The following is a 136,696-nucleotide window of genomic DNA, read 5'->3' as shown; positions in this document are numbered from 1 at the left end:
GGGTGCTCTCTGCACCCGCCCCTTACCCCTACCTCCTCCAGATCTCCTTCCTCCCTTCCTCCCCCAGACCCTGCCCAAGTGCTTTCTTCCAGAAACTTCCCTTGTGTTCCCCGAGGCTTCCTTTGGCTCCATGTGCCAGGCCAGCACTTCCCACAATGTTTTTAGGGTGACACAGTGCCAAGGCTGTAAAATCCACCCTTTGAAGATGCGTCTGTCGTAGGCAGCCATCACCACCGCCAATTCCAGCAGCACAGAGGGCAACCCCAGCCGTGGGTAGCCAGTCCTCCCTTCTCCCCTTTCTCCAGGCGCTGGCAGCTGCCCATCTGCTGTCTGCCCACGGCATCACCAACACTAGACACTTTGCACAAATGAAATCACAAAACACAAAGTTTCAGGCCCAGCATGATAGCCTAGTGGCTAAAGTCCTCACCTTGCACACATCAGGATCCCATGTGGGCGCCGGTTCTAATCCCAGTGGACCTGCTTCCCATCCACCTCCCTGCTTGTGCCCTGGGGAAGTAGTCGAGGACGGCCCAAAGCCTTAGGACCCTGCACCCATGTGGGAGACCCAGAAGAGGCTCCTGGCTCCTGACTTGGGATCAGCACAATTGCAGCCACTTGGAGAGTGAATCAACGGCTGGAAGATCCTCCTCTCTGTCTCTCTTCTCTCTGTATGTCTGACTTTCAATAAAGATAAAATAAATCTTAAAAAAAAAACACAAGATTCGTCTCTCTTGGCAGGTGTATGCAGCGTCCACTCATGTCCTAGCCTGAGTCAGGACCTCACTCCTTTACGTGGTTAAATAAAGTCCCGTCGTCCAGTGCTTGGCCACTCAGCAGCTAAAAGACACTCGGGTTTTGTCTTTTCTGTTACTGCAAATAAGGCTGTGATGAACAGTCCAGCATGAGCTGATGAGCAAGTGGACTTGCTTTGTATTGATTTGTTCTTTTTTATGGATTTGAAAGGCAGAGTGACCAGAGAGAGGTGGGGCAGGGAGAGAGAGAGCAAGGCGGAGTGTCCATTCACTAATTCACCCCCTGAATGCCCACGACACCTAGTGCCAGGCCAGGCTCAGGCCAGGAGCCAGGAGCTTCATCCAGCTCTCCCACAGGGTGGCAGGGACCCCAAGTTCTTCAACTTGCATCTGTGTGCCCAGGCCCCCAGTAGAGAGCCAAGCCAGACGCAGAGGCCCTGTGAGGGGGAATGCATGTTCCCAGGCAGCAGCTTAGCTTACTGTACCACAGCACCAGCCCCTGTGTTCCACCCCCATATTACCTCAATGCTTATCTCTTTTAGAAACCAGAAGCTGCATTCCAGAGAGACTAAGACTTCAAAAGCTTTGTCAAAACTAGATAAAATTATTTTCAAGATGGAGCTTCAAGGGAGTGTTGGGTCTAGCCGTTCAGCTGCCCGCAAGGATGCCATGGGCTACTTCAGGCTCAACACCAACTGCAGCGTCTCGATCACGCAGATCTGGGAAGAGAGTGAGACCCAGGCTGCAGCCCCAGCTCCGGCCCTCTGGCCATTTGCAGAGTGAACCAGCAGATGGAAGCTGTCTCTCTTGCTCTCTGTCTCTTAAAATGACACTTAGGGCAAAGCCGTGAGAACACAGTAAGGGTTATGGCACCACTTGGCATGCCAGCATCCCGCATCACAGTGCCTGGCTCCAACTCCTAGCTCCGCTTCTGGTCCAGCTTCCTGCTCATGACGCACACCCTGGCAGGCAGCAAATGGTGGGAGACACAGAAGGAGCTCCAGGCTCCTGGCTTCTGGGGAGCGAACCAGTGGATGCCGTTGTCTCTCTCTCTCTCTCTTTTTCAACTAGTATATTTGTAAACGATACATTGTCAACTTGCTATGAAGATTGCTAAAGGTGTCTTCTGAATTTCTGGACTTAGCTGGGGGTGGCTTTGGCTTCAATTATGGGTCAATCAACAAACCCTGAGCAAGGGTCTGAGAGCAAAGCCAGGGCAGGCCTTCACGTGCCAGATAGTGTGATCAATATACACAAGATACGATCAGATGGACTTCTTCCGACTTAGTAGGAAGCTATTTTTGAGGATCCAGACACAAACAGGATTCAGTCCCTGCCTGGATGAGGTCACAGCTGAGGGCAAGAGGCACCAGGGAGCAGGACCAGATGGAACCCGCCTCAGCGGTAGAGTACACTTGGTTATGGCATCAGAATAACGTGGACGTGGGACATCCAGATGAGCAGCCTAGCAACAACACAGCTCCCAGAGACAGGACAATGCCACCACGCAGATGCCCAGAGACCCCTCACGCCCCTCCCATCACTGCTTCCCCCAAAGAAAACCAATATCCCAATTCCTGTCATCTTAGCGGGTCTCGCCTAAAACGCAGATCGCTTAGCATGGGCGTTGTGGTACAGCATGTTAAGCCAACACTTGGGATGCCACCACCCAGCTGGGATCTGCTCTGTGCTTCTGTCCGAGCCTCCTGCCCGTGTGCCTGGAAGGTAACAAGTGCTGGCTCAAATGCTTGGCCCTCTGCCACCAACGTGGGAGTTCCAGAGGGAGTTCCTGGCTCCTGGGTTTAGTCTGGCCCAGCTATGGCTATCGCATTTAAAGAGTGAGCTAGCAACTGATGGAAATCTATCTCTTTCTCTGTTTCTGGACTTCGCTGTTCTTAAGGGGCTGGCCTGGGCTTTGCAGCCGTGGGGCAGCGGGTCTGACCTCTACCAAGCACACCCCCAAGCGCTGCCAACCAAAAGTTCCTCCCTTGCCCCAGGGACACTGGGTCAGCCGTTAAGGGAGCTGCCATGGACCAGATGGAAGTAGCTAGAAGTGACTTTGTGAGCATGGAAGGAGTCCGGCAGAGAGTGTTCTCAGGTGTGCCTGGAGGCAGGAGTGTAGTTGAGCCCACGAGGGCCAGCCTGACCCAGCACCAGTCAGCTCCAGCCACCTGCTGGCAACCCAGGAGTGGGGGAGGGGTGTGCAGGGAGCTGGTCTGGAGCCCAAGGCAGGATTTGATAAGAAGAACACCCCAGGAGCCTCCTGTGTGCCAAGATCGGATTTCAATTAAGATGATTAGCACTGTTTGTTTAGACTCCAAGCCACACACAATCTGTGGTTGTTCCTGAGAGCTGAATGAAGGGAGGGAGTGGAGCAATTCTGCCTGAATTGGAGAAGTCCCCAAGAATATGCGCTGAGGGGACCAGGGGTGCGAAATCTAGGGAAATCCACATACCGCTGCTACATGTCTGAAGGCTCCGGCTGGGGTTTTAATTTTTTCTCTTGTCGCATCTCTCCAATGGAATGGGCCGCAGTCCCGGCACTAACTCCTGGCTTGGGAATACAGACAATGAGGTTGGACCAAAGCAAGCAAGTTTAGGCGTTTCTGACGTTCTGTGTGAACTTTAAAAATTTAACTTAGAAGGCTGAGAAAAAGAGATCTTGCAACCACTAGTTTATTCACCAGACGCCTGCAACAGCCACGGCCGAGCCAGCCTGAAGCCAGGAACCCCAGAACCCCATCTAGGCCTCACAGATGAATGGCCAGGACCCAGGCAATGGGGGCGTGGAGAGAGTCAGGGAATGAAGAAGCGATGAGCAGTTGACAACTCCCAAGTCACAGGCAGCACCATATCCCATCACGTGGCTGAAGACTGGGCACACACACTTCTCAGCCTGCAGCTCAGCCTCACTTCCCATCATGCTCCAGGTGCCAGGACACCTGCAGGATGGGCACCAGGTGCACCGTAGCCCCAGCCTGTTCCCTGCCTCCTGTGTGTCTTCAATCGGGCCCTGCGCTACAACAGGACGACCCCAGCCAGGTTGGAGGGTGCCTCCCTCCACTTACAGTTCACAATCAGCATTTTCTTAACCATAGAGCTGGACTAAGTCTAGATAGGAGAGTTCTCTCCAAGCCCAGCCAGGGCTTCCACTGCCCACCGCACACGCGGGGGTCCCTAGCACAACACAACCACCCGAGCCATCACCTGTTGCTTCCCAGGTGTGCACTAGAGGCGAGCTGGAATGGCCAGCGGAGCCGCGCCTCAAGCCGGGTACTCAGCCAGCTGTGCAGGCATCCCAGGAGGCGCCAAGCATCCATGCGGGAGCTTCGCATTGCTCTGTGCCAGGACTCTGGCGATGGACCAGCCCTGGTTCTCACACGGCTGTTCTCTGTGTGTTGGTGGAGTTCAGCGAGGCCCAGGCTCTCACCTACCGGGGCACCGACAGCTGTAGACCCTGCGGCAGCTGACCCGGCTCTCTCAAGGCCACTGAGGGAAAGATTCTTATTGCCAGGCTTCCTAAAGAACTCATGATTAGGCCACACTCTCCTCCCCCCACCCCCCAGGCCAAGCTTCCTTTTAGCTGGCTTAAAGTTAACTGCATGGGGACCTAAATGGCACCTGCCAAGTGCCTTTTCCACTGGCACATCCCATCAACCACAAGCCAGCCACACGTGCGTTTGCATCTGAGACCTCCGGGCAGAAACAGGCAGCAGGAGTTTACTTGGCCCGCAGTTCCAAAGGCCAGAAGAGCAAGAGAGTGGACCAGCACATGATGAAGGTCTTCGCATTGCGTCAGGCAGATCCTGGCAGCCAGCAGGTGACGGTTCAAGACCCTGGGACCCTGCCACTCACAAATGATACTCAGATGGAGATCTGGGCTCCTGGCTTCAGATTGGCCCAGTCTTGGCTATTGCAGGAGTGAACCTAAAGATAGAAGAGCTCTCTCCCTCCATTCCTCTCTTTCAAACAGAGAAAAATTAACTTGCAATATGTCCCACACTACTCTCCATCATGTTGCTGCTCAGCTTCCAAATCTGATATGGCTGCTACAGCTCCAGCCATCAACTCCACAGTCCAGGCAATGAGAATGACGAAGCAAAAAAGAACAGCATCTCATCTCTGTATACCACTTTTCTTTACATGCCATTGGTTAAAACTAGGTCACTTAGATTCAATTGACTCCAAAGAATGCTGGGATAATTAGCTTCATCCTGGATAGCCCTGTGTAATGCAAGAATGAGGGACTGGATGCAGGGATTTCTGGGAGAGTTTATTCTCATCTTCCTGCCTGTCCTGTGCGTGCAGCCCAGGCATGGGGTATTTCTCTTGTGCACAAGTCTTGGCTGTTCCTTTCAGCAGCCTGCTCACGTTTCCACAGCCATTGACCGTTTCACCGAATGCATTATTCACGCACCCCTTCCCGCACTCCTCCACCTGCTCATTGACTCACAGCTCTTCTCCTCATTCACTCCTTGCTCAGAAATTCCCTCCCAGGGTCTCGCACAGTCCTGGGCACATGGTAGGCTTCTGGGAGGGAGAGTGAGCCAGTCCCAGCTCTCAAGTTGCTCACACACACAGGGAAAGCAGCCAAGAAGACCCAGCATGCGAGGTCCGAGGCACAGGGGCACGGGAACTTGCAAAGGAGGCCACGCAACCCACAGAAGGCTTAGTTTCCAAGGGGAGCTGCGTCCCCTGAGGCTCTTGGAAAGAGCCTTCAGGTCCCACAGACCAGAAGGCAAATTCCAGCCCCCTGGACTCAGGGCCAGCTGGCCCTGTCCATGGCACTGACCCATGCCTGGAGGTGAAGCCTGGCAGTGCCTGGCCCCTCCCCGTGGCTGGCACACAGGACAGACAGGTAGGACAGCAGCAGGGATGGGGTCACAGGGCCAGGGGTGGGGTCGCAGGGTCAGGAGGCATGGTCACAGGGTCACTGAGCGAAGCTATGCTATGTCCCCAGCAGGAACTGCAGAGCTGGCTCTGAGCACAGGGTCGGTGCTGGGGGACGAGCCCATTTCCCAGCTAACACATGGGCTCCCTGAGGGCAGGGGATGAGTTTGTTTTCCTCTGGGTCCCCAGTCCCAGCATGCAGGCATGGAGGCAGGCTTGAGGAGTATTTGTGGCCCTGGCCTTGAGCTCTCAACATCAGAGGGCCCAGCTGTAGAACACACACACAACACTCTGGGAAGAGCATCCTGGGTCTTCCCCCGCCAATGCTGTGTGACCTCGTGCAGGTCACTGAACCCTTCTGTGCAACCGGGGGGGTGGCGGCCTTGCCTAGCTGTGGCCATTGGAGAACGGCGGGAGGCCATCTCCATGGCACAGCTGGTGCACGTGGGGTCCTCAGTTTGCTAGTGGCTTCTGTCCCTGTTCTGCCCTGAAACCACAGGATGGGGGCCCTCATTGCTCTCCCAGCAGGCTTCCCTTCCTGGATCTAAGGAGCTGGCCCCACTCATGACCTTCTTCTGACTCCGCCCAGATCCTATTCTTACAGGGTTAAACCCACCGGTGCCAAGGCCGTGGTCAGTTGCAGCCACTACATCTGCTGTAATTAACAAGCCAAGTGCCCCAGCCTGTCAGGCAGCAGGAAGGGAGGACAGTTCTCCCTGGGCAGGGGCAAAAGCCTGCCCCTCCTCCCACACTGCCTAGATCCCCCATCCCCTCATCCTCGCCCTCAGTCCCGGTAGGCCACCTCTTTCAACTCCTTCCCAGGGGAAGTGGAACAGAGCAATCCAGATGGTTCCTGCTGCCCTACCCTCACCCCATCCCCTGCCCCACTCAGGACAGTAGGGGTGGTGAGGGAAAGTCAGAGTGGGGGGCAGCCACACCCCGTAATCCAGCCCCAAGACTCAGCCAGCAGGGACGTTGCAGCCTTCCCTGGTTGTCCCCTCCCCGCCACCCCATCTGTGTGCTCACTTGCCCCAAGGCAGGTAGGTGCCTGCACACAGGCCCAAAGCCTCAGTGCATGCACGTCCGTACAGCCCCTCCCCCTTCCCTGCTTGCAAGCATCTCTTTAATCTCCCCACCTTGGAAGGCATGACTGCTCTCTGGTAATTGCTTCTGGAAACCAGGTCACCGGTTTAATCTGGAGATGGTATCCTAGGTGAGGCAACCACATTAAGAAGCAAGTTGGTCCCATGAATTTCTCTAGATGCTGGGGTGGATATGTGGGGCTGTGCAGGTGGCTGGCCCACCTGCTCGTGGGACATACCAGCCACTGGATCATGAGTGGGCATTGGGGAGTGGGCTGGCAGGGCTCCCCAGGACTGCTGGGAGGCTTGGGCGAGGGCTGGAGGACTGGGGGAGACCCTGCAGGAGAGGCGGGGACACACTGCCACTCCCCGACCTGCATGCTCCCTGTGGCGAACACCACGGCCCAGATGAGTGACAGACAGCACTTGAATCCCCACAGATGCTCGGCGCGGCATCCTGCTCAGCCTGTGGCCTGGCAGAGTGCGTGTCTCCCTCCCTGTCCAGCTTTTAATTTGCAGCATCTGTCAGGGGCGTCCTGCAAGCCTGCATGCATTACCTGCTGACAGCCGCGTCATCGATTTTCCCTTCCCGAGCTGCATAATGCAACAGCAGACAGCAGGCGAGTGGCCAGCCCGTGCCTTCTCCCCCCCCAAGCCGCTCTTCTCCTCTGGCCCTCTGGCATCCCCTCCCCCTGGCTCCTGGAGACACACGGCGGGAGTGGCACTTGTCTGTTCTGTTCAAGATGGATTCCCCTCCACCCCAAGATGACTCTGACCGTGGCTGGAGGACGTGGGCACTCCAATCCTTGTGGCCGCAGCAGGTGGACATGGACGGGGAGCAGCTCGGGGAGTGAAAGGGGCCAGTGGGGCAAGCCCTGGGGACTGTGTTACCTGTTCCCTGGACTTGCCAGTGCAGTCCTGGGGCCGCCCAGCTCATCCCCCATCTCCCCTCCTCCCTCCCCCACGCCCCCCCCCTCGCTTCTCTCCAAATCCTCTAGGAGCTCTTGAGTGGGACTCACATTCAATTAACGGCCCCAGAGTCAGCTGCTGTGCTAAGCACTTTCTCACTCGTCATGTCTTCTCATTTCTCATCCACAAGCGTAGATCACACATTCAGGCAGGCTGAGCACGCAGGGTCACACTGGCCTGGCTCATGGCAAGGCTGGCCGCCCCTCCACTCCATGGACCACAGGAGGCACAGGATCCCCGAACCCAGGGTCTCTGGTCTCTGGGAACGCTGTCCACCGACGCCTCCTCCCAGAACACCACCTGGATTGCTCCTAGGCAACCTGCCTGTTCTGCCCTCCTCCAGAAGGTCTCTGCCGTGAGGGTCCAAGTGCACAGAGGGGGAGTAGGGGGAGACCTCAGGACCCCAGGCCTGGGGTAACTGTGGCAATGCCAATTACTTCCTGAAGTCCCACCTCCCCACATTTGGCAGTGGGCGCAAGAATCCCAGCATGGTGAACTTTGGGGAAGCCAACAGTTGGTTGGCTCATCACGGCCTCCCCTTAGTGGGGGAGACAGGGACGGGCCTGGCTGCTGGCTATCTCGGGACCACCTGTCCAGAGCCAGACACGAAGCTGCAGGCTCTGGAAGGTGTGGGGACCATGGCTGTGCTCTTGGAGGGGGCTCAGTCTGCCCTAGCGGCACATGAGTTGTAGGGGTGCGGGGGGGATGCTCAGTCACCTGCCCTTCAGGGTGGCTCAAGGCCCCTCCTCCCTTCCCCCACCCCACCCCAACTCTGGAGAAGACGTCCGACCACACCTGTCTCCCAGGACCTCAAGATGAGCATGAGGCTCCCAGCCGAGGCAGTGCCTGGTGCTCGCTGTGACCATCACTGACCACCGCCCAGTCAAGCAGGCAGCAGGGGGTGGTCATCCTCCAAGTATCCAGAGGAAGGCTTTGGAACCCACAAACACGGAGGCCAGACCAAGGTCCAGAGCCTGAAGTACGCCCATCCTGAGCACCTAACTGAGAACCGCGTCACAAAGCACACCCTGCCAATGCGGATTAAGCCTCTCCCTGCAGTGCCGGTATCTCACATGTGCACCAGTTTGAGTTCCAGCTGCTCCACTTACGATCCAGCTCCCTGCTAACGTGTCCGGGAAAACAGAAGATGGTCCAAGTGCCTGGACCCTTTTACCCACGTGGAGACCTGGAAAAAGCTCCAAGTTCCCGACTTCTGACCTGCCCAGCTCCAGCTGTTGGGGCCATTTGGTGAGTAAACCAGTGGATGGCAGATTTCTCTCTCTGCCTGCAAAAAACATTTAAAGACCACCCCTTCAGCAAATTGGCTCTCAGAGAGTCTCCTGCCCCCCTCAACACCCCGGAGGGTGTGACACAGGCTGGGCAGGTGCCAGGGTCAGAGCAGAGCAGGCCAAGGATGCAGGTCAGATGCCAGGACCCCTGGGGCCTGCAGTGTTTGGCACAACTGCCCGGGGGGGGGGCGGGCGCCAGGAGCCTCTTGCACCCACGGAGGAGACTGACCCCAGACCCACCCAGAAGTCCCACACCAGCTCCCCACCAACCAAAACTGCAGAGGCCGCAGCTGAAGCACGGCCATCTTGGCCATGCGCACATGCACACTGGCCAGTGACGGACCACAGTGATTCCAGCCTGGACCCACAGCCCTCAGAGAACCTTCCAGAAACATCCTGCGTCCTCAGGATCTTCTCTGACCAACTCCTGTTCCTCCTTTACAGAGGCAGCACCTCCTCCTGGAAGCCTTCCGGGGTTCCCTCTGGAGAAGGGAAACCCCCCACACACCACCATTCCCAACTCTGCAACCCAGTCGCCTGTGGGTGTCCACAGCCACAACCATGCCATGGTCACTTCCCAACCTGTCCCAGCCTGGAGGTGCCTGGTACAGAGCCAGAATGGCAGGTGGGAGAAGCGCCCCACCCCACCCTACCCCGGGACTCCCTCTGCCTTCCTGTGAGGTGGGGTGGCAGGGCTTAACGATCTGTTTCATCTTGTTCCCCCCTCTCCACACGTGCTGCACAGACACTGGGCCTGCCAGCCCTATGCCCCCCGCGAACCTCAGAGCCCAGCCTACTTCCTGCAGAGCCAGGACCTGGGTGAGGGGACAGGGCAGGCCCATGAGTCCCCCACCTGCACCCATCTGTCCCCCCAACCCCCATCCTTCCACCCCTTCTTGCAGCGAGTGACCTCAGTGCTGAGTTTCCTCCAGCAGAGGGTCACCCTACACCCAGAGTGGCTGGAGCAAGGAGTGAGAGGGGAGGGGTCCTGCTTGGCTGCTGGGCTCCCCGCTCTCACAGGGGCACAAACGCGGGTCGAATCCGTAGGAAGACTCTGCAGGGCAGTTAGAGCCCTTGGCCCTTGCATGGCCAGCACCCTGGGAAGGGGAAGACCTAGGTGGAATAGGTTCACGGAAGGACGGCAAGGAGGTGGGCAGAGGGAAGTCAAGTTTGCAGCCAAGAGGTCTTTGCCTCCAGGAGAGCAGCTGAGTGGCCGCGGCCGACAGCAACTGTCTCCCGTTGGGTCGCTAAGAAGTGTGGGGGAACCAAATATGACCCCAGAAACGCGAAGCAGAGGATGAACATCACATGCATGGCTGCAGGCTTGCTGGGCAGGACAAACGCGCACTTCGGGAGGCAGCTCGAGACCCCCACCCCCACCACTCACACAGGACACCCTGGCTTCCTTCTGGCTGGGCCTTAGCTGCTGCTGCGGGACACTCGGGGGCTGGAAGATCACCCTGTAACAAATTAAACAAACCAACGGAGCCAAGGGGGGGTTGGGAGAGCTGCGGGGTAGCAAGGAAAGGGGTGGAAGGGAGAGATGAGGAGCAGAAAGGATGGATGGCGAGAGGAGAGGAAGCGCAAAGAGGAGGAACGTGACGTTCGGAGCTGCACTTCTCATCGCGGCCAGCAGAGGACAGACTGCGGAAGTTGTCGGGATTCTTGGCCCTTTGAGGACACCGTCGGGAGGGTTTAACTGCCCGGAAGCGGAAGTGCGCCGCCTTTCCGTCCCTCTGGTGTCTGTGTGCGCGGTGAGTGTTGCGGGACGCGACTGGGACGTCGCGGGGAATCCGCGGTCATCGGCGGCCGCGTGCGTCCTGGGGCCGCCGGGACTGGTTCGGGGTGCGGGGGAAAGCGGGAGTGTGCCCGGCGGGCACTGGGGAGGTCGCGCAGCGCTCCGTTAACGCCGCCGCCCGTCCCCGCAGGTGCCGCCCGTCGCCCGTCGCCATGGTGAGTGCGTCGCTACCCGGGCCGTCCCGTCCCTTCCGCGGGGTCCCGGGGCCGGAGGGCTGGGGGGCCGGGGAGGGGGGTCCGCCTGTCACCAGCGCGGCTCTTCTTGCCTTTCAGCCTCGCAAAATCGAAGAGATCAAGGACTTCTTGCTGACAGCGCGGCGCAAGGACGCCAAGTGTGAGTGGGGGACGCGGGGAGATGCGGGGTGCGGGGGTATCTGGGGAAGTGGGGTGCACGGAGGATGTGGGGTTCTGGGGAAGTGGGGTGGGGAGAGGGGCAGGAGGGGAGGATGTGGGGTGCATAGGATGATGTGTGCAGAGGGGGACGTGGGGTGCAGGGGGATGGGTACGGGGCGGGCTGTCAGAGGGTTCGCTCGTGGCACGAGGGTGGGGGGAAGCAGAGGCGAGGAGAGGGCATCCCGTCCAGGCACTGCTGGCCGTCTTTCCCCTGGTGTGGATAAGCAGATTACAGAGACGGGTCCACCATGGCTGGTTCACTCCCCAAACGGCCAGGACCCTCTTCCGGGTCTCCCACGCGGGTGCAGGGTCCCAAGGCTTTGGAGCAGCTGGGACTTGAACCGGTGCCACAGGCAGCAGCTTCGCTCTGGTGCCACCGCTGCAGTTGGGGCCCTGGTCGGGTCAGGCTTATCTGACCGCACGGGCTGCTGTCTGCCTAGTCCTGGCATGGCATGTCAGAAGGTGGCAGACTCGGAGTGTGCCACCGGGGTTGATGCAGAGGGCGAAGCAGCTGGTGGGCTCGGTCCCCTAAATGAGGCTACAGCAGCGGAGTGGTGGGGTACAGCCCTCCTGTGTGTGACAGGGCACCCACATGTGGCCAAATCTGTGGGCAGTAAGGGGTGCAGGATGCCAAGTTGTTTCAGCGTTCACGTGTGGAGCTGTGCTCCCAGACCAACTGCTGTGCCCTTGGCCCTGGGAGCCATGGCTGCTGCCTGGCTCCAGGAGCCGAGCAAGATTGTGGGGGGGTTGCTGCTGGCACCTGCATGTCTGATCAGGGACTTGGACCAGAACTCAGAGCCATGTCCAGCCTTCGACCACCATGACTGTGTATACGCGTGTCTGGCTGGCTTTAAGGAAGGTGGGAGGAGAGGTTTGATGTGCGCAGGAAGTGGCAGCCTGGCGGGGATGCTGGCCGCAGGGACACACCTGTGCTGTTTGTAACATCTGAACCCCTGCGCTGTTAGCTGTGTGTGGGAGTGCGGGCACCCCGTCTCAGGGTGCCTGGGCTGGCGGCCTGCCTGGCTCAGCTGCTGGTCCCGTGGAGTCCCGAGCCCTGAGTGGTCCCAGGCAGGGCACTTCGGGGGGAGGCGTGCAGGGACCCCAGTCTCCTCTCCCTTCCGCCCGAGTGTGGAGTTTCCTCTGAAGTTCCTCCAATTCCTCCTGATCTCTTTGGTAGCTGTCAAGATCAAGAAAAACAAGGACAACGTGAAGTTCAAAGTGCGCTGCAGCAGATACCTGTACACGTTGGTCATCACGGACAAGGAGAAGGCCGAGAAGCTCAAGCAGTCGCTTCCCCCAGGTGAGGGGAGTGCGCGCTGGGAGGGGGCAGCCCTGGGTGGCCTCGGTCACCCTGCAGCAGGGCACGCCGATGTGCAGACAGCTTAGACGGCTGGCTGACCCAGCCCCGGATGAGGTGGCTCTGCCCGAGGGAGGGTTGTGTGGCCGGCCAGCTCCCCACCTGTGAGCGGGGTGCTGGCACCAGCAGCATTTGTTCCCAACAGCTAGCAGTGGTGACCCAGTGGAGCAGGGCAGGGTGACCCGGGTGTGTCCGCAGCGGCTGACAGTCGTGTGGTCTTCCCTCCAGGCCTGGCAGTGAAGGAACTGAAGTGAAGAGGTGCCGCTGGAATTGCATTAAAGTTTTTAAATGACTTCAGTGTCCTTTGTCCTTGAGTCCTCCCCGGGGAAATGGGGCTGTTTGGCCATGGCTTCCGGTGACAGTGGCATCTGTGTCCTGACTGTCATCCCTGCCGGCTGTGGGAAGAACAGCCCAGTGGAAGAAAGTCGTCAGGGCCCTGAGGACTGTGGCACCCAGCAGGAGGGTCTGCCTGCCCTGTGGGTGCCCCTTACTGTGGACCTGGGAGTGAAGGGGGCCACTGCAGATCCAGCCAGGATGTCCAGCAAGGGGGCGTGCTGGTGGGCTGTGCGATACGTATGTCCTCAAAGCCCTGGACCTGCTTCTCCCACTGCTTGCTCTGAGAAGCGGCTGCCTTTGGGAAACAGTCGGGTTACAGAGGACTACACGGTGGGGCCGGCACCTGGGGAGAGCAGGTAAAGTTGCTGCTGCCGTCGGGCGACACTTGGCGCTCATATGCCTTGGAAAGCAGAGGATGGCTTAAGGAAGGCTTTGGGCCGTTCACCCACAGAAGAGGCTTCAGACGAGCCAACTCCGTGTTGACTGCTGTTTCCTATAGCTGTGCCTTTCAGATTCTGAGGATTTTTTTAAGATGTATTTTTACTGGAAAGTCAGATTTGCAAAGGAGAGGCAGAGAAGATGGTCTTCCGTCTGCTGATTCACTCCCCAAGTGAGCTGCAACAGCCAGACCTGCGCCGATCAGGAGCCTCTTCCGGGTCTCCCACGCGGTTGCAGGGTCCCAAAGCTTTGGGCCGTGCTCGACTGTGTTCCCAGGCCACAGGCAGGGAGCTGGATGGGAAGTGGAGCAGCTGGGACATGAACCGACCCCCAGAAGGGATTAGAACCAGTACCCATATGGGATCCTGGCACATGTAAGCCGAGGACCCTCGCCGCTAGGCTACTGTGCCAGGCCAGGGATGGAGGGGCTTTAATCTGTGGATCTGCTTTCCAGTAGAAATAGGTACGTGATTTTAAAAATCTTGAAAGGTAAATTTTACATAAGAGAAAATCATTTACTGGTTTATGTTATGGCCAGAACAGCCAAAGCTGAGCTTGCTGAAGCCAGGAGCTTCTGGGTCTCCCAGCACGCATGCAGGGGCCCAAGGCTTGAAGCATACATCACTGCTTCCCCAGGCCATAAGCAGGGAGCTAGATCAGAAGGGGCGCAGCCAGGACACGAACCAGTGCGCATGTGGAGTGCCGGTGCCTACCGTGCTATTCCACCATGCTACTCTCAAGTGTTTAGAGATTCATTTTTATTGGAATGATCTAGAGAGAGGGAAGAAAGAGCTTGCTGCTTCACTCCCCAAATGCAGAGCAACAGCCAGAGCCTAGCTGATTCAGAGCCAGGATCCCAGACAGGTGTAGCGTCCCAAGGTTTTAGGCCATCATCAACTGCTTTCCCTTGTCACAGGCAGGGAGCTGGATGGGCAGTGGAGTGGCCGGGATATGAACTCGTGCCCACAGAGGATCTTTGTGAGGATTTACGCCCAGGGCAGGGAAGTGTAAGTACGTTGATGAGTAATCCAGTTGTGCCTGTGGCCGGCCACAAGGTGTCGCCCCATACCGGCAGTCACTGGAGTTGCAAAGGCACCCAGGGATCCCTTCTGTGAATGTAGCTGATGTTCAGGTTTGCTGTACAGCATGGCTGGTGGGGTATAAGGTGACACTAACAAGCAGGCTGAGCATGTGAGGTGGGTGTACTTGGTCCTGTTTCACACCTGTGAGGGGCTGCTCAGTGGGGTTTGAGATGGTCCCCCAGTGACATTCTCAAGAAAGCTCGCCGTGTCTTTGTAACTAGCACGTAGTCTAAGGCCACACATGGCTGTTAGATCAGCCCTGCAGGGCCTCCAGCCAGCCTGTGCCACAGGGACATTGGGGGCCGTCTGGGGCAGTGTGCGTGTGGTCATGGCAGCTCCCATGTGGCAAGGGCAGTGAGGCTGAGCCCTCAGGTGACAGCCTCGCAGTGGGGAGGGCGCTCTGGGACCCTGTGTGTGTGTGACTAGGGGTGGGGGTCCTGTGCGATCAGCTCCTTCAGCATGTTCCTCTGTCACCTGCACCCACGCCGGCCAGGCCACCCTGCTTCAGGTTCTTAGGCAGTTCCGGGAGCCTCACCCTGCCCTGCAGGAAGGCGAGCCTGCCTCTGCTGTCCTGTGTCTCCTGAAGCCCTGTTCAGGCCACCACTGTGACCAGCTCACCCTGCACCTCCAGCAGGTCACACATCCGGTGGTGTGGAGGCCGCAGGCAAGGAGAGGGCTGGAGGGTGCGTGTGCCGTGCTGCCCCCCTGGCAGCAGAAGCTGATGGACCGGCCCCTGAGGCATCAGCCCTGGCCAGGACCTCGCCTCTGTGACTGGCCCTGGCCTGTCACTCCTCATTCTCCCCCACCACCCCCTCTGTAAATAAAGGCATTTTTTTTTAAGATTTATTTGTTTTATTGGAAAGTCAGATACACAGAGAGGAGGAGAGACAGAGAGGAAAATCTTCCATCCAATGATTCACTCCCCAAGTGAGCCGCAACAGCCGATGCTATGCCGATCCGAAGCCAGGGTGCAGAGTCCCAAGGCCTTGGGCCATCCTCAACTGCGTTCCCAAGCCACAAGCAGGGAGCTGGATGAGAAGTGGAGCTGCTGGGATTAGAACCAGCGCCCATATGGGATCCCGGCGCGTTCAAGGTGAGGACTTTAGCCGCTAGGCCATGCCGCCGGGTCCAACGCATTTATTTCAACGGAAGGTAATGTTTTGTATTTTTAAGACTGAGACATCTCCCACCCACCAGTTCACTCTTCAAGAGCCCACGTCCTCCGGGCCTGGCCAGGCTGGAGCGGTCACAGGCTGTGCCCAGGGAAGGCGTTAGCCGGACTTGGGGTGTGTGGCATGACATCACAGCATTCCTGTAACCCCGGGCCTGAGTGGGCAGTGGGGTGCCCCTGCAGCTCTGGCTTCCACACTTGGGATGCGCCTCTCTGCCAGCTCCCTCAGCTCACAGCTTCCCCTGGGGGCCCTCCTTCCCTGCGGGTGCTGTCTTCCCACACCCACGGCCCCCTTCATCACCTATCCCGCCTCCATCACCATGTCCCCAATAAAACTAGGCTAGTGAATGACCAGTCATGCCCCCCGCCCTCCTGCGCCCCCAGTGGGCCTGGACCCTGGGTGTGTGCACTCGGGGCTCACCGACCTGTGCCCAGGGCACTGCCCCGCATCTCCGTGGGAGCAGGGACACCCTGGGTCTGCGCTCCTGGCATCCTCCCCTCCCTCTGTCTCCATAGTGGGCTCTCCATCAGCGCGTGTGGACACCTCCAGGCTGCTCCTGCCTGGCTGCGGGCCGTTCCAGAAGCCGGCTCTGAGGGTCTTCCAGGACACCTGGTCCAGCTGTGAGCTCCCTGGGCGCCTGCTCCCCTGCCCTGGTTACCACATCAAGATTACACAGTAGGCGCTCCATAACCAGTTGAGCGAGTGTGCATTTAGAAGCAAGGCTCTGTGGCGGGTCACTTTCCCGCGCTGACTGCCGGCTGTGCAGGCCGCCACGCCCCCCCCAGGACCCCAGGTGACCGGAAGTCACCTGACCGCACAGCGGGCTTCTGGCCATCCGTCCACCGCTTGCTCCCTGAGGGCTGGGGACTTGACCGCCGGGGGCAGGGCGAGAGCGCGGGGACTGGCCCAGCGAGGCGTGGCCTGCCCTGCAGACTGGGGCGGAGCCTGGGCATGGCTGAGCTGGGTGGGCGGGGTCAATGGCTGGATTTGGACAGGGCCTGGGCGTGGCCGGTCCCTTATGGGGCGTGGCCATGGGTGGGCTGGTCACCCGGCAGCTCTGGAGTGGCGCCAGGCCGTGACCAGGGTCTGGGGGCGTGGCCAGACGGTGGGGCGTGGCCGGATCTGGGTGTGGCCAGGGCAGAGGCGGGATCAGCCGGCAGCTCTGGGGCGGAGCCGGAACGTGGCCTGTCCCGGGATGGGGCGTGGCCAGAGCTGAGACGGGGCGTGGTCAGCCCTGTGGGCTGGGGCGGAGCCGGGGCGTGTCCCGTCCGGGATAGGCATGGCCGGGGGCGTGGCCGGGCCGGCAGGCGCGCGTTCCGGGCCCCGCGGCGGCGTCGGCAGCGGCGGCCGCATCGTGCGGGCTGTTCTCGCGCCGAGCCATGCCGGCCGCGCGCGTGGAGTACATCGCGCCCTGGTGGGTCGTGTGGCTGCATAGCGTCCCGCACGTGGGGCTGCGCCTGCGGCCGGTGGACAGCACCTTCAACCCGCGCGACGAGACGTACCAAGAGGTGGGTGCGCGCACCCCCCACTCGCACTTCCCTTCGCCGTGGGATCCCTTTTCTGTTTTCCTTCTTCCCCCGACTCCGCCGTCCCTTCCGTCTAGAGGGGGATCTAGGGGGAAGGGTCGGGCGAGCTGGGAAGAGGAGTGTTGGACTGGCGTCGGGAAGGGGAGGCGGGGGCGCCCCGAAGTTCTGCGCCTGACGCGGACTGGACCTGGGGGAGGCGCGCTTTCCGGACGCCTGGCGCGGCCGAAGTTGGGGCTGGCGCCTCTAGCCGGGCTCGCCGACTCCGCGCCCGCCTGCCTGCGGGGTGGGAGCGGCCCCACGACCTCTGCCCCGGCGGCTTCTCCCAGGCTGGCGGCGGAGGACTTCCCAGGGCGCCGGGTGCGTGCGCCATGGTGTCCGGGAAGAAAGGCGGCCCCGAAGCAACCTAGTCGGTACGACCCCAGCCCCGCAACTGCTTGTCTTTGTCCTCTGCTCTGTCCGGGATTGCCCGGTGCCAGTGCCTGGCCACCCGCATCCAGCGTGAGCTCGGGTCATCCTGTACTCTGCCTGCGCCCCGTCTCTGCGTGTCCAGCGACAAGGCGTGGGGGGGGGGCTCCACACCCCCACCTCAGACTTCCCTGGCCAAACAGTAACACCATGGCAGCCTGGCTCAGATCTAGCCAAGCCCGGCTGCCCTGCGCCCTTGGGCTGTATCTATCAGTTCCCTGTGTTGGGGGAGCGATTCGGACGGGCTCCCCCTGTGATCTGTCTCAGCTGTGGGCATTTGAAAGCAGAGCCTCTCGGGTCGCGGGAGGGTCAGCCCCGGCTGGCCTTTGTCCCGCAGTCCCGGGAATCCTGCCCCTGTGGGGTGTGCCCTGCCCATGTGCAGGGACAGTGAGCCGGAGGCTAATAATAACCTGTGGTGTCCCTGACTGCACTAGCCCCAGGGGACAGGAGCGGGGAGCCCTCCTGTTGGTCCTGGCCCCTTGGTCTCTCTCCTCTGGCCCAGAGCTGGCCCCTACAAGTGCACATTCTCTGAGAAACGTGGCTGCCAGGGGTTAATTCCCAGGGCTCTTCCGCTCCCAGCAAATGCTTGGAAAGAGGCGGATTTCAGGGACAGCTGTGTAGATTTGTGTGTGTCTGTCTGTCCCAGTCTGTGGCCACCCAGAGCCTGCACAGAACTACACTCCCAGCTGGGAGGGGGCAGGGACGGTCTCTCTACCCCAGGGGCTGGGGGAGCTGGCAGCCGCCCGAGGCTGTCCCTTGGACCCAGCCCGGCTGACCAGCGGTGGCTGAGCCAGAGGGATGGACTCACAGCCCCTGCCCCTGTCCCCCCAGGCCTGGCTTCCAAGGGCATCCTCTTCCCATCTGCCATTGTCCCACCCACACCCCCCCCAGCACCATCTGGCCCTGCTGGGGGATGGGAGCCCGTGCCCTGAATGCAGTGAGCGGGGTTGGGAAGTCTGGCTCTGTGTGGCCCTTGCAGCTGGTACTTCCTAAGTCCCCCTGGTGTCTGACCACAGGCCTCTCCTGGACATCCCCTTTGCCTTGTGAGCACCAGTCACGGTCACAGCCATGGTCAGGAGGCTGGTCCGCTGACACTGCAGCCTGGCTGGGGCTGCCAACTGTCTTGTCCCAGTCCCCAGCAAGCTGAGCACTGCGCCCAGCCTGGGGTGGCCCGGGGGGCACCAAAGGCCTTTGGGGAGTGGTCTTTGCCAGGGATCTCTGGGAGCAGGTGAGACCCTTCTGTTCCCCTGGGGTCAGTTCTTCCCCATCCCTCGGGGCACTGGAACCCGAGTCCTCCCACTTGGCCTGCCTCTGCCAGCCCTGAGGGGAGGTGACCCAAGCCAGCAGAGGCCAGGTGAGTCCCGAGGCTGGAGTACAGGGGGAGGACGTGCTGGCACAGGTGGGCTGCCCGCTGCAGGCTATGCCTCTGCTGGGGAGGAGTCCTGGCGGCCTGAGCCCGCTCACCTGCGGCCTGTGAGAAGCCAGAGCTTGGAGACAGAGCCTGCCGCCAGCACCTGTCAGCTGCCAGAATCACAGTGTCCCTGGGCCTTGTCTGGGTACCTCCAGAGCCCTCTGGCACTACCTCCAGCCACCTCCTTTCCCTCTTCATCCCCACATTGGTGTCACCATCATCATCCACTCAACCCTGGCATGTCGCCTGTGACCCCACGTGCAGGAAACTCCAGTCCTAGGCAGGAGCCCTGGCAGGCCTGGGAGGAAAGGCCAGGCAGCGAGTCCGGCCCAGCAGAGGTGGGCACGAGGAAGCTGCGTTGAACCTGCGTGAACTTGGAGGTCATCAGCCAGTCACGCTGAGCCCCACGAGGGGGCCTGGGAAACCTCACCCCCTGCCTGCTCCCTGCTCCCCTCCCTCCAGCCCCACCCCTCGGCTGTTCCCTCCACCACCCAGCCGCAGTGGTTTCTGGGGCCCCCAGCTTGGGGCTCCCTGGTCTGGGTTTCTCAGGACAAATTGGCAAACCAGAGATAATTGGAGTCGCTTTGATGAGGACGGCAGAGCAGGGGTGGGGGGCTGGCAGGGCCCACAGGCACATGATGTGGGGAGCTGTCCTCCCCGCCCCGCCCCAAGGAGCTCTTGGCTCCCACTCCTGCGCCTCCCCACTATCTGCATGTGGGGCTGCAGTGTTAATGAGTGGCAGGCACATAATTACTCCTTAGAGAGCAGGGTGACACTTAGGTATGCTCCCCTCCTCCCTGCCTCTTCCTCCAGGCTCTCCCCTCCCCCCACTTCCTTCTTTCTCTGCTCCCTCCCAGGATCCCACCACTCCCTCCCAAGTTTTCCCAGCACTCCCCAACAGAAGCATCCCTGTGCCCAGGCGAGCTGCTCCCAAGGCCTCCTGGGTTTTCCAGGGCATGACTGCCTGGGTTGGGGCTGCATTGATGATCCCCTAATTGAGGCCAGCTGGCCAGCTGAGAGAGGCTCAGCCACAGGCCACAGAGACTGGCCTTGCGGGAGGCCACGGGGGCTGGGTGAGGAGATCACACGGGGCTGACTCACAGCCCCACCACTCCTTGCCAGCCCCCGGTTGCTAGGTAGGATCACAGGGTGGATTTAGGGGGCTTTCCTGCTAGGGGGTGGACTGAAAGTGGGACCCCCCCCTCAGGGCAGTCTAGAAGAGAAGGGCAGGATGGGGGTGGTTTGGACATTAGCTGTTGCGATGAGAACATCTGTCCCCGGCTCTGTTAGGTGTATTTATTTATCTGGAAGACAGAATGACTAAGAGAGGGAGAGACCGGGAAGTCTTCCCTTCACTGGTTCAGTCCCGCAGGTGGCCACAGCAGCCAGGCCTGAGCCAGGCCCAAACCAGGAGCCTGCAATTCCATCTGGGCTTCCCTCGTGGGCGGCAAGGGCCCAGGCACTTGGACAGTCTCCCACTGCTTTCTCAGGTGCATCAGAAGGGAGCTGAATAGGAAGCAGAGCAGTGGGGAATCGAACCAGTGTTCAAATGGCATACTGGTACAGCAGGAGGTGGCTCAGCCTGCTATACCACAGTGCTGGACCCTATTATCAGGGATAAATTGAAGGCCACATACATAGCCTTGACTGCAGCACAGTGAAATTAACATATGTTCCTGGGTGGGGGACACCACCCCCATCCCATCCCAGTATGCTCCTGGGTCCTCAGGGCCTCCCTCCCTGCGGGCGAGTTCCCCGAGTGCCTGTTCTTTGGCAGCTGGCTGGTCAGTCTCAGCGTCACAGCTCTGAGGTTCTTCCCCAATCCCATCCCCATTGCAGTCTCTTGTTGTGGCTGGCATTGTCCGTAAACTGTCCTCTCACTGGTGGACACCTGCTCCTGTGTGGTCACAAAGCCACTGCTGCCAGGAACATCTGCGTGTGTGTGTGTGTGTGTGTGTGTCTTTGGGGGGCACAAGCCCTCCTGCTTTTTAGAAAATGGTGTCGTCAGGTCGTGAGGACACACTGTTGAAGGGAATCAGGAGCGAGGCAAGCATGCCTGTCCACTCCTCCGTTCCCAGGAGCCTGGGCTGTGTCCAGCTGTGAGGGTGAAGGAAAGGTTAAGTGGCCGTGAGTGGCATAGATGGGGGAAGTCAGAGCCCCAGCCCCGTGGCTGAGGGGACAAGGGCAGAAGAGCTCCTCCTGGTGCCAGCTGTTCATCCTGCATGGAGGTGACAGCCACCTGTCCACCTCCCAGATGAGCCATGTCTCCCACCCTCTGGCTGTCCCCACTGCTTCAGCCATTTATCCCCATGATGGAGAAGGTGGCTGTGGCTCCACACTGACCAGCAGAGCAGCCTGGGACAGGAGTCTAAGGACCTGCCCGTGACAGTCTGGGGCTGGTCTGCAGAGTGGAGCCGGAAAGGGGCACTCCCTGGACGTCTGCTGCACTGTCCCCCTGGAGCCAGGTGCCCCTGGAGCCACTGTCCCCCTGGAGCCAGTGCCTGGGTGTCAGGCTGCCCTCACCTGCTGGTCCCTGCACAAGGTCTACCTCCCCAACCCAAGCCACACAGGGTCCCAGAGACACACTCCTGCCTGACAGCCTTTCCTAGGGTGTTGACAATTCTGCCCCAGGAACCGCTTAGGGACATGCAGGATGCAGAAGGGGCCACCAGCTTAGGGGCCAGACTTAGAGCCAGCTCCAGACCTGGTTGGCAGCCACCCAGCCCAGAGCCATCTGGTGCCCATTTGGCTAAATCAAGAGATTGGAGGGTAAAGAGGGTTGGGGGACACCAGAGCCTCCTGAAAGACAGCGGCTGCTTTGCAAGACCCCAAGGGACTGGGGTGGTGAGGGGTGTGTGAACAGGTAGGTGACTCAAGTCCCCTTCAGAGCTCTGGCTTTGGGGGTGGGCAGGGCTGCTGTTGGCCCCCAGGGCCAGCTGTCTCTTGCAGGATACAGGCAAAGGGACACTGTGGGTTATAGATCCTGGCCCCACCCCCACTCATCCCCCCAACACTGAGCTGGCTCTGCTTTTCACGTTCCTGGAACAGGCACTTGGCTGCCTAGACGTGGAAGCAGCTGCTCAGGTGATGGGCCCTTGGTAGGAGGAGGCAGCACACGTGCCCAGTAACCCCACCTGACGCCATGTGAGGTTCCACTTTATGTACAAGGTGCTTAGCAGGTGACTGCCTCACTCTCCACACGTCCGTAACAGTCAGGACTGGAGCCAGGAACTCCATCTGGGTCTCCCACGTGCGTGGCAGGAACCCAAGCACTAGGGCCATCTTCCATTGCCTTCCAGGTACAGCAGCAGGAAGCAGGATTGGAAGTGGTGCAGACAGGACTTGAACCGGCACTCCTATCAGGTCCCGATGTTGTAAGAGGCAGCTAAACCAGCTGTGCCACGGTCCCTTGCTGCGCTGCCTGGCCCCGGTGCTCACTGGCCACAGCCTTTGCTGTTAGGTCCTGATTCCTGTCCAAGGCTTCAGGTGCTCAGCTCTGTCAGTCAAGGTGCAATAGCTGGAACCCCAGGCCAGCCCTGCATCTCCCACTCCCCTGCACCCACCATCGAGCCCAGCACTGGGGCTCCATCACTCCCCACCAGCACTCGAGTGTCAAGTGCTATGTACAGAGTAGTAGGAGGAAAGGACGAGCAGAAGGAAGATGGTGACAGCCATAGAGCCCAGCCCTTGTCCCTGACCCATGGGCCCCCTGGGCAGATGGCTTCTGCAGGGGTCCTCTCCCACGCGGCTAACACCAGCCTCTCCCTCTTGCAGTCGCTGTTGTTTCTGGGGCTCGTGGCTGCTGTGTGCCTGGGCCTGAATCTGGCCTTCCTCGCGACCTACCTGGTGTGTGTGTGCTGCCGCCGGCAGGATGGGGCGGTGCAGACCAAGCAGCGCAACTCCTGCTGCACCACCTGGACGGCAGTGGTGGCCGGGCTCATGTGCTGGTACGTGTCCCCTCTGCATGTGCAGTCAGCAATCTGTCCCTCCCCATCCCTGTCCCTTGTTCCCTCCCACCCTTGGGTGGGGGCTCACCTGGCTGAGCTCTGAGCCCTTAATGGATGAGTGTGGCCCCACACAGATGCTGTCCTTTGCCTGGCCACACGTCAGCAGTCAGCTGCTAGGTTGTCTCCTGAAGGGGCACACAGGGTTTGCCCAGCCCCTTGCAGGTTGTCCCCACAGTCCACTAGGATTCTGAACCCTGAGCCTCTTTGCTCCCTGGCTCCATGCCTTCCCAGCCAGCCTGGGCCTGCAAGGTCAGAAGGCAATCTGAAAGTGGCCTGATCGATTCCACCTCCGCCCGGGGTTGGTAGCTGTGAGCCGTTAGTGCCGTGGCTGAGGCCAGTAGCGCTTCTGGCTCCCGCTGCTGCTCCTGCCCGCACTGGCTACTCGAAGGAATTGCATGTTTCTTGTCTGAACGGAGGCTTTTCCCCAAGCCCAGTGATGGCTCCAAACCTCTGCTGGGGTGTGGTCACCCCTGGCTGGAGTCTGTCATTACCCAGCTGGCCACATGGTGAATGGCAGACGGGACGCCCAGCCACCGTGCTCCTCTGCTCTGTTAGGACGTGTCCATCCCTCATCCCGCCTGTCACCAGAAGACAGGCCAGCCCTGCAGCAGTACCAAAAGGTAGGCGGGACAAAGTGAGTACCGGGAGCAGGGACCCACGGCTGGTGCTGCTTAAATAAGAAGCTGGAAGAGTTCTTGCCCGGGTTAGAAGTTCAGAGACAAACATCATCTCCAGCCTGAGAGGTGACTGTGACGTTAAAGTCCTCCTGGGAGGGGCCGGTCTTGCAGTGCCCTGGTTAAGCTACCGCTCCTGAAGCCACACCGAGTGCAAGTCACAGCTGCTCTTGGCTCATCCAGGAGGAAGCAGAGCAGACCCTAAGTGCTTGGGTTCCTGATACCCACGTGGAGACCTGGCTGGAGTTCCTGGCTCCTGGCTTGGAGCTGGTCCATCTCCTGCTGTCATAGGCATTGTCACTCAGCTTTTCAACTACATTAATAGATATTACCTGATGTCCTCCTTTGAGAAGGTTGCACAGTGGTTTGGAGATGACAGAGCAGGTGAGGCCCCAGGACCCTGCAGTGCTGGCTGTGCTGGGACCCCAACTCCGTGAACCCAGATGAAAATAGTAATACCACCAGAGGTCAAGTGTACCTCCACTTGGCGATCCCAGCCTGACTTTATAAATCAAAGATGCATTTGATATGTTAACTTAGCGAGTGTCACACCTTAGCTTGACCCACCTGAAGTGGGCTCCGACACTAACGTTAGCCTCCAGGGGAAGAAGGCATCAAATACCAGTCTTTGGTTTGTGTGTTTGTGTTGCCTGATAGATGGAGAGGGAGAGACAGAGAAAGTGTGATCTTCCTGTGAGGAGTGACTCAAACATTAGCCCCAAAGATTGCTGAGACCCCCACCATCTTAGGCCCTTAGGTTTCAGCTCCCTTAAGTTTTGGTTTCATTTCAGTAAGTGTGGGGCTATTTAGTTAACTCGCCCAATTTTGTACCCAACAGCCCTATTTATTAATCCCTTGCGGCCCTGTATCCCTGGCCCTGCTTACTGCTGCGTCCACCTGTCCTGCAGCCCTGTACGCCCGATGCCTGCCCCTATGTTCTCTTTCATTTTTCCTTGCATTTTGTCTCTCACACTGTCTTCCCCTCCTCTGCTCTTGGGGCTCTCTGTCTCTCCCTTGCTGGGGTCCCTTGGAGCCCCCTCCTGCCACTATGGCAGGAGTTCCCGCTCTCTTCCTGTCTCTCTTCTCGCTCTGCCTCCGCTCCCTCCCCACGACCATCTCCCTCTGCCCTGCTGTCTCCCCTTTCCAAGTGCCATCCCTCTGCACTGAATAAAGAGATCTCTGGTTTGGCTCACTGGTGTCTTGGGTAAATGGCAAATTCCTAGCACTTCCATCTGCTGCTTCACTCCCCAAATGCTCCCCACAGTCAGAGCTGATTCAGGCCAGAGCCTGACTCCACTGCTTGCACCAGCACCTGTTATCTCCCAGGCACATTAGCAGGAAGCTGGATCCGCAGCAAGGACAGGACTGCATCCGGGCATTCCAGTGTGGGATGAGGCCATCCTCTTGGGCAGTTCCCCCAGCCATACTCCTGTGTCCTCCCCGTGAGCCTATCTGGGAGGCAAATGCTGAATATCCGATGTGATTTGTCGATGACTGTATGGAAAGTGAAAACCGGAGAGGCTGAATGGGCAGGCTCGCTGTCACACCATCGCAGAGGTGAGGAGCAGCTCGAGTGGCCTGGGCGGGCAGGGCCGGCAGGTGGCAGTTAGCTGCGGTCTGAGGGAAACTGAGAACAAGAACATGTGGCAGATCTCACTGCAAAGCGTTCTGCTCACCAGGCATGCCAGGTTGGAAGAAGCCAGCGTAAGGGGCTGGCGGTGGGTCACAGCACATTAAGCTGCCACTTGGCAATACTGGCATCCCATGTCAGAGCGCCAGTGCTGGTGCCAGCTGCTCCGTTTCCAAGCCAGCTTCCTGCCAATACGCCTGGGAGGACAGTGGAAGACAGCCCAACTGCTCCCAGGATGGAGCTCTGCCCAGACCTGGCTGCTGTGGCCACCTCTCTCTCTTCTCTCTCCCTCTTTCAAATAACCTTGCTTTCCAAATAAATAAATAAATCTTAAAATGAACATTTCCTGCAGCTGGCATTGTGGCTCAGTGGGTTAAACCACCGCCTGTGCTGCTGGCATTCTGTAACTACATTGAGTCGCACTTCTCTGCTTACAACCCAGCTCCCTGCTAACGTACCTGGGAAGGCAGCAGAAGATGGCCAGGGCTCTGCCACCCATGGGGGAGGCCCCAGATAGAGTTCCAAACTCCTGACTTTGGCCTGGCCCAACTGCCTGCTGCTGTTGCCATCCGGGAAATGAATCAGTGGCTGAAAAATCTTTCCTTCTCTGTCTCTCCCTTTCTCTCTGTTGTTCTGCCTTTCAAGTAAATAAAATCTTTTTTTAAAAAAGACTTTTTCCATGTTTATTGGAAAGGTAAATTTACAAAGAGATAGAGAGGCAGAGAGAGAAAAATCTTTCATCCACTGGTTCACTCCTCAAGTGGCCGCAATGGCCTGAGCTGAGCCAATTCGGAGCCAGGAGCCAGGAGCGTTTTCTGGGTCTCCCATGTGGATGCAGGGTCCCAAGACTTTGGGCCATCTTCAACTGCTTTCCCGGGCCACAAGCAGGGAGCTGGATGGGAAGTGAATCAATAGGGGCATGAAGAGTGCTGGCACTTGCAGGCTGAGGGTTAGTGTTGATTAGCCAGTTGAGGCATTGCACCAGGCCTTAAATAATTTTTTTGGTAATAAAATGCACATTCTTAGACCTTCCCCGACAGAGCCAGTGGTCAGGTGCAGTGACAGGCACTGGGTGATGGCATCCCTGGGGGGTGCTTCTGTTGCTTTGTGTTGTGGACTCCAGGGCCAGCCAGAGGGAAGCTTGGGAACAGCTTGCTGAGGGGCAGGGAGGGGCGTCCCCTCCCCAGGTCCTGTCTGGTTTGAAAGGGAGGGTGTGAGTTGGGCATGGGCATCCAGAAAGTTAGTGACAACTGGAGGCTGTGACCTGAAGCTCTGTAGATCACAGGGCCATAGGAGCCCAGCTCTCAACTGATCCAGTGATCTCTCCAGCCTGGAATGTTGGAGGCAGACCAACTAGAGCAGTTTCACAGGGGGAGGTCTCAAGTTCTGTCTCTGGTTAAAACAAAATACAAATCAAGGCCACGTGGGGGAAGGAGAGGCAAGGCCTGGCTGGTGTCCCGCGCATGCCTGCTCCTCCTTGCGAGTGATGGGGGGGCGGGGGAGGGAGGGAAGCTGCTTGTAGAGCCCAAGGACAGGGAGGACGGGAAGGCTCCCCCCACGTCAGCATTCCTATGCTGGGAGCCGGGTGGTCAGCCTGGATGCAGTACTGCACTTGGAGGCCACCTGAAGGAGTGACCTTGACCATTGGTCAGAGTTGAACCCAGAGGGCATAGTGAGGTGATAGGCTGTAGTGCGGAGGATCCAGAGGATGTACGTCTTACCCAGAGAGGGGGCAAGAGGGTCCTGGGGGCCACAACAGGGGTGTGACCAGTGCCACACGTACTCAGGCTTTTTTCTGTAGCCCCAGTGGACTGCTAAGACGCAGAGAGCGCATGGTGGCAAGAGGCAGGTAGCCCAGGCGGAGAACGGACTTGGTGCTGGCACAGGCTCTGGGGTGTGTGTCAGGTTCATGGAGGAAAGGATGGCCAGGGAGTCCCCAGTTCTAGAGGTGGCAGAAACTGCCCCGGAGCGGTGGTCTCTCTCTGGTCCTCTAAGAGCTGACTCAGGGTCACTCAGACTGGTTCGATCTCCCCGCCCACGCCCACCCCCCCACTTCCAAGTCATCAGACCAAAAGACAAGTCTTTGCCCAAAGCAAATGACCGTGGGGTCCCTCTGCTCTGTGACCCCATGTGGCCTTTTACCCTTCATCCTAGACATCATTGCTAACCCCCTTCCTGGACAGAGCTCCTCTGTGACCGTCAAATCCCTTCCCTCCATCCACGTTTCCGGAGCCCTTAGTCCTAACAGCCCAACCTCAGAGATGGGCAGCTGAGACGTCCAACGGCAGGGGAGCTGGGAAACAGCCCTGCGTTGCACCCGGACAACGGGGTATTATTCACAGACACAAGGAAGTGAGCTCCCCAGCCGTGAACAGACACGGCGGACGCTTCTGTGTCTCGTTTGAGTGAGAAACCGGGCTGGCAAGGCACCAAACACTTATTCATTTCTTTGAAAGGCAGAATCGCAGAGAGGGAAAGAGTGTCTCTAACAACCGGATCTGGACCACGCTTAAGTCAGGAGCCAGGCGTTCTATCCCGCTGTTCTGTATCGGTGGTAGGGGCCCAGGAACTTGGGCCATCATCCTCTGCGTAAATGCTGGATGGAAGCTGAGGGGCTGGGACTCGAACCGATACTCTGAGGTGGAATGCCAGGGTGTAGCAGTGGCTCCACCCACTGTGCTCAGCACAGGAGATCTTCACAGCTGTGGAACTGCTTGTGCTGGTGCTGTGGCGGTGGATCCGAGTCCTGAGGCGTGTGTCCAGTCCCACAGGCTGTGCAGTGCCAAGAGTGAACCCTAATGCCAGCTGTGGACTTGGGTAATGTGGTCCACTCTGGTGGGCTTTCTAAGAACTTTCTGTTCAGTTCTGCTGTGAACCTAACATTGCCCTCAAAACTCGAGTTGATTTGTAAGATAAACAGAAGGTGCTTACTGGGCACAGTGGTTACCCTGCCCCGGCCACTTTCATCCCGGTAAAAAGTACCTAGTCTGTGTCTTTCTTCTCATCCAGCTTCCTGTTGATGCATACCGTGGCAGGCAGCAGGTGGTGGTACAAGGACTTGAGTTCCTGCTTCCCACATGGGAGACCCGGGTGAGCCCCCTGGCTTGCGCCTGGCCCAGCCCTGGCTGCTTGCAGGCGTTTGGCGAGTGAACCAGCCAATGGAAGGTCTCTCTGTCACTCCGCCTTTCAAATGACACATACATAAAATAAGTACAGATGCTGTCTCCTAACCTTTGTTTGGGGTTTCGGTTGTAGTGCTGCCTTAGGCATTGGATTCTATGGGAACAGCCAGACCAACGACGGGGTCTACCAGCTCACCTACTCCCTGGACAATGCAAACCACACTTTCTCTGGGATTGACACCCTGGTAAGGCTCTTGGGGAGCTGGCTGGGCATGGGGACAGCCTGCGAGCTCAGATCGGCCACAACAGGGGTCCCAGTAGGTCCCCCGCCAGTTCAGACCCACAGGCTTGCAGCACCCTGGCTTCACCTTGTCAGCCCACAGTGCTCTGTGTATCCACTCTAAATAGACTCCAGGAGAGCCCCATGGGGGTGGTGGGGTTCCCCCAGGACAAGTCCTGGGTCTGTAGGCTCTGGGATAGGGATAGGGCCCGTGACCTTAGCTGGGGCTCACAGTAAAGGCCAGAGGCGTTGCACTGAGGGCAGGAAATGGCAGACCACTTGGGCCTCTGGCCTGAGCGGCAGGGTCAGGGACTTCTCATTTTGCCTACATGCCCGTCGTCACCTTTGTGATGGCACCAGGGCCTTTGCTGCTGCCTTTCCAGGCAGCGCTAGTTATGCTGGTAGCCAGGCCGTGGAGACCAATCCTTGGGCACCCACCCCAGGCCAGTCCCTCTCTGGACCAGGTCCCCAGCGGAGGGGGTGACGACAGCCTGTCCAGTAGCCTCCCCTGCAAAATCCAGCCCTGTCTGTCTCCAACTGACCTGCCCCAGCAAGGCCCTGGCAGCCCGCAAGGAGGATACCACCTCCTGTGCCCCCTCTGACTCGCTTAAGCTTCTGTAGGCTCTAATCCTGCCGCAGGCCGCCCTTAAAGAGACAGCTGTGCTGCTTATGGGGTGCCAGCCCTCTGTGCTGGGTCCCATCGTGGGACCCATACCTGGTGTCTGCCTGGATGGTGGACTGAGCAACTCGGGTTGGGGGAACTGGGGGGGCAGGCTGTTGGGGTGCACCCCACCCATTGGGTGCACAGGGCCCCCTGCCTTCCCCCTCTCCTTTCCGCTCCTCTTTCCCTCCCCTACGCACCAGCACCAGAGTCACTGGAAAAGGAACACAGCCCCGGAGGTAACTTCTTCTCCGGGAACCCCCAGACCACCGTGACAAAAAACCTGATGGGAAGATTTGAGTCCTTCTCTCTGGGAGTGGAAGCTGGGCTGGAAACAAGCTCCAGGGTGGACTTGGAGCTGGCTTGGGACAGTTCCCAGTGAATCCCACCCGCTAGGACCCCCATGTTGGAGATGTCAGCCTGGGGCTTCATCACCACTGTCAAGTGGGGGGGAGGTGCCCCCAGGGCTCTGGGCCCTCCCCCCAGTAGGGAGCCACTGCATCCTGCCCCAGCCCTGGGGCTAGCACAGGTGCTTTCCCAGGAATGTGGGGTCAGCCTGTGCTGGGCCCTGGCTGGGGCCAAGGAGGCTGGTTTGGGTCCCAGTACAAACAGCAGCCCTTGGAGGGGCCCACTGTATTGGAGAGGTGAAGTTCAAATACCAAATAAATGACATTAGATGACTTCATGTAGGTCAAAGTGCGGATAAACTGCTAAGTGGGCTCCAACTGGGGTGACTCATAGAATGGGCCCCATTATAATCATCACAATTACTGTAATTACCAGAAGGGAGGAGGAGGCTGCGGGCAGGGGCTGTGGGGGGCAGAGCTGGGTGGGTGGGAGGAAGGGAGGACCAGGTTACCTGGGCTGCGCCTTGGTGGAGTTGGAGCTGGTCAGAGACCCTCGGGGGACTGCCCTGCCACACCTTGGGGACCCAAGCAGGGTCTGGGTTTATTGGAGGAATCAGAAAGGGGTTGTTCGGGGCTGTTCGGTGGGCAGGGGCCAAGGCATTCTTCCTGTCACCTAGTGGCTCCCCCACCCAGTTGGGGGCAAGCAGGAGGGACTCCAACCAGACCCCCATGGCATCAGCCACTCCTAGCACCTGCTGACTCTGCACCTTGCGTCTGTTCCTGGCATTCTGGTGGCCAGCATGGCTCTCTCGGAGCCCATGGCAGGCTGAGGGGCGTGAGGCATTGCCTGCACCCAGCTGTGGCCTAATCCTGTTTGAGCAGGAGCCTCAGCGGCACCAGCTAGGCCTTCTGATTCCAGTTTTCGGCCACCCACCAGCTGCTGGGCCTACCCTGGGGGCCTTGCTTTCCTGCCTGGCCTGCCCAGCCCTCCAACTGCTCTGGAATAAACTCATTAAAGGCAGGCCCCACCTCCCTCCTGAGGTTTTCACACCTGAGCTTGCATCAGTCCCTTGAAGGGCCTGTTGGGCAAAGGCAGGAGGCATAGGACCCCACCTTGGCCAGGAGCCTGCGTCTGCAGGAGTGGGCAGGACTGGGAATCCGCAGCTCTGACCAGTTGCTGGGAGATGCCAGCACTGGTATGCCATCCTGGGGGACGAGTTTCCAGGAACCTAGCCTGGGCAGCGGAACTGTCCCACTGTCCCTCTCGCCAAGATCTTCCTTCCCGTGAGAGAGGAGAAGTGAGGAAGTGAGGAGCTGTACAGAGGCCAGCATTGTGATTTTTTTCTCTTTTGTTTCCCGTGGGAAGACAACATCAGGCCGGAAGACAGATGTTAATTGTCTTGGTGTCTTTTTTTTTTTTTTTTCTGCTCTCCCAAGGAGGAGTTTAAGAAACAGGGAAGTTCAAAGTTGTGGAAGTTGTAGAGGGGAGAGTTGGCAGTGGATTTTAAGCTTTTTAACAGTCCTTGCTTCTGATCTTTGCTGTTTATGGGCGGGAAGGACATAAGCATGACCTCGGGCCACGCACGGCAGGGCCAGGTGTATGTAGCCAGGGCCGGTTCCCTTATTCAACCCGACAGGAAGTTTCTGGGCCCCCGAACAAAGGCACTTGCACCAAGTGGCTTGGGGTTCCTCTCCTCTGCCTGCTGGTTGCTGAGCCCCTAAGGCGTAGCTGCTGCTAGCTGGTGCCCCTGAGTCCTATGGCTCCCAGAAGCCAGGCACCGGGCAGCAAATGGAGCGAGCTGCTGGCATGGAGATAACAAAAGGACACAAAGAAAGCCATTCTCTCCTCCCATGGCTGGGCCGCAGATGTGCAAACCCGCACAGCCAGAGCTGCCATGGTGTTATCTAATTGGCCTCGGGCTCAGGCTCAGCCCTGCGTAGGAAGCTTCTGCCGCTTCTGCATCCCTCCAGTCCTCCCAGCTGCGGGAGCCAGAGCTGCCAGCTCCGGATCAAGATCAGCACACACTGTCCCTCTGCAGCCAGCTGGACTGCCCGGGTCCCTGGGTGGCAATCTCAGGGTGGCACGGCCCTTCAGCCCTGGGTGGCGACACACGAGTTCCAGGCGGACTTGGGGGTTGCCAGGCTGCACCCCTGGGCCCTGCAAGCTGCTTGGCTCTGTCCAGATGTTCTCGGGCAGATGCGCTTGGAAGGACGTCCTCGTGGCTACCTTCATTCCTACACACACTGCCCCCCTCCAGGCCATGGGACTGGACAGAAGCACACAGAGATGGCACCAGCATGCCTCCTGCTGCCTGGCCAGGCTCTTCAGAGCCAAGGTCAGAGCTGTCTGCGGTTTCTGTCAAACACCCATTGTTCCACCTTCCCAGGGTTCCGGATGCAGCAGCAGGCAGTTTCCCTCTTAGGGAACGTTGAAAAATCCCGTTGCCGCGGGACAGACAGGTCAGGAAGCAACATGCAAGCCCCTGAGCTCAACCGTTTATTTCTGTGAAAAAGAGAAGTCCCCTACCCCAGTGTTTCAGGTTCAGAGACTTCAAGCAGGAGAAATGGGTTGTTCTGTGTGCATCCCCATCCGGGGTTCCTCCTCACCCGAAATGCTTGCGACCCACTGCCTTCCTGGCTCTCTGCCATGATGAGTCAGACTCATAGCTCCCCCCCTCCAAGTCCTGTTTCATACCCCTTCCACCCCAGGTTTCTGGAACCACCCAGAAGATGAAGGTAGACCTGGAGCGGCACCTGGCCCAGCTCAGCGAGATCCTCGCCAGCCGAGGCGACTACCTGCAGACCCTCAAATTCATGCAGCAGATGGCAGACAACATCGTTGCCCAGCTCTCCGGCCTGCCCGTGTGGGAGGAGGTCACCACCCAGCTGACCGAGCTGTCAGAGCAGAGCAGCTACATAGAATACTATAGGTGAGGACTCCCCCACCTTGTACCCTCAGAGGCATGCAGCCTCAGACTCCGTCACCTAGCCAGAGGGCTCTGTCCTCTCCTGCACTCCATCTCAGAGACCCCAGGGCCGAGGAAGGTCCCTCAGGAGACAGCCAGGCAAGGAGGCAGCGGTGTGACCTCCAGGGTGCGTCTTGCCAGGCAGCCCTGCAGCGCTGACATGGCACCGTGGCCTTCCTCCAGGGTACCTGGCGCAGGGGTGAGGTTGGCAAGTCATGGAGAATGAGAGTCAGCTCTTGGGGCTCCTGACCCCCACTCTTGGCTCATCTTCAAGCCAGTGACAGAGCTCAGAGCCACAGCCCTGCATGACTTACCCTGGTTTTCGGGTTTCTCACCCTGTATCCCAAAGCCCCGTCTGTCCCTGGTGGTCACTGATGCCCTGAAAGCCAGAAGCCTCTCCCAGCTGGGGAAGGTGCTTGGTCCCTAACGCAGCACAGATGGACGTGGCTGCTGGGCAAGGACTGCCCTGGGCTTCCGTGTGCGAGGGAAGCGATCTGTTCTGGGTCTTCTCGGGGCCCTTCGGCTCTTCAGCCCCGACCCCAGAGAAGCAGGAGGGCAGGGGCTTGTGGCCCCAGTGACTGCCTCGCCTTTCACCCTGTGTGTGCATGCTATATGCACCTGCTCCTTGCCCCCACCCTGTGAATCAAGGGGCTGCAATGTCCCCCACTGACAGGAGTGCTAAGGTTCTGGGGACCAAGGTGTCCAAGGGCCAACTCTCCCATCAGCCCAGGCCAGAGCTGGGCGGGGCTGGCTGTGGCTGCCTTGCCCACCCTGAGCTCCATGATGGTCTGGAGTGAGTTCTATGCAGGCCTCCTTGGCGCCACGTGCAGAACCTGGCACCAGTGCTGACTGTGAGGGCCCTAAACTTGCCTGTGATTCAAGGGCGGGATTGGGACCCAGGAAGGCCGGACTGGGCACTCGTCAGAGCTGGGTCTCCTAGGGGCTTCCAGTCATGCCTGTGTATTGCTATCTGGCCATGCTGGCTCTGTGCTCGCAGCACCTGCATGAGTCTTAAAGTTTGTTAAAGTGCCAGGTACCCCCTGCTGGGCTGCATAAGCCGTGTTCCACATGCTCAGTGGCCACCCCTGGGCAGGAAGGGGCCAGCTCTGGCTCAGACTCTGAGTAAAGGCAACCTGGAGAGGGGGCGGCCCCGCAGCCCCTGAAGTGGCGGTCTGTCCATGTTCACTGGGCTCTTGCTGGCTCAAGGCCACTTGTAATACTGGAGCCAGTGGGAGAGGGGCACTGCTGTGTAGGCTGCTCCATTCCCCGCACCAGGCGGGGCTGCCGGTCGGGAGGGTTCTCCCATGGTCCCACTGACCTCCCCACCCCCTCTGCCCAGGTGGCTCTCCTACCTCCTGCTCTTCGTCCTGGACCTGGTCATCTGCCTCGTCACCTGCCTGGCACTGGCCAGGCATTCCAAGTGTCTCCTGGCTTCGTGAGTAGCGCTGCCTATGGGCCTGAGACAGAGAGCAGGGCAAGGTGCCATCACCGTCCGCAAGTGGCACGGGCCTGGTCAGGTTGCCGAGTGGAGCGGGCAGGCTGGTCCCTCCTTGGCAGCCGCCGACTGGCCATCTGGATGCCAGCAGGCCCAGGTTTTCCTCCACCTGTGCCCTCCCTGCTGGGTCTACTTGTGCGGAGCAGCCCAAGATGCCAAGCACAGCACCTTCAGCCACCTCTACCCACTCCCATAGTGCTGTGGGACCTTTGTAGTGGCAGTTAGGGGCTGTGGCAGGGTTGGACAGGGGCTAGGTGGAAAGGTGCTGGAAGTGGTGGGAAGGCGGCCGTTACAAAGCCCCCCCCCCCACTTGCTGTACACCTTGCCCGGGTCCCACATTGGCTGCCTCTCTCCTAGGATGCTGGGCTGCACGGTGCTGGTGCTGCTCCTCAGCTGGGCATCTCTGGCCACGGACATGGCCGTGGGAGTGGTGAGTCGGGAATGGGAGGCAGGAGGTGGTCGCGCTGGGCGGTCTCTCTGGGGAGGTGTCCTGTCCATAGTCCCGGAAGCCCATGATCTCAGAACCAAAGTGACTTGGGTCCTCTGGGCCAGGCTCCTCCTGGCTTTACAAGGAGACTGCCCAGAAAAAGGAAGGGGCTTGCACGAGGGCCAGCTGCGGAAACAGGTGGCTTTTCCCTGGGTGTGAAGAGCTGAGAAAGACCGGGCAGGGGTGGCGTCTGCCACCCAGGCTGGTGGCAGCACAGCCCTGGGCTGCTGTCGCGGGCCCTGGGCACGTGGTCTTGCTTTGCTCGCTGCCCTCCGACACACGTACTGTGCTTCTCTGCCTTGGGATGCTAATTGACCAAGAAGGCAGCTGTCTGACCGAGCAGTTGGGACGCCCTCATCCCATAGTGGAGTGCTTGGGTGTGAGTCCCAGCTCCTGTCCCCAGACCCCTAGGCAGCAGCAGGCGTTGGCTCAAGTAGCTGAGCCCTTCACACACACACACACACACACACACACACACCCACACACAACGGGAGGGGGTGACTGCCGTCTTGCTCTCCCAATCTCTGCCTCTCAAATTATACTTCTTGACCAGCTGAGGGCTTCCTACATGGTTATACTCGGCCCTCAGTAGACCTGATGCTGGAGTTCAGCCACGCACGTGTGTCTATCTGTTCAGTGGGCATGCTTTGCTGAGTGACACTTGGTGCCAGAGGGCTTGGGGGACGTGTGGTGTTTGCTGTTTGTTGCCTGAGTTGTAGGTGGAGGAAGACAGACTTGGCAGATGACTGGATCGTGTGTGTGCGCGCGCGTGTGCAAACAAGGACAGCAGGACGAATTGGGATTGCAAGGCACAGATGGAGGCACACAGGCCGCCATCTAGCCTATGTTTCTCTCTTCTGCTGTGGCTCTCACTGGGAGGTGAGAGGCTGGGGGCTTGCACCAGAAGCCCCGTGCCCAGACTCAAGGTTGCCCAAGGGCTCTGGCCTGGGACTGCTGGGCTTGGCAGCTTGAGACAGGAGATATCCCTGCCCGGGGCCTCTGTGCAATGGCCAGTAGCAAGGCCAGGACAGGAGGCCCCGGCTCATGGCCAGAGCGTCTGTCCTTGGTGGCGCGGGAGCCCAGCTGGCCAGAGCAAGGTGCACAGCTGCCTCTCGGGACAAGGGCTGGCACACAGAGGCTCTCCAGGGGGCCCAGGCTTGTGCCTTCTGGAAGCCCCGTCGCCTCCTGCTTACCACCCTGAGGCGCCTTGTGAGCCAGGCCCCCTCCCTGTCCGTGCAGGCCTGGCTCTCTCACCACGCTGCAGTGTTTGAGGAAACAGAGGCGATTTAATCCGCCAGCTGGGTGCCCTGGAATGCCTGGGAGCTGGGAGCAATGCCATTTCCCCAATTCCTTTAGTCAGGCCCTTGTGTGAGAGCCACTCTGGGTGAGGTGCAGCTGAATGGGCCTTTGACAGGGGCCAGGGGCCTGCTGCATTTTAATGCGATGGGAGGAGGGGCCACAGCAGCCCTGGGTGATGATGCCCAGCTTGTGTGTGGCCTGCAGGCCACCCTGAGTGCCTCTCCCCCTGCCTCCGCCCAGCCATATCCCACCCCATCCCTGTCCCCACGAGGGGCGGTGGCAGTGTCCCTGGAATCTGCTTGAGAACGAGCAGCCAGGAGCTGAGCCCTGAGCCTCTGGGCGTGGCCTCCCGTGCCCCCCAGGTAGCCCTGCTGGGTTGTGCCCTGTGTGAGCCGCCAGGAGCCCTAGGAATGAGCCTGGCCCAGCCGTTTGACTCCCAGCTCCAGCTACCTGAGGGTGCTCACATCAGGAGGTGGGCAGTTCGGTTCCTGGGCTGAACTCCTGGTTCCAACATCTGGGGAGTGAACCCTAGTCGGGAGCTCTCAATCTCTCACTCTCTGCCTCTTTCAAGTAGATAAATGTGGCAGGTTTTTGTTTTGTTTTGTTTTGTTTTGTTTTGTTGCTTGCAGAGTTAGAGAAAAGACTGAGGTTTCCATCTGTGGCTGACTCCCCAGATGATCGCAGCAGCTGGAGCTGGGACAGTCCACACCCAGCAGCCAGGAGCTTCTTCCAGATCTCCCCCAGTGGGTGCAGGGGCCCAAGCACTTGTACCTTCTCCGGCTACTTTCCCAGGGAGCAGGATTGGAAGTGAAATAGCCGGGACACAAACCGTTGCCCATAAAGAATGCCAGCCTTATAGGTGGTGGCTTTACCCACTTTAACACAATGCCTGCCTACCAATAAACAGAAAGTTTTTAATTAAAAAATTTAAAAAAGATGCCCCAACACAGTAGCCTAGTGGCTTAAGTCCTCGCCTTGAGCACACTGGAATCCCATATGGGCACTGGTTCGTGTCCCGGCTGCCCTGTTTCCCATCCAGCTCCCTGCTTATAGCCTGGGAAAGCAGTGACCCTTGGGTCACTGCACCCACGTGGGAGACCCAGAAGAGTTTCCAGGCTCCTGGTTTCAGGTCAGCGCAGCTCTGGCCATTGCGGCTACTTGGGGAGTGAGTCATCGGATGGAAGATCTTCCTCTCTGTCTCTCTGTATATCTGACTTTCCGATAAAAATAAACTGAAAAAAGGAAAGAGGAAGTAAATGGGGTGTGGTCTGAGCAGGTGTGATGCAGGGGTGAAAGGGAGGGAGGTCCACCTGCATCTACCTCCCCTCCTCACCCTTCCGCAGCAGTGGAACCTTGGGAACATGTCCTGGTTCTCATGCCTCCGTTTCCTCATGTGTGAAATGGGGAGAGGCACAGTCCTTGCCTCAGAGAGCTGCTGATAGGAAATTCCTGCGAGGTGCCCAGAGCCGTCCCCAGCTCCCACACACTGACTGTCAGCATGCAGGGGTCCCCGGCAGCGCTGCCCGCCTCACCTCTGTCCTCAGGAACTGCCTGCAGGCCCCACACCACCTGGGCAGGGACCGGGCAGCTTCTTCCCCATCCAAGCCATGTGTGCAGCCTCCAGACCATCCCATGCGGATGCACCTGTCCCAAGAGATGGAGGACCAGAACTGCAGGCTCAGGGCTGGCCAGGAAGAGGAGAGGGGAGGGAGAGAAGGGAAGGAGGAGGAGAACCGTGCTGGGGGAGCCCAGGCCCTGGCCCCTCCCTCCTTGGGTCCCAGACTTCCTGAAAGTGGCCCAGCCTGAAATGGGCCCCCTGTTCTTGTTTTTCCCAAGATTCTTCTCCCCCAGTTTGGGCCTGCCTGTTCTCTGTCACCCCAGCTGGGGGTGGGGGTGGCCCCAGGCCTGCTGGCACTGCACCTCTGATAGCTAATAAGGAGCCAGTGTGCCGGGACGATTTGTTACGTCTGTTAGTGGTTTGCGTGTGAAATCATTCTCCCAGGGTCCTGAGCACACAGCGGGGGGGGGTGGGGGAGTGCAAGCTCTGGATCTGGTGGGGCCTGCTGTTCCCCAGCCCTCCTCCCTCCCACCCGCAAACTCATTTCTAGACCCTGAGTGCTGGGATGCAGCTGCTAAGCCTGCAGCCGTGCCTGGTACCTGGTAGGCACTGACATCTCGAAGGAAAAGAGCGTGGACAGGCCCTTTCCTGGGGAACCTGTACCAGCGGAGGGGGCTTCCCGGGTTTACCCAGTGCCCACTGCACCCAGGCTGGCTCAAAGGCTGGCATCATTACCACTGCCTCTCACAGGCCCCCCCAGCTCTGCTGTGGCACAGCCTGGGATCTCACCCTCTGTGCTGAGCCCCTCCCCCTCCCGCTCTCTCTGCACCGATGGACCCAGCACATTCTTTAGAGAGAATCCGGGGCCTTTGGAGATTGTTCAGCCGCGCGTGTAGGGCTTGGTGACAGCAAGTTGAAAAAAGAGAGCCGTGATGAGCAGATGTGTCCCCCTCCTCTCTCCCCGCCCCCCCACCAGCCCTCACAGGGAGCTCCCTGCTGCCCTCTGGGCCTAGGTCTGGAGTCTTCACCCCACCCCCCGACCCTCCCAGGCCTTGGGAATGGCCTACAGGGGCCACACGGCTGGGGCGGCAGGCACCTGCTGCCCCCAGACTTGGTGTCCGGCTCCATCCTGCCCCCCTCCCATCTCTCCCGCTCCCAGGGCACCAGTGACTTCTGCGTGGCCCCCGATGCCTTCATCCTGAACATCACACAGGGCCAGATCAGCACAGGTACCTTGCTCTCCCAGCAGCTCAACTGTCCGGTGCCTCTGCTTACCCCTTCCAGTACTCACCACCCCAGACACCGGTCCAGCTGGACTCAGACTCCTAGAAGTGGCCTCCCTGGGGTTGGGGGAGGGGCTTGGGAGGAGAAAGGCCATGCTGGCCCTGGGGGTGGCCTGACACACACACTGTTACCTTGCAGAGGTGGCCCGCTACTACCTATACTGCAGCCAGAGCACCCGCAGCCCCTTCCAGCAGGTACAGCCCACCACACCACGCCCCTCCAGCCCTGCTGCTGACCGAGGGCGTGTGTCACACGGTCACCTGCACACTTGCCCCATGTGGGTGGCATCATCCTCACTGCAGTGGACAGGTTGATCAGGTGGCCAAGTTGAGCCCCTGGGGAGCCGCCTCCCCATTGGGTCAGGGTTCTGCGGTATCCCAGGGCTGGCTCCGTCCAGCCCTTCTGCAGCTGTCCCTGTGGGCCGTGCGCCATGCCTCATATCCCTGCCCACACTGATGCGGCCTCCAGGGGAGGGGCTTCTGAGCTCCCAGCACATGGACCCTCATGGGGGGCTGTGCTCTCCCCCGGCCCAGGTACTGACCGTCTATCAGCGCTCGCTGACCACCATGCAGATCCAGGTGGCGGGGCTGCTGCAGTTTGCTGTGCCTCTGTTCCCCACGGCTGAGGTAAGGTGTCACCCCCACAGTCCCGAATGAACCCCGATCCTAAGGGCAGTTTACTCAGATGCAGCACACCCCCCACCCCCCGGGAACTCAGGCGGGCATTGAAGCGTGTGTGGCTGGCTCCGCATCCACTCCCTTGGTGGCCTGGCCCCTTCCTTGGGTTCTTGGTGCCCTTGGCACCGAATGCCCTTGTGGTTTCCTCACTGGGCCCTCCCGGACACTCAGCTGGGCCTCTCCCCCTCTTCTGGCTGCAGAAAGACCTCCTTGGAACACAGCTCCTGCTGAACTCATCGGAGGCTGGCCTGCACCAGCTGACGGCCATGTTGGATTGCCGGGGACTGCACAAGGTGCATTGGGGGGTTGGGGAGACCCAGAACAGGTGTGGAGCACCCCAGCAGGCCACATCTTCCCAGAGCAAAGCTAGCAGAGACTAGAGCTCAATAGTGGGAAGAGGGAGGATGGCCCCAGCTTTGAGACACAGGGTGAGGGGAGGCCTGTGAAAGCTGTGGTGCGGGTGTGTGGTAAGATTAGGAGGGTTGACTCAGGTTAGCTCTAGGACACCGGCGGGCCCTACCTTGCAAGAGGGAGGTAGCTCACCATTGTCTGTACTGGCCTTCTGGTCAATCCATGCATCTCCCTGGGTGGCAAGTGGACATCTCAGTTTCATTGCCAGGGTCATCTCTGCAGGAGGCTGAACTATCAGACCCAATAACTCAGGGAACACAGGGAGATTATGGGAGCACACGCGCAGACACCTCAAGCAGAGGCCAATGTGTCGGCATCGCCCACATCCCCCGTGGGTTTAGAGCAGTTTGCCTCTTGTTAAGGACTCAACTTGACCTGGGCTCATGGCAGCCAGCACCTCCATAGTCATGGGGCGAACCAGCTCGGCCCCGGCAGCCTGGTTGGTCTGCCTCAAGGCCGGTGCTCCAGGGCCTGGCACACAGCTCTGCGGTGAACCCCTAAAGCTACATTGGGCTTCACCACAGGGACCCTCCCTTAATGGCAGTGCAAGGTGCTGGGACTGGGGGCAGAGGCTGCCGGAGATGAGCTCGGCTCTGCCCCCCTCCTGTTCCCTCCCAGGACTATGTGGACGCGCTCACTGGCGTCTGCTACGACGGCATCGAGGGCCTGCTCTACCTGGGCCTCTTTTCCCTCTTGGCTGTCCTGGCCTTCTCCACCTTCGTCTGTGCAGGGCCATGGGCCTGGAAGTACTTTGCTGCCAGGTGAGCTGCCCAGGCAGGAGTGGGGAGCCCTCCCTAGACTGTGGGGGGCCCCAGGGCAGGCACAGAAGCCAGGAGCCATGGCAGCCTCCAAGCCACTGTGTCTCTCAGCAGGACAGGGTGATGCAGAGGGGGGACGGCTGGGGAATGTCAGGGGAATGCTGAGGTCCCCCTGGGAAGAGGGAAGCTGCCTCTGGAGAAGGTAAGAAAGAGCAGGGTAGGAAAGACCGTGGTGGGCTGCCTGGAAGAGGCAGTCCTGAGCCAGAGAAGCCGCATCCGCCTGGGAAGACAAGGGACTAGAACAGGACTTTGCAGTCCCGGCTCACTGCCATATATCATTCCAGGGACAGAGACTACGATGACATCGATGATGGTGACCCCTTCAACCCCCAGGCACGGCGCATGGCAGCCCACGCCCCATCCAGGGGGCAGCTGCACAGCTTCTGCAGTTACAGCAGCGGCCTGGGCAGCCAGAGCAGCCTACAGCCCCCTGCCCAAACCATCTCCAACGCCCCCGTCTCCGAGTACATGTAAGGGGACCTGGCTCTGCGGATGGCTTCTAGGGTCCCTGAGCTAGTCACCCCTCCCCGGGGGCTGTGCTGGGAGAAGAGGCCCCTGCAGTGGGCGACAACCCTTGCCTGGTACCTTTCGGGCACTGAAAGAAGGGCTGCCAGAGAAGGTGCCTCCTCATAGCCTCCCCTCCCCAGCTCCCCATGCACACCCCCGAGGCCCTCCTGACAAAACCCTTACCTATGCAGGAACCAGGCGATGCTGTTTGGTGGGACCCCACGCTACGAGAATGCACCACTCATCGGGAGAGGCTCCCCTCCACCCACGGTAACCCTGGCTGCACCCCTCGCATGGTGGGGGTGGGTGGGGGGAGCTGCAGAAGAAGCCCCTGCCAGCCCCAAGGGTTCAGGCTCAGTGGGGCAACCCCTAGGGAGTGCTGGGCTAGAATCCACTGCTTTGTCCAGCCGGGCAGGTTCACCCAGTTGTCTCTCTGGTCCTGGAGCCAGGGAGCTCGGCAGCGCCTCCATCGGCCGCTCCTTCTGGTTGGCCCATTACCTTTCTTCAGAGGCAATGAGTAAAAGTCTCCCATTTGACACACTGGAAGAGCCAGGCCACTGCCTAGGAGGAAACGAGGGCTTCCCTGGTATTCCACAGGTGCACAGGGCCCCAGTAGACGTAGGCTCAAGGACACAGGTGCCAGTGGTGAAGCCTCGGGCTGACTGTGAACTTAAGCAAATGTTTTGCTTCTGTGTCTCGGTTTCCCCATCTGTAGGATGGGGTGGTAGTAGCACCCACCTGCTAGGAGTTAGAAGGCACAACGGAAAGAGGTTTTGCTCATTTCAGAGTTAGTTCACATGAGGTGGAAGGAGTGGGGCAGCAGTGGAGAGATGGCTGCACGCAAGGCTATGTGAGGGTGGGGTACGGGAGATGTATTTTGCTTATCTGAGATGCAGACCCCACATGGTCATTCAGTGGTCAGGGCTGGGCCTCGCTGCAGCTAGGAGCCACAACTCTATCCAGGCCTGCTGTGTGGGTGGTGGGGGAGGCGCATTAGCAGGGATGTGGATCAGAAGTGGAACAGCCCGGACTCGACCTGCTGACTGATGTGGGAAGCCCACATCACAGGCAGAGGCTTGCCCCGCTGCCCCACAACACAGGCCACTTACATAACTTCCATTTTTAGCAGATGGCATGAGAGCCACACCCCAAGGGACATTTTGATCGCCACAGCTTAGGTGGAGAGGGACATGGCTGCCGGCATCTGGTGCCAAGGATGGCCCTCCATGATGAAGAGTGGTGTGGTCCCTGGTGTTCCCATTGCACAGGGTTATGCCCCGTGTGCTGCAGGCTGCTGAGCAGTGTCCCCGACCTCTGCCCTGTAGAGGGTCTGCGCGTCCTCCCCCTCTCCCTCCCACGGCCCCCCAGTGGGTGTCTTCCCAGAGCCCTGCACCTGCCAGCCTTTGAAGTAGCTTCACTACCAGCACATGGCCCATCCTGGTTTTGTTCTTTCTTCCTGGGGTCCTGGGGAGTGGGAGTGGGCTGACGGAAGCCTTGGCGACCACTCACATCCTGGCCTGCCTGGCTAGGCTAGGAAGGCAGATTCCCGTGTGCTGATCTGTAACTCAGCAAAGTCCCCTGTGTGCGGGGATTGGGGGAGTAACTGAGAACAGCCAATTGGCAACTCGGCTTCTGTTTGAGACGCCTCAGGCCCCTCCCCCGCCCTTAGCAGAGACCATGAACTAACCGGGGTTACACTGCTCTGGGCCAGGCTGAACTCTCCTCCCACCCTGAGGTCCTGGGCAGTATTGACTGCCCCAGGGGCCACCTCCCACCTGGACAGCTTGGGGAAGTTCCCTGAGTGAGCAGCCTGGGGCTGTGGCTGGGACTGGGTTGGTGTCCCTAGACGGGAAAGCCGCAGGGGCGGAATTCCCCCAGAGGTGAAGACCAGCTGGCTTCATGGAACCCAGTAGGCCTCCTTGTGTAAACAGTCAGTGTCCCAGTGAGCAGAGCTCCCGAGGCCGGCAGGTGGAGAAGTTGAGTGGCGGATTTCCGCCTCCTGCAGGTTGTTTTTGTCAGGGTTAAGGCAGAGGGGATGTGATGGTGCCACTTCAGGAGACAGGCGGGCTGCTCTCTTCCTCCAGTTTCCTCTGACTGCAGTCAGGAGCCTGAGCTCCGTTCTGGGTCTCATGGGGGGGCAGGGGTCCAAGCACTTGGGCTGTCTTGCTCTGCTTTCCCAGGCCCATTAGCAGGGAGTTGGGTCAGAAACAGAGTAGCCAGGCCTCAAACCAACGCTCCCATATGGGATGTCAAGTGTTACCAGCAGTGGTTTTAACACCTAGTATTGGCATTTAGAATTTTTATTTACTAATAACAATCGTGGGAATTGTCCTCATACTCACAGAGACAAGATCTCTTGGGAGAGGTGCCTGAAGGCTTTTAGCGGGTTAACAAGTTTGGGAAATTTCTTTCTTCCCCTGGAGGGTTTTATCAGCCACCTCCGGGGCTAAAAACACAGATGCTGGGACCAGGCCATTTCTGGCCCAGAAAATGAGCTAAAGAGAGGTTTGCTGTCTTGCCTTCCTGGAGCATTCAGCATTCCAGGGTGTCTGGATACAGCTCCAAGACAGCCGCCCTGGTCTACCGCTGGCCCGGCCATTGCCAGTGGTCTCGGGGACTGCTCCGCGCATGGTTCTGTCCAGCAGTGTGCCAGCTGCTGTCCACTGGCAGCCAGGCGCAGCCCGCTTGACCACCCCACATTGAGACCGCCGGGTTGAAGAGCTTCTGGTCTCTTTCTCCCATCCTTGCACAGGTATCCATTCCAGGACGAATGGGCTGAGCCCTGGAACTTCCTGGGGCGGGGAGGCAGTGTCCTGATCCTCTGGCTCTCTGGGTTCAGTAGGGACCAGCAAAAGTAGAGACCCCATAGGCCCATCCAGGGTGCCAAAATCTCAGGTCCTGCAGGCACAACCCTGGGTGGTGCATGCCATGGGACAGGGTAGCCGTGTCTCAGTGCCCCAGGAGTAGTTCTGTCGTCAGCTTTTTGTTATTTTTTAAAAATCGTTTATTTTTAAGGCAGATTTACAGAAAGAAGGAGATAGAAAGGTCTTCCATCTACTCCCCAAATGATCACAATGGCCAGAGCTGAGCCAATCCAGAGCCAGGAGCCAGGATCATCCTCCGGGTCTCCTACACGGTGCAAAGTCCCAAGACTTGGGGCCATCCTCTGCTGCTTTCCCAGGCCACAAGCAGGGAGCTGGATAGGAAGTGGAGCTGCTGGGATATGGACAGACCTCCATATGGGATCCCAGCACTTGCAGGAGGAGGAGGATTAGCCAATTGAGCCATTGTGCCAGGCCCTGTTGTCAGGTTTTTAAGGGTGAGAACTGTGGGAGGGGTCTTGCCTACTTGCCATCATTTTGAGTCTCTTCATGTTGGGGTTGGATGCTCTAAGGTCCACTTCATAGGTGGGAAAGTGAGGCTAGAAGAGGTTGGAGAGGTTCAGCCAAGATACCAGGGGGAGCAAGAGGCACAGCTGGGATTTGGATCTGGGCCCATGTGTTCCCTAGCCTGTGCCCCGCCAACTGCTACTGACTTCACAGGTGCATGCTGTGGGAAGCGAAGGGACAGGCCAGGTGCTGGTGGTGTGTGCTGGGGTGGAAATGATGGAGGAAGAGGGCTAGTCTGTGTGCACCTTGTGTTCAGGGCTGGGGGGACCAGAGACGTGGATGTGGGGCTGGGGACGTGCAGATGTGGCACCTGGCCAGCCATGGTCCCACCCCGTGTGCCCTAGACACCCTCTGAGAGGGACCATGGTGCTTGCCTGCTGCAGGTGTCACTCACTGAAGAGCTCCTGCGCCTCTGTTAGCACAGGCATCCCAGGAGACTGAACCCAGAAGCCCCCTCAGACACCAAAACCTCCAGATGCTCCTGTCCCTTTATAAGATGGTACAATAGTCACGCATCACTTCCTGTTGAGATGCATTTTTGAAAATGTCAGTGGCTGTTTACGAGGCAAAGCCAAGGCACCACGTGTGTCTTGATCCGTGGCGGTAAGACCCGCTGGTGCAGAGTCTGCCTCTGCGCTAGGTGGGCTGGATGAAGGGTCTTTGAGAAGTTCCTGGAAAGTGCTTAGAAAAAAGCCATGCCTGAGCTTCAAAATGTGCCTTGCACCATTCCATTCTGTTGGCCATGGGCTTCATGGAGCAACCTTGTGTCATGTCCATCCGTAGCCCAAGGCCCCAGCTCTGACTGCCCTCTCTTCTGTCTCCCACAGTACTCGCCCAGCATGAGAGCTGCTTACATGTCGGTTGCAGATGAGCATCTACGACACTATGGGAGTGACTTTCCAGCCTAGCGGACAAACGACGGACAGATATGCGGGGGTCCCTGCCTCCGTCTCCTTTGCGTATTTAGTGAATGCACAGAAAAGCTACATTCCTTCAACTGGAATCACAAGTGCCCTGACACTGGCAGGCTCCCTGGGCTGCAGGAACCCAGCTGAGATTCCTGACCAATGTCCTGGGGGAACAGAGGACCCCCAACTGGGCCTGCCGCACTCTCCTGCCCCTGCTCTCCACACTGGGCCTCACCCCTGCATCCACGCTCACAGGTGGGGCGGAGCAGCGAGGGGGTGTCAGATGCCACATCCTGGGATCTCCCTGCGCTCCTGGGCCCCCTTATCCAGGGCCGTGCTTCTCATTAGCACTGACCACCATTGGTGATGGGCACTGCAAGCCACTTCTCGGAACTGCTCAGCAGTCGAGGGAGGGCGTTTACAGGAAGTGGCGTTGCTGATGAAGCCCAACAGTGCCCACAGCCACATTCCAGAGCCAGTGAACTTGGCTGGTCATGGAGGTCTGTGCTATGCAAGCTGCATAGGCAGGGGTCTGGCAGCTGCACTGTGTGGGCCCTGGGCCTGGGGGACCCAACTGGCTACCAAGGGTTAAGCCTGTGTTCTGGTGTTGCCGTCGTGAATTTGTGAGCCACACACGGGGAGGGCAGCCCCTTAGCAAGTAGCCCCTCTCTCTTCTCCCCATCCCATGTTAGGGCAGCAGCTGAGTGTCCCTCTTCAAGCAGCTCTGTCTTTTGAGCAAAGGGGCACGTTGTGGCTTGAGGTGAGACAGAGATCTGCCCGTCGTCTCCCCTCCCCCGCTGGTTTCCCAGCCCTTCATGGGAAGGAACCAGGATTGGGGTCTTTGGTGCTTCAACCTCCTGTCCTCCCTGGATGCACAGCCTGAAGCCTCCAGCTCAGGAGCCAGGGCTCCCTTTGCATTCCGTAAATAGTCACTTTGTCACCAAACACTGGGAGCAGGGTGGGTGCCGCTTGCAGCCCAGCCTCTACAACAGGCCAGGGCCAGGGCCCGGACCCCACCTGCATTCACAGACCTCGGAACACTGCTCCCCCCAGCCCCCTTGCTTCCTAACCTCTGGTTTGTGCCCTGCCACTTGGGGGTGTTTTTACTGCATGTAAACTAAACCACAGTTCCCCCCAGGGGGTTCCCAGGAAACCTAGTGGGAACCTCTTCCTGACTGCAGGTGCAGCCTGGCCTGGGAGAGAAATAAACATTGTACTAAAAAGGCAGATTGGTTCTGTACTTGCTCAGCTGCGGAGATGAAGGGGAGTCCATCTCAGGACAGCCACAGCCCTGGGGAAATTCCTCCAACTGCTTTGCTGTTGGGAAGACAACCATAGCTCAGGCTCAGAACCCTGGAGTGTGGTGAGCCACAGGGAGTGGGAAGGCAGCCAGGCTGGGGTGGTGGGGCACCACCACGTGGCGGCACCCGCACAAGGTCGCTGGGCCATGGGGCCCCCTGCTGGTAGGGCGGCCATCACCCACAGGAAGAGGCACTGCTGGTTGACTCCTGGACCGGAAGCCAAGCCCTGCCAGGCACAGGCCTCCATGCACTTAGCCAAGCCTGACCTGCTGCCTGGGGTGGCCAGGCATACAGAATCATTCCTGTGTTTTATTTATTTAAAATGTTTGAAAGAGTTACAAAGAAAAAAGAAACAGATCTTTCTTCTACCAGGTCACCCTTGAGCTAATGTCCACAGCCTGGCCAAAATCAGGAGCCATGAGCTCCATCTAGGTCTTCCACGTGATAGGCAGAGGCCCGAACACCTGGGCCGTCTCCCACTGCTTCCCGCTGGTCATTAGCAGGGAGCTGGATCAGAAATACAACAACCAGGATGACAAAGGCACAGGCAGAGGCTTAACCTGCTTGCCACAATGCCAGCACTAGTTTGTGGTTGGTTTTTTTTCGGAGGAAGGGAATAATGCTTGCAACTAAGTTTTAGAAATTAGTTATGTATTGTTATGTATTTGAAAGCAGAAAAAAAAAATGCTGGTTCATTCGCTCTGCAAGTGCCTGCAACATCCAGACTGGGCCAGGTCAAAGTCAGGAGCCTGGAGCTGACCTAGGTCACCCACAGAGGTGGCAGGAGCTGTCATCTGCTGCCTGCAGGTACACATTAACAGAAATCTGCTTTGGAAAGAGGGTGAAGAGGTGACTCAATCCCAGGCACTGGGATGTGGGATGTGAGTATATCCCAAGTTGTGACTTAACATGCTGCTCAACAGCCTCCCCCCGACTGATTTTGTGTTAGAGAACAATAACGTTGGGCCGGGCATGTTGGCTCAATTGGCTAACCCTCCCCCTCCAAGCACTGAGATCCCATATGGGCACCAGTTTGTTCCTGGCTGCTCCACTTTCCATCCAGATTCCTGGTTTTAGCCTGGGAAAGCAGGAGAGGGTGGCCCAAAGCCTTGGGACCCTCAATCCCATGTGGAAGACCCAGAAGAAACTCCTGGCTCCTGCTTCAGACCAGCTCAGCTCTGGCCATTGCAGCCACTTGGGGAGTGAACCAGGGACAGAAAATCTTTCTCTTTGTCTCTCCTCCTCTCTGAAAATCTCTTTCCAATAAAAAATAGATAAATGTTTACAAAGAAAAAACAACCCCACAAACTTTGAGCCTCATCTGCACAATTTTATCCCTTCGCCACCTAAATTTTCCATTCTTCTTAATAACAGATCTATATTACCAAGAAAGTATACTCAGTTATTATAATACTTATTTTAAAAGATGTGTTTTTTTGCTAGAGTTACAAAGAGAAAGGGAGAGCTCATCTAACTGCTAGTCCACTTCCCACATAGCCACAATCACCAGGGCTATTGTTGGAAGCCAGTTAGCAGAGAGCCAGCTTGGAAGTGGAGTAGGCAGGATTCGAACTTGTGTCCATGCTGGATATATGTAGCAGGCGGCAGCTTTACTTGCTATGCCTCATTGCCTACCTCTATTATAACATTCTTAATTCCCTTAAAAGTGTGTGTGTTTTCTCACTTGCAAGCACCTACATGTCTTAATTTAGGTTCTCAGTTTGGGAAGATGGCGCTCTTACCCCGGCTTCCTCTCTGTCCTGGGGTGGAGAAGCATCTGGGCTTCCTGGGGTTTGAGCCCTTCTGTGCTCACACAAGTGTGTGCAGACACGTGGCCAGGAATCCCGAACTCTTCTTCCTGTTTGGACTTTTCTGTCTGTTGATTAAACTCATCACTTTTCTAACTCCTTCCTCTCTCTCCCATCCCCCTCCCCCCCCAAAACCACATATGGTGTGGACATTTCAAACTACAAAAATGTGTGAGAAAGTTAGAACGTTTCCCATAATCTAACAACCCAGAACGGAACGCAGAGACCAGTTTATGGAGTATTCCCCAGGTGTTTTGTTTTTTTTTTTTTTTTTTTTTTTTCCTAGAGCACTGGCAGAAATTCAATTGCTCCATCTGTGTTGCTCTGGGATTGCTCTCTGCACATCACACTCAGTCTTGGACGTCTGCCTGTGCTTTGAAAAACTTTGCTCCACTTCCAATCACTGGCTCACGAGTACCGAGGGGCGTGGAAACTGTTAGATCCCAGGATTCCACCAAGGAAACTGCTCTCCTCCTGTTGGCCAGGGATTCGTCTCAGCCTTCGTGAACCGCCTGTGCAGTAAAAGTAGCCTTCTGTTAATAATAATTTTTAATAATTTATAAAAAAATTTGTTTATTTTCAGTCTCTTGAAGGAGAGTCAAACAAAGAGAGAGAGATCTCCTGGCTCACATCCTCAGTTCCTGTAACGGTCAGGGCAGCCCACGCAGAAGGCTTGGGCTGCAGTGAGAGCAACCCAAGTGCTTGAGCCATCCCTACTGCCTCGCAGGGTACATGTTAGCAGGAAGCTGGGCTCAGGAGTGCAGCTGGGACTCTGAACTGGATGCAGCAGGTGTGGGATGCCAGGGTCCCAAGCTGCAAGTTAACCACTGCACCAAACATTCCCCTAACAAATGTCTTGAGTGGCTGAGTCAAAGTCAGCACCTGAGGCTTTGTAGTTGGGAGAAAGGCGTGTCACTTGACTTACTGGTCAAGAGTTCATCACTGAGTTCTAGGTGACAGGTGGCAATATAGGAGGAGGGGCCAGGGCAGGGAGGAAGGCCTCTGTCTCATCAGCTGGAGCAAGAGGGTGTTGGTAACACCTGCAGTGCCAGGTGGACAGCTCGAAGTCTGGACCGGTGTTGAGATACCAGCCCAGAACCCTGTGCCTGGGGGACACCCTGAGAACGCCGTCACTAACATCCCAGGGAGAGGCCAAGCAGGCCGATGGCAAGGGCTCAACCGGGGACCCCAACAGAGGAGCAGGTGGAAGAGAGCTGAGAAAGCAGAGGCAGGTGGCAGACCAGAAAGTTGGAGAGGCAAAGAGGGCCAGTCCTGGGCGCAGGACAGTGTGGTCCATCCTGACAGGTGGGCCCCCAGCTGGCATGTGGACTGAACCTCAATTCCTGGGGACGACCATTGGAGCTAACCAGAGAGGAGGTGTGGAAATCTATGGTGCATAGCTGCCTTCTGACCGCCTCCCAGCGCCAGGGGCTCCACTGTGACTCCTGGTCTCAGTGAACACGGAGCCAGCCAGGCTCCTAGGCCTGCCTCTGTGATCCTGTCACCTCCCTGCCCTCGTTCATGACCTTAAAGACACTGTACATCATGGTGGAACTTCGGGCAGAGCCCATGTGCTCTGTGACAAGAGCACACACCCAAGGCCCAGGCCCCAGGCTGTGGAGCCCAGCGTTTCTGCCTGTCCGTAGCCTTCTCCAGCAGACGCAGCAATGTCCTCACATCCAGCTCCTGCCCTGGTCTTTCATTTTGGTTTTCTCTGGACACAAACTGCAGATAGCATTCTCCCATCCAAGTACTAACCTGGCCCGATCCTGCTTAGCTTCCGAGATCAGTCGAGATCGGGCGCGTTCAGGGTGGTATGGCCATAGACTGCAGATAGCATTCTTACTGTGAGCATATCTGTTGCCCCAGGCTGAGTGGGGTGGGGACAAATATATGGCCCTTGGATCACTTAAATGTATTTTATTTGAAAGGCAAATGACAGTGGAGAAAGGGAGATGTTCCGTCTGCTGGTCCACTCTCCAGATGCCCACACACAGTGCGGTCCAGGCCAGGCTGAAGCCAGGAGCCAGGAACGTAAGCTGAGTCTCCCATATGGTGTCAGGGACCAAACAACTTGAGCCACCACCTTGCAAAGTACGTGTGAGCTGGGATCAGGAGTAGGGCTGGGACTCGAACCCAGGCACTGCAATGTGACTGTGAGGGTCTTTTTCCTTAAAATTGTATTATATTTATTTGAAAGGCAGATAGAGAAAAAGAAAGATCTTCCACCAACTGCTTTGGTCCCCAAATGACTGTAACAGCCGGGCCAGACCAAAGTTGGGGCCTGGAATTCCACCTGTGCCTCCCATGTGGATGAGGGGCCCCAGCACTTCAGTCCTCATCTGCTGCCTGCCCAAGGCACATTAGCAAGGAGTTGCGTTGGAAGTGGAACAGTTGGGACGTGAACCTCCCCTCATGTGGGATGCTGGAATCACAGGGGTGAGCTAACCCGCTGCACCACAACTCCAGCCCCAAGCTGCTTGCTTTCAGCATCGGTGGGAGAGCCAAATGGCTTCAGTTAAATGGTACCATGCCCCCCATTTCAGGCTGGGGAAATGAAGTGTGAATGAGTGCAGGCAAACCTCAGTGCACAAGAATCCCACATGGTTTGTGTAACTGGTCAACCTTTGAGAACGTAGAGCTAATTGGTTCCCTTCCTCCATGTGGGCTGTGCCCAGCAATGCCCTCGTTTTATTTGACAAGTAGAGGAACAGAAACAGACCATGAAAAATGAGGGGCGGAGTCCCGACCTGGCTTCAGCTTCCAACCCAGCTTCCTGTTAAAGTGTCTAAAAGGAAGTCAGTGCTGGCCACCTGTATGGAACACCCGGAACGAGTTCCTGGGTCCCGGCTTAGACCTGGCCTAGCTGAGCTATTGTAGCCCTTTGGGGAGAGAGCCAACAAATGCAAGATCTCTCCCTCCTTGCCCCCACTCTCTCTCTCTCTCTCTCCCTCGGTTGCTTTTTCAAATAACGATGAATGTAAGTTTTAAAAATAAAAGAAAGCTCACATTAAATAGTAAGTGACACGTGCTGGCAAGGAAGGAGGAGAGATTGGAACCCTTGCATGCTGGCAGGAATGTACAATGTTGCAGCCATTGTGGAATACAATATGGAGTTTCCTTAGAAGATGTAAAGCAGGAGCCAGTGTTGTGATGCAGTGGCTTAGTCTGCCACGTGTGATGCCGGTATCCCACATGAGCACCAGTTCGTGTTCTGGCAGCTCCGCTTCTGATCCAGCTCCCTGCTCGTGCACCTAGGAAGGCAGTACAAGATGGCCCTACAACCATGTGGAAGACCAGGATGGAGTGCCAGGCTCCTGACTGCAGGGTGGCCCGGCACTGGCCATTGCGCCCTCTGGGGAGTGAACCAACGGGTTGAATATTCTGTTTCTCCACTCTGTATGTCTGCCTTTCAAATAAATAAAAAGACTCTTGGTAAAAAATGAACAATGAAGTCACTATATGATCCAATAGTTTCGCTGTGGGTACAGAGCCAAAAGAGCTGAAAGTAGAGATCCCAGAGCAATCTTCATGTTTATAGCCTCATGGTTCCTAATAGCTGATGTGGAAGCAACCCAAGTGTCCATTGACAAATGAATGGAGAAGCAAGATGCGGTCTAAATGGATAGAGAAGGAGAGATTCAATTCTGACACAGGTTGCACGATGGATGAATCCTTGGCAACGCTCTGGCAGGTGAACCAGATGAGTCACAAGAAGACAGCATGCGACACCTCTCAGAGGAGGCATTGGAGCCGTCAGGTTCACAAAGGAGAGTGTGGTTGCCGGGGCTGGGGACAGGGAGAGTCCATTTCCCAGACACAGTCTGCTTTTGGATCCGGGTGGAGGTGATGAGGGTATAGGTGCATGCTAGGTTAAATTGTCTGCTAGGAATGTGGGCAGCCTTTGTTGTGTGTATCTGGCCACAGTAACAATTAGTTGGGAACATAAGGAGAGGCAGTTGCTGCAAAGGATGATGGGCTGGGCTGGGCTGGCTGACATCCAGCACCGGGTCTCAGCGCTCAGCTAAGAACTTCTGTTGTCAATTATGTGGTGATTGGATGGAGCTCCAAGAACCGTTCCACTGTTTTGTTTTTTTTTTTTTTTTTTTAAGCTAGGATCTTGTGAATGCTCGTAATTATATGACTCATGCTTGCTTCCCAGGGGCTGCTGAGACAGGCTTGCCCAGGTGTGCCCGTGAACAGGGCTCCTGGCAGAGGCTGGCAGCCTGCAGGTCCTCTGAGAGGAACTGCAGATGGGATCCCATAATTAATGGCTGCAATGACATGGAGAGAAGCGACTGCATCTTCCCATCCGCTTTGCTTCTGTCCCTTTATGCCCTTGCTGTAATCCAGGGAATGGGTTCACAGTCCTCCAGGGGCTGGTGCGGCGGGGGATGGTTGCCCTCATCACCACCCCTCCCCGCCCTGCCCTCTGCCCTACCCTGCCCCCAAGCAACCATGGCTGCACCAGTAGCTGACCTGTCTCCTAACTCTGTGCTGTGTGCAGGTCCCAAGAGCCCCTGACCACACAGTGCCATGTCCTTCATGCCCTTACCCACCCAGGCCTGGCCAGCCTTGCCTGCAATGCCCACAATGCCCATGCAAGGGAGTCCTTTGGGAGACTCCGACTGGAGCAGGAGCCCTTCAGTTCAGGGCTTGTCTGGTTACCGTGGCCCACCAGGCACTATCTCTTGGGGAACAATGTTACATCCGACTCATGAAAGGCAGGTGAGCAGTGAGGCTGGCACATGGGTGGAGAACTCAGGGTGACTGCTTGCTTATTTCCTTCCTATGTCCATGAGGCTCCAAATGCCCAGGCTTCCAGAAGGAAGCTGCCTGGGCCTCTTAGTCTTCCCCTACCTACCTCCCACAAGCTGGCCCCCACTGAGCATCCTCCCTCAGGGACTGAAGTTCAGCCACAACGACCCACCCCTCCCCCCAGATGCCCTTCTTGGAGGGAAAAGCTTGCCTTGGGCTTGCCTTGCCCTGTGCCTTCCTGCTGGAATGCTCCCTCCGTTCCTCCCCCCTGCAACTCCTCACCACTCTGCAAGGCCTCATCCGACTTTTCAGATGTCACATTCCTTCTCAGGCCAAGGTCTACCCTGAACTTGGGCTCACCTCATCACCCCTTGCTGTGGGCATGTCACAGGTGGCATCCATTCAGGTTCATGGCCTCTGCCGGCAGCATGGGCAGGACACTCGCCTTGCATCCCCTGGCTTGGTCCTCCCAATTATCCTATGAGACCCACCGCTGGACACCCACTTTGCAGATGGGGAATGCTGAGTTTTAGAAAAGGAAGCTTGTGAAGCCAGCGCTGTGGTGTGGCAGGTAAAGCTGCACCTGCAATGCCAGCATTCCATGTTGGCACCGGTTCAAGTCCAGGTTGCCCTACTTCCCATCCAGCTCCCTGCTAATGTGCCTGGGAAAGCAGCAGAGCATGGCCCAAGTGCTTATGCCCCTGAACCCATGTGGAAAACCCTGGTGTCAGCCTGATCCAGACCTGACCATGTGGCCATTCGGAAAATGAACCCGCAGTTGGAAAACCTCTAGCTCACTCTCCCTTTCACAAAAATAAATCTAAATAAATAAATAAATAAATCAGCTTGTCAGAGGTCACCTGATTAGTAAGCGACCAATCTATGATTCAAACTCACGTTTCTAACCCCAAATACCCCTTTATTTCATTGTTATAGCTCTGTGATAAGCACTCACTCGTTCATTCACACAGTGGACATTCTACAACTTGCCGTCCCAGGGCTAGGCAGTCAGGCACGCAGCCCCTAGTTCCACAAGACCCGCGTTTATTATGTTAGGTGCATGGTGGAGACACGGGTGGGCCGGATTATATCCCTTACTAAATGTGGGACCTGGAGTAAGGAGTTACCACGATGCTCAGCTCGGCGCTCAGGGATGCGCCCGCACGCCGTGCGCGCTGCCCCATGCGTGTTTGCAGGCTGGGAGAACAGCCTCTGCAAAGCCCCGCCAGCGCTTGTCACTACCGGAGCGCAATTCCACGATCCTGGCCCCTTTTACTCCCATGGCCAATTTCCCCCGGAGGGAGGAGGGCGGGGCTGGGCTTTCCACGTGGCCAGCAGGACAGGGAGTCACGTGTTCGTCGTCCCCTCGGGCATCCCGGGCCCCCCGCCGGGTTGCTAGGTGACCGGCAAACTCGGCAGCTGCCGGCCGTTTGAGGCGCGCAGGAGTGGAGGGAACCCGCGCTTGGGCACGTCCCCATCCTGTCAGTGTCAGGACGGGCGGACCACGGTAAGGTGCGGCTGCAGAAGAGAGAGAAGGGGGCCGCTCCAGAGGGGAGATAATCCCCAAAACAACCCTTTGACACCTCCCGGGGTTCCGTTTTGGGACAGCAGGTGTCCTGACTTGCGTCCTGCCCGCGCCCCCTTGCTGTCCTGGGCATTCCCTGATCTTAGGACTCCCGGGGTGTCTGGTCTCAGGAACCACTCAGGGGTTCCTGGTAAGAGCTTGAGGCAGCCAGAGGGGCTTACGGGGCGGCTGTTGGGGGAGCCTTCCGATGAGAAGCCTTCCTGCAGGAGAGGCAGAGCCACGCACCTTTTAGGAGCCAGGTCCTTTAGGTGAGTCCCAGCAATTGGCCCTCAAAGCCCATTGAGAATCCTGGTCAAAGTCAGTTTCTCCCAAGCCTGGTGCTGTCCCTTATCCCCACACCCCAGCTCAGTGTGTGCCCCCACTCTCCTGTACCCCAAAAGTGCTGCTTCTCCCAGCTTTTGGATCCTGCAGGAGTTTCCCAATCCCTGGATTGTTTCAAGTTTTGTTTTCCAAAGTCGGCCAGAATGGAGCAAGGGGAAAGAACTGGATTGGTGTCCCAGTCAGGCAACAGAGTGAGTCCAGGGGCCCCCTCTCTGTGCCAGGCCTAGGGACGGGAGTGTCTTCCTCTGAACACAGCCTTGCCGTGGAAGGTGCAGGTGCACGCTGACCAGCGGGAGTGTTGCATGGGTCTCTGCTCTGGGTTTTTCTCCCACCTCCCTGGGTTTGCTCTCCCCGTCCCCCTGCCTGGGAGCCTCCTGCCTAGCCTCCAGCCTCTAGGAGGTGGAGCTTGGCAGGAGGGGTGGTTCCCTAATGAAGTCCGCCCTCTGCCTCCCTCTGCCCTGCCAGGTGCCAGTGAGTCCCAGGCACGGAGACAGAGGGATGAGGCGGGGGGGGGGGGGGGGAGCAGCCATTGAGGTCTCCAGATTCCACCATGGAGTCCAGTGCGGAGAGATGGCCCGGGTTGCTGCCCTGACCCTCCTCCCCTCGCCCGCCACACTCCCCAGGCCTCCCTCCTACTACTTTCTCTCTGGCCCTGGGAGCTGTGCTCCTCCTGGCAATCAATACCGGGTCACATTGCACCACTCAGATGAGTTTTGTCTTCAAAATCCTGGTCTAGTGTTTCTCATGCTCAGGCTCCAGGTGATATAGCACTGTGACAGGTGCTTTGCACACCTCCAAGTCCCTGGGTCCCAGCCGAGACAGCCTCCCTCCAACACCGCAGGGGGGTGGACATTGCTCCTGCCCTGCTCTGTACCCTTGTTGCAGCCCCTCACATGAAGCCTACTCAGCAGGATCTGTCACACGAAGGAGGTCGAGCTTCCTTCATCGGCCTCACCGTTTATCTCCAGGCCCTGCTAGCTAGTGAAAAATAACCTGCTGGGGTCCTTGAGTGAGGCATCTCCCGGATCCAGGGCAACCTGGCTCCAGACACAAGAGGCCTGAGCTTGGGAAGCGCCAAGAAGGAAAACCTCGTTGCTAAAACTCGTCTGGGCTAAGAGGTTCTTTTGGACCTTTGCTCATTCTTTTGGGCATCTTTGTACACCCTAGAGCTGGCTTTCTTTGTACCCCCTAGAGCAGTTTTCTTTTTAAAAGTTTGTTTTAAATATGTATTTATTTGGGCCTGGCATGGTAGCCTAGTGGCCAAAGTCCTCACCTTGAATGCGCTGGAATCCCATATGGCCACCGGCTCTAATCTTGGTGGCTCCGTTTCCCATCCAGCTCCCTGCTTGTGGTCTGGGAAAGCAGTCAAGGACAGCCCAAAACATTGGGATCCTGCATTCATTTGGGAGATCCAGAAGAGACTCCTGGCTCCTGATTTCAGATTGGCACAGCTCTGGCCATTGCAGCCATTTGGGGAGTGAATCAGACAGATCTTCCTCTCCGTCTCTCCTCTCTGTATATCAGACTTTCCAATAAAAAATAAATAATCAATATTTTTTTAAAAAAGTATCTATTTACCTGAAAAGCAGAATTTGATAAAGAGAAGGGAAGGAGAGCTCTTCTATCCACTGATTCGCTTCCTTAATGTCTGTGATGGCTAGGACCGGCCCTGACTGACAAAGCCAGGAGCCTGGAACTTTATCCGGGGCTCCCACATGGGTGGCAGGGGCCCAGGCACTTGCTGCGCTTCCAGGCGTGTTAGCGGGGAAATTGGATGGGCAGTGAAATGGCGGGGACTTAACCCTGCAGTCACGTGGGGTGCTGGGATCACAGGCTACTGCATAATCCTGCATGTACCACCTGCTGGCCCTGGCAGTTTTCAGAGAGAGAGTGGGGAAAGGAGGAGAAAGAGAGCCTCAAACTGGGTACCCGCTGGTGCTCGCGGCCTGCAGCCCCGGGGATCACCAGAACAGCAGCCAAGGGAAGCTCAGGGGCTGCGAGCCCTCCCGTGGGAGTTCCCCAGCTTTGTCCTGCCCTTTGCTGGGCTGCCCAAGAGGCTGGCTGGTTCATGAGAGGGCCTGCTACAGCGAGAGTGAATTGTTTCTTAAAGACTAAAAAAAAAATTTATTTATTGGGAAGTTGGATATACAGAGAGGAGGAGAGACAGAGAGGAAGATCCTCCGTCTAATGATTCACTCCCCAGATTTGCCCTCCAGTTAGTTCCCTGCGAGACTCCTGTAGCGTTCAGGAACACCTGCTCACCGGCTCGAGCCTACTCTCTGGGGGCTGAAGGCCTGTGCTGAAAACCCGACTCCGACAGGCTCAGACAAGCTGCTCTTCCTCCCCACCCCACCTGCCAGCCTCCCAGCCAATAGCATTTGTCCAGGGCTGCACAAAGCTCCAGGGGCCTTTGTAATAGATGAAGTTTGTGCCTGTGATGCTGGCATCCCCTGAGTGCTGGTTTGAGTTCCAGATGTTCCATTTCTTTTTTTTTTTAAAGATTTTATTTATTTTTATTGGAAAGTCAGATATACAGAGAGGAGGAGAAACAGAGAGGAAGATCTTTCATCTGCTGATTCACTCCCCAAGTGACCGCAACGTCCGGAGCTGAGCCCATCTGAAGCCAGGAGCCTGGAGCTTCTTTCTGGGTCTCCCATGCAGGTTCAGGATCCCACGGCTCTGAGCCATCCTCTACTGCTTTCCCAGGCCATAGGCAGGGAGCTGGATGAGAAGCGGGGCCTCCAGGATTAGAACTGGTACCCATATGGCATCCTGGCGTGTGCATTGCGAGGACTTTAGCCACTAGGCCTCCATGCCGGGCCCTGGTTGAGCAATTTGTTCTGTTCTCCATCCTCTGATACGGTACCAGATGTCCTCTGCAGGCCCCAATGGACTGCCAAGTCTTCCGTGTGCCTCTGGGCATGCCATCCACTGCTCTGTATCAGCCACTCAGCAAAACAATTTTTTAAAAGCATTTGTTTTCTTTGAAAGACAGATCTGCAGAGAGAGGGAGCGAGGGAGAGGGGGATTTTTTCCATCTGCTGGTTCACTCCCTAAGTGGCTATATTAGCCAGGCCAAAGCCAGGAGGCAAGCACTCCATCCAAGTGTGCCACAGGAGAGACAGAGAACAAGCACTTGGCTGTCTCCACGGTTTTTCCAGGTGCGTTAGCAGGGAGCTACATGGGAAGCAATGTAGCCAGGACTTGAACCTGCTCTCTGATGCAGGATGCTTGTGTTACAAGAGGCATCTTAATCCACTGTGCCACAATCCCAGCCCTGCATGAACTTTGTAAAGTGCACCTGCAGGTCCATCAGTGTCCCAGGCTACACCCTCGGGAAAGTGCCATTTAGGGTGCCCAGCATAAGTCCAGCTCTGCAGAAGCCCACGGCATTGTGTCACAGATGGGTCCCATCAAGTGGCCAGCCAGGTTATGAGTGTCCGAGCAAGCACCCGGCGGTGGCGTCTGTGGCTCTGGGGAGCCGCCCTTTGCATCTGTGGCCCTGGGGACACCCTTTTGGGAGTCCCCGTCTGTGTCAGTGCGAAAACCCTTCCCTGCATTGTGCGTGGATGCTGGCCCTGGGGCTGCTCTGTCACTTCACCTTCTCAGCGTCCTGTGGGACAGAGTGGCTTGGGCAGATGCACGCAACTGCTGAAGTCTAGGGTGGTTTGGGGGGCAGTCCAGGCCACTTCCCATTTGTCCCTCACTGTGCCTTAGCTATTCCACCTGCTGAAGGACAGCCTGGCTTTGTCTGCTTCTTCAGTCATCTTCTGCTCAGTCCTGGTTGAGGGCATCTGGAGGGAAGTGAGCCCTGGGGGGCTCCCAGAGAGTGATGGGGTAGGGCTTCCAGAAGAGGCCTGGGGCTGTCAGATCTGTGTCCACGCGGCTCAGGTGCAGTGCGTGGCAGGGAGTTTACTTTGAGATCTGCTCACCACCAGTATTTCCTTCTGTCCCCCTGATGAACACCGACTTGATGGAAATGGTGACAGTTGAGGGGGAAGAGCCTTGGAGGCAAGTGGACCAGTCGTGCCAGGCTGGGCATGTCACTCAGTGCCTCTGAACATCAGATGCTTTCCAAAAAGACAGTTGTGTCACATGCCTCAGAGGGTGAACCGGGAAACTGAACAGAGTAGTGCTTGGCAGATAATTGTTGCTCAGGTGGATTTCTGTTTGAGAAACAGAGACAGAAATAGCTTCCATTCACTGGTTCCCCGGCCAGAGGCTACAATGGCTGGGGCCAGCCTGGGCCTGCACCACGAATTGGGCACTCAACCCAGGTCTCCCCACGTGGGCAACAGGGCCCCACTGCCTCGCAGGGTCTGCACTCACAGGCAGCTGTCATCAGAGTAGAGCTCAGAACGGAGCCCTGATGCTCCAGTGTGGGACATAGGCAACTTTTCAGCTTTAAAAATTTACTTAGGGACCAGTGTGATGGTTCAATTGACTTACCCTTCACCTGCAAGTGCCGGCATCCCATAGGGGCACCAATTCATGTCCCAGCTGCTCCACTTACCATCCAGCTCCCTGCTTATGACCTGGGAAATCAGTAGAGCATGGCCCAAGTGCTTGGGACCCTGCACCCACAGGGGGTACCTAGAAGAAGCTCCTGGCTCCTGGTTCAACAGATGGAAGAGCTTTCTGTCCCTTCTTTTCATATATCTGCCTTTTCAATAAAAATAAATAAATACTTTCAAAGATTTATTTATGTATTTGAAAGGCTGAGTTACAGAGAGACATACAGATATTCTACCTGCTGGTTCATTCCTCAAATGTCCACAATGACCAGAGCTGGACCAGGCTGAGCCCCAAGCCTGGAGCTTTATCTGGACTCACACGGGATGACATTGCAGGCAGAGGCTTAGCCTGATAGACCCTAACGCCACTTATACCTCAACCATTAGGCTAAACATCTGCCTGTAGATCAGGTGTCAGTGTTGCAAGAGGTTAAGCCTGTGTCACCAGCATCCCGCATGGGCTTCAGGGCCTGGCTGCTCTGCTTCTGATCCAGCTCCCTACCACTGTGCCTGGGAAGGCAGCGGAGGATAGCCCAAGGCGTTGGGCCGCTGCGCTGGTGTGGGCAACCTGGAGAAAGCTGTTGGCTTTGGCCTGGCCCAGTCCTGGCTGTTGTGGCCATTTGGGGAGTGAGTCAGCAGATGGAAGAACACTCTGCCTCTCCCTCTCTCTAACTCTGATTTCCAAAATAAACAATTTACAAAATGAATAAAACGCAGGTGCAGGAGCTGGCGTCTGATGACGTGGCTAGGATGCCCACGTCCTATCTCGGAGTGTCTGGGTTTGAGTTCTTGCTCTACTTCCGATTCAGCTTCCTGCTGATGTGTGCCCCGGGTGGCAGGAGATGACGGCTCTTGTACCTGGCTTCCTGAAACTCACACGAGACCCAGAGGGAGTCTCTCTGTTGTGTGCATCCAGGGAGTGAATCAGCACATAGACAATCTCTCCTCCCTGTCCCTAGCCACTGAGAACCCGGGACCCCGGACCCTGGTGAAGCACCCACCCTCCTCCTCTCCCAGCCGTTGCCATGGAGATCGTGTACGTGTACGTCAAGAAGCGCAGTGAGTTCGGAAAGCAATGCAACTTCTCAGACCGCCAGGCAGAGCTGAACATCGACATCCCGCCGAACCCCGAGCTGGCTGAGCAGTTCGTGGAGCGGAACCCGGTGGACACGGGCATCCAGTGCTCGGTCAGCATGTCGGAACATGAGGTGTGTCCTGCCTGGGGACACCCAGGCTGGAGAAGGTGGTGGGCTGGGTGGGGGGGCTGGGCCAGGGGGGTCAGGGGCCCAGGTATCCCAATTAGAATGGCCCCACCTTGATGCTGGAAGTAACTGCAGTGCCAGGGGTAGAGGGGACTGGGCAGCAGCCCTTCCCAACGCTGGGTATGGGAACCATGGGATGCTCTCTGAGACTCGTGGGGTCAGAGTGTGTGTGTGTGTGTGTGGAGGGGAAGCATTTGGGACAGTTGGGGAGGGAACAGCCCAGCTTGAAGACAGCAAAATGTCCCACTGGAATTTCTGGATGGGAACTGCTTTAAGAGAAGAGAATGAGGGTTTTGGTGGTCGTGCCCCAGGGGCTGATTGCACTCTGCCTGTAGGGGGCAGCAGGGAGGCCCTGCTGATGGGCTGAGAAAACAGGTTTTACCAAGGGCAGCGTGAGTGTCCCACTCACTCCCCAGCCGTGAGGGTGTGGGTACTTCTGGTGACTCGCAGCTCAAACAGATGAGCTTCTGTACTCCTGACCTAATGGCCACGGTGGGGACCAGGACAGTGGCACCTGGGCCCGGTAGCCCAGCAGAGTGAGGTCAGGCCAATCACACCACTCAAGGCTCTCCTACCGGGAGCTTGGCCCTGGCAAGACTTTAGGTTTCAAAATGAAAAGGTGACGGGGAAGGATTGCTTAACTGGAGTATCATGTCCCTGGATTTCCATCTTTATTTCAAAGGCAGATATTTTCCGTCACTGGTTCACTTCCCCCAGATGCCCACAACGGCTGGGGCTGGGCCAGGCCAGGCCCCCCTGGGAACTCCACCTTGGTCTCTTTGAGTTTGGGCAAGGATCAGGTGCTTGGGCATTCAGCTGCCGCTTGCCCGGAGCAAGGCCAGGGCATGTTAGCAGGGAGCTAAAAGGAGGAGCTGTGCTAGGGCTCCAAACCAGACACTCTGATAGGGAATAAGGAGGCCCCCAGGGACACCAGACACACACCCCAGCATGGGCGGCACCGGCCAGTTGAACAGGCAAAGCCATCCTCCCTGTCCCCAAGGTCCAGCAAGGAGCTGCTCTAGACGTTCCTAGGGAGAGAGAGGCATCCTTGCCTTCCTGTTTCTTTAGAATCTCAGGGAACAGATCCGTTAGGATCAGATCAGGTCAGATCCGGGGCTTCCTGATGTCAGCTGCAAAGCTGCCATCTCCACATGGTGGCGCTGTGCAGCTACCTGTGACCACCTGGGGCCAGGAAGCACCTGGCTGCATGGCTCCAGCACCTGAGTCCCAGCCCTGAGAGCTTGGAGCCCAGAATCCCCACCCCCTGCCCCGACCCTGGTTTGCCTTACTCCAGGGGCGCACATCTCACTGTGGCTGTCTGTCCAGGCCAACACAGAGAGGTTCGAGATGGAGACCCGGGGAGTGAACCACATCGAGGGGGGCTGGCCCAAGGATGTGAATCCCCAGGAGCTGGAGCAGACCATCCGCTTCCGGAAGAAAGTGGAGAAGGACGAGAACTACATCAACGCCATCACGCAACTGGGCTCGGTGAGGATTCCTCCAGCCGCTGTGCGCCCACCCGTGTCTGACGCTCTGTGGCTTGTGGCAGCCCCCTCGGAGCATAGCCGCTGGAGGCCAGCCCTGGGGGAGTCTGCCATCCACGGCACAGGCTCTGGGAAAAATCTGGAATGTGGGAAGTCCTGTGGGCGGCACGCAGGAGGGATCATTCATTCAGCAAGTCTGGCGGAGCACGCGGAGTTTGCCAAGCTGCACCTGCCCTGCATCCTGACTTAGGGTTCCCAGCTGACGGTCAGTCAGAGCTAGGTGAGGCACAGGGCCACTGGCAGGGGCCCAGGGGCTGCAATGATCACCGTCCGACACAGAAAAGGGTGTTGTGAGAGAATGCGAGGCCTGCCATTTTGCCCTGTAAGGAGGGGTGTGGATTTCCTGCTGTCAGGACCCCAGAAGGCTTCCTGGAGAGAGGAGGGGGCAGCTGGGCATGGGCTTGTGCTTGACGGGCATTGGGAATGGTAGAGGGGTCAGGGTCAGGGTTGGGGTCAGGGTCGGGGTTTAGAGTTAGGGTTTAGAGTTGGAGCTAGGTTTAGGTTTGGGTTAGGGTTTAGGGGTTGTGGTTTTAGTGTTAGAGTTTAGGGATTGGGGTTTTGGGTTAGGAACTGGGTTTTAGGGTTAGGAATTGGGCTTCAGGGTTTAGGGGTTGGGGTTTAGTGTCCGGATTTGGGGTTTAGGGTTAGGCATTTGGGGCTTAGGGTTAGGGTAGAGGAACTGGGTATCTACAAGGATAGGATGAAGGCAAAGGTTACCAGTTAAACAGAGCGAATAATAACTGTCTGGTGGGAGTCTGCATTTTTCTTAAGGTTGATTTTATGAGAAGCAGAGTACAGAGAGAGAATCTTCCACCTGTTCCCTTCTGCCTGACCGTGATAATCAGGGCTGAGCCGCGCCAAAGAGCTAGGGACTCTAATTGGGTCTCCTTCAATATTGACAGGAGTCTAAGCACTTGGGCCACCGTCTGCTGACATCCCAGGCCACTAGCAGGACGCTGGATCGCCAGCTGAACCCGTGTTCTGCTACGGGATCCAACGTCACAGGTGGCAGCTTCGCCCTGTGTGCCCCACGCCGGCCCTGGGCTCAGCATTTCTCAGCCTGTGTCTTCCCTGGTGGTTCTCCTACACAGGGTCTCTTTAGAATGCATTGCCTAATGACGTCCTCGCCGGTCAGCCTCCAGCGTTATGTAGTTGTTCATATGCTGTGTGTCTGCCTGTGCTTAGTGTATGAATGGTAATGCTATTTTGAAAAAAATATGTATTTATTTATTTTTATTTGAAATGCCAGTTTACAGAGAGAAGGGACAGAGGGAGAGAGAGAGAGAGACTTTTCCATCCACTGCTTCCCTCCCCAAATGGCTATGATGGTCAGAGCTCAGCCAGTCTGTTGCCAGGAGCTTCCTTGGGGTCTCCCACACAGGTGCAGGAACCCAATACTTGAGCTGTTGATTTCCCAGGCCAGATGTGGAGAAGCAGATAGGAAATGAAGCAGCTGGGACTAGAACTACTGTCCCATATGGGATGCTGGTATCTGCAGGTAGAGGATAAACCGCGAGCCATGGCACTGGCCCCTAGTGGCACTATTTTCCTCTAAAAGAACTACTAGAAATGCCCTCATTAAAACTGAGAAGGTGGCACAATGGCTCAGTGGCTAAATCCTCACCTTGCAACCACTGGGATCCCATGTGGGCACCTGTTCATGTCCCAGCAGCTCCGCTTCCCACTTCCCATCCAGCTCCCTGCCTGTGGCCTGGGACAGCCATAGAGGATGACCCAGGGCCTTGGACCCTGCACCCATGTGGGATACCTGGATGAGACTTCTGACTCCTGGCTTCAGATTGGCTCAGCTGCAACCAGTGTGGTCACTTGGGGAGTGAACTGGTCTTTCTTTCTCTCTATGAATCTGCCTTTCCAATGGAAATAAATAAATTATTTAGAAAGAAAACAAAACTGGATGGAAAGACCCCTGGACAACATCATGCCCCCTGCCACCTCCATCTGAGCCTGGCGTGTCAGCACGGACCTCCCCCTCCTGCTAAGGACCCCTCCTCTGCTGTGTGCCCCCCAGATCATGGAACACTGCATCAAACAGAACAACGCCATTGACATCTACCAGGAGTATTTTGATGATCATGAAGCCGTGGAGGTGACCGAGGAGGCCCCTTCGGCCAAGACCATCAATGTTTTCAGGTATCCCTGTAGCTGGGCAGGTGTGTGACTAGCCCCGCTGACTGGTCTTCACTGCCCTAAAGATGCCCCTAGCTCGTCCTCTCCCTGCTCTCTCCCGGGTGCCCGCTCACCTTCTTCCTGGCACTCTGGGCTTGCTTCTGGGGCGATGTCCTGTGGTTGGATACATGCGGTCAGTGGCCCATGTAGGGTGGCTTCCTTCGCTCAGTAGCAGGTGCTCCATCCCTGTCCTCACACGGCTCCCCAGCTGCTGTGGCTTGCTCTTGTCTGGCTCCTCAACTCATTCAGAAGTTCACACCGCCAAGTCCTGAGCTGAGGACTTGACAGGGAGGACGCTTAGGCCAGGAGGACGTGTGGGAGGTGATTTCTTTGGCTTTGGAAACTTTAATTTTTAAAAAAGATTTATTTATTTGTATTGAAAAGGCACACTTACCGAGAGAGAAGTAGAGAGAGCTCGCTCTTCCATCCTCTGGTTCATTTCCCATATGGGCACAATGGCCAGAGCTGATCTTGTCTGCAGTTGGGAGCCAGCAGTCTTTTCCAGGTCCCCCAAGTGGGTACAGGGGCCCAAGAGCTTAAGCCATCCCCTGCTGCTTTCCCATGTGGGATCCTGGCACATGCTACATGGGGATTTAGCTACTGGGTGTCATGTCAGGCCATGGGCATTTAAAAACACATCAATAAGATGTGGGGGGAGTATCCACTGCAATTTTTCTCCTGGACACCCTTCTCTTTGCTGCCTCCCCAAGGGACCCCCAGGAGATCAAGCGGACAGCCACGCACCTCTCCTGGCACCCCGACGGCAACAGGAAGTTGGCGGTGGCCTACTCCTGTCTGAATTTCCAGCGTGCCCCTTTTGGCATGAGCCACGAGTCTTACATCTGGGACCTGGGTGAGGAGCACCTGGTGGTGGCCAGGGCCGTGGGGGGGGGGGGTGGTGCTGCAGGGCTGGGCGTAAGCTGCAGATTCAGGGGGCATAAGCAGGAGAGAGGGAAGCAGGGAGTTGAGGAGGAGGGAGCAGGGAGGAAGCCACGCAGCCCGACCCTGTCCTGTCTGGGTTCCCCGCATGGCTGAGCAGAGCCAGATGGAAGACCAGAAACCCCTTTTGAGTCTAGATCCCCAGTGAGTCCAGGATCCTGCTTCTGAGCCCCCGAAGAACATCAGAAAGTCGCCGGCCACTTTTTGCCTCCGCACCTATGTGCCACCTCTCCTGACACCTGCCCTGCAGGTGGCCAGCAGGGGCAGTATGTCCACCTGGGAACAGGACCTTTGCCTGCAGAAGGGTTTGCTTGGAGTGCCCAGCACAGGGCAGGTGGTGGTGTCCCTCCAGCACCCCCCCCACCCCGCCGTTCCTGGCGTCGCCCCATGGTGCTAATGGTTAGGTAAGCACCTGAGACTTGAGGCTTTTCATAAGCAGCTCAGTGAGTCCCTGCAGCTGCCTTGGTCATGCAGGCCACTGCTCTCCCCAGTCCAGAAGCCCAGAGCACCCAGGGTGACACTACAAGCGGAGCCCCCGCTCCCACAAGGGACCTGCTGTTGTGTCTTGTGGTGATTTTTTTCCCCCTGTTTTATAGAAAACCCCAACAAGCCAGAAATCACGCTGAAGCCGTCTTCTCCGTTGGTCACCTTGGAGTACAATCCCAAAGATTCCCACGTGCTCATCGGCGGCTGCTACAACGGGCAGATAGGTGAGGAGCGGGGTCTCCTGCAGGCCAGCCCGGCTGGGCTGCGGTGCACCCGGTGGGGCGGGGACTGGATGCTACTGACCCCTCCCTGCAGACGCAGACTCTGTGAGTCAGGCTTGGCCGAGGGCGCCAGCGGTGGCTGCAGTGGTAATCCTTTAAGGAAGTCTAAAATGAGTGTGTGGTGAGGGTTTTAAAATAGCAGCCCTGGTCAAGGCCACGCTCCCCCAATCAGCCATCAGGGATGAAGAGAGGGACTCCCTCCCTACCGACGGATCCTGGGAAGTTCTGGGGACACCCACGTGGTGCTGGGGACAGGGACCAGGACCTGCAGGATGAGTGGTGAAGGCTCCACCCCTGCTGTGTTTTACTGACCTGTGGGGCATGCATCCGGCATACATCCAGACCGAATCATCCAAGAAGCACCCCCTGGCCCGGGGCTGTGTGGGAGTGACACGTGTCGGCTGTTGCCTGTGTCACGTCGCTCCCCAGCCCCGTGTTCCTCTGGGATCTGTTCAAGTGATGTCTGTCTCTCCAGAAAGTTTTCCAACCCAGCCAGATTTTCTCTCATGGACTGCTCCGGGAGTTGTTAGGATGGTTTTTATTTCGTAGCTTTGGCAGTTGATTGATTCGAAAGGAAATGACACAGAGAGATAGATCTACCATTCACAAGTTCACTGTCAAGTTGTCCACAAGAGATGGGGACTAACTCCAGGAGCCTGGAGCTCGGTCTGGATCTCACACACGAGTGGCAGGGACCCCCATCACCGTTACCTCCTGGGGGGCACACCAACAGGGAACTGAGGGGAGATGCAGAGCTGGGACTTGGACCCAGCACCCTGAGATGGCACGTGGGCATCCCCAAGGCCTGAACTGGGGCACCGAGCACCTGCCCCCGGCCATCTGCCTCCAGATGCTCTCGGGTGCTGTGAGCCTGGGGTTCTGTGCTGCTGGTAGTACACATTTTCTTTTTAAAAATAACCAGTGAGTCACAACAGGAATTTGTGCCTTTGTCACCAGCTTCCCATATGGGTGTAGGTTCGAGTCCCAGTTGCTCCACTTCTGATCCAGCCTCTTGTGAATGCATCTTGAAAACCAGCCACAGTTGACCTGAGTTCTGGGGCTGCTGCACCCACGTGGGAGACCCGGAGGAGGCTCCTGGCTCCTGGCTTCAACCTGGCCCAGTATTGGTCACTGTAGCCATTTGGGGAGTGAACCAGTGGATGGAGAAACTCCTTCTGTCTCTCTTCTCTAACCCCTCCTTTCAAGTACAAATAAATAAATCTTTAAAAAAAAATTCCTGTTGAGGTCAGAAGAAGCCTGCCCACGTTGGCTGTGGACATGGTGTGTCCCCAAGGCCAGGGCTCACGGGGATTAGCGGCTCTCCTCTCTGCATGTGCTGAGCCGGAAGGACTAAGACGTTTCTCAGAACCCCTGGGCAGCCAGTGAGGGGCTCCCATGGGTCTCCCTAGGCAATGACCCGGCGCTGTGATCAACCCAAACGGGCCATAGCTGCTTCGAAAGCCTGCCCTCACTTTGCATTCACTGCCCCACCAGTGGCCTCTCAGCCAGACCTTCAGTCTGGACTATGCAATTGCAAGAAGGGGCCCTGTGGCGGGCTACCCAGACACCGTGGGAGCCAACCCACATACACTACTTTGCCCCAGTGGGACAAGTTTGCTAAGAAAATGCACTTCTGGATCCAGCGCGGTAGCCTACTGGCTAAAATCCTCCCCTTGCACGTGCCGGGATCCCATATGAACGCCAGTCTATGTCTTGGCAGCCCTGTTTCCCATCCAGCTCCCTGCATGTGGCCTGGGAACGCAGTTGAGGATGGCCCAAAGCCTTGGCACTCTACAGCTGTGTGGGAGACCTGGAGGAAGCTCCAGACTCCTGGTTTTGGATCAGCTCGGCTTTGGCCATTGCCCCCACTTGGGGAGTGAATCAGCAGATGGAAGATCTTCCTGTCTGTCTCTCCTCTTCTCTGTATATCTGACTTTCCAATAATAAGTTCATTAGTAAATAAATCTTTAAGAAAAAAAATGCACTTCCTCCCACCCCTACATATTCCCTGCTGCAGTAGACGCAGCAGGGTCTGCCCCTGTGGGTTTCCCGGCCTGTCTCCCCAGTTCTGTTGTCAGCATCAGCCCCAGAGTGAGGCATGCAACACCTGGGCTCCCGGGATGTCTGCAGCTGGCACTCCGGGAGTCTCTCTCCAGAGGCTTGGTGGGGGTGGATGGGCTCTTAGTGTGCACCTCGCCTTGGCTCCAGAGAGCCACACACCTGCCCTACCTTGGCAAAGCAGCGTCCCTCGCCCTGCCCCAGGAGCTTACACATGTGTCCCGGGTCACTCCTGCCTCGTCTGCTTCTCTCGCCAGCCTGCTGGGACACCCGGAAGGGTAGTCTGGTGGCCGAGCTGTCCACCATTGAGTTCAGCCACCGAGACCCCGTGTATGGCACCATCTGGCTGCAGTCAAAGACAGGAACGGAGTGCTTCTCAGCGTCCACGGACGGGCAGGTACCACATGGCCGGTCCCGGGGTGGGCACAGCCGCTGCTCCCTGGGCCCAGCAGAGTCATCCAGGGTTTGTGGCCTTTCACGCTTCTAGTTGAATTGGCTGGTGAGACATATAGGCACCTGTGCCAAATCCCAGGGGAGGTGGAAAGGGAGACGACATTAGCAGGGAGCTGCATTGGAAATGCAGCAGCTGGGACATGCATGTGGGATGCCGGCATCGCAGGTGGTAGTTTAACATCAGCCTCCCAGTGCCTGTCTGTCTCCAGCTTCCCGGCCCTCCTGGTGGGTGTCCGCTGTCTGCCTACCCTCTGAGATGGTCTTGCATCTCCAAGCAGAAGCCTGTCCCTCTTTCTTGTTCCTCCCTTTTAAAAAAGGATTTATTGGGCCCGGCAGCGTGGCCTAGCAGCTAAAGCCCTCACCTTGAACATGCCAGGATCCTATATGGGCGCCGGTTCTAATCCCGGCAGCTCCTCTTCCCATCCAGCTCCCTGCTTGTGGCCTGGGAGGGCAGTCGAGGATGGCCCAGTTCTTTGGGACCCTGCATCTGCGTGGGAGACCTGGAAGAGGTTCCTGGTTCCCGGCTTCAGATCGGCACAGCACCGGCCGTTGTGGCTCACTTGGGGAGCAAATCATCGGACGGAAGATCTTCCTCTCTGTCTCTCCTCCTCTCTGTATATCTGACTTTGTAATAAAAATAAATAAATCTTTAAAAAAAGGATTTATTTATTGTTTTTATTGGAAAGGCAGACCAGATACCAAGAGAGAAGCAGAGATGAAGATCTTTCATTCATTGGTTCACTCCCCCAAGTGACCGTAATGGCCAGAGTTCAGCTGATCCGAAACCAGGAGCCAGGAACTTCTTCCAGGTCTCCCATGCAGATGCAGGGTCCCAAGGCTTTGGGTTGTCCTCAGTTGCTTTCCCAGGCCACAAGCAGGGAGTTGGATGATAAGTGGAGCAGCCGGGACACAAACCGGCTGGGGTATGCAAGGCGAGGATTTAGCTATTGAGCCATCACGCGGGGTCCCTTGCTCCTTCTTGCATCGCTTTAGCACCTGCTGGAGCCGGTATGGTACTTCAGGAGGCTCTGCCCCCTGCCTATGAAGACCGGTGTGGTGTGGGTGGGCTGTGATTTCTTTAAGTGGCTTTTAATATTCTGTTGTTACCTAAAAGGGTATAACCGGGAGAATGTGCCTGGATAACTTCACATCGGCAGGTGCATCTACAGCTTACGTTCCCGGTGATAGGATGGCCGGACATGTACGTTTTTCAGTAGTTTTAGTTATTTGAATGGCAGAACAGCAGAACAGGAAAGGAGGGAGACACAATCTTGTATCTGCTGGCTCGTTCGTGCGGGTTGGCCCAGCCAAAGCCAGGACCCAGGGTCTCCATCTTCTGCTGCCTTCTCTCCATAGCAGAGCAGCCAAGCACTGGATACCAGTGTTGCAAGCAGCTTAACCCACTCAGCCACAGTTCTTGTCCCCTCTGTGTGACCCACGGGGGGGGGGCAGGACCAGGAAGTCTCCAAGTGGCCACCTCTCCCCCCTCCCCAGGTCATGTGGTGGGACATCCGCAAGATCAGCGAGCCCACCGAGGTGGTGATCATGGACATCAGCAGGAAGGAGCAGCTGGAGAACGCCCTGGGGGCCATCTCCCTGGAGTTCGAGTCTACTTTGGTGAGTGTCCCTGGCTGGCCCTCCCCTGACTTCCATGACCCAGCCAGCCAGCCAGCCAGCATCCACCTACGTGGTCTTTACAACCACCGTCCAGCAGGGGGTAGCAGGCTTCTTAATGTAGGAGGCACTTCTCATCCCAAGTGGCCACTTAGGCAGTGGCCAGGCTGAACAGCAGGCACACGTGGAATGGGGTGGGAGGTGGAGCCCTGCTCAGGTACAACATGGGCCTGGACAACACGGCCTGGACCCTGGGAAGGGATAGGGTCCCTTCCCTTCCCCTGGGGATGCTGCTGGCTGGACAGGGAGCTGAGGTCAGAGAAGGACGTTCAGTATCTGAGAAGGAACAAGGGAGAATCAAGTTGGGCAGTGATCCAAATGTGTCCTAGGAGGGAAGCTTCTAGAAGCAGCCAAAGAAGCCTCCTCTATAACAAGGAAGCAGGTGTGTCTGGGCCTGGGCTGTGCTTGGCTTGTGTCCCCCTGAGGCCTGTCTTCCTGAATAGGGACCAGTTTGCCATCATCCTGGGAAAATTGGGGCAGGGAGACCACGGCCTGCCACCTGCCTGGTGGGGCATGAATGCTGGTGGGGTGAGGTGGACGGTAACTTAGCTGACCCTACCCCTGGCCCAGGAGTCTGGGCAGTGGGGAAGTAGGGGGACATTAAGGCCTCATTGTTTCCTGCCAGAGGGGAATGGGTTGGGTGTGTGTGTAGAAGGGGAGGTTTTGGGGGATTTGGGCTGGAGGCTTTTCTAGGTTCACAAATCACTCACCAGGGTCTCCCAACCCCCTACTTCACAGCGGGCATCATGGTCCTGGGAAGACATAAGAGACCCAGGTGGACCTAGCTCTGTGTCCCCCCTAGAGCTAGAGTTTTCGTGTGGGGGGCAGATGACAAATAAATCAGTAAAATACACAGCAGTGTCCCCCAGTCCCGGTATGCACACGCCAGGACCTCTCCCCGACGCCCAGGTGTGCCTGAAGCAGCCACGGAGAGCACTGAGCATCACACATTGGTCTCCTGCATGCACACACTGCTGGGCTAAAGGGCGATTTGTCAGTGAGCCCCAGGGAGGAACAAACAGCCACGGGTGTAATTAAACCGAACAGCTGCGGTTGTAAAGCTCCGTGGGTGTGATTGCCGCGGGGGACCAGCCTCTCCCATCCTGTGATGCTGATAGGAGACCACGCGGTGCCCATGTGATAAAGGGTGATCAGCGGGACGGGGTGCGTGTGAGATGCACATCGGGCCACCCTGGCGGTCACTGGAACACAAGTCCGGGGATTCCCCAAGGCCATCCTGTTATCCAGGGCGGTTCCCCAGCAACTAGCAGGCAGGCGGGGCATGCAGCGTGGATGCGGAGGAAGGGGTCTCATTTCACCACCTGGAGCAGTGCACATCTGATCACATAGGGATCGCATGGTTCTTCAGATTTCTACTGAATGTTCCAGGCCCCCTGAGGACCGTGGCTAATAGCAGCTGTGGTGGGCAAAACTCCAGGTGAGGGTGGGCCAGGAGCTTGGAACTCCATCTGGGTTTCCCATGTGGATGCAGGAGCCCAAGGTCTTGAGCCTTTCTCCACTGCTTTCCCAGGCCATTAGCAGAGAGCTGGCTAGGGAAGTAGAGAGGCTGAGACTTGAACCAGTGACTGAATGGGATGCTGACATCTCAACGGGTGACTTAACCTGTGTGCCACAGCATGGGGCCAGGGTGGTGGGTTCTGGCACATACCAAAGGGCATGTTGTGCTGTTCAGGAGGCTATGCCGGGGTTCGTGTACCCATCCATGTATGGGTACTTGGCTTCCTGGCCTCCCCAGTGGGATGTCCAGGTCCCTCCAGCTCCCCCTGGTGGTTGAAGGAAAGATATACCTCCCTCACTCTTTTTAAATAAATGAACATATAGGGGTTGGCCCCAGTTTGGGGAGGAAGAAGAGAGCAGGCCTAGGTGATTTCTAGAGGTTTTGTGGTTGTGTCTTTAGGAATTTTTTTGGTAAAAGGAAGCTACATAATAAAATTGATATTTTAAAATTAAGATTTGTTTATTTATTTGAAAAAATGTCAGAGATGGAGAGAGCTATTCTGCTGGTTGATTCACTCTCCATATGGCTGCAGGTGCCAGGCTAAAGCCAGGAGCCAGCAGCTTCTTCTGGGTCTCCCAGGGGGGTGCAGGGACCCCAGCACTTGGCTTATCCGCTGCGGCTTTCCCGGTCACATTGGCAAGGAGCTGGGTCAGAAGCGGAACATTCGGGAGTTGAACTGGTGTCCATATGGGATGCCAGTGTCATGGTTGGCAGTTTCATGTGCTGTGCCACAACACTGTGCCCACAATTTGTTTAGATTAAGAGCCCAGGTGGATCACCCACAAGGCACTTTCCCACCCGATGTGTCTCTTTCTGTTCATCTCACCTGTTTCCTCCACCTGGGGCAGTGCGGACATGGCACCACGGCTGCTGTGCCCTAGGGTCGCGTTCCATGGAGGGCTCCAGGGTGGGCTGGAGATGAAGAGTGGGGGATAGGGAAAGCATGGTGGTGCTCGGAGCCATCAGGGAGCACTGGGTCAGGAGTCAAGATTCTGGCCTTTGTCCACGCAACGCACAAGGACACACGGTACCTGCCAGGGGGCCAGGTTGTGGCCACTGAGCCAAGTAAGACAAGCCTGGTACCCTTGAGGGGACCCCCAGACTTGTAGCAGAAGGGGGACAAATTGTAGGGCAAATTCCCCAGGGATACTTGACCCAGACATTGCCATGGCCAGTGTCACTGTCGTGCCAGAGGAGGCTCTGGCTGCCTTTCCAGCAACTTGAACCTCACAGCATCCCTCTGTGGGCCTGGTTCACCCTATCTGTAACCCAGTGATGGGACTGTCGGGGGCAAATGTTAAGGGGCCAGCAGATGATGTCACCAAACCTAAGTCCTTCATCAGATCCCCCAAAAGGGCGGTGGTGGATCTGAAGAGGCCACGGGAGAATGGGGACAGCTCCCCAGAAGAGCTGGGCCACAGACTGAGTAGAGGCTTGACTCAGAGTCCTTGCTGTACCCGCTGGCCCCCAGGGCAGGCTGCTGGCCCCACGGCCAAGCCTTGAGCAGATGCCTCATGGTGCCTTCCACTCCTGCCCACACCCCACCCCTCCACAGCCAACCAAGTTCATGGTGGGCACCGAACAGGGCATCGTCATCTCCTGTAACCGCAAGGCCAAGACCACAGCCGAGAAGATTGTGTGCACCTTCGGGGGCCACCATGGCCCCATCTACGCCCTGCAGAGGAACCCCTTCTACCCCAAGAACTTTCTCACCGTAGGCGACTGGACGGCACGCATCTGGTCAGAGGACAGCCGGGAGTCGTCCATCATGTGGACCAAGTGAGACGGGAGCCTGGGGCAGCACAGGGGGGCTGGAGGGGACCCCAGCCCAGAGCCTCGGCGTGTCCATCTGTAATGGGGAAGAGAGGCCCAAGCTTGCAGGAGAAGGGCTTTGTCCATGGGTGAAAGTTTGATTCCCATCCCTGGCTGCCTTCAAGTCTCGGAAGAAAAGCCTTTTCCAAAACTTGCTTGTTTATTGTTATTTATTTGAGCGACAGAGTGTTGAGTAGGGAAGGGTAAGAGGTCTTCCATCAACTGGTTCACTCCCCAAATGTCTGCATCCATCAGGGCTAGGGGCCAGGCTGCAGCCCAGAGCTAGGTGCTCAATCTGGGTCTCCCATGTGGGTGGCAGGGCCCAGGCACTCGGGCCGGAACCTGCTTCCTGCCAGAGTGAGCCTTAGCAGGCACCTGGGATTGGCAGTGGGATGGGGACAGGGATCTGGATGGGAGGTGGGTGTTGGCATAGGGGGTCTCGGCCACTGCGCCCAACACTGCACATCCCAGACCTTCTCAGGGATCCTGGGATCCTGCCCCTCTCAGAGGGCGGAGGGCAGGGTTGGGGGGGGGCTGAACAGAGCCCTCACTTTCAGCCTTCGAGAGGAAGCCTGGGTCCTAGAGCCCTCCTGTCTCCTGCACTCTCCTCCTGTATTAGGAGGAAACAGGCTTAATAACAAGAACGTAGGCCAATTCAATGAGAACCTCAGGGTGGGCGTTCGGCATGCACTTAGGGCCCTGCATGGACTGCACATCCTGTAACGGAGTGCCCGGTTCTGCTCTGGGCTCTGCTTCCCCCTCAGGTGCCTCTGGCAGGCAGCAGTTCACGGCTCAAGTCCTTGGTCCCTGCAGGAGGCTGGGAGTGAGTGGTGCCAGGCCCCTGGCCACAGCTGGGCAGGCACTTGGGGACTGCAGCAGTGCCCGGGAGACCTTTTTCTTGTCTCTGTCTTCCAAATGAAATGAAAATAAAATAATAGAAGCTGTTTCCAGGAAAAAAAAAATAGTTTAAATTTATTTTTAAGCATTTGTTCATTTTATTTGAAAGGCAGATTTAGAGAGAGAGAGGAGAGGTATCTTCCGTCTCTTGGTTAACTATCATCTCCCTAGTGGCTGTCATGGCTGTAGCCGAACCAGGCGAAGCCAGGAGCCAGAAGCTTCTTCCATGTCTCCCTCATGGGCACAGGGACCCGAGCACTTGGGCCATCTTCCTCTGCTTTCTCAGCTGTATTAGCAGGGATCTGGATGGGAAATGGAGTAGCCAGAACTCAAATCAGCACTCCTGTGGCATGCTGGCACAGCGAGCAGCTGCCTACACTGCATGCCACAGTACTCCCCTCCAATTGCACAATTTTAAAAAGTATGTCTCACGTGATATTTAGGATAGTCTCGTGAGTGCCTATGACGTGTGGTAGATATCCAGATGGCTTGGTTTGTCATGGTCGTTTCGCCCACCGTGATTCACTTAGTTACAAAGGAGGCTGGGAAATGTAGTCACTGAGGTGGCCACCAGGACCCCAGCTCCCTCGCCCCATATCAGGGAGCTGCCCACGACTTCCTTCCTCTGGCCAGGTTCTGACCCGGCGATGTTCACCTGCTGCTTGGTGTTCACTGTGGAGAAATACCAGGGCCAGCCCGCAGGACGGACCATGCTGAGAGCCCTTCAAAGCACAGCCTGTGGTGGGAAGGGAGGCAGGCATTGTGGTATAGTGGACGAAGCTGCCAGCCACCTGCAGTGCCAGCATACCATATGGGCACCAGTTCAAGTCCTAGCTGTTCTACTTGTGGTCCAGCTCCTGCTAAGGCATCTGGGAGAGCAATGGAAAGATGGCTGGAGTGCTTGAGCCCCTTCACTTATCTGGGAGACCCAGCTGAAGTACTAGGCTCCTGGGGCTGGCTTGTGGCACAATGGTTTAGACCAAAGTCCTTGGGCCCTTGCCCATCGTCTGGGAGACCTGGATGGAGCTGCTGGGCTGCTGGCTTGAGCCCAGCCCTGCCATGCAGCCATTTTGGTCATTTTGGGGGTGAACCAGCAGACAGAAGACCTCTGCCTCTTCCTCTCTGTAACTCTCCTTTTCAAAATAATTCTCTTCCTTTTCTTCCTCTTGTCCTCCTCCTCCTCCTGTTTTAAGAGCCATCTTTGAGTGGGTGACTGAGGTGGGCCCAGCTAGAAATCAGACACACGGAAGAATTTCCTGCCCAAGCAAGACCCTGACACCCAGGAGCCCAGGAGGTTCAGCAGCCTCTCCATCCCACCCCGACCCCAAGCACAGTGACCTCTGACCTGTGACCCCTGGCCCTTTCCAGGTACCATATGGCCTATCTCACAGATGGTGCCTGGAGCCCCACGCGGCCGGCGGTTTTCTTTACCACCAAGATGGATGGGACCCTGGACATCTGGGACTTTGTGTTTAAGCACTGCGACCCGGCCCTCAGCCTGAAGGTTACATGCACACGCTGCCCCTGCCCCCGCCCCCGCCCCTGCCCCTGCCCCCGCCCCTGCCCCTGCCCCCACCCCTGCCCCCACCCCTGCCCCAGTCCATCCAGACCCTCAGCGAGCTGCAGGCCTGTGGTGGGTGTGAGTGCAGGGTGCAGTAGTCAGGTGTGGCCTTGGGTCAGGAGCCCTCCAGGCAATGCCCATGCTTGCCAGCTGTGGCTGTCGCTTCAGGAACATGAGGGTACATGTGGCTAGGCAGGGTCTGCTGGGGCAGGTTGCTTAAAAGAGAAAAGGAGGGACAAGTGCCTGGCCTGGGCTTCCCCAGCATATCCCTGCAGGGTCCCTGGGGAGTTCTAGGAGTTGCCCCTTCGAGCCTGAACTCTTGTCAGGGGAGCCAGCAGTCTTCAGAGGTCAGTGGGAGCCGGGGATGGGGCAGCATCCCCCGGGGTGTGTGGGAACCTGGCCAAAGGGCAAAGCCCACAGCTCTTGCCTCCTGACGCCTCGGACAGGTGTGTGACGAGGCCCTCTTCTGCCTCCGGGTGCAAGATACGGGGGGCCTCGTGGCCTGCGGCTCCCAGCTGGGGACCACCACACTGCTGGAGGTGTCCAGCGGGCTCTCCACCCTGCGGAGGAACGAGAAGAACATTGCGTCTTCTGTGAGAGCCGGGTGCCCGGGGCGGGGAGGGAGGGGCGTGTGCCCGGGGCGGGGAGGGAGGGGCGTGTGCCCGGGGCGGGGAGGGAGGGGCGGGTGCCCGGGGCGGGGAGGGAGGGGCGGGTGCCCGGGGCGGGGAGGGAGGGGCGGGTGCCCGGGGCGGGGAGGGAGGGGCGTGTGCCCGGGGCGGGGAGGGAGGGGCGTGTGCCCGGGGCGGGGAGGGAGGGGCGGGTGCCCGGGGCGGGGAGGGAGGGGCGGGTGCCCGGGGCGGGGAGGGAGGGGCGGGTGCCCGGGGCGGGGAGGGAGGGGCGTGTGCGGGCAGGAGAACCCGAGAAATCTCCAAGTCCCTTCCCTCCTGTCCTCCACCAAGCGGGCAGCATGGTGTCCAGGGCGGGCCCAATGGATGGACATTAGTTGTGCGTGCACCTGCCCACGCTGAACCTCTGCATAGTTCAGGAGCCCTTGGGCTTTGATTTAAAGTGGTGTTTGCCTTGCTGTTTGTTTGCTTCCCGACCATCCGCTTTCTGGTATGAGAACTATCCGCTGGAGTTTAGTGGAATGCCAAGAGAAGACATGGTATGGTGGTGCTGCAGGTTAAGCTATTGCTGCCACTCTGGGGCCTGGCTGCTTCCGTTTTCAGCTCAGTTGCTTGCTGCATTAGTGTCTGGGAAGGCAACAGGCGATGGCCCCAAGCGACCTGGGCACCCGGTCATGCCTGTGGGAGACCAGGCTGGAGTTCCAGGTTCCCGAGCCTGCCCCAACCCTGGCTGTTGTGGGAGTGAGCCAAGGATGGAAGATCTCTGCTTGACTCTCTCTCTTTGTTCTGCTTTTCAAATAGATAAAACATCTTTGAAAAATAATGATGCCAACGAAATGACAAGTGGAAAGGGATTGCCCCAGGGGAAGGATCTGAGATTTCAACGGCAGTTTAAAAACTTAATGGAAAATAGAATTTTAAAACATTTTGGTGTCAGGGATTTGTGAAATCCATGCATGAGAGTCTTTCAACACATTTATTTGACATATTTAAAAGGCAGAGCAATGTGGGGAAAAGAAAGATCTTTCATTTGTGGATTTGCTACCCAAATAGCAGTAACAGCCAGGGCTAGATCAGGCTGAAGCCAGAATCTCCATCCGGGTCCCCCAAGTCAGTGGCAGGGGCCCAAGCACGTTGGCCACCCTGTACACCCTGCACTCCCCTAGCAGGTGCCTTAGTAGGAAGCTGGATCAGAAGTGGACAGCTGGGCATCGAACTGGCATCCATATGGGCTGCTGGAGTTTCAGATGGCAACTTAACCCCGCTATGCCATGATGCCAACCCCTCAGACCCCTTTGCTTGGCCCTAACCCAGTGGACACTGCTAGGAGTAGAGCAAGCACAATGCAGTGGAAGGCAGCTTGGTCTCAGAGCTGGAGTTGCCGTCTGAAGTGCCCCCCTCCCACCAACCTCCCTGCCCCTGTGTACCCCAGATATTTGAGCGTGAGACCCGGCGGGAGAAGATCCTGGAGGCCCGGCACCGAGAGATGCGGCTGAAGGAGAAGGGCAAGGCAGAGGGCAGGGACGAAGACCAGAATTACGATGAGCTGGCCATCGACCTGGACCAGCTGGTCTCCAAGGCTGAGGAGGAGTTCTTCGAAATCATCCATGCCGAGATGAAGAAGAAGGAGGCAGAGGCCATGCAGAAAAAGTCCAAAATTGTAGGGACCTCAGCAGGGGCATGGGTGGGCTGAAGGCCAGGTGGGAGCCAGGGTGCCCAGCTTCTGCCTGCTGGCTGAGCCTTCCTGGCTGCACCTGACTATCCACATGAACTTGAAGCATCCCCTGTCCCCACCCACCCTGGCAGGTGCATCTTGCAGATGCACTGGTGACCCAACCAATGAGCTCCTGGGCTTAAGGAGCTGCAGGGGAGAATGAGGTCTGAGGCCCACGGAGGAAAGGGATGTGCCGTGTGCCATATGCATGTGGCACTAGGAGTTACCTTACCTAGGAGTGGTTGCCCGAGTGTGACTTGTGAGTGGCTCATCGCTTGATGGTCCCAGCTCTGGAAAGCACTTCTGTTGCATGACTGGCCTGGGTTTAGCACTCCCTTGCTTGGTACCCTAGTTCGCAAATGGCAAATGAGGAGGTTGACCTTGTCCTCTGGGTCACGGCCTTTAGTGGGGCACAGATAAGGAGCCAAGGGGGAGAGGTCAGCCAAGCAAGGAGGAAGCCAAGCACCTGGAGGCCATGACCAGTTCCACCTGTGACCTCCTCCCTCCTCTGCCCTGCCCCCTAAGGAAGGGGTGAGGCATCACTGTACGGAGCCTCATGCTCTCCATGTACACCAGTGGATAGTGCAGCTGCCACGCGCCTGCCTGGTGCTGTCATCCTGAAATGCTCTCTGTGTGACACTCAGGACAATCACAGAGAAGACATTGGGCCTCAGGGGGGTCCCGAGTCTGTAAGACCCTGCCCACCCTTTGCACCTGCTGGCTCCACGCATCCTCCAGGCCACACTGGCCCCACACGCTCCAGGGCCCTCAGCAGTCAGCTGCTTTGGATGGCCAAGGCCTGATTCTCACCGGCATTTCTGCTGTCTGTCCACAGCAAGAGCAAGTACCCACACTGGAGTCCGAGGAGTATCTTGTGGGAGACGGCATGGAAGAGGAAGAAGGGGAGGAAGAGGAACAGACCGACGCCTAGGAGGTCGGCCCTTGCTTGGAGTGTTATTCCCACTGTTCTTTCCTTCCCTGTCTGCTGGTGTGACCGTGGCTGGAGGTGTAGGAGCTGAGCCTCCCCCTAGAGGGCGACATGAAGGTGGGGAGGCAGCAGGCTGACCACTCCACTCCTACAGAGTGGCTCAGGGGAGCCAAGGCCAGGTGGGAGCGAAGGGGCAAGGTTTGTCCCCGCAAGGGCTGTCCACTGTCTCTGAGCACCCCTGAGGCTGTGCCCACCTTAGGGTCCACACAACCTTCGAACCCAGCCCTTCACCATCTCCTGCCTCCACAAGCCTCCACTGGGCCTGCCCCGACCCTGGGAAGAGTGGCAGGAGGCAGAGCGAGTTTCTCCATCTAACCTGTCGACCCTTCTCAGCCACCTACACGCCAGGAGAGACATCTGGCCGCTTTCTGAGCAAGTTCCCCGGACTGTGCTCACACACAGAAGCCTCCGAGAGAGAGAGAGAGAGAGAGAGAGAGAGAGAGAGAGGCGGAGTGGGTGGGGAGGAGAGCAGGTGCTGGAGCCAAACTGAGTTATCCCTGTGCCCTTGGCCTGCTTTCCATGGTCGTGACTGTTGTAAGATTAATAATAATAGTGACCACAATTGCTGCTTCTTGTGCATTCTGTGTGAGCATATGGGCTTGTTAATTCTTTTTCTTTTTTTCTTTCTTTCTTTCTTTCTTTCTTTCTTTCTTTCTTTCTTTCTTTCTTTCTTTCTTTCTTTCTTTCTTTCTAAATATTTATGTGAAAGGCAGAGTTGCAGAGCGAGCAAGAGAGAGAATCTATCTGCTGCTTCCTGCTCCGAACAGTGGGCAGCAGCTGGGGCTGGACAGGCCAAAGCCAGGAACCGGGACTCCAACTAGGTCTCCCACGTGGGTGGCAGGGGCCCACACACTTGGCCCGTTTTCCATTTTCCCAGGCACATTAAGGGAACTGAATCAGAAGTAGAACATCCAGGACTTGAGTTAGCGCTCACGTGGGATGCCAGCACTTCAAGGAGTGGCTTAACCGGCTGCACCCCAGTTCTGGCCCCATTACAGCAGTTCTTTCCCGAAGCCCCAGGCAGGCTTGTCCTCCACTCATTCTGCACTTAAGGAAGAGGAGGTGCTGGCAGCGGTGCTGCAGTGCAGGGAGCTGCCCAAGTCACAAGATAAGGGGCAGAGTGTGGCCCTTAGCCCAGGCAGCTCGCCCCAGTTTGGAATGGCTCTGAATGGCAGCCTACTGCAGGCAGGCTCCTTGGGGACCCGCAGAGGCTCTGGGGTGAGGAGTGGGCTGCTCTAGGGGTGCCCTGAGACAGCAGCTCAGCTCCACAGCACCATTGTCCCTCTACCAGTGACACTGGCCACGCAGGGCTAGCTGGGCACAGGTGTCATGGACATGATGTATGTTGATGTTGCTGGAGCTCCCAGGTTCCCTTTAAAATGCTTGGGATAAGGATTTGTGGAGGGAGGACCCAGGGCCAGCCCCTAGGGTTAAGAAAACTGAAGTGGAGTTGCTGACTTACCTGGTTTGGGAGCTGCGCAGGAACTGCAGCCACAGGCTTTGAGTGCTGAGCCCTAGGGGTGACATCACCACTTTGCACATGCGCAGGTGCAACCCAGGTGCTGGGGACAGAGGCGCCATGTTCGGTGCACTCCCAGGCCCACAGCAGAGGAGGAGTGGGCTCAGCCAGGGCTTGCTGCCTTCCTGTACTACCAGCTGGGCACCCGGAGCTGCCCTGGGGATGCCCTTCTGGAAGCAGAGGTGCTCTGCTGGAGGGACAGCACCCAGGAATGTTTGGATCGATGGGAACCACTGGGGGTGGGTCCAAGCACTCAGAATGGGACCTGTCTGCTGAGCTGATTGGGTCACGACAGATGCTGCCACTCCTGGAACGAAATCCGCCCAGACAAAAGGTTCCCTAAGCCCAAACTCCATGTTGTGCTTGTCTGACAGGCATGCTGAGCTCTAGGGTGCTAGAATATTCTGATAGGTGGAGAGAGAGAGAGAGAGAGAGAGAGAGAGAGACCTTCCATCTACTGGTTCATGACTGCAGATGGCTGCTTCAGCTGGGGCTGTGTCAAGCTGAAGCCAGGAGCCTAGGGCTTCATCTGGGTCTCCCACATGGGTACAGGGACCCAAGCACTTGAACCATTTTCTACTGCTTTCTCTGGGTGCATTAGCAGGGAGCTGGATTGAAAGTGAAGCAGCCAGATCTCGAACCAGCACCGATGTGGGAGCCAGCATCACAGGTGGTGGCTTAATGTGCACCCCAGCACCGACCCCAGGATGATATCTTTTGCTGCACTAGAATGCTGACCTTGCAACAAGGGAGGGGGGGTCACCCTCAGCAAATATGAAAAAGTGAAACCCAAAGGAAAACGGGGCTGGCTGCTGGAACTTCAGCTCCTTCACCGTGAGTAGGGGAAGCCGCTGGGCAGGGATGGGACGTGGGCCATGGGGAGCTGAGGGGCCACAGAGAGGACCCTCATCGGCCCTCTGCAACCTCTCCCTGGCCTGCTGCTCATTCCCTCCCAAAATGAGAGTGGAACAAAATTGCGGTGTCTTGGCTGGAGAAACACTAGCTGCTGGAGTAACCCCCCCTCCCGCCCTGTGAGCACGGAACACGCAACAGGAAATGCAGGCCGCAAGGTGGGGGGCAGGGGCGGCAGTGGGCACCTACAGCAAACAGGTTGAAAAGTTGCAGAAGTGGAGCCCGGCGCGGTGGCCTAGCAGCTAAAGTCCTCACCTTGAACGCGCCAAGATCCCATATGGGCGCCGGTTCTAATCCCGGCTGCTCCACTTCCCATCCAGCTCCCTGCTTGTGGCCTGGGAGAGCAGTCGAGGACGGCCCAGTTCTTTGGGACCCTGCACCCGCGTGGGAGACCTGGAAGAGGCTCCTGGTTCCCGGCTTCAGATCGGCACAGCTCCTGCCGTTGCATTCACTTGGGGAGCGAATCATCGGACGGAAGATCTTCCTCTCTGTCTCTTCCTCCTCTCTGTATATCTAACTTTGTAATAAAAATAAATAAATATTTTTTTTAAAAAAGGAAGCTTGCAGAAGTGGCAGCTGGAAGCAGTTGGCTGCTGCACAACAGCATCTCTCGGTCCTTGGCCGCTTGCCACGCCCTTCGTCACTTTTTCTACTCAGCTGGCTCCATTGCAAGCTTGCCACTAAACCGCAACCCCCGGCATCAGCTGCCACCTGTTCCATGCGACAGCTGCTGGCTAGGGCTCCAAGGAAGGACTCCCCCCTTTCCTTTTTCAGGGAAAAGGGACTCCCTGGAGTCCAGGGACCTGAGCTGTTACTGATGCCTGAGAGGGGACCGAGACCAGCCAGCTGACGTGACTGAGAGTGGACCCACAGTTCTGTTCTGTTTTGTTTTGTTTTGTTTTTGTATTTGGAAGAAAAACCAGGAGAGCACTTACATCAGCCGGCTCACTCACCAAACTCCTGCCACCACCATGACTTAGGCTCAAACCGGGAATTCAGTTTGCTTCTCCCACATAGGTGGCAATGAGCCAAATATCTGAGCCACCGCCTGTTGCCTCCTGGGCTGTGTCTTAGCAGGAGCTGAGATGGAAACCCTGGCCCTCTGCTGGGACATGTGGGGGGAGCCCAAGAGGCATCTTAACATCTGTGGCAAACACCAACACTTCCGGGCAGGCCTGTGTCTGGCTCAGGACTCGCCCTCTGGCTAACGCGTCCTCATGTAGCACCTGTATGGAAGAGCAAATAAGCTGGACCTTCCCTGGCCTTCTCTGCCCAACCAAGCAGGTACACATCCCTGCAGAGGCACACATGTGCAAGGGGGCGTGTCAAGGAAGCGTACACGACAAGAGCAGAAGCCGACCTAGACTCATGGGAGCATGCGCTTAGGACAAGACCCAATTGGCAGACTCATGCTGACCCACTGCACACACACACACGCCATGTATTTATTGATACTCTTCAGCTTAAATGGTTCACAGTCTATTCAATTGCTCAAGGAAGAGATTTTCACTGGCTCAAGAAATTCAGGGAACTGAGACTTCTCTGACTTCAGGTGTGGATGGACCCAGCAACTCCTTGGTGCCCAGCTCTCCAGTCACCTGCAGCCCCTTCTGTGACACGGGGAGGGGGGAGGGATCCATGTGAGTCCCTACCCCCAGAGCTTCATTGCCTCCATCAAAGTCCAGCAGAATGATGTTGGATGAGGCCAGACAGGAGAACAGTGAGGAGGCTGTGGGGGAGGGAGTCCCTGCCTGTGCTTCCGTGCCGAGCCGTACCTTTCTGGAGTGGGGAAGAGGGTAAAGCAGGCAGAGTGCTTGGCAGGGAGCACCGCACGTCCAGGGGAGAAGCAGCAAAAGCTGAAGGGCAACCAGTGGCCAGGGACACCTGCAGGGGCAGGAGCTGCAGGACTTGAACGTGGAGGATTCGGGGAAAGAGCAGATGAGCACGGACAGAGCTCTGGGTACAGAGGGCATGGAGACTGCATTGGCAAACGTGCCCAAGTCCGATGGAGGGAAGAGAGAGAGACCCCTTGGTGATGAGTCTGCGGGCGACGTGAGCTGGGCTGGGACCACACGCTTAGAAGCCTTTCTCATTGTTTACCCATCAATCACTGCGGCCAAGGTGGTTGGGACTCGAGCAGGCGGAGGAACAGAAAGGGAAACGGCCCCAGGCCAAGTTGGCCCGGGGCCTCCTTGGCTGATCCAGCTTCAGTTCAGGGGTGCAAAATGCAAACAAGCCTCACTTTTGCTGGAGTCCATGTTGCAGCTACTGCCTGCAAGAACCAGCTTTCAATGTGGGTGCAGGTTCAAGTCCCCGCTGCTCCACTTCCCATCCAGCTTCCTGCTAATGTGTCTGGAAAAGCAGCGAAAGATGACTCAAGTGTTTGGGCTCCTGCACCCACGTGGGAGACCTGGGTGAAGCTTCCGGCTTCAGCTTCATCCAGTGCTGGCTGTTGCAACCATTTGGAGAGTGAACCAGCAAGTGGAAGATCTCTATGTCTCTCCTTCTCTGCAGCTCAGCCTTTCAATTAAATTAACTTTTTTTTTAATCACTCTTGGGCCTGGCACAGTAGCCTAGTGGCTAAAGTCCTCGCTTTGAATGTGCCAGGATACCATATGGGCACTAGTTTGTATTCCGGCAGCCTGTTTCCTATCTAGCTCCCTCCTTGTGGCCTGGGAAGGCAGTCAAAGATGGCCCAAAGCCTTGGGGCCCTGCACCCACGTGGGAGACCCAGAAGAGGCTCCTAGCTCCTGGCTTTGGATTGGCTCATCTCTGGCCATTGTGGCCGCTTGGGGAGTGAATCAGCGGATGGAAGATCTTCCTCTCTGTTTCTTCTCTCTGTATATCTGACTTTCCAGTAAAAAATAAATAAAACTTAAAAATATATATTGTTTAGGCCTGGTGCGGTAGCCTAGTGGCTAAAGTCCTCGCCTTGCGCGTGCTGGAATCCCATATAGGTGCTGGTTTGTATCCTGGTGGCCCCTCTCATCCAGCTCCCTTGCTTGTGGCCTGGGAAGACAGTCAAGGATGATCCAAAGCCTTGGGACTCTGCACCCAGAAGAAGCTCCTGGCTCCTACTTCGGATTGGCTCAGCTCTGGCCATTGCGGCCCCTTGGGGAGTGAATCAGTAGATGGAGGATCTTTCTGTCTCTCCTCTTCTCTGTATATCCGACTTTCCAATAATAATAAAAACAAATTAAAAAAAAATGTTTATAAAACAATTCACTCTTGCTGGAGTAGGCCCTCTCACGAACCAGCCAGCCTCGTGGGCAGCCTGGCAGAGGGCAGGACAAAACTGGGGGACTCCCAGGAAGGAGTTGCGTCCCCCGAGCTTCCCCTGGCTGCTGTATTGATGATTCCAGGGCTGCAAGGCTGCTACCTGTGCTGTGTATCAGCGGCTGTGTTTGGCCCCTTCCGCTGTGCTCTGGGCGTGAGGTCCTTGTTGCCGCCACCTGGAATGGGAACTGTGTGAGCTAGGCTGCCTCGAGTTTAGTGGCTCTCCCTGCAGGAGGACGCAGCGACCCACCTTGACCTAGTTTCTGAGCTAGGAATACAGCTTTGATTGTTAATGAGGTGCCCAGGAGCCATGCACACGTCTCTTAACAACTCGACCAGTGCAGGTGCTTCCAGACGCTGCTCATCAGGCAGCCTGGGCACAGGGAGGAGTCTTCACCAAGCCTGCTACTGGATAGCATGTGCAGCAGACACCAGTCCCGCCACGACGCACGCAATGCCCAGGGAGACCCAAAGCTGCCCGCTACAGCCCCAGGGGATGCAGACGACTGACTGTGGGGCACACGCGCAAGCAGCAGGAGCGCGTGGCCTCGGCGTAGGGAAGCGCCATCTGCCCAGCGAGCCGCGTGGCCAGCGGGGAGCGCCCCGGAAGGTCGCAGAACGGGGTCGGTCGCGAGTCCGGGACGCAGGTAGGCGCCGAGCAGCTACCGAACGGACGCCGCGGCGCCAGACGGACGCACGGGCGCCTTGAGGGCCGAACAGCCGGGCACAGGCCGGGCAGAAGCGCGGGCCGGGTGCCCCAAGAGGAGGCGCTCACCCCGTCTGCTGAGCGGGAAGGCGGGGCGCAGGGGCGGGGCGTCCCCGTCCCCCAGGTCAGCGTTGTTGGTTTCGGGTTGTCAGGCAGCCGCGGCGCAGGCGGGGCTGCGAGGAGTCCCTGACGGCGGAGACCCGGTCGCTGGGGGTGCGGCCCGGCCATGCCCGGAGTGACGGCCTGAGTCCCTTCACCAGCCGCAAGCATGAAGGACAACCGGGACTCCAAGGACCAGCAGCTCATGGTGAGGCCCCTTCAGTCTCCTCCTCCTCTGCTTGCTCCGCTGCCGCCTCCACCGTCCCCAGAACCCGACTGCCTCGGTCAGCCTCCAGCACCCCTCCACAAAGTGGATACACAAGGACCATAGTCTGGCGCCGCCCAGGGGCACCCTTCCCTATGCCCAGAGTGTAGAGGCAAGAAGGTGTCCTAGCCCGGTTCCCTCGTGTTCCCCCCCCCCGGGATACCACCCCCCAAAATCTGTGCAGCCTTTGGGGATGTCAGAACCACCCCCATGCAGAGCAGTCATGTTAGGGTGAGATTGAGCTGTCCCGGCAGAGAGGGAAAGTAGGTATTACCTGGGAAAATGGAGGATACCTAGCCTTGGGGGTGGATCAGATGAGTTGGGCATCATCCATAGGCAGACCAGATCCCCCAAGCCCCCACTCTGGCCTGCAATACAGAGCTATGCAGATCAGAACCCTCATCCTCTGCAAAGGGCTACAGGTAGTCTGTGACAGCTGAGATCACAGAGACAGGTGGGGGCGGGAGTGGTGGGGTGCTAAAGATGGGCTCCTGCCTATGAGCCCCAAGGCCATGTATATGCCTGGGTGGGTTTCTCCCTGTCTGCTGCAGGCCATTCTCCTTCCCCAAGTCTGGGGCTGAGCTTCCACTGCGGGCAGGTGCCTTGTGATGTAACTGGAGGATAATGTTACCCCAACGCCTGCACCTGCTCCTGCGGGGAAAACCTGGGCCCCAGCTGCCAAGCAAACCCTCTTGGGCAGCTTCAAAACTGTCTCTGAAATGGTTGACTTGGCACTGGAGACGGGCCCTTGCTCCCTCCCCGACCCCCAAATCCCAGGTGGGGCCGAGGGGCCGGCCATTCTCTCGTCCTGGGGAGGTCAGCTAAGGATCAGATGAAGCAGGAAGGGAGGGCCCCAAACACCTAGCAGGTGCTCCCTTTTTTCAGCAGAAGGTACTCCCTCCCACCAGCACTTTGCGCCTTGCCCTGTTCTCTGGGGAGACCCACCCACAGGCTAGGACGGGCCCTTGGTGGCTGTGTCCTCAGGGTGGGACTTGGGGCATGGGTAGGGAGGAGGACAAAGGGAAGCCCTGCCCCATGCTGAGTGCCAGGCCCAGTGCCGTCTGTGTATCACACGGGCACACACTGCTTCCCTGTGGGCTCTGCCGTCAGGCCCAGGGGAGTCGCAGGTGTCTAATTCGGGCGTGTGACGGATGCAGCTGTGGAGCGGACAGTCCTGCCCCTGGGGAGACGCGTGCACCTGATGCCCAGGTGGCAGCCTTGACTCACGGAGTTTTCCTTAGAATCCAGGAGGACCCAGGGATTTGCCTTGGGGTGGGGGACCCCCAAACCCTCTCCTCCTTCTCATTGTGTCCTTCCATGGCCCAGGGCTTCTAATCCTAGGGATCTGTCTTACCCTCTCAGGTGGCGCTCCGGGTCCGGCCCATCAGTGTGGCAGAGCTGGAGGAAGGGGCCACTCTCATTGCCCATAAGGTGGATGAGCAGGTAGGTGAGGCTGCAGGGCAGATGTCTGCTCATGTGGCCTGCAGGCAGAAAGGGCCTTGAGGCCCTCCCTTCATTCGCGGAACTATGGTGGTGCCGCTGATGATATCAGATGGGAGAGCTTCTGTAGCCTGATGGGCCCTGGCTTCATTTTCCTACCTGACTATGTCTGCTGGCTTGAGAGCACGTGGGTGGAGAGCTGAGTGCACCTCCACGGCGTCCATGTCGGGTGGGTGATGTCCTTACATCTTGGTCCTTGTGTCACAATGAGGAGCTGGGCAGGGCCCACAAGGCAGCATCCAGGAAGCGGGCACAGCAGTTCACACGGGTAAACCAAGTTTGCGAGTTTGCAGTTTATACGGCTGTGAGGAAATTCAGGGAGCCTGCGGTTCTGAAACAGGAGGCTTAACCTTGACCTAGCCCTGGAGCTTGGGGAAGGGGTGTTTGTGTGAAAGGTGTGCATTAAAGAAAAGGCTATTAAGAGTGTGTGCAAAGGTCCTGTGGTGAGAAGGGCTATACTGCAGTCAAGCAGCCCAGAAAAGGAGGGGCAGGAGGTGTAAGATGAATCAGGAGCCACCCGAGCTCCATGCCGTGTTCACCCAGCCAGGCGGACCAACAAGGAAGCAGGGGCTAGGGGGGCGTGGGCCGACTCGGTGCCCAGGTGGGAGCATCATTGGAAGCCCAATCCTGGCCCTTCGCCTCCTCTCTCTGTGGTCATGCTGCTGCTGACACCACCTAAGCACCTGTGCTCGTGGTCATGATGGGATGCGCTGGTGGGTCTGAGAAGCCCATGACACTACATAATGCAGACGAAGGCAGGAGCCAGCGCTGCAGCTCAGAGCCCAAGACCGTGATGGGCACATGGGAGACAAGCCCCTGGTCCTGGAAGCGGTACCCACTCAGACCTCCTGCTTCAGCCAAGAAGGCGTAGTACAGTCATGAGACCCTCCCTCCTGATTCCTCTTACCCAACTCCCTCTCCTTCCAGGACCTCGGGCAAGGCGGGGCTGACCTGGGCAGGCACAGTGCAAATGGAAGGAATGATCCCAAACAGCAGTGTGGGGCAGCTAGTGCCAGCTGGTGGGGCCAGGGGCCAGGGGTGCTTCCAGAACCTCTTCTGTGACTGGGGGCAAGCAGTCACAGCACCTCCTTAGCAGGTCTGGGTGGCCTCATGTTTGTACCTGCACCTGTTCAAGACTCAAGTTCCCCAGGCTGTAGGACTGACTGACTGGGCCAGGTTACGCCCTGTTTGTCCAACACCTCCCTAGGCTATCAAGTCCTCACCCTGGGACAATGGTGTCTCTTGCTGCAGCTGGCTCCCTGCCGTTGTGGGGGCTGATAAATATTAACTGATGCTGATGGAAATGGTCGTTGGCTGGGCTTGGCCCTGGGGTGCCCACGCAGGCAAACACTGTCCCTTCTGTGCCCGGAGTTGGGCACTCCTGGGTCAGCAGCAGTCAGCGTTCTTCACGCCAACCCTGTCCCCTGCGGCCTGGCCCAGCCCTCCTGCCTGGCACCTGCAGTTGGGGAGTAGCCGCAGAAATGTCAGGCATGGAACCTCCTGGAAACGAGCTGTCCCTCTGACAAAGAAGGCCCTGGTAACGAGGAGATGCCAACGCACACATCTAGGAGGCAAAACAGTCAATTCCAGTGCCTCCACCCAGCCCTAGCAGGCACCCTCTCTGCTGACGCCCTAGGTTCATCCATAGCCTTGGCCCAATGGAGGCTTTGGCTCTGGCCTGGGTCAGTCCCTCTGGGGGGTTGGACCAGCCAGTCAGTGGGGGAACTGCAGCTGCCTAAGGCCTGGGGGCCCAGAATCCGTGAGGGGGAGCAGGGCCCTTCCCCAGGATGTCATCGCATTGGGGTCACTTTCTTGCCAACGTATAACTGGGCCCCTGAGGCCTCTGCAGTGCCCTGCCTGCAGGATGGGTTGGGAGGTCCACCTGGTGCCTCCCTGCTCCCCAAGTGTCCCCTTGTGGTCCCAGGAGCTCTCCAGCCAGTTTGTGTGGCCGCAGCTCCTGGGCACTTTCCTCCTGCTGTTGTCGTAAGATGCCCGCTGCAATGGGCATCTTACTCTTCCTCTACTAGGGCCTAAAGGTTTGGAGGAGCAGGGGGCCTTAAACATGGCCCCAAGGCCGCTGCCCAGAGTCCTGAGCCCACTGCCCAGGGTTCAGCACCTTGGTGATTGGGAGGGAGGTGGGCATGGCCATGGCCCCGGGCCAGTGAGTCCTGAGTGCAGGAAGGGCCCTGGGGTTTCTGTTATCTGTGGCTTGAGCTCTGTAAGGAAAGTGCTGGGACAGCCAGGTTAGAAATCCTGTGTGTTTCAGGGGGGGTGGTGTAGCAGAGGGTGCCACTGCCGGGGGCAAAGCCTGCTTGGGACAAGGGGCCAGTGTGTCTGGAGAAATTGGGATTAGGGTTTTGGATGTGTGAAGAGGATGCCCAGCTGCCTTGCTGACCCGAGGTTCCATTCCAGAGAGGAACTAGTGCCTCTTGTGTGATGGTCGTGGTGGGCTCTGGCATGCATGGTGCTGAGTGCCCTGCCTGAATGGCATTGCTTTATTTAGGGGTTCATGGGGATGATACATGGTGCCTGAGGTGAATCAAGCTTTGTTCCTCCCACCATCCCTGGTGGCAACTTTTCTGTGTGTTCCTGGGAGATTCTAAGAGGAGCTCGGGGTCTGGAGTGGGCTGAAACCCTGAAAGCAAGGCAGCCAGCCGGGGTGGGGTGGGGGATGGCAGCCTAGGAAGCTGTGGGCAAAAGCTCCAGAACAAAAAACCACCCTCCCACTACCCCCAAGCCCATTGACCCACCCCCTAGCTCGCTGGCAGTGTTTATCTGAAAGATTTAAGTCAACGGACAAGGCAGACAATGCATATAATCCCCTAATTAGCAGGTGTCTGCTCATAACCTGTGTTGCTGGGTCCTACAGAGCCAGGTAGGGGCACAGCATGCAGGGCTGGGAGGAGGGCGGGGGTGGGGGAGAGGAGAGGAGCAGAATGGGGAGTCACCGAGCACACGGAGCCGGACAGGGTGATGGGGACAGAAAGGACCAAGCAGCACAAGACAGCCCCGGACTAACTCCCCAGAGCCCAAGTCCTGTTTGCCCCGGCGGTGCCCTGTCCAGGACCCTCCCTGGCTCTTGGTTTCCTTACAACCAGATAAGAACCTATTGCACCCACTGCAGAGAAAATTAAAGAGAATCTGCGTGCTGGGCTGCAGTGAAAGATGGAGAGAGTAAAAGGTGACAGGCGCCAAGTGTCAAGGACAATGGGGACAGCAGCCAGCTTGCCTGTCTGCTCAGGGCCAGTAGGGTGGGGCTCTCTGCCCACCTGCCACCAGGAGGCTCCTTGGTTGTGTGGGTGGACGTGATGAGGCGCGACAGGGAATCTCTACCTCCCCCTGACCTTTCTCCCTGCCTCCTCCACTTCCCCAGGACAACATTCCAGGCAAACCCTACACTACTTTCCACCTCCTGCACCCACACCACGAGTTATAGAGAGGATGACCGGAGGCTGTGGAAGGGAAATGCGTGGCCATGCAAATTGTTGCCTCCTAGCCAGTGTGGCTAGGACACAAAGGTTCTTGTGCTGAACTGTGTATAAAAATCAGGCACCTGTTAAAGATGCTGATTTGTGGTCACTCCCCTAGGGATTCTGCACCCAGAGATTTGAGTGATGCCTACTGGTGAAGACATCAGCAGGCACCAAGAGAGATACAGCTCTCAACTGTCTCCTAGGCTATGCCTCCAACTGCCCCATGCCTTAGTATCCCATGGGGGACCTGAGCAGGACATCAATCAGGTGTGGGTCCATTGCAGCTAGGCCATGGTGGCTTTATGAGCTCAGCAGGCTCCATTTTGGCCTTCTCTGTCCAACCAGTAGTAAAGTTTCCTTTAAAAAAAAATTATCTATCCCCCCCCCCAAAAAAAATGTTCTGCACCTTAAATGTTGACAAATATCTTGTTAGAGTTACAAGCCAGTCTAGATTATCCCAAAATCTGCCAAGATCAACAAAATTATACTTCAACACAACAAATGGCTGAATACTAAAATGAAATAGACACGAGACAGCTGAATGGTACCCTATAGCCTTTTTAAGGTATATAGCAGCCGGTCCGGTCCTGTATATAAACTAAAATTGAGATGTCAATGAGCTAATCATAGGTTGTGGTTAGGACTTGTTTTTTTTTTTTTTTTTTTTAACATACTGGTTACTCAAAACCATGTCAATTCCATAATATTGCAAATTGCTGTTGATGTTATATTGGGACTCTTAATTGACTGTGATGATATTATACCAGCTCTGACTTCGGACCAGAAATGGTCTCCCCAAGAAACTGTTCAACCCATCTGGACAATAAGTAGCTGGACTCCATGCTTAGTATATGTTTGCAAGGAAAGAATCTTGATTGAATTTGAACTGTAATGCTGCATCAAGGTGGAGGAATCCACCAGGGGGAGGGGGGATTCCCAGAGCCTATGAAACAGTCACATAATGCAAAATATTAATAAAAATATAAAAAAATCTATCTATATCTATATTTATCTATATATGTAGGTATATAATATACATATATAAAAGGTAGAGTTACAGAAACAGGTGAAGAGAATGAGAGAGAAATCTTCCAACTGCTGGTTCACCTAGGACCTTCATTTGGGTCACCCACAAGGGTGGCAGGGGCTCTATGCTCTGCTATTTTTTTTTTTTTTTTTTGAGGCTGTTAGTAGAGAGCTGGATTGGAAGTGGAACAGCTGGGACTCAAACCAGTGCCTAGATGGGATACCATCATTGCAGATGGTAGCTCAATCCCTTATGCCACAATGCCGGCTTCCAAATTATCCTTCTTAAAGAAAGGAATAAAAATATAAAGCAAAGGCCAGAATACCCAGCTGAAAGTAAGTTTCTGTTTTACTATATTTTGTTTTCACCCATGGGAGTAGAGGATGCTGGGCTCTGTGTGTTGCCCTGGGGATAAGCCCAGGGCCGGATTCTCTGCTGCCACATTCTGTGTCAGAGGACCTGGGTTTAATCCCCACCTCTGGTCCCGGTGCCAACTTCCTAGGAGACCATGGTGATGGCTCATCCATTTCCTGGCTCACCCACTCCCTGGCTTCCAATTTCAGCCAATCCTGTTCCTCTGTCCAGTGCAGGCGTTTGGGGAGTAAAGCAGTAGACGGGAGTTCTCTCAGATTCTCTCGGTTAGATGAAGCACAATGACTTGGTGGTGCTGTGGGTTAATTCCTGCTGTGCTTTCCAGTATTTCTCACTTAGAAGATGTTAGCAAGGGCCTGGTCCCTCATAGGTCACAGCTGATGGATCAGACCCCCTCTGCCTGCCCTGAGTCCCCCACCATCCCCTTACCCTACAGGATCTTGGGTTTCCAAGCTCAGATGCCTTAGAAGGTCTTGAACCATAGCTCACAATCAGCCAAGGAAGGTCAAGTAGACTGGGAATGGAGGCTGCACGGGGGAGGCAGAGCCAGGAGGCCTGAAGCTGCTGGGCCTGCAGGGGCAGGGCTGTGCTGTGAGGCTGCTTCCTCTCCGCTACTGGCCCTGTCCCCCAGCTTCTGGCCAGCCCTGTGTGTCATGGGGTAGGACACATTGACACCTCCAAGAAGCAGGCACCCAGGGCTTGAGTGTGTACAGCCTAGGGTTGTGAGAATGGTGCCCATATCTAGCCCACCTGTTTAAGGCTGGGCGAGAGGCCAGCTGAAGCCCTCTGCCCTGGGCTCAGGGACACCGCCATCTCCCTGTGGCAGGTGGAACCTGCCTCAGGTGGTATGTTATTTTGCAAGGCTGTTGTGATGCAGTGCCACATGCAGGGTGGCTGGGCAGTCCAACATTTCCCTTTTCTAAAGGCCAGAAGTTGGGTCAAGGCAGGACGTGCAGTAGGCCTGTCTCCTTGGCTTGTAGAGGCCACCTCGGCCCTGGCTGTGCTTCAGCTTTGCTCTAGCATCTTGCGCCCACATTTCCCGACATTCCCTGGTGCTCATATTGGATTGCAGACTTAACTAACTACATTTGCCAAGACATCATTTCCAAATAAAGACTGGCTTGAAGGGTACCAGGGTTAGAACTTACATATGTAAAGGGAACAGAATTCAACTCCTAACATGTGGGCATTCCCATAGCCAGGCAGCTGCTGGGAGAGGCAGCCGGTGGGCAGGCTGGGCTCTGGACCTAAGCATCTCTGAGCACAACTGGCTGTGTATTTCACAGAGTGGCTTTGGGAAATCCCTTAACCAGTCTGCTTCCTCACCCTCTGCCCAGCAAGGTTGGGAGTGTCTCTCCTGAAATGATCAAATCCCTTGAGCAAATGCAGCCAAACCTTGGCCTAATGCCTGGCACACACAACGCCCCCATCAGTAGCACCTTTATTGCACCAATGTCCCCTGGGGCCTCTGCTGTGTGCAGGTTAGGCTGACCTTTAGAAGTTCCGAGGTAGTGTTGGCAGGGGTGGGTTGGGCACGCAGGTGCTCATAGCGGGGGATGGAGGCCCAGCCCTACCTGCCTCAGTGGATGGATGCACACATAAGAATCCTGGCTAGGGGGTAGAAGGGGAAACTCCAGAGCTTCCTGACTTAGCTCTGTCATCTGAGTTGAGGACCATCACCCACAGCACCCCCACTCTGTGCCTCTAGAATGTTCTCTAGCCCCATATACTGCACACTCCTTAGGACACAATGCCAGAGCTACCTCTTCTGGGAAACTTTCCTGTCCTGGCAGGATTGGCTCCAGACCGCTCATGGGTGTGGTTATTAAAGTGAGATGGGCAGGTCAAGACAGGACCCCGGCCTTGGTTTGGCTGTCTCCTTGGGGGCCTTGTTCAATACCTGGCACAGGGAAGGAGGCTCAGCAGATGTGTTGGACTGGTCCAGATACCTGGCCGAGCAACACAAGGGCTCCACTGTGTGTCAGGGTGGACAGCTATGGGGGTGATGGTCTTGTGGTGGGGATTGGCTAGAGCTGGGGTCCAGGATGATGGATGTGCACAAAGCCGTCTCTGAGTAGGGACTTGTGGTAGCTGTGCTGGCAGTGGGCTGATGTGGGCAGAGAAACCAGATGCCCAGGATGCCAGGAACTTGGCAGTGCCCAGAGGTCATGTGAAGGTCATTGATAGGGGATGGGAGTCAGTGCCGCCTAGCATTGAGGGCCCCCAAATGGTGCCCCTCAGGCTACTGGCTCTGTCCACTCCACAGGGGCACGGCCCCACTCCCACCCACAGGGACATTGCTTCCTCCCCACCGCAGACACACCCAGGTGAGAGCTGGCACGGCTGGGGAGGTTTCTGTTGTATCCCTTGGGGACTCAGAGCCAGGTTTTATCTTCAGTCAGCTCTGAAACTTGAGCGTGTTGCTGACTTCAGGGCCTAGGGCAGAGAGACAGGATCCTAAAAGAGGCTTCCAGGCACTAAGGCCTGATGGGATGGGTAGGGAGGTGGGGGTGTGAGGGGGGCAGACACCCAGCTCTGAGCTCACTGTGGCCACAGCCTTGGGGCACCTAGGAGAAAGATGAAGCCACTGGTCTTCCTTATTTACTACACAGGGTGCCTACCCCCAGTCGACCTGGGGGTGCCCCGCTAGCCAGCCAGCACCCCTCCAAGGCTGCCCTCTGAGTGGATACGAGTCTCCCCCAGGCTGTAGGGGCTGGAGGGCTGCCTTTTCCCCATCCCCTCCTCTGTGGAGAATCCCCAAAGAGGGCTGGCTGGATCCTGAAGTTTGAGGCCAGTTTTGCACAGGTGTGTGCCCTGCCAGGAGGAGGGGACCCCCTAAACCCTTGGGGGTGGGCCTAGAGGACCCCACAAATGTTCCCGATCCATGACCTTGGTGGCTTCTGGTGGCCCTCCTCTGCCCCCTCCCAGCGTCACACCCCACGCTTTGTCTGATCCCAGGCTGGCCCAGGTCTGCCCTGTTGATACAGGCAGGGAGTGGAGCCATTGTCCCTGCTCCCTCGGGTCCCTTTCTTGGTGCCTCACCCTCCAGCAGGACTCAGTTTACTTCCTTGCACTGTATCTCAGCCCTCTTTTGGGGAGTAAAGTGCACAGAGGGTACCAGAACCCTCTCAGATCACTGAAAACCCACCCTCACCCCTCGAAGCCCCTTGGGGTACTGGGGGCAACCTAGGAGCCTGGCCTGTCCTGCCGTTCCCCAGCAATACTCCAGTCTGGAACCCACGAGTTGAAGTTAAGGGGGCCCATTGTTATGAAGCCTGGGAGGAGGCAGCTGCCTATGCCCCCTCTCCAACACAGCCCCCCCACCACTAGCAGAGAAAGGACTGGTAAGGTGCCCTGTCTGGCACAGGTGCCCGTCTGGCATTCCCTGAAGTGCCACAGCCCCAGGGGAGTGCCTGAACCTCATTAGGAGATTGCACAGCGTTGCTGGCTTTCCCTGGGGTGTCTGGCAGGAGCCAGGCGCTGCCAGGCAGAGCAGCAGCACCTGACCGTGTTAGCAACCCTCAGAGGCCACCTCCAGGGAGCAGGGCAGTGAAGCCAGAGGTGGGGTAAGAGACGGATGGCCTGCCTGCTCCCAGCCAGCACCCTTGTGCTCCTTCTCAACCCCTTGAAAAAAGAAAGAACCCACAGTCCTGGTTATGCCTTGCGACCATGCACACTGCCTTTGTCATCTCCAGGAACCTTCACAGCCTTGAGGGCGACTGTTCTGCTGCCTTTGTGACACAGCAGGAGACTGGGGCTCTTGGGCAGGGCAGCATTTGGGCAGGGCCACTTGCTAGTAAGAAGCAACATGGGTTCTCAGAGCCCACATCAGGCTCTTCTCCTGCCTGGCTCCCTTACCCTCTGCCCCCAAACTCAAGCTGTCCCAAGCATGTGTCTTTGAACGACTTCACATTCTCCGCCTGAGTCCAGGATGCCCCAACAAGGAGCCAGCCCCTTCCCCTCATCTCCTCCCAAAGCCCAAGACAAGCCTCAGCACACCTGAGACCTGGGGCAAGCGGAACAGCTCAGAGATGGTTCTACAAAATGGGATCCTCTGGTCACCCTCAGAACAGGGCCAAAACTTGGCAGGGCCTCCTGTGTCACCACAGTCACACCTCTGTCTCCACAGCCACCTCTGCTCTGTGGGAAGGGATCACAAGTAGTTCAGAGTGATCCATGTCCACTCCAGGCCTCCAGCCTGGGATCTCCCAGCTTCTCCCTCTGCCTCCAGCTCAGGTTCCCGGCTGCTGAGAGCCAGCGAGGAGGATTCCCCCAAGTCCAACTGTCAGCTGCTCCTTGCTATGCCCTGGTCCACTTGCTGGCTGAGGGCTGGGTGCCCTGGGGAGAATGAAGAAGGGGAGGCAGTGTTCCAGATGCTACATGGCTATAAAAAGATAAAGGTCTGGGGGGTTTGAACCTACACCCTGATGTTGAACTCTGGTTCCTCCACCTGCTAGCTTATGACTTGAGAAAGGAAGCTCTTGCTCCCAAAGGCTGTACCTTGTCTAGGCGTCTGTGCTCGCTTTAGAGCCTGGGCCCTGGGCCAGGGTCTTCTTCAAACCCTGAGTCCCTTGTCTGCAAAATGGGAGTAGGCAGTGGTCCCAGAACCTGGGGCTGCAGGGGGGCTCTGGATGCAGTGTGCAAAGCCAGGTCCTGACCTAGAAGAAGCAGTTTGGAAATGCCAGCTGTTACTCCTGCTGCACCCACACAGGGCAAGGCAGTGGGGAGGAGGTGTTGCAGTTTAGGGAAGGGGTCCCTGGACCTGGGGCTCCCTGGGGCCCTCAGTTTCCTGCAATTGTGCCAGCCCTTCAGGGCTGCATTGAGTTGTGTGGGACATGTCCCCTCTGGGCATCCAGGGCCGCATGGCCGGTCCTGGCTCCTGGAGAGCTGCTGAGGAGCAGCAGAAGGGCCCCAGCAGGGCCTGGCTAGGGAGAGGCCAGAGTCTACACTGTCTGCTCACTCCTGGGGCTGACCTGGCTTGGGTCTGGTGTGCCACACCGCAGCCTCAGCTTCTCCCTGGGGGCTTTGCAGATGGTGGTCCTGATGGATCCCATGGAGGATCCCGACGACATCCTGCGGGCACACCGCTCCCGGGAGAAGTCCTACCTGTTTGACGTGGCCTTTGACTTCACTGCCACCCAGGTGAGCCCATCTCTACTGTTTGCCACACTTGGGAGGGGCCTGACAATGACCCCTCCCTGCTTCTACCACATGCTTGAGGATCCACCCTCCCGGGTGTTTCTCTTTCCTGAAGCTTGTATGTACCTATATTCTGCATGTGCCCACCACTCTCCTGCATGGGCATACTTGGATTAACACCACACTACCCTCCCTGGCCTGGCATGGGAGTCCCCGCCCAGAGCAGGGCAGGGCTGGCCCCTGCTGGAGCCAGAGCAAGAACCTGAGGCTATGTGGTGCCAGGAACCCAGCTTGAGGTGCTCTCAGGGGGGCTGGCACCCTCCCAGGGACCCCATCCCACCCACCTTCATTATGCTCCCGCAACATGCAGTGCCGTCTTCGGGGCTTTGCATGGGGATAGCCAGCTGTGAGGGGAGCTGTCTCAGGTGTCCTCAGCTCTCACCAATCCCCGCCAAAGGGTGTAATCAGACATCTCCTCCCCGACTCCCTGCCCCCACTTTGCACAGGCCCAAGGTTGGGGCTGGTGGAGGGGGCACCAGGGGAGCTCTTCCCCTGGGGACTGAATGTGCCTGTGGGTGCCTGTGCTCTGCCCCACTTGTGGTCCAGGCTATGATTCCTTCTCCCTCCCCCTCCTGCTGGCAGGAGATGGTGTACCAGGCCACCACTAAGAGCCTCATTGAAGGTGTCATCTCCGGGTACAACGCCACAGTCTTTGCCTACGGCCCCACAGGTGAGGGAAAGCCCAGGCCGGGCAAGGACTGCAATGTCCCTCTGTCCCTTGTCCCTCTTCTGGGACCAGGCCCCTTCCTATGGCCCCATTCAGAAACTCAACCTGGCCCGTCAGGGATAAGAATCAGGGATGTGGCTGCTCTTGACCGCAGCCAGGTTCCTGCATCCTCTAAGAGCCCACCTTGAGCCAGGGCTGCCATCGGGCTTCTTGCCGCCCCGGGAGGGCCTGGCCTTGAGGACAGAGCTGGTCTGCCCCTGACCCCAGCCTTCGAGGCCCCCTCTCCCGGCCTCTCCCTGCCATGCCCAGGCTGTGGGAAAACCTACACCATGCTGGGCACCGACCGCGAGCCTGGCATCTACGTTCGCACCCTCAACGACCTCTTCCGCGCCATTGAGGAGACCAGCAACGACATGGAATATGAAGTATCCATGTCCTACCTGGAGGTGAGCCCTGCCCTTGCTCCTCCCCAAAGGACATGGCACAGGGTGCTGCTCCCCTGGGGACCTGCCTGGGCCAGGTCAGTCTCAGAGAGAGGTGAGCCCACCAGGTTACTCACACACAGCAAGTACAGCTCTGCTCACTGGGCCACACACCCCACTAGCTACTACCAAGCAGTGATGGGCATGGGGGCCAGTGGGCTGTGCTCCATTTCCTGGGTGGCAGCATGGGAAGGGCAGTGAGGTGGAGCTGCCCACAGCTGCCTGGCCAGGGTGTGTGGTGACTATCCAGCCCGGAAGACTCACTCTAGGGGTGGGGTGCCCCAGTAAAAGGAGCCTGAGGGTTGCCTAGCAATGAGCAGGCCTCCCTACCTGACCAAGGCATTTGGCTGTTGGACAAATCTGCCAGGGCCTGGCCTGTCTATGGAGGGAGATGCTTGGTTTCAAAGCCACTGTGGGTGCTGGCGTTTGTGACATAGCAGGCTAAACCTTTACCTGTGACTCCAGCATCCTATATGGGCACCAGTTTCAGTCCTAACTGCTCCACTTCCCAGTCAGCTCCCTGCTAACGTGCCTGGGAAAGCAGCAGAGGATGGCCTACATGCTAGAGCCTCTGCGCCCACATGAGAGACCCAGAGGAAGCACCTAGCCCCCTGGCCCCCTGGCCTCCTACAAAGGAAGGGGCTTGCCCCTCTCACCCCCACTGGGGCTGTTCTGGGAGGAGTCTGAGGCTCAGAAAGTGGAAACTCCTGTGTCCTTCTTGTTCAGGAGGTTGGGGACCAGGGTCTTAGATGCCCATGAATGCCTTCTCCACGTCTCCCCTCCTGGCCCCATCAGATCTACAATGAGATGATCCGGGACCTGCTGAACCCCACTCTGGGCTACCTGGAGCTGAGGGAGGACTCCAAAGGGGTGATCCAGGTGGCTGGCATCACCGAAGTCTCCACCATCAATGCCAAAGAGGCAAGTCTCATGTGCCAGCCAGAGGTTGTGGAAAGGGGGCAGGTCGGGTGAGGACGGAGCCAGGGAGCCGCCACCTGCTCCGACACAGAGATCCAGAGAGATGGCAGAACCACAACTGCTCACCAGGGCTGGCCAACCCTCACAAGTATGTCACCCGTTTACCCAGAGATTTTCCTCCTCTGGAGCTGGTGCACTCTGCCAGCCCCTCTCCTCTCCCAGAGCTGCCTCCTCTCTGCAGCAACACCCCCACGGGGTCCCCAAGACCCACCCCTCCTGCTTCCCGCCATCCAGATTATGCAGCTGCTGATGAAGGGCAACCGACAGCGAACACAGGAACCCACGGCCGCCAACCAGACGTCATCACGCTCCCACGCCGTGCTGCAGGTGGCCGTGCGCCAGCGCAGCCGGGTCAAGGACATCCTGCAGGAGGTGCGGCAGGGCCGCCTCTTCATGATCGACCTGGCTGGCTCGGAGCGCGCCTCCCAGGTGAGCCGCCCCCCCGACACACACATGTGTACACATGTGTACACACAACACTAATTTTTGTTGTCTCACACTTGCCCACTTACAACCCACACAATTCTATGCTCTTTCTCACACACATACGTACCCACCCGCATATCCACACACACACACACACCCAATTTCTGTATTGCACACATACACACCTACAGATGTATACATGTATACACACATACAAATTCATTTCTGTGCTCTCACACACATGTGTACATCCGTTTGTTTCTGTCTGTCTCCCACACATGCACACACACATATACATGCATGGGTACATTCTCCTTCCTCCCTGAAGCCACAGTGCCCTCTGGTACTGGGAAAACCTCCTTGGGAACACCGTGTCCCTTACTTGCCCAGGGGGCCACCAACCCTTACCCTCTCTGCTGCCCACAACCCCAGGTAGAGTGTGGACAAGGTTTGCTCTTGATGCATTTCAAGGCCCTAGGGGGACAGCAGGGCTCACGGCCTGGGTGTGGGAGGGGTAGCCCATGGTGCGGCTCTCTGCTCACACACAGACCCAGAACCGTGGGCAGCGCATGAAAGAGGGGGCGCACATCAACCGCTCGCTGCTGGCCCTGGGCAATTGCATCAACGCGCTGAGCGACAAGAGCAGCAACAAGTACATCAACTACCGCGACAGCAAGCTCACCCGACTCCTGAAGGTAGCCACTGCTGCTGGCCCCAAAGGGCATGCAGCCCACCAGTGGGGCCAACGGGCTGAACAAAGCAAAACATGGAGGCCGGACTCTGCAAATCTCAGAGAAACAACCAACTTGGCTGTGCTCCCCAGCCAGCTGCAAGCCAGAGTCCTCTTAAAGAGAGGGTGCTGAGGCCCAGCGGGAGCCGTTAGAGCTCGCAGGAGACCCAGGGCTGGGACTGGCTGCAGCTGGGACTCCTTCCCCTCTGCCTCCCCTGTTTTTTGCACCGTGGGATGCTCTGCAGCCAGACCTGTGTGACACATGCATGAGTGAGTGTGTGGAGGAGAGAAGGAAGGACGGGGGCAGGCAGAGAGGGGACACACACATAGCCAAGAAGCAGCATGGCTGGGGAGGCGGTCTCCAGCTGACCACAGCCTACCGCATCCAGGACTCCCTGGGCGGAAACAGCCGCACAGTAATGATTGCCCACATCAGTCCGGCCAGCAGCGCCTTTGAGGAGTCCCGGAACACCCTGACCTATGCCGGCCGGGCCAAGAACATCAAGACCAGGGTGAGGACCCCAGCATAACTTCTTGCCGCCTGGAAGGAGGCAGCTGCCCTGGGCTGACCTTGTCCCCTCAACAAATGTCACCCCGGGCCCTTGCTCGGCTGCCCCTCTTTGTCTCCTTGCTGGGCTGCCCGCTGCCTCGGCCCTTCCATCCTCAGAGCCCTGTTGGGTCTTTGCATTCTCAAAGCAGCTCACTGTGGCTCAGTCCCCAATGGAGGCGACCCTACACTGAGCGCATGCTCATGGCCCTTGAACACAGGAGGGCATCTGGGCGTCACCCTCAGGCAGGGGTCATCACTTCCCCATTTTACAGCTGGGGACAGTGAGGCTGAAGGGTACGATGTGACTTCCCAGGGATGGGCTGCGACCAGTCTGTGCGGTTCCAAGTCCACATTCCTACCTCTCTGGGAACCACATCTGGAGTCCCTGCAGCCACTGTGTGTGTTGTGGCTCTCCCCTGGGAACTCATGGGGGGAGAGTGGACAGTTTTGCATGACTTCCCTAGGGTGTTATGAAGGGCAGGGGGATGATGCCAGCAGCAGGTACTGCAGCAAATCAGTGAATGGGGAGACTGTGATATAGACCCTGAAAGATGGGGAGAACATTCCAGAACATTCTGGAAGGGTGGGAACAAGAAGGGTGCAGATTCCTAGTGGGAAGATCATGCATATAAAGGACAAAACAGAGAATAGTGTAGTTTCTGGGCTAGAAAGTTCATGTGATTAAAAAAATAAAGCATGAAAGAGCAGCGGGCACCCATACCAGGCGGAGGGATGGAGGCATCGCCCTAAGCAGTAGGGAGTTACTGAAGGTTAGGGAGCCTGGGCAGCAGCCAGGGTCCGGCAGAGGCCTGGAGATGCGAGAGGCGGTAGTGGGGCTGGAGGACAAGGTGACCCTGGCTGTCATCCAGAAAGCTTGGGGAGACACAGCAGGCAAGGAGGGAAACAGGCCACCCCCCAAATCTGGGGTGACTGTGCCCACGGCCCCGCCTCTGTGCTCCCTGCAGGTGAAGCAGAACCTGCTCAACGTTTCCTACCACATCGCCCAGTATACCAGCATCATCGCCGACCTGCGGGGCGAGATCCAGCGGCTCAAGTGCAAGATTGACCAGCAGGCCGGGCGGGGCCAGGTCCGGGGCCGGCCGGAGAAGGCTGACATCCGCCACATCCAAGGTGTGTGCCAGGGTCTCGGCAGCTTCTCCTCTCCCCGCCCCCGCCCCAGGTGGTCTCACAGCACCCCGGGTTCCCACGCAGACACCTGCTGTGGCCTTAGGCCACATTCCCTCAGCTGCTCTGAGACTTCCTGCCCTTGCTCTAAAATGGGGTCTTGATTTCTGCTTGAGAAAGCTGGCAGGGAGATTAGGTGGGGTCCCCCAGGGCCTGCACTAACTGACAAAAAGCCTAAGGGCAAGGCAAACCCAGCTCCTGCAGAGCTGCCAGAGCCCTTGCCTGCACAGCAGCCTGCAGGTGCAAGGTAGGAGTGTGCTTATGGGGTGAGTTACTCCTCCAGGAGGAAGTAGTTACACAGGAAGTGGGAACTGTGGTTTGGGGAAGAAACTGAGGACATTTCCTGGCCTAAGCCTTCCTCTCCCCACGGTCCCACTCCAACCCATTGGGCAGCCGAGGTCCAGCTACACGGTGGGCAGGGCGAGCAGGTGGAGATGGGCCAGCTGCGGGAGCAGCTGGTCAGCGCCTTCCAGGAGCAGATGGACGTACGGAGACACCTGCTAGAGCTGGAGAACCATGCCATGGAAGTCCAGATTGACACCTCCCGTCACCTGCTCACCATCGCTGGGTATGTACACCCCGCCCCTGTCCCACAAAGCAGCCAGGAGTGTGGCTCAGCGTGCCTGTCCCCCACACCGGCCTGAATGCTGTGTCTTCTCTGGGCGGGGCCGTGGCAGCTGGGAGCATGAGAAGTCACGTAGGGCCCTCAAGTGGCGGGAGGAACAGCGGAAGGAATCCTACACTAAGGACGACAGTGAGAAGGACTCAGATCCCGGGGAGGACCAGCCAGACCTGCTGGAGCCCCCTGAGGTGGCCTCGGCCCGTGAGAGCATCGCCGCCCTCGTGGGCGAGCAGAAGAAGCTGCGGGAGCAAAAGGTGCCCAGGGCATGGGGGGTCAAGAGAGGAAGTGTGAGGGGCTGGGGGCCAGAAGGGCAGGGGGACCTGGCCATTCAGGCCACAATTCCTGGTGACCTTGCTAAGTGCTTTATCCTCTATGTAAAATGGGTCCAGTCACAGTACAGTCCTCATGGGGTTGTTGAGAGTAAATAAATGACCAGGTGCTCAAAAAAAAAGTAGTTGATATTATTACCGGCAGCTAATATTTTAGGTTGGGCTTTATGAATGACAGATCTTTGCCTTTTGTTACGGAAGCCTGGGTCCTTAGGGTGTCTGATGGGCTCAGGCTGAGCTGTCTCCAGGGGTGGTGCATGGTGGCCAGAGCGCCTGGGAAAGTAAGCCCACAGGGGCACCTGGGTGCAAGGCCCAGGTAGAACTGAAAGGGTTGGTTTCCACGTGGAGCCCCAGTCTGGTAGTGGGGCACACACAGGCCCGGCTTCTGCTTGGCGCTGATGTGGTCCGTCTTCCTGCCCGCAGCTGGCACTGGAGCAGCGCTGTCGGGAGCTACGCGCGCAGGGCCGGCGCCTGGAGGAGACGCTGCCGCGGCGCATCGGCTCCGAGGAGCAGCGCGAGGTGCTCAGCCTGCTGTGCCGAGTGCACGAGCTCGAGGTGGAGAACACCGAGATGCAGTCGTACGCGCTGCTCCGCGATGGCGCGCTCCGCCACCGCCGCGAGGCTGTGCGCCGCCTGGAGCAGCACCGCAGCCTATGCGATGAAATCATCCAGGGCCAGAGGCAGGTCATCGAAGGTAGGGCCTCCTGCCCTGCTCACGTGACTGTGCCAGCGCCGGGTGCCTGCGGCCACGCGCTAAGCCCTGTCTCTCCCCAGCAGACTACAACCTGACGGTTCCCCAGCACCTGGAGGAGCTCTACGAAGTGTACCTGCGGGAGCTGGAGGAGGGCAGCCTGGAGCGGGCCACCATCCTGGACCGCGTGGCCTCCAGGGCCCTGCATGTGAGCGCCTGCATGGGCCTACCGTGTGCGCATGTGCCAAGGAAGCGGCTGCCCTCCCAGGCCATGCCTGCAAACATCTGGGATGGGAATGGGGTCAGGTTGGCAGGCACCGCAGGTCACTGGGTCCTTGTCCTTGTGTTGGTACCTGGCCCAGGGCTAATTCTGATTGTCCTCACCCACCCCCATTTCTCCATCCCAGGATAGCTCCTTACCCAAAATCACCGCCACGGGAACCACGCTGACCCCGGACTCTGACCCTGAGAGCGTGAAAGGGCTGAGCTGTGAGACCCGGCGCTGGCAGAGCAGCACCCTCCCTCCCCTGGGCACCGACAGGTAAGATGGGGACCACTTCTTGCCACTCCTTCCTGCCGTGGTCCCTGCTGCCACCTGGCCCAGGATGGCAGACCAGACTGAGCAGGATTATAGGAAAGGAGATAGTGCAGGCTTGGAGCCAGGGCCACTTCTACCCTGGGGTGGGATGGTGGGACTGCCTTAGCAGCAGCTTGGTCACCAGGCAACCCCTCTTCCTCTGTCCACCCCCTAGTGAAGCACACCGCATCTTCAAGGCCAGTCCCCGGGCCTGGCAGGCCAAGACGTCCTCAGTGCCCACCCCTCCTCCCATCCAGATCAGCAGCCTGGTGAGCCAGGAGGTGAGCTCAGAGCGCACCCCAGCCCTCAGCCAGGCTGTGCTGCCAGGTGTGGGGGGACACAGCAGGGGAGCCTCCACCCTTGGGAGGGAGCTGCCCCAGGCTCTTCCACGCTCTGGCCTCCACCCAGCAGGGCCCCACCCAGGACAGCCGCATCAACTCCCCTGAGAGCAGCGAGAACCTGTCGGAGATGCCCTTATCCCACAGAGGTGGGTGTGCCCACCCTGCCCCCCTCTGCCTGGCGTCTCCCACACTGCTCAGATCCCCCAGCCTGGAGCCCTCTCCTGCTCCCCTTTCTGCTCAGTGTACTTACATGTTGGGTGCTGGCACCTGTAGGATTGGACACCTTCTCTGGCACACTGGTGCCATCAGACATGGCTTGTGGCATCGCCTCTCCCTCTCCATCGTAACCATTGCGAGCAGATACAGACAGAAGCCATGTAGCTTGGGTACTGCAGGCTGAGCCCATTGTGTCTCCTGCTCCTCGCCAGAAGCCTATGGGATTGGTTTTACCATCCCTGGTTTATGGCAACAACATGCCCATGCAAAGCTGAGGGTGCTGGCAGCTTGTTTGGGCTCCTGCCCATCTCTGCCATAGCAGAGGATGGCGTGTTGGCAGTGGACGCCCTTGACGCCCCAGTGGACCCCACCCATGTCCCCCCATCCTCTCCTCTCCAGCAGAGAAGAAGGAAATCCAGACTGGTACCAAGTACATCTCGGTGGAGGCTGCCCGGCGCCGCTCGCAGGCTCTGGGCACAGAGGGCTGCCTCCTGATGGTGCCCGCCCTGGAGCGCAGCAGCCTGTCCCTGCGCTCGCTGAGTGAGACTGAGGAGGTGAGGTCCCCGGCTTGCAAGCGGCCCCCCAGCCCCACGCTGCAGCACGCGGCCAGCGAGGACAACCTCTCCAGCAGCACGGGCGAGACCCCGGCCCGGACAGGCGGGCACTGTGGGGAACAGGCCGAGCCCTGGCTGCACGGTCAGAAGAAAAGCCTGGGCAAGAAGAGGGAGGAGTCGTTGGAGGCCAAGAGGAGGAAGCGGAGGTCTCGGTCCTTCGAGGTCACAGGACAAGGGGTGAGGTGCCCGGCAGGGCGTGAGGCACTCAGAGCCCTTTGGCTGTAGCAACAGCTCTGGTCTTGGCAGGGGGCAGGTCCCTGTATAGCTCTCAGCCTGACCTCATTTTTCTCCAACCTGTACAGCTCTCTCACCCCAAGACACACCTCCCCGGACCCCGCCCCGCAGAAGGTGTCTCAGACCCCAGGCTGCCAGGATGCTGCGGGCACCTGGTCCCAGGCATCCGGCATCTGGGAAAGGTCACGTTGCCTTTGGCCAAAGTCAAACTCCCTCCAGGCCAGAGCACGGGTCAGTAGCGGGAAAGGAAGCTGGGTCTAGGCTGGGGCAGAGGCGGCTGGCCTCCTGGAGCCGTGTCCCCCCACTGGGCGCTCCTAAATGCTGGTCCCTGTTGCAGCAGGCCCCAGGGAGTCCTCCCCACTGGCTGTGCACCCAGCAGGAGTGTCCCAACGAGCTGCTCGTGGGCCACGCCTGCCCCATGGCACCAACATCCATGGCAAAGATGGACGTCTCTGGCATAACTGAGAGAGGGCCCTGCTGGAACCTGCTCTCCCGTCCTCAAGGCTAAACGGAGTGCAACAGGGCACAGGAGATGGAGGCCTTGGCATGTGGAAGTGATCTGGAAGGAGCCCTGGGGCTCTCGAGGCCCAGGAATTGCAAGGCGTCTGTCTGGCCTCACCCACTTCCATGTATTCAGTGCCACCAGGGATGGGTGGGAGGGAGCCCTGGGGGCGTGGCCTGCCAGCTCCAGGGGGGACGCTGTTGCCAAACCCTTCCCAGACACATGGCCGGGTTCAGCCGGGAGGTCAGACTCCGTGTCATTGAGCAAGGCTCCCAGGGCCCACCCTTGGAGCAAGGATATCCTGGGTGTGCAGGGCAGGGGTCGGGATGGGGAGGACACCTGGTTTTGCTACTTGACAGTGACTTTTTACACCCCCTTCCTTTTTAACAATAAAATCCCATTTGGGTCTTGTTGGCCGCACTGGAGGTGAGACCTTGTATGGAATGAGATGGCTGACCTGTGACCAACACAGCTGCAACCAGCTCCCTCCCCATCCCTCACCTCCTCCTGGCTGCCTGCCCAGCATCCACCTGCAAACCCAAGGGGAACTCATTGTGGTGGGGTGGCTGACCCCAGAGGTGGGGAGCTGGGAATGGCACCTGTAAGCCCCAGGCGTCAAAGAGAAAATTCCAGCCAGCGACCAATTGGGTGCCCAGGCCCGCCAGCTGCCCTACCCATTTGGCTGCCCCTGCTTGCCCTGCTCCATGTCCTGGCCCTCCCCCAGGTGGTTCCAACATCCTCTCTGCTCTCTGAGCATGGATTTATTCAGCACCAAGGGCAGGGCCTTCAAGTCAGCAGCAAAATGGGTCTTGTCTCCCTCCGACTCACCCCGCCTCCACCCCATTCCAACGCGCCAGCACCTGGCCATTCCAAGGAGGCTCCATCTGGGCCAGGCCTTGATTCCTCCCCACCCCCACCCCCCACCTGCAGAGGCTACTTGGGGGTCCGGATGAGTGTGTGATAGACCGGCTTGACAATGAGGTGCAGGTGCAGCGCGTTCTCCACCAGGTACTCGGAGTTGCGCCGCTGCAGGTCGGCGTGCGCCAGGAAGTCCCCGGCCTCCTCGCTGCTCTGGTGGAAGCTGTAGGAGTGGCGCACCAGCAGACGGCCGTGCTGGCGCGCCCCCACCAGCACCGTCTTCTGAAAGCTCACCCCTGCTGCGTCCCCGCCGCTGCTGGCCGGCGTGACCACCAGGCGCGGCCGGCCATCTTCCGGGCGTGCAGCGGGCAGCGCAGTGCCCGCGGCGTCGGCGTAGACGGGCCGCAGGCTGACGGGCAGCCAGCGCGGGGAGAAGAGCACGTTCCACGTGACGCGGCGGCCGGCGTCGTGGCCACTGGGGCCCAGCTGCGTCTGGAAGCTGGTGCTGCGGTCGTCGCGGGCCGGGTTGTTGATGACCCACGGGGCGCCCCAGGCGGGCGCGAGGTAGTTGCGTGGTAGGAAGGCGCTGCCGTTGACGTCGAAGAATTTGGCGTAGTGCAGCGGCGAGGCGGCGTGGAACTGATAGGCCTGTAGCAGCAGGTCGGCCACTGCGGGGCCGTGTCGCGCCAGCGCGGGCGAGCGTGTCTGCAGCTGGAAGAGCTGCGCGGGCGGGATCATTGGGTAGCGGATTGCGCGCAGCGCCCGCTCGGCCACAGCCGGGGGTGGCCGCGCTCGGCCCAGCCATGCCTCCAGCGCGTGGAACAGCTCCAGCTCGTCCTGGAGCACCAGGTCGGAGCGTTGCAGCAGTTGCGCCAGCAGCTCGGGACTCACGGCGCCCCACTCAGTGCTCGCCACCACGGCCGACAGGTTCCACGCCAGAAACTGCAAGCAGCTGTGGCGCAGGGCTTCGTCCCCGGTGCTCACCGCGTAGTGGTACCAGCCCACGGCCGGGCCCGCGCCGCCCGCCAGGTGCGCGCGCATGTAGTCGGCCACGCCCCGCTGCAGGGTAGCCACACCGTACTTGGTGGCCAGCCGGTGCAGGGGAATGGCTTGGGACAGAAGCAAGGTCAGCTCTCCGCAGTACAGGTACCTGCGGGGGAGGCAGAGAGGTGGGGTGAGTTAGGCCTGGCCACCCCAGGCACTCCCAGTCATGCGAAAGGCCCAGATCTTGGATGGAGAGTCCCGGTGGCCGTGGACACAAGTGGAGCAGAATGGTCTCCAGACATTTCCTGTTCCCCCTTCCTCCCCCTAAAGACCCCTGGCTCAGGGGTCTGCTACTTGGCCACAGCTTCTGGATCTCACAGGTGAGGGGACCTGTGTTTATTGAGCCTCAGAGCAAAGCCAGCGCCGGTGGCTCCCTACAGTCTGGGCTCGAGTCCAGCCATGAGACTGGCAGGGTCCTTAGTGGCCCTGGGCCCACTAAGCCTTCCACGACAGGGGAGGTGCCCCCTCCTTCAGGGGAATGGTGGCCATCAGCAGAAGGCAGGCACTGCCCACCAGCTGGGTTGCTACCTGTCCCTCCTCACAGTCCCCGCCTCTCTCATCCCCACTCATGGGTGGACACCTGCCCTCTCACCCTCCCTGCCACCACTGGATGCCCCACTTTGTTCTTGGGTTGCTGCCTGGCACTCCGGGCGTGGGGGATGTCAGGGATTCTGCAGCTGAAGTCATGGCAGCAGGCTTAACTATCTCAGACTACAGTGTGGAAGGCGCCCTTCGGCTGGGTGCACTGGTAAGGCAGCAGGCAAGAGGAAGGAAACAGCTGACGTTTGCAGCTCCCTCGTCCTGTGGCTCCAAGCTTGGCCAGACACCATAACCGCATGGGGATTTGAAAATAAAACAATGATTACTGGTCCCGCTCCTGGACCTGAAACTGCACATGGATAAGCTCGACCACCTTCGGAACAGCTTGGAGCTGGCCTGCCAGGGACAGGAACTGATGTCCAAACAAGCAGCCCATAGCAGTTGCAGGGAGACAACTGGAGACAGTGGGTAGGTGGAGGAGCCACCCCACCTGATGAACTTGTCGAAGACAGCGGCACATTCGCGGCTCTCCTGCAGCTCCACCTCGCTCTGGTTACTCAACAGCCCCCGGAAGAACTCGCTGTGCAGCCCCAGCAGCAGGCGGTGGGTGTGGAAGACACGGACCTCGTCGCTGCCAGCTGCCTGCACCCGCAGCACCACATCGCTGGCGTTGCCATGCCGGAGCAGTTCCTGCAGGCGTTGGAGGAGCACCTGCGAGTGGTTGATGGAGGTGCCCGCTGCCTCCCCGCCGACGTCGGCTCTCTGGGCTGTCCCAGGAAGGAACACGGAGCAGCCTGAGAAGGCGTTGGGGCAGGGGCGGGGCCTTGGTAGAGGGATGTGGCTGGAAACTGGGGTGCCAAAGGGCCCAGGATGGCCATGTGCACACGTGGTTGTGCCCATGAGGTGCGTGGAGACAGGTGTGTGCCCACAGCAAGCACCTCCTCATGCCAGTGCACGCCCTAGCAGGTGGACACAAGCCTAGATTCCAGGCAGGGAGAGGTGTTGAGCCTGTGTGGCCTCCGTGATCCCAGGTGGGATCGGGGGAGAAAATTTGTGATCCCCACCCCTCTCACCTGCTGAAGAATTGTCTGCCTGAGCATTTGTTATCCCACATTCCCTGAGCACCTGCTGCATGTTGCGTATGCCCCCTAAGGGCTTGGACTAGAACTGGCAGGAAAGCATAACTCCGCACAGTGGATAGGTACCAAGCACACACAGGCCAGTGAGGAAGTGTGGTGGCTGAGGACAGATGGACTTGGCAGGTTGGGCGCAGGAAGAGGGGCTGGGAGGCAGGATGGTGAGTGGGAAGGACAGGGACATGAAAATGAAGTCGTTTGCCAGGCCCAGCCCTGCCCCACTCCCCAGAAGAAACCACAAGGGTGAACAGGTGCAAGGGACAGCACCGCCTTCCAGGCTGTCGCCTGGGCCACTCCAGGGCTGCCGTGTGGGTCAGAGGGGGATGGGCACACAGTCACAGAAATGGCTGCCAGCTTTGTGAGGGGCCTGACAGGGGGCGGCAAGAAGGGGGTCTGGCAATAGCAGATGGGCACCAACCCACCGCACTCCCCCCTGTCTTCAGCCTACCCTGTACACAGGCAGGTGGTATATGCGCCCTCACAGAGAGCAGGGTGGCTGTGCCATAAGGAAGGGAGACGGAAGGAGAAAGGGAAGAGGTAGTGAACTTCCAAGCCCCACCTCTCCCAGCTGTCACTTGGAAGGACCTGAATGCTGATGGCATCCCCACTCCTCTCCGGGACAAAGGACCAAGAGGGTCTCTTTGTCTTTAAGACCCCTGCCTGCTTGCCCGCCTGCCCAGCCGCTCCTCCCCTCCTCCCAGTAGCCACAGGGCTGCTGTGTACTGTGGGCTTTCCTGGGCCCGCTGGATACTGCCCCCTCCCGGTTGGCCTTGGCCGCTCCTGCCCTGCCCTGCACCCCCACCCTCCTGCCGCTCACTCACCTGCCCTAGTGACCAGGCCTACCAAGGTCAGGATGGCCCAGAAGCTGCCCCAGGACCCCGGCTTGCAGGAACCCATTCTGAATGTCCTTGTGCTGTGTCCCCAAGTGCACTGGAGGGACTGTGTCACTCAGGCCACTCAGCTCTCACATCCCTCCCCTTATATAGGATCCAGCACAAGGGGCCGGCACCCCTTTCCTCCAGGCCTCCCTCCCCCCACCCAGCCTCTGTTATGGATTGGTGGAAACTGGCCCCAGCTGTTGCCCAGGCAACCACTTAAGCCAGAGAGTGGCAGCCCCAGGGGCTATTGTGTTCCATGGGCCCCTAGCAGGACATATCCGGCACCCTCCTCCCTCCACCCAGCAGCCCTAGCCCAGCGGCTTCTCTGGGGAAGGACCCGCAAGGGGCTGCAGGACTACAGGCCAACACAGGCCTTGGAATTCCCAACCCCCGCTCCCATACCCCTCCAAGCCCCAGGCCCAGCCTCCGCTCTGGCACACAGCACACTTGGCAGGCTCCAGTCTGGGCGCCATGGTAAACCGGCTGCAAATCAAGGGCCTGGACCAGCGAGGCGAGGCAGGGGCGGGGGGGGGGGGGGGGGAAGAGCTGGCTTTGCCTCCTACCCCTCCCCCACTGCTGTGTTGGGGTGGATTAGCTAGCTAGCTCTCCAGGGAGGGCAACAGGGGTCTAAAGAGGGACCCACGGCATGAACCTGATCTTCATGCTTTTGGTTGAAGGCGGACGCCAGCCTGTACTGGGGAGAGTGTTCTGGCCTTGAGCTGAGCTACATGGGCTGTCTGACCTTAACCTGTTCCCCTAGAGTTGTAGGGAACCAGGCTGGACGGGGCATGGAGCAGGAGCACCAGCCTGGATGCACGGCTAAGTGGGGGACGGCTGCCCTCGGTCCAGCTGGGCCTCAGTGGACACCTCTGCCCCACCACTTTCCCCCTTTAATTCACCCCTTTCCATGGCTTCTGGTCTCAGGGGGCCATCTCCTGAGAAGTTTCTACTTTGCTGCTTTTCCCTTCTCCAAGTTCCAACAAGCCACATACACACACACACACACACACACACACACACACACACAGAGCACCCTCCCTCTCTGGACTCCAGGGAAACCGGAACCACATGGATCACAGGCTGAGCTGCTGGAGCACATTTCTACAACAATGAGAATCAAGCCAGTGGGAAGGGGTCCCTGTGTGCAGAGAGGAGGGTCTGAGGCAGGGTCTAGCCTGGGGGCTGGCAGTGCATCTCTGCCCTCGCTGTCCAGATCCCAGGGCCCTACTCCCCGCTCAATACATTGATTTCTGCCTCGGCTCATGCACAGACTCCCAGCAAACAGCTCATCTCCCTCTGGAGCCCCGGAGAGAGCCAGAATTGAGTCTGGCACCTGCCTCATCCGGGCTGGCAGAGTTGGAGCTGCCCGGCCCAGCGGAAAGCCGTCGCGGCTGCCCCGTCTTGCATGCCTGGCTCCTTGCATCCAGATCCACCACCAGCGCTTGCCCACTGGCTTCCTGCCTGTCCTTCCCAGGGGGCAGTGCCACGTCCTGGCTCAACCCAACAAATCATAGCCTCGGTGATGAGGCAGCTGGGCCTCCCGGGCTCCCGTCCACTATGCTTGCAGAGAGGAATGGCACCGATGGAACCCACTATTCTGAAAAAAAAAGCGTGCTTGCTTGTGAATCTGCGAACATCTGCCCGGCACGCCCCATGCTTCTCCCGGAAGGCTTGGTTCTCCAGGGTGGAGCCTGGGCATCTGTACTGTCTAGTTATTTCCAGAAGCTTCTTCCTGCGTGTTCTCCAAGTTCAAACCTCGCTACTATAGTTAGTGGTGGGCCTCTGTGTGTGAGGGAGCTGGGTGGCCCCAGGACGCCATCAAGGTGCGAGAGGGTCCTCTCAGACTCCCCATCTCTGAGAGGCCCTGGCTTCTGCTTCCCCAGAGCTAGCCTGAATGATCTGGAGGCTGGCTTTGCAGGTGGGGCCATTCCTCATTCTCTTTTCTTAGTCTCAGGGTTGCTGTCATGTGTGGTGTGTTTGTACATGCATGTGCGACACACACAGGTGTATGTGGGAGGAAGGAGAAAGGAAGCAGCATCCTCACCTGAGTTATTGGAGAGCAAATCCAATGAGCTCAGGAGAGGAGCTGGGGGCTGGGTGGGGAGAGGGCGTGGTTTCCTGCAGCAGGTGCCAGCAGGCGTAAGCTCTGGGACTTACTGAGGATCAATGGTCAGGGCTCCGTCTGCTTACAGTCCTGCTTCGCTCTGCTTCCTGCAGCCCCAGGCCATCTTTTCGGGGAAGCTATGGTTGTCATGATCCTGTTAGGTGCCATAAAGGCCATTGGAAACTCCTGGACACTTGGGGCAAGAGGAAGAGATTGGGATGACCGGGCCCCAGGCTGGCCCCAGGCCTGCCTCAACCTCTCAGAGTTCCTTACCTCTGTAACGGCCCCTGCCCTGGATTTGGGGTCTCGAGACTGATTTGGGTGCTCAGATCAGGGAATAGGGGATGGTGAATTAGGACCCAAGCCGTGTGGACAAGGATGTGTGTATGTTGTCGGGGGAAAGAGACATGCGAAGATGTCTTCAGAGAGCTCCTAAGCTGCTGTCAGGCCAGGTAGCCCTGCTTGGTGTTGCATTGCCTCTCCTGCTCAGCCCCCCAACCCCGCTCTCCCCCCACCCTGGGCAGGCTGTTGTCCCAGCTATGGATAACCCCTCCCCACCTGAGCCACCAGCTGCCTCCTCCACGGAGACTGAGTTTACCTTGGCCTTGCCCCGACTGAGAAGGTTCTAGAAGGGAGGGGAAAGCGAGCTTCTACTCTGGTCCTTGGTATCTCCCATGTCCCATCGTATTGAAGGAAGCATTCTCAGGACCCAGAGTCAGAGGTGGCCCTGAGGGTAGTGTGCAGGGACATACAGTGGGCAGCCGCCCCTGGAGCTCCAGCCTGGTGTGGACCCCGGGCATCTGCCTGCTGGAGACATCAGAGGAGGCCAAGGTCAGGTGCATTGCCACCTGTCCACATGTCCCATGCCTCTTCACCAGGCTGGCTTGGAGGTGTCCGCTGCACTGAGCAAGAGTCCCTTCTGCCCTGGTTTACTCCAGCCACTGACGGGGCACCGCACAGGGAAGACTTCCCCCACCCACCTCCTCTCCTAAGGCAGGGGTCTCTCACTGGTGATCAGGCTGCCTATGCACCTGCTGATGACTGAGTGCCCCATCCCTGCCACCATGCTCCGCCCACTGCCCTAGCAGAACTGGGCATCTGTTCAGCTGTGGGGCCTTGCAGACCCCACAGGCCTTGGTTTAGGACGTAGTCCCACAGGATTGCCCATTCCTGTGGGACAGCATCGCTGGTGGAAGGGCATAGCTGGGGTCCTTTGCTAAATCTGGACCCCCTCCTCCACTCTGGCCCTCTCCTACACCCTGGCCATCTCATCCACCCTGGCCCTCTCCTGCACCCTGGCCCTCTCCAGCCGCTAACCCCAGTGGCTTCGTCATTTTGCATGAGCCACATCATGTTCTACCTGAAGAACATTTAAGGACCCCAGTGGAATGCTCATCTCCTGGAATAGTACAGGATTAAGTGGTGCCCCACATCAGGCCAGTGTTTTAAACTCCCTGGGGATGCTGTGACCCCTATTCTGCCAGTCTCACAATACACACAGGTGGATGGTTGGGCAGCTGTCTGTGATTTCAGGTCCCAGCCCTCTACCGGGGGACCTGCCCTGGGGCAGCGAATGCCGCACAGAGAGCCTGATCCAAAACCCACAGGACTCTCATGAACTTGTAGGGATGTGCTGTGGCCACTAGGGGGCAGCAAGGCTCCAGCTGAGCATACTAGGGTGGGGGCGGGGTGGGGATTGGGAGCAGGTGGCTGGAGCCCCTGGTCCTGGGATTCCACATTCTCAGGGGGTGAGTCAAGGGCAGGGGTCCCGGCCGGGCTTCAGCTCCTATTGCAAGGTAGTCAACCCATGTTCTGGTGCCCACAGGGGGCAGTCCTGGCCACTGTTACCCAGACAGGAGGAGTCAGCTGGGCACAGACCCTGCCTCTTCAGCGTGCCTGCCGGCACCGGCTGGTGTTTATTTGTCAGAGACAGATTTTCTTGAGGGATGGTTCATTTCACCAGGACCAGGCAAACAACGGCTTGTGGGGGCTCTCGGCCTCGGTTGCCTGGCTTGCTGGCAGCCTGAGCAGGCTGCTCCTGGGGTGACCACCACCCTAGCCCATGGTGGTCAGCCCTCATCCTGGCCAGCAGCCTCGTCCCATCTCCTGCCCCATTGCACCTGCCCCAGTCTAGCCACTCCCCAGCAGGAGTACTTTCTCTTCCCGACAGCAGGTGGCTCTCAGATCAGTCAACTGCCAAGGTCCTTCTGCCTCTCCCAGGGTGCACAGAACACCCCAAAGCAGGCAGCAGCCCCTCAGACAACTCATTTTCCCTCGCTAAGCACCCCCGCCCTCCAGCCTCCCCTTTCCCCTACCCCAAGGGATCCTGGTTTGCTCCAGGGGCCTCATTGGAGGCTGCGTCCCCTGTGCCTGTGCCCCACCCTTTGCTTCCTCCTCCTCCCTCCTCATCACCACTCAGGCTGTGCGCTCGCTCGCCGGCTCAGTGCCTCCTCCACCTCCAGAGGAACCCTGGGACAAACACTGCCGGGAGAGCCGGGGGCAGGAGTGCAGCCGGTGATGCTGAAAAGGAGCTGCGGGGATCCCCAGGTGACCTGGGACTTAGGACCCGGGAGCATGGGGCTCGAGGGACCTGGGACAGGTAAAGCATCCTGGAACACGGTGTGGGGTGGGGAAGGGCATGAGACAGAAGGGCAGGGAGCCACAGGGGTCGAGAGATGGGTGGGGAAACAGAAGCTGGTGGTGAGAAAGGGCCCCAGGTGGAGCAGGAAATCCTAAGCTGGAAGTCAAAACCTGGAGAAACAGATGTGAGGTGTGTTGGAGGGGAGCAGGGACTGAGCCGATGGAAAGGTGTCTGGGGATGGTCCCCTTCAGAAAGTCAGGGCCACCCCAACCAGCCTGGACGGTGCCACCCTGTGAAAGAGGTACTCTATAACGCAGAGAGCAGGCACCCGCCTGGAGCTGAATCGCGATGGTGAGTCAGAGGCCCAAGATGCCGGGGACAAACTCGGTGGCTTGAGACCCACTCCAGACTCCCAGGCCCAGGGGCTGCTGGCCTCACATTTCCACAGGTCCCTTGTGATCCTGGAAGTGCAACCTGTGCCGATGGGGGTCGGTCGAGGGCAGCTGTGTGCTCAGGACACAGGCTACAGCACACACACCCTGCCTGCTGGGGACTTCTCCCCACCAGAGCAGGAGCTGGACCACCAAGCAGGTGGGCTGGGCTGAGAGTGGCCTCGGCACGAGACATGGCCGGGTCAGCCTGTGGGGGAGAGATAGCAATTCCCCAGACCGGGGTGAAAAGAGACAGAACCCTCTAACCCTGTCCTTTGGCCCTCTCCAGCTGGCCCACCACTGGCGACCCCACTTCCCACCCCCAACGGCAGTTGGCTGGGCCAGGACTTGGAAGGGCAGTGGCCGGAGACCCTGGAGAAGTCCCCGTGTGTGGCTGGCGTCGTCGCTGTCATCTATTACAGTGTTCTGCTGGGCCTGGGGCTGCCTGGTGAGTGGGGAGCCAGAGTCTGGGGTCTTGGACTTGGCCAGAAGTCAGGGTCCTCCTTCAAGGGGTGCCCCAGGGTCACAGACCCCTCCAGGGCAGGTCACCTCTGGTGTTTGGGGGATGGCACCAGGGAGCAAAGCATAGAGGTGGGTGAGAGAGACCCAAGATGCTGTCGGAGCAGATGGCCCTTGGCCTGTCACTCTCAGCAGTGAGTCCTCTGTTGGGGTACAGCGGGGTGCCGAGGCCCCTGTGCTGCTCACCACCCTCAGAGACAGGGCAGGAAAGGCATTCTTAGTCCTGCGGACTGTCCCCAGGCCGGTGAGTAAGTCCCTGTCTGTGACCAAGGTGGAGATCGTAAGGCACCTGAGAGGGGCCCGGGGAGGGATGTCCCAGCCTAGGGGGCTTCCGAGGATGCTGCTGCTGGGCTAATCTGTGTGTAATGGGTAAGTCAGTGCCAGCAGGGTGGGGTGGACATGGTGGGGCTAGACTGCTGGTGGCTTCTTAGCAAAGTGAGGTTTAAGACGGTCCTGGAAATGGACTGGTATGGTGTCTCAATAGGTTAATCTACCACCTCCAAGTAACAGAATCTCATTTGAGCATCAGGTTGTGCCCCAGCAGCTCCACTTGCCATCCAGCTCCCTGCTTATGGCCTGGGAAAGCAGCACAGGATGACCCAAGTCTTTTGGGCCCCTGTACACGCATGAGAGACCTGGAAGAAACTCCTGGCTCTTGGCTTCAGACTGGCTCAGCTCTGGCTGTTGAAGCTATTTGGGGAGCCTGTCCCTCTCTGTGTGTGTTAACTCTGTCTTTCAAATAGATTATTTTTTTCTAATTATTAATAAAAAAGAAGAGGAAGGATCTGGAAAGCGGGCTGGAGCAAGCAGCACCAACTCCAGTGTGTGCGGGTGGGCACGGCCGATGACGTAACCATCCTTTCTAACACCTCCAACCCCTGTCCTCCCTGGCTGGCCCTGTCAGTCAACCTGCTCACCACGGTGGCCCTGGCCCGCCTCGTCACCAGGACCAGGAAGCCCTCCTACTACTACTTGCTGGCACTCACGGCCTCAGACGTCATCACGCAGGTGGTCATCGTGTTCATGGGGTTCCTGCTGCAGGGGGCCGTGCTGGCCCGCCAGGTGCCAAAGGCAGTGGTGCGTACGGCCAACATCCTGGAGTTCGCTGCCAACCATGCTTCGGTCTGGATTGCCGTCCTGTTCACGCTTGACCGTTACAACGCCCTGTGCCGCCCGCTGCACCACCGTGCCAACGCCTCCCCAGGCCGCACCTGCCGGGCCATCGCCACTGTCTTCAGTGCTGCCCTGCTGACTGGCATTCCCTTCTACTGGTGGCTGGACGTGTGGAAAGACACAGAGCCACCCAGCACACTGGATGAGATCCTCAAGTGGGCTCACTGCCTCACCGTCTATTTCATCCCCTGTAGCGTGTTCCTGGTCACCAACTCAGTCATCATCTGCCAGTTACGCAGGAGAGGCCAGAATGGGCTGCAGCCCCGGACGGGCAAAAGCACAGCCATCCTCCTGGGTGTCACCTCACTCTTCGCCCTCCTCTGGGCTCCACGCATCATCGTCATGCTCTATCATCTATACGTGGCCCCAGTCCACCGGGACTGGAGGGTCCACCTGGCCCTGGATGTGGCCAACATGACAGCTATGCTCAACACCGTAGTTAACTTTGGCCTCTACTGCTTTGTCAGCAAGACTTTCCGGACCATTGTGCAACAGGTCATCCAGGACGCCTACCTGCTTTGCACCCTGGGGTCGCAGCCAGAGGGCATGGGGGCGGAGCCTGTGCTGAGGCCTCCAGAGCTCCCCAAAGGGGCAGAACTGTAGAGGAGGAGACCCAACCAGGGATCTTAGGGTCCCATTTACACCCTGCTTTGCAATCTTGAGGTGCGGGGGAGGCTCATTCTTTGGTTCCCCACGTAGAGAGGACAACTTGGCCCACACATATGTTTATTTCCCAGCAATTCCAACTTCCTGGAGAAGGAAAATGTTCTGCCAGGTACAAATGAATGGTATTAGCTACTGTGGGTATTCTTTGGTGAGGGGCATTTCACCAGGCAAGTGGTGAGTGCCGGATCAGCTCTGGCCAAATGAATGAATGAGTGAAAGATGCCTAGGTGAGTGGGTGGGTGGATGATGCATGGATGATAGAGGAACAATGGATGAGTGGTCGTATGAGCAGATGGATAGATAGACAAATGGATTGGTGGATGTGTGGATGGATGGATGAGTGGCTGGGTAGAATGATGGGTGGAGGGAAGGATGGATGTGTACCCTGTTCCCTGGTCCTGGCTGGTTCTCCGAGGTGATCACCTGCCTGGTTTCCAGTGGTGATGCCAGGATATGAAAAGGACGACACCCAAGGGACTCCACGTGTTTCCTGGGCTGGGAGAACCAAGCTTGTTGTGCTGAATAATGGAAGGTGGGGTGATTAGGGGGACAGAGGCCCCCAGGGCACGCAGCCAGGGAGTGGTCTTAAAGCAGGTGGACCAGTCTGGTCAGCCTTAGGTGGTGATGGGGTTCACTCAGTGCCTCCCCACCCCCACAGGGCCCCTTTCCTGGTGCTGCAGGCCTGGGGAGGCGGCTGGGAGAGATTAGCAGATGGGTCTCCCACCTGCTCCAGCCTTGGGTAAACACATCAGACAGGCAGATCAGGGGCCACTCTCTGCTTCCCCATCAAGCTGAGCTGACCTTTCCCCTGAATGAGAGGCCCGCCTGCCCCACCCCCATCTGCTCCCGCAGCACCAGGATATAGACAAAGGAATAGGATGGGAGCTGGATGCACAGTCGGTGCGGAATAAATGCTCAGCTTCTCCCCCCAAGAGCAAGACATCCAAGCAGGGAGTTTCAGCCATGCCCAAAAGCCAACCACACAGGTGCCCTGCGATTCTGGGTGAAGGAGACACCCTTCAGCTCGTGACCCACAGCGTAGCTCGGGTCCTCATTCCCTTCACCTCTCTCCTCAGGCCACAAAGCTATGAAAATCAAGAGCCTGCTCACATAATGCAATGTAATCAATAATAACAATTTTAAAAGAGCCTTTTGCTGAATCTGCCACACACACACACACACACACACACACATTGAGGGGCATAGCCTGGCCCCTGCTGGAGAGAGAGGACCTCCCCGTCACCTCACTTCTCCAGAAATAGCAGAGAGCCCTCTCCTGCTTCGGTTCCCTCCCTAGATGTCCTCAGTGGCAGCAGGGACTTCATCCAGGTCTTCCTAGGTAGCTGGCAGGGACCCACCTACTTGAGCCATTGCTACTGCTTGGGGAGGTGTGTGGGATGTGGGGGGATTCAGGTTGCCCCATACAGAACAGAGAGTGGGGCTTGACCCTGGGCACACACAAGTGTCTGGGCCAAGTGCAAGTAGCCAGGGGCAGAAGAGGCACACAGAGACCCTTGGAGAAGAACAGAAGATGGAACAGTGGGGAAGGGTGGGAGGAGAATCCCCAGCTCTGTGGATGGCAGATCCCACAGGGATGGGACCAGGGGACCAGGTTTCTTGCAGCTAGCTGGCTGGTGGGCTGATGCGGGGGAGGCTAGGCAGAAGGGTCCATCCACCTGTCCCCAGGCTCCAGCACACCCAGGAATGTCCAGCTGTGCTGGGGAGGCTGCGGGAGGCAGGTAGAGCTGGGCCCAGGTGGGAACTATGCACCCTCAGGACTCAGGGAGCTTGTTGAGTGGCACCTCACCTGCACTCAAATGCCAAGGCAACCTAGGCATGTCCAAACAACCCCATCTGCAGGCTGAGAAAACGGGCCCAGCTTATACGGTGGACCCCAGCTCAGGTGCAGTGCCAAGAGACCCCACTCCCAGTCTGCCCACTGTCACCCAAAGTCCCATCGAGGTCCCGAGTATTGCAGATCTTCAGGGGTGCCCTGAGTGGTGTGCTGCTTCCTGGCCCTAGCACATCGGCCTTGACAGCCAGGATCTTAAGATCCCAGGCCTGTCTCACCATGCTGGCAGCCTTGGATGGAACCAAGGCCTGAACTCAGCACTATGAGGCCATTGCCCCAAGCAGCAGGTTAAGCATTGCACCAACCCTTCTCCCTGTTTTATTTTTCTCCATGGTTGTTGGGTGGCTGCCCTTGGCTCTGTTTTCAGCAGGACATTCTCGGTTGGTGGCTAGCACCCCCTCCCGGGGTCGGGGAGCCCTTCCTTGCCGCCATCCCCAGCTGCAGCCTTCATTGGGTGTTGGGGCTCCAGGTCAGTGCAGGTCTCCAGCCTTCTTGCCCTGTCACTCTCATAGTGGTTATCACTTCTGTCTTCCCCACCACATGTGTAACAGCACATCAGCTGGGGGTGTCCCCAGCCCCGTAACCCCTCCTGCGGGCCCCCTTCCTGACGACCTCATGCAGCCCCAATCACCCCCAAAGGCCCTGCCTCCAAGTGCCATGGACACAGGTCTGGGAATTGGGGGTAAAATCTCCCACGCAAGGACTCGGGGGGCACACACTGGAACCCCAGAGTGATCCATGGTGGCAAGCCTGTGGGCAGGTTGGGTGGATGAAAGCCATGATTGGAGGTTCAGCTCCGGCATCTGGGTCTTCCCAGGAGCCCAACGGCGCAGACACAGGCAACCCTGGCTGTGCCAAGGAAAGGGTGATAAAGACAGTGAGAAAGGAGGCTTGGGGAATTCTGCCCCAGGGGAGGAGCGTCCCTCCCTGCTCCCTCGTTCTCCCCACCCAGAAGCAAGCCACCCTAAACCAAACTGTAAATATGCTACCAGGTGCCACAGGGATGTTCTTTAGAAAGGGAGAAAATCGGTCCTGGAAATCTTATCTTGGTTTCTCTAGGTCTTGCACAAACTCCCCCACATTTTGCACAGCCCTGTCGGCTGCGACAGCAGGGGTCGCTGCAGGACTGGCTGAATCACCAAGGGCCCGCCTCTCAGGTACAGGGAGATACAGTGTTGTCACCAGGATCTGCCTGTTCTGGAACCCAGTCAGTGGGGAACACACTGAGAGAGGGGTTTCCTCTGTTCTCCAGAACCTCGCCAACCGTCCACTGGAGAGCACCAACCCAGGATACCCCGTCCTTGCAGTTTTCAGAGTGCTCCTGTGCAAGGCCACTTGGTCACCTATCTCCCCCCCTGTCCTTTCATGGCAGGGCCCAGCAAGCCCCCTCCCCCTGCCCTGCCCCACCCCAGTCCACTGCCCCCAGGAACCATCCCCCACATCTCCACCCGCCCATCACCTGTCGCTACTGTCTCTGGCAACCCCTTAGGCGTCCAGCCCTCTACTCGGCAGGATGAAGGGAGAAGGGCTAGGCAGGTGAGCCAGGGGCGGGAGTAGGAAGGGGGCCTGGCTTGTCACCTTGCTCCCCAGATCCACGGCTGAGTCCCTCCTCTTCCCACAAAGCAGAAGGGAACCCTTTGACCTGCTGCTCTTTACTTCCTGCCCTAGCCTGTAGCCACCATCCCTGCCCAGGGAACCCTGGCTGAGCTCATGGCCAGAACAAGGGCATGAGGGCATCCAGGGACACCACAGGACACCCACCCCTGTGTCTGAGGCCTGCCCCCAAACCTTTTTAAAAAAGATTTGTTTTAAATTTTCAGAGAGAAGGAGAGACCGAGAGGGAAAGATTTTCCATCTACTGGTTCACTACCCAAGTGGCTGTAACAGCCATTTTTAGCTAAGCTGATCCAAAGCCAGGAGCTTCTTTTGGGTCTCCCACGTGGGTGCAGGGTCCCAAGGTTTTAGGCCGTCCTCCACTGCTTTCCCTGGCCGTAAGCAGGGAGCTGGATGGGAAGTGGATCAGCTGGGACACGAACCAGTGCACATATGGGAACCCAGTATTTGCAGGGGTTGGGGGATTAGCCAATTGAGCCAGACCCAAAAATACATCCTTTTTTTTAAGATTTATGTATTTAATTATTTATTATTTTAAATATTTATTTTATTTTTATTGGAAAGTCAGGTTTACAGAGAGAAAGATCATCTGTCCACTGGTTCACTCCCCAAGTGGCCAAAATAGCTGGAGCTGAGCCTTGCATGCAGCGAGATCCCATATAAGCACCGGTTCATATTCTGGCTGAGAGCTCTTTCACCAGCTGGTTCACTGCAACAGCCCAGGTTGAGCTGGGCTGAAGCCAGGAGCATCTTTGCGCTCTCTCCTGTCGGTGTGTGCAGAGCCCCAAGCCCTTGGACCATGCTCCACTGCTTTCCCACGAACACTATTAGCAGGAATCTGGGTTGGATGTAGAGTAGCCAGGACTTCAGCTGGCGCTCCAATACGAGATGCCAGGTCACAGATGGCAGCTTAACCTGCCATACCATAATGCTACCCTCCTTTCTTCCCAGCCCCGCCCCAGACCTCCACACCTCTTCAAGGAGACTGGGAAGGGGACCCACCTGACAGGCCTCCCTCCCCTTCTCCTGAGAGGAGGTCCAGGCCTTCCTTCACTCCTCAGGTGCTGCCTTGAGATTGGAGCCACACTTGCGCCTCTTACTCCACAAGGGGTGGCATGGGAGGTGGCATAGTGGGCGGAACTGGGGGGCATCTTCCTGGCTCGGTTCTTGAGCGTGGCTTGGGGGCCTCTCCAGCCTGCCCCATCTCCTTCCCATCTCCTGGGGGGCCAGGGTTAATTATGTCTGGGCGGTTCCTTCCCGGTTATCCCAGGAAGTATATTTAGCAGGCAGGGCAGGTGGGCGGAGGCCACTGCTGAGATGTCCTGGCACTAGCCCAATTCTCCTCGGAGAACGGAGCCTGTGGTGCCAGCAGGGGAGGATGCGCAGATGGAGGGAGGGGCCGGGTGGCTCTGAGCGGAAGGTCATGGCCTCTGAGAGCAGCTCAGGCCCGCAGGAAGGGAACCAAGTGACGGGGTCTCCCAGGGGTATGGGAGATTGTGGAAAGGGGACTGGGGACACAGCAGCTCAGTGAAGGTGAGTGGAAGAGCTTTTGCCACCTGCTGCAGCAGCTGAGACAGGTTGAGACTCTGCTGGTCCGGGTATGCCCCTTCTTGGAGCTGCGTTTCTGCTTTGGGGCAGCCGCCAGCTCCTGTGTGACCACTCTGTCTCAAGTCCTCCCAAGAAGGGACTGATGGTTCAGGAGCCTGGAGACCCCCAGGAAGCCAGGCCAGGCAGGCAAGTGATGAAAGAGTGGTCCACACCTGTGCAGGTGCCCTGGGTCTGAGGAGACCAGGGGAAAGCAATCCCGACCCTGCGGGGAGGACGAGGAAGACACTTCTGCCTTGGCTGTGACATCATCCACTGTGACTCTGGGGGTGCCATGCCCTGGGGTTCCACCACCACTACCACGTGGACTGACGGCTTAGTGCCCCCTGCTCCATAGATGAGCTGGTGCCCATGGGGGCTTAGTCCTAGGCACAAGGATTTCAGAGGCACCTCTCCCCACCCCCCAGATTCTGGATGTGTCCCCATTGGTGATGTAAGGGCCAGAGTTCTCCCCCATGCCCACTCCACTTCTACAGGGGATGGCAGCTCCACTGCCCGCTGCCTACATCACAGCTACCAGCGGCGAGTTCAGAGGGTGAGATCAGAGCCCCAGGCTGCCGCTGCCTCCTCCTCCCTTGATAGAGACCTGAGTCTTTCCCACCTCACATTTCTAGAGTCTGAACTCTAACCTGTGCCACCAAATCCCCTAACTTCATAAGCAGGGACTGCTTAGAGGGGCCTGATACTGTGTGTGGGGGGGACAGCAACCCTAGCTATGGTGATCAGGCGCTGCTTGGTCCCATAGAGAGAAAGAGGTAGAGGAAACCACTTCCTGTTGAGTCACAGCCCTGCCCCTTCCTGCCTCAGTTTCCCCAGGACCTCAACGTGGAAGGGCCATACCCACCCAGCAAAGAGAGTAGCAGGTGCAGCTACCATGGGGGTTTTCCAAGAGCGAGTTCCTGTCCCTGCTGACTCCTCTGGCCATCAGGGACGCACTTGGTCACAACTTGGCTGGCCTGGCAGTCAGAACCTTGAGGGCCCCTTGGGCCCGCTGACCACCCACACTCCTGTGGCCTGCAGACAGCCTGCCCAACCTTTTGCCGCCCTCTATTCCCCCTCCCCCTGGGACCCCAAAGGAAAGGAAAGATGCAAGGCCAGGTGGGTGGCTTTCCATGAGTGTTTGATAGACTGCAGAAAAGGGCCCCTCTTGACATCCTGCGTCCGGGGACACCTGCCCCTTGTCCACGCACACACTATCCTAGGGTGGGGTGCTTGGGTGCCGGCTATTTATAGATGGTCAATTGCAGGGGAGCAGCAGGGCTGTAATTATCCACATTTCCTGTGAGTTCGCCTCTTGGCTAACCGTCCTCTACACTTCTGCACAGCTCCAGTTCACAACCAAAGTCCAAGTCCTTCTCAGCAGGAGCGCTGGACAGGACTCCCACTCTGCTTCGCGGACAGTACGCCTCTTTCCCTTCTTCCCCTGACCTGAACACCTGTGCCAGACACAGTGCTACCTCCTGCACCTGTTTCCTAGTGCACAGCTGTCCCATCAAGGGATCAGAAACTGAATTTCCCAGCTGGCTTTGCAGCTCTAGGTGGTCGCATAATGAGTTCTCACCAATGGGATGTGAGCAGAGCCCTGCATCTGAGCCAAGGCAGTAAGACTGGCGCAGGTGTGCTGCCTCCATGCCTTTCCTACACTTCCACCTGCTGAAGGCAGGAGGCAGTGAGACCCTGGGGACCGACATGGCCCCGCAATGGACTCAGAATTACTGATCGACCATGTCCACTTGGCCTGTGTGTAAGTCATATACCCCAAGGTGTTTGAAGCCACACAGCGTTGGGGGAGGTCACCATGTCCTAGCATGCATCCGTCTCCTTGGCCCTTGCCTAAATCGAGCTGTACACGATGTTAACTCCTGGGATGCAAACCTCCCACTGGCCCAGTGTTTCACTCCCCCTGACTAGCTCCACCCTCCCCTGCTTCATGCTGTCCCGCTCACCCCTGCTCCCGGTTCTAGCTGACTCAGCCACCCCGGGCCACCATCCATCTGCTGCCGCTGAGCGCCTGGCTCCCGGCAGAATGCACTGCTCTTCCCCCAAACACAGGGCTCTTTTTGTCTGCCTTGTATTTGGAGACCGGGAGCGGCTGGCAGCCCAGGGCTCCTGGTTACTTTGGGATGCAGCCAGTGAGCAAACCAGCCAGTACAGGTCTGCAGCCCTCACTTCCCAGAGCAAGCCCCTCCCGGTGGTTGGGGAAGGAGCAGTGAGGGGGAGAGAAGCCAGAAGGAGGTGACAGTTCTCTTGGAAAGCAATTGGGCTTTGCTTGGTGGCTGTGTGCACTGCCCTCCAGGGAAGCAGAGTTGCAGGAAAGGAGAGCATCAGGAGCCACTAACATAAGACCCATCTGCTGGCATCACTCAAATGATGCTCTCTCCAACGGGCCCTGCTGCGACCCAAAACCCAGTGAGCATCTGCCCTCTGTCCCCTTGCGAAGTGTAGCTCAGGGCAGCTCTTACACGAAGGAGAGTAGCCTGTGGAGGGTGGCTGAGGCAAGAACAGATCCCACAACTCCACTCAGGCTGCCATGTGCAAAAGCCCAGCTCCAATCAGAATCACATATCCCAGACTTGGTGGCCTTCCCCCCCAGGGGCTCCAGGAGGCCCAGGCCTCAGCAGTTTCCAGTGCAAATTGGCTGTGTGTTGGAGCTGGGAAGTAGCAGGCTGCAGATTCCCTGGGGGCCCCAGATTCCAGCCGCTGGCTCCACCTGGCTTCTCTCTCTCCCTGAGCAAGGCACGGGGCAGCACTGAGGTTAAACTGCCGCCTGACCCGGGCTGCCTCACGCATGCCCAGAGACCCCACTTAGTAAGGATCAGTTTCTTTGCCGGTCACACAAGTCCTGAATTCTCCAAGGGTGTAGATCTACTCACTCTGGAGCGACGATGAGATGTGAGATCCTGGTGGGGGCTACATGGTGTATCTCGTGAGACTTTCAGAGATGTGTTGCGCAGTTCAGCAGCCTCCCTGCCCCAAGTCCCCTGCACCCACTCCACATTCAGTGGAGCTTAAGCCTTGCTCTTTGGTTCCCTCCCACCCCCTGGTGATCCCCCGGCCCCCTACCCTGTCCAAGTATAGCCGGGTCCTTTCCCTGCTGAGTTTGTCTGATTTGATTCCTGTGTGCAAAGCCCATGTCCCCGGGGGGACTAGCATGCCCGGATCTGACAGGTGCAATGCATAGAGTGCTGGATACCCACAGGGAACACCAAGGTCTTCCCAGGACCGGCTCCCCGCAGTGCTGAGAACTTGAGCCGGCTGCTCTTTCCTCTGTGGAGTGACTCAGCGAAGGCCAAAGATAGACCAGCAAATCTGGTCCTGGATCTTACAGAGAGAAGAATGAGCAAGGCCGCAGCCTTGGGCTGTGTACAGAGAGGAACAGAGCTGGCCCAGGGGCCTGGAAAGACTAGTGTAAGAGCAGCGTCTGCAGATCACAGTCAGACCCCGGTTTGCACCAACCAGAGCATGGACAGTTTGCTGACTCCTCTGGCGAGGGTAGGAACAGCACATTCACACTTTGCTGGTGGCGTCACAAACAGATACAACCTGCGCAGTGTGCCATTTGGCAATATCTGCTAAATGCACACGTTCTGCGAGCCAGCAGCGCTCCTCCAGAAAGTGCCATCTTGCTATTCAGGCACATTGGTGATGTGGCCTAGGTGGCATGGCTTGTGTATAAAACGAGAAAGGATTTGGAGGGACCCCCTCCCCACACACGGTCCGACACGGGCCCTCAAGTGTGTGGAGCACGTGACGAGAAGACATTCGGAAGAACCCTGGTGCGGTGGGCAGAGGAGCAGAACCGGTGATGTGTGAAGACAGAGGTGCTGTGACCACGGGCGTGTCCGTCTCCCTCCACATTCCTGCCATGCACAGATGAGATTGCTAAGTGCAGGAGCGTGTAAAGTACACAGAGTGATAACAGAATTTACTCAAAAGGTGAGGAAGTGAAGCCCTGTGTATGTGTGAACCTGGGTTATCTCACACAGAGAAACACCGGTCAGGAGTGGGCATGAGGACAGCCCAAAAGGAGCAGGGCAGAGAGAGAGAGAGAGCTGTTCAACGTTTGGTCTTTATGAGCTAGCAGATGGTGCCTCTATAGGGAATTGTGTGATACCTCAGCAGGTTCCACACAGAGCTCACCATCCGTGTTTTTGTGGCACCCCATCCCACCCCACTTAGGGTCTGAGGATGCAGGTGCATCCTGGGAAAGGGAGTGCTTTGATGGACAGCTAGAGCAGTGCAGGTCCACCGGGACCTGAAGGAGCTGCCTGCACATACACCCCACATCAGAGCCATGTCCTAGATACACTGTCAGGTGGAGGAACACAACAAAAGTGGGACAGGGCTGCTGGCGTGGGGCTGGCCGGTTTCAGGTCTCAAGGCCTGAATGGAGCAGCCACTCCCGTTTGGGTAGGAGAGGGTGGCAAAGTCTCAGCGGATTCCCAGGAAACTGCTGTGTTCATCGGTTATATGAGACAAGTGCTTTTATAAGGTATTTTTTTGGTGACTTTAAAATTTTGAACTGAGTGGGGGTGTGCGGAGCTGGTGCAGTGGCACAGCACCATAAGCATCCACCCGTAGTGCTGGCATCCCATATGGGTTCCGGTTCATGCTCTGGCTGCTCCACTTGTGATCCAGTTCTCTGCTTATGGCCTGGCAAAGCACCAGGAGATGGCCCGAGTGCTTGGGCCACAACCCCATGTGGGAGACACAGAAGAAGCTCCCGGCGCCTGGCTTTGGCGTGGTCCAGCCTCAGGAAATGAACCAACAGATTGAAGATTCTGTCTCTCTTCTCTCTATAACTCTGCCTTTCAAATACATTTTTAAAATCTTAAAAAAACATTTTTTGAACTGTTTGAATATGTGAATTATCATTAATAAAGGAAAAAACACGGAGTAGACAGTTGCATGTTATGGTTCCTGGGTTTGCATGTTGGCTGTCCTTCCAGCTCCAGCTCTGCTAAGGTGTGCCCTGGGAGGCAGCGGGGATGGCTCAAGGCCGTATCTCACCACCCTGTGCTGCTGTCATCTCCTGCGCCCTCCCCCTCCCGCCTCTGCCTCCCCAACAAACGTAAATCAATACGTAGATAAATAAAAACGGAGCCTGAAAGAGGTGAACCCCACTGCTATGCCTGTGGCCACCACAGCCACAGACTGCAGCCAGGGGTCAGGAGCTCCCCCTGAGCCTCCCACATGGGTGGCAGAGGCCTAAGGACTTGGGCTGTCTTCCACCTCCTTCCCAGGTGCATTAGCAGGGAGCTGGGTCAGAAATGGAGCAGCTGGAACTTGAGTCCATACTCCTGTATGGAATGTTGGTATCGCAGGCGGCATCTTAGCTTGCTGTGCCACAACACCAGCCCCATCATTCCAACACCATGTGTTGAAAAGATAAAATGTCCTCCCTTTGTCCAAAAGCCCCTGGGCCCGAGCGTGCCTGGTCTGTTCCTGGCATCTTTGTTCTGCTCCACTGACCCGTGGCTCCAACGCCCCCACCACGCCGCAGTGTCTTGAGGACGTAGCTGTAGAGTAAGTCCAGATCAGGAGAGCGTGAAGTCTGCCACTTCGCTCCTCACGTTCAAAGTAGTTTTGGCTCTTCCACGTCGTTTGTCCTGCAGAAGCTCGGGATCTGTGTCTCCATCCGCAGCCTCCCTTCTCAGCTTGTTCTTACGGGACGCAGGCTCACTGTGCACACCTGCACTTCCCTTTGTGGAACAGGACTCCATACTCAGTGCTCCAGGAAGCAGCTGCAGGTGGGCTCTCAGGTACAGAAAAATGTTGATTTTCTAGAAAAGTCTAGAGCAGCCGTTCACCTGCTTTCTGCTTTGCCAGAGGGCAGCTATGAGGAAGGCAACCTGCTTTCATTCTCACTCCCTGTGGAGTCACTGTGTCTATAAACATTCCAAAACCAGGGATCTGGCTCAGTAGCCTAGTGGCTAAATCCTTGCCTTGCACACACCAGGATCCCGTATGGGTGCTGGTTCATGTCCCGGCTGCTCCACTTGTCATCTAGCTCCCTGCTCGTGGTCTGGAAAAGTGGTAGAGGATGATTAACCATCACCTGTGACACAACTGGCATCCCATATGAGTGCCAGTTTGAGTCCTGGTTTCTCCACTTCCGATCCAGCTCCCTGCTAATGTGCCTGGAAAGCAGCAGAGGATGGTCCAAGTGCTTGAACCCTGACCACTTGCGGGGGAGAGCCACATGGAATTCCATGCTGTTGGGTTTGCACTGACCCAACCTCAGCTGTTGGGGATATCTGGGGAGTGAACCAGAAGACAGAAGGTCTAAGATCCCTGTGTGTCTCTCTCCCTCTCCGTAATGCTACCTTCCAAATAAACAAATAAGTCTTTTTTTTTTTTTAAATATTCATTTATTCATTAATTACACTGCATTACATGACACAATTTCATAGGTACTGGGATTTCCCCCCCCTTCACCCCAAACCCTTCCCCCATCATGAATTCCTTCACCTTGATGCATAACCACAGCTCAAGTTCCGTTGAGATTCCCTAATTAAAAGTTTACACCATACAGAGTCCAGCATCCCACTTGTCCAGTTCAAGTTCAACCGCCTCTTAGGGAGGCCCTCTCAGGTTTGTAGGCAGAGCCAGCAGAGCGTCACCTCGATCAATTAGAAGCTCCAACATATCATCAGCAACAGTCCAGGTACGATGAGGCTGGTGCAGAGTCCACTGATTGACATAGTCCGTCTTAGGGTTTCCCCTTGTCCAGTTTTCCGCTGCAAGCATAAAGCTGAGGTGGTTGATTCATCTACTCTATTTTCCATCTTTTTTTGATTAATGCTTTGATTCCTCCATTTTGTTCGGGGGAATCCCCCTAAAAAAAACTTTGAGGCATTCCCAGTCCAGGCTCCTACATGTACTACTAGTAAGCACAGTGCCCGCCACCATCCATCACTCCGATCAGCTGATGGTTTTAACCCCTGGGTTGGTTCTCTTCTGAGCCCCGACCTCTATTGGAACCAATGAGTATCGCATCTCTCCCCGGCTCTGCCCATCACACTCTTGTCCCTCACCTAAACCAGTGGGAGGAGTGCTGGTCGGGTGTTGCATTCCCTGCTAGCACAGGCCATTTCACCTTGGCATTTTGTGTTTTGTACTGTTTTTTTTTTTTTTTTTTTTTTATCGCAACCAAACACGGCCAGGCCCCCACACAGTTTCAGCACTTGGGCTTGCCAGTGGATGACGTGAACCGACTCAGCCTGGTCTGCCCCAACCCGAGCCAAGTGTATTCCAGTGGGTCACATTCCAAAGCCTCTTCTGGGTTATTTACCTCCATGCTTCTTGCGTTTATTTGTAGAGTCAGTGTCCTGTCAGAGGATCTGTTCAGGTTCCTCCCTCCGACTCCTTAAGAAAAAAAAAATCAGTTAAAAAATAAGAAAAGACCAGTTCATTTAGGCGCGAAACATCTTTGGAACCCAGGCACAGCTTTCTCACACTGTGTGCTTTGGACCAGCTTTTTAAGGACCCCATTTGTATTATTCGTCCCTTTGAAACAGCGTTTCATTTTGATTAAAAGTTGCCTGATTGGTAACTTGCTGCTCTGCCACTGTCTGACACCCTGGGCCCCTTTGGCTCCCGTGTGACCTCACAGCTCTGAAGCCTGCCCATTCCAGGGGAATAACCAACCCTGAAGACAATGGCTGGGAAAGGCCAGGCCAAATTGTGGCTTCTCCATAGGAACTTCTGGTGTCTGCCGGCTCCGGTCTTGCTTGAAAATCCTGTAACAAGTCTGAGTTCCTCCTGTGTTCACAGTGATGGATGGAGGCTGGTTGTGGAAAAACACCATTGTCATTCTTTGAAGTTTCCAGCCCTACCAAACTGCCTCCCTGAAGCCAGGGGCCTGGGTTGCTGGGCCCAGCGGGGAGCACATCACTCACAGGATGGGCCAAGGGCTTAGGTGCTTGAGTTCTGAAGGTGCAGAGGCAATGAGCTGGGATGGAGGCCTGGGTTGGAGGGGGTGGTGGTGGGAGGGTTGGCTTTTGGCTGAGATGTCCCCACCCCCAGACCTCCCAGGGTAGGGGACATATGTCTCTCCCCAGCTATCTGGCCAGACCAGCCTGCTGCCGGTGCCAGAGGGAGGGACACTTCAGAACAGAGTCAGCTCGCAACACATGATGACTGATCAGCGGCCGGACCGGGCCGCAGCCCCGCTGGAGTCAGGGGTCTGGTCACAGGCCGTCCCCCGCAAAGAGCTGCTGTTGCAGCTGCAGGGTGTAGGCCGGGCTGGGAGGAGATGGCTCAGCGGACACCAAGACCAGCCTGTTCAGTGGCCAAAGGCACAGCCTTACCAGGCAGCACAGGAGAGTGGGGCCGTGTGCATCTATGCTTATTTATCTACTGTGGTCACAGGTGGGTGGGTGCTTAGATACCCTGGGAGAGCTGCTGGGTGCCCAGGAAGGACCTCCCATCCCTAGAGCCCCTCCCAGATCTGGAATGCGGCCAGAGGCACAGCCCAGCCAGAAGCCTGGCCACTCCTCCGAACAACAGAGGGGGCCTCGTAAGAAGACCAAGGAGAGTGGCGGCTATTCCCAATAGGGCAGGCCCCCCAGGACTAGCAAGAGGGGGTGGGGCTGCCGGAAGCCTGGGACCCTCCAGCTGGCCAGGCATAACGGCCAGGTCATGTGCACAGCCAGCTCAGGTTACAGTGGCTCTCAGCCCTGGGCTCCGCTGGACCAGGAATTCACCTCTGCAGTCACTTGGGAGCCTGGGGGGAGGGGGAGGGGAGGACTGGGGAAATTCCGGGTATTCTGGGAACAAGTTCTGTCCTGTCTTCCCGCCCGCCAGGACCTGGGGAGGGCTTGGAGGGGAGGCAATTGTGCCCCTGCTAGTGGCAGCTGCCAGGGCCTGGGAAGGGGCACGGGTGGGGGCAAGGGAGGGAGCCTGCAGCGCAGGGCAGCATGGGAAGGCCTTGCCCTGCCCCCACCCCCATTCTGAACAAATCTTACCCTGGGGGTTGAGATGCAGACTACAGTTTGTCCACCCCAACAGCCAATCTTGTGATTTCAGACACAAAGTCCTCCAGCCCGTCTTGGAGCCCCAGGCAGTAGCCGGGGCCAGGCACAGCAGCCCCAGTCCCCCCACCTTCTCTACATTTTCTGTAAAGGCACAAATAGTGAAGATTTTCTACCTTGCTGGCTGTGTTACCAACAAGGCTGGCTTCTAATAAAACTTTATTGTTCACAGCAAGATGTGGGCCAGACTTGGCCCCGGGATTGCAACTCACTGGCCTCCGCTCCAGCCCAGGTGTCCTCGCAGGGCTCAGATGTCCACCAAGGCCAAGGGCAGGACTGCTCAGAACACAGATGCGGAGGGAGAGGAAGTGGGTGTTTGCCCAACCTTACACGCACAGATACCTGACTGAAGCAGACATGCACTTGAGCCCCATGAGTGGCCAAGGCAGGCTGGTCCACCTGTGGGGTGCCTGTGTCTGACAGAACGGGTACAGCTGCAGGTGCGAAGGGGGGCCGTGGAGCAGGTTTTTCAGTCCTTATTGATCTCCCTGGGGGTTCAGCATGGGTCTGCAGCTGGCAGAAGGGGCTCCCCTCTTGTCCCTGCTCTCACTGGTGGGCCGGATAAATTAACCCTTAGTATCCTTGCTGTGTGGAGATAAAGCTAGTTCCTGATTCCTGCAGCCCTGAGGTTCAAATCAGATGACCCCCCCCCCCCCCACTGCACCTTACACACACTGCTGGCTATGACTGGTAGGTTATTCACGGGGCACCTCGCATGCACTAGGAACTGCTCAGGTAAATCTTATCCCTTGGGCCGGAAGCTGAGGCATAGCGGGCCACCGCCCATAGGGTTAAACTACTGTTTTTTAGCTTTTTCTTTTTTTTTTTTTTTTTTTTTGAGGTACCCAGTAATGCTCACCAGAGAGAATGGGCAGGGAAAGGGATGCAGGAAGAGAGAGGGCTGGGCTGCCAAGGGGGCCTCTCCGTCCAGGGATTTCTGTTTCTCTCCATCCCACTTCTGGCCAAAGTCCCCACCCCCTTTACCTGGCATTGTCGCAGCCACTGTCCTTGCAGGTGGAGTGGCTCACAGGGGTGGACTTTGTCCCCAGATATGGTGGCCTCACTGTCTCCCTCTTTGTTACTGCTCCACAGAGATGCAGGGTCCCTCTCTCCATCCACTTTATGTGGAAGTCCCCACCTGGAATGCTGAGAGCTGGAGCATCTACCAGCTCCCTGAGCTGGGCCACGTGGGAGGAGAGAGACCACAGGGAGGAGCCCTGAGTGGCGACCCTGGACTTGGGGGCCTTCGTGGGACACAGCCCTAGCCGCTATCTGATTGCAACTACAAAGAGACCTTCAAGGAAGAACCGGCCAAGGCAGCCCGGTGGCCACCTGGGCAACAGTGACGGCCACTGGGGAGTGAATCTGCAGATGGGGGAGCTCTCTGGCTCTTCCTCTCTGTGTAACTGTGCCTTTCAAATAAGCAAATAAATAATAAATATTTTTTTTTAACAACTATGTTATCTGTACATCAGGAAGCCACAGTCCAGAGGTGGTGGGACTTTACTGAAGTCATGCTGTTCACCAGAGCTATGTTTTTCTGGCACAGAAGCGGCAGGGCTTGTCCAGGAAGGTGGTGAGCAGCAGGGGCCAGGTGCCGAGGGCGGGCCATGCTTCTTGGAACTGCGCCGGGACTCTGCCTGGAGTCAAGACATTCAGAGAAACAGTGTTTCCAAGCGTGGAAGGAGACACGGGCCACAGCAAGGCTTGGTACAAGTGGGAAGGATTGTTCTGGAGCAGAGTCAGCCACTTGGAATACCCAAGGAAGAAACCTACGGAGACAAATTCTGTGCACAGGACCCACTGAGGGACCTCCGAAGTGACTTAAAGAACTGGTCCTCTGTGTGTCCACCTGACGACAGGGTCATCACCATGGGTCGTGGCCCATAACCACCTTCCTCAGGCCCCACAGTCCCTGCATGCTGATGGCGACACCACACACATGTGCATCGGCCTGTATATGCCACCTGGCAGGTGCTGCTGGTCAGATTCTGCCCTGCCCCAGTCCACATGTGAAAATCCTAGCCAGGACCCCTGTGAATGTGGCCCTACTTGGTGACAGGGCCTTTGGGGCTGTCATCTATTTAGGAAGTGGCCATCCTGGATTAGGATGGAGGCTCTGCATCCGATGGAACCGCTGCACTTCTATGAAGGCAGCCACACGGCTCTGGAAGGTTAGGCTTGTGGTGGCACCACAAGCCAAGGAGCACCAGGCTGACCAACAGCAGGAGGAATTCAGAGGGCGCCCGGCTGCGGAGACGCCCTTGATTTTGAACTCTATATACTGAAGCCATCATATATCACTGCAGCCTTCCGAAACCCACACAGCACGTTGGGCTGGGTCTCCCTGGAAACACCCGCTACCACTGTGGTCCCAGCTCTCCGTGTCCAGGTCCCCTCCGTGGCAAAGGGCTGACCGTGAGCCCCAGACGCTGCCAAGGAAGCGACGGAGGAGGGCGTGGGAGTGTCTCCCAAGTGTGATTGCTCTTGGGGCGCACATACACTCGTCCTCAGAGAGGTCTCAGTGGTGAAGAGCTGAGGCCCTAGCCCTCTGCAGCTCCCTGAGAGCAAAACATGCTGGATGCAGACAGCTCCTGCCTGGCAAAGCTTCCGTGACTAAGCCGGGGAGCCAGACCCACCCCAGCCGCTCCCTGGGGCTGGATGCACAGACGTGGCCCCTCATCCTGCACCGTTATTGCTTTTCTGTCACATCACAGGTTGTGTGGGTGGGGGAGAGCGGAAGTCCATGATCAATCAGGTACTGACCTTGAATCAGTTCTTCCTGTGTCTCTCCCAGCTTCCTCTTTTGTAAGCAGGTAGATAGATAACTGCTGGGAGGAACCTGGAGTTAATATGTAACTTCTAACAGTCCCTACTGGTAAATATCAGTGATTACTAATAGCTGGGTGGGAAAACACCCCAAGAGGAGCTGAAAGAGCAGGCTCCAGGCCTCCCAGCCAGCAACCCAACGGTCAGGCTGAGTCCAGAAGCTGGGGTCCTGGGCTCCTTGGACTGTGCTTCTGGCTTAACTGAAAGAGGCACTGCTGGGGGCATTGGAGGCTCTGACCCTGGCGCTCCCATCCCTGCCTCTCGCCCCAGTGTACAGCCTGTGCAGCAACCAGTGGGGTCAGCCGGGGCTCTGGGCCACGACCCCATGGAGAACCCCTTCCTCTGCACACCGGCAGGACAAGAGCAAGCAGAGAGGGGGCTGGCCACCCTCCAAGGGGGGCTTTCTTGGATCTTGCTTCATTACCAGAGAGGGCCAAGGGCAGGGCAGGAGCCAAAGGGTGTTTGCAGGCCTGGTGAGAAGTTGGGCCTGGAGCATTGGACAACTGTTTTGAAACGTAATACGGTATTAGGTGAAAGGGACGGGATCTCTGCTGCCCTTGCTGCTTTGG

At 57.7% G+C, this 136,696-nt stretch overlaps 6 protein-coding genes across 11 annotated transcripts; 5 read left to right on the top strand and 1 right to left on the bottom strand.

Moving 5' to 3' along the window:
* Positions 1-10,748: 10,748 nt before the first annotated feature.
* On the top strand, positions 10,749-12,824 carry RPL38 (ribosomal protein L38). Its single transcript, XM_012929179.2, has 4 exons — positions 10,749-10,938; positions 11,056-11,116; positions 12,353-12,475; positions 12,761-12,824. The coding sequence occupies exons 1-4, from the start codon at positions 10,936-10,938 to the stop codon at positions 12,784-12,786; spliced, it is 213 nt and encodes a 70-aa protein (XP_012784633.1). The 5' UTR covers positions 10,749-10,935; the 3' UTR covers positions 12,787-12,824.
* A 4,031-nt stretch (positions 12,825-16,855) lies between these two features.
* TTYH2 (tweety family member 2) lies at positions 16,856-45,968 on the top strand. Its single transcript, XM_004592942.2, has 14 exons — positions 16,856-17,068; positions 22,737-22,909; positions 28,529-28,640; positions 32,393-32,613; positions 33,989-34,084; positions 34,502-34,574; positions 38,648-38,717; positions 38,911-38,966; positions 39,306-39,398; positions 39,650-39,742; positions 40,479-40,621; positions 40,963-41,148; positions 41,377-41,455; positions 45,402-45,968. Exons 1-14 carry the CDS (start codon positions 16,940-16,942, stop codon positions 45,480-45,482), a joined length of 1,605 nt encoding a protein of 534 aa, XP_004592999.2. The 5' UTR covers positions 16,856-16,939; the 3' UTR covers positions 45,483-45,968.
* Positions 45,969-54,748: 8,780 nt separating this feature from the next.
* Positions 54,749-80,166, top strand: DNAI2 (dynein axonemal intermediate chain 2). 3 transcript variants are annotated; one of them, XM_058675809.1, is made up of 13 exons: positions 54,749-54,856; positions 60,787-60,977; positions 62,358-62,519; positions 64,605-64,726; positions 65,473-65,615; positions 66,298-66,411; positions 68,784-68,923; positions 70,474-70,596; positions 73,728-73,951; positions 76,250-76,385; positions 76,889-77,035; positions 78,501-78,728; positions 79,618-80,166. In XM_058675809.1, exons 2-13 carry the CDS (start codon positions 60,795-60,797, stop codon positions 79,711-79,713), a joined length of 1,818 nt encoding a protein of 605 aa, XP_058531792.1. In that variant the 5' UTR covers positions 54,749-54,856; positions 60,787-60,794; the 3' UTR covers positions 79,714-80,166. The 3 variants fall into 3 exon arrangements, with proteins under 3 accessions (XP_058531792.1, XP_058531793.1, XP_058531791.1); XM_058675810.1 differs by lacking the exon at positions 54,749-54,856 and adding an exon at positions 55,160-55,446; XM_058675808.1 differs by lacking the exon at positions 54,749-54,856 and adding an exon at positions 55,160-55,446 and having other exon boundaries at positions 60,784-60,977.
* A 6,150-nt stretch (positions 80,167-86,316) lies between these two features.
* On the top strand, positions 86,317-107,624 carry KIF19 (kinesin family member 19). Of its 4 annotated transcripts, XM_004592941.2 has the most exons (20): positions 86,317-86,490; positions 87,910-87,990; positions 97,951-98,061; positions 98,701-98,788; positions 99,095-99,231; positions 100,063-100,188; positions 100,480-100,674; positions 101,220-101,366; positions 101,791-101,913; positions 102,917-103,082; positions 103,530-103,704; positions 103,814-104,012; positions 104,511-104,781; positions 104,865-104,986; positions 105,186-105,319; positions 105,531-105,636; positions 105,767-105,842; positions 106,315-106,703; positions 106,829-106,991; positions 107,101-107,624. In XM_004592941.2, exons 1-20 carry the CDS (start codon positions 86,452-86,454, stop codon positions 107,223-107,225), a joined length of 2,973 nt encoding a protein of 990 aa, XP_004592998.2. In that variant the 5' UTR covers positions 86,317-86,451; the 3' UTR covers positions 107,226-107,624. The 4 variants fall into 4 exon arrangements, with proteins under 4 accessions (XP_004592998.2, XP_058532295.1, XP_058532294.1 ...); XM_058676312.1 differs by lacking the exons at positions 86,317-86,490; positions 87,910-87,990; positions 97,951-98,061; ... (1 more) ...; positions 99,095-99,231; positions 100,063-100,188 and having other exon boundaries at positions 100,477-100,674; positions 106,312-106,703; positions 107,101-107,622; XM_058676311.1 differs by lacking the exons at positions 86,317-86,490; positions 87,910-87,990; positions 97,951-98,061; ... (1 more) ...; positions 99,095-99,231; positions 100,063-100,188 and having other exon boundaries at positions 100,477-100,674; positions 107,098-107,620.
* Positions 107,625-108,195: 571 nt separating this feature from the next.
* BTBD17 (BTB domain containing 17) lies at positions 108,196-110,838 on the bottom strand. Its single transcript, XM_058675746.1, has 3 exons — positions 110,778-110,838; positions 110,195-110,498; positions 108,196-109,270 (listed from the first exon to the last, which is right to left on the bottom strand). The coding sequence occupies exons 1-3, from the start codon at positions 110,836-110,838 to the stop codon at positions 108,196-108,198; spliced, it is 1,440 nt and encodes a 479-aa protein (XP_058531729.1).
* Positions 110,839-116,396: 5,558 nt separating this feature from the next.
* On the top strand, positions 116,397-119,129 carry GPR142 (G protein-coupled receptor 142). The gene is made up of 3 exons (XM_004593066.3): positions 116,397-116,421; positions 117,124-117,282; positions 118,258-119,129. The coding sequence occupies exons 1-3, from the start codon at positions 116,397-116,399 to the stop codon at positions 119,127-119,129; spliced, it is 1,056 nt and encodes a 351-aa protein (XP_004593123.3).
* The last annotated feature ends 17,567 nt before the right edge of the window (positions 119,130-136,696 follow it).

Source organism: Ochotona princeps, chromosome 17 (assembly GCF_030435755.1).
Source record: "Ochotona princeps isolate mOchPri1 chromosome 17, mOchPri1.hap1, whole genome shotgun sequence".
Lineage (NCBI taxonomy): Eukaryota > Metazoa > Chordata > Mammalia > Lagomorpha > Ochotonidae > Ochotona > Ochotona princeps.
This window is presented reverse-complemented; position numbering and strand designations above follow the sequence as displayed.

Coding starts and splice junctions, on each gene's coding strand:
- RPL38 (XM_012929179.2), top strand. Junction 11,117..12,352: donor GCGGCGCAAGGACGCCAAGT/GTGAGTGGGGGA, acceptor TCTCTTTGGTAG/CTGTCAAGATCAAGAAAAAC. Junction 12,476..12,760: donor CAAGCAGTCGCTTCCCCCAG/GTGAGGGGAGTG, acceptor TCTTCCCTCCAG/GCCTGGCAGTGAAGGAACTG.
- DNAI2 (XM_058675809.1), top strand. CDS start 60,795: ATGGAGATCGTGTACGTGTACGTCAAGAAGCGCAGTGAGTTCGGAAAG. Junction 70,597..73,727: donor TGGAGTTCGAGTCTACTTTG/GTGAGTGTCCCT, acceptor ACCCCTCCACAG/CCAACCAAGTTCATGGTGGG. Junction 73,952..76,249: donor TCGTCCATCATGTGGACCAA/GTGAGACGGGAG, acceptor GGCCCTTTCCAG/GTACCATATGGCCTATCTCA.
- TTYH2 (XM_004592942.2), top strand. CDS start 16,940: ATGCCGGCCGCGCGCGTGGAGTACATCGCGCCCTGGTGGGTCGTGTGG. Junction 28,641..32,392: donor TCTCTGGGATTGACACCCTG/GTAAGGCTCTTG, acceptor CTTCCACCCCAG/GTTTCTGGAACCACCCAGAA. Junction 40,622..40,962: donor TGGAAGTACTTTGCTGCCAG/GTGAGCTGCCCA, acceptor ATATCATTCCAG/GGACAGAGACTACGATGACA.
- KIF19 (XM_004592941.2), top strand. CDS start 86,452: ATGAAGGACAACCGGGACTCCAAGGACCAGCAGCTCATG. Junction 100,189..100,479: donor CCACCATCAATGCCAAAGAG/GCAAGTCTCATG, acceptor CCCGCCATCCAG/ATTATGCAGCTGCTGATGAA. Junction 105,843..106,314: donor GATGCCCTTATCCCACAGAG/GTGGGTGTGCCC, acceptor CCTCTCCAGCAG/AGAAGAAGGAAATCCAGACT.
- GPR142 (XM_004593066.3), top strand. CDS start 116,397: ATGGGGCTCGAGGGACCTGGGACAG. Junction 116,422..117,123: donor GCTCGAGGGACCTGGGACAG/GTAAAGCATCCT, acceptor GGCCCTCTCCAG/CTGGCCCACCACTGGCGACC. Junction 117,283..118,257: donor GCTGGGCCTGGGGCTGCCTG/GTGAGTGGGGAG, acceptor TGGCCCTGTCAG/TCAACCTGCTCACCACGGTG.
- BTBD17 (XM_058675746.1), bottom strand. CDS start 110,838: ATGCAGCAGGTGCTCAGGGAATGTGGGATAACAAATGCTCAGGCAGAC. Junction 110,499..110,777: donor GGCAGACAATTCTTCAGCAG/GTGAGAGGGGTG, acceptor ACGCCTTCTCAG/GCTGCTCCGTGTTCCTTCCT. Junction 109,271..110,194: donor GTCTTCGACAAGTTCATCAG/GTGGGGTGGCTC, acceptor CCTCCCCCGCAG/GTACCTGTACTGCGGAGAGC.